This window comes from Oncorhynchus nerka, linkage group LG18 (genome assembly GCF_034236695.1).
Source record: "Oncorhynchus nerka isolate Pitt River linkage group LG18, Oner_Uvic_2.0, whole genome shotgun sequence".
Taxonomy (NCBI): domain Eukaryota; kingdom Metazoa; phylum Chordata; class Actinopteri; order Salmoniformes; family Salmonidae; genus Oncorhynchus; species Oncorhynchus nerka.
The window spans coordinates 59,822,298-59,966,476 of record NC_088413.1 but is presented as its reverse complement, the minus strand read 5'-3'; the positions used below and the strand labels follow the sequence as shown (position 1 = coordinate 59,966,476).

Sequence of the window (144,179 nt, the reverse complement as noted above, 5' to 3'; positions counted from 1 at the left end):
ATCTATGCATAGTCACTTTACCTCTACCTACATGTACAAATCACCTCGACTAACCTGTAGCCCTGCACATTGACTCGGTACTGGTACCCCCTGTACAGCATATAGACTCGTTATTGTTTTTTTATTGTGTTACTTTTTTAATCATTTTTTACTTTAGTTTATTTGATAAATATTGTCTTAACAGTTTCCTGAACTGCATTATCAGCACATGTGACAAATAAAGTTGGATTTGATTTGACAATACAAACATTTAAGTAAACACTAACTGATATGCAATAATTTGCTTAACAAGTTACGTAATGGACTCATACTGTGTGCAATAATAGTGTTTTGCATGATTTTTTGAACTACTACCTCATCTCTGTACCCCACACATACAATTATTTGTAAGGTCCCTCAGTCAGGCAGTGAATTTCAAACACAGATTCAACCACAAAGATCAGGGAGATTTTCCAATGCCTCGCAAAGAAGGGCACCTATTGGTAGATGGGTAAAAACAGACATTGTTATAGACATTGTTATAACAGAAGTTATTAATTACACTTTGGATAGTGTATCAATACACCCAGTCACTACAAAGATACAGGTGTCCTTTCTAACTTAGATGCCGGAGAGGTCAATGGGCCAATGTTGACTTTAAAAGAGTTACTGAGTTGGATGGCTTTCACATAGTGAAAAGAAGGAATACAAGACATTAAAGTAATACTGCAAACAATTTGGCAAAGCAATTCACTTTTTGTCCTGAATACAAATCCAATACAACACATTATTGAGTACCACTCTCCATATTTTCAATCATAGTGGTGGCTGCATCATGTTATGGGGAGTGTTTCAGACACTGAATTCACCTTTCAGCAGAACAATAACCTAAAACACAAGGCCAAATCTAAACTGGAGTTGCTTACCAAGAAGACAGTGAATGTTCCTAAGTGGCCGAATTAGAGTTATTACTTACAGTGCCTTGCAAAAGTATTCATCCCCATTGGCGTTTTTCCTATTTTGCTGCATAACAACCTGTAATTTAAATAGATTTTTATTTGGATTTCATGTAATGGACATGCACAAAATAGTCCAAATTGGTGAAGTGAAATGAATTAAATAACTTTGAAAAAATGGTGCGTGCATATGTATTCACCATCTTTGCTATGACGCCCCTAAATAAGATCTGTTGCAACCAATTACCTTCAGAAGTCACATAATTAGTTAAATAAAGTTCACCTGTGTGCAATCTAAGTGTCACATGATGTCAGTATATATACACCTGTTCCAAAAGGCCCCAGAGTCTGCAACACCACTTAGCAAGGGGCACCACCAAGTAAGCAGCACCATGAAGACCAAGGAGCTCTCCAAACAGGTCAGGGACAAAGTTGTGGAGAAGTACAGATCAGGGTTGGGTTATAAAAAAATATCAGAAACTTTGAACATCCCACAGAGCACCATTCAATTCATTATTAAAAAATGGAAATAATATGGCGCTACAACAAACCTGCCAAGAGAGGGCCGCACACCAAAACTCATGGACCAGGCAAGGACGACATTGATCAGAGCGGCAACAAAGAGACCAAAGATAACACTGAAGGAGCTGAAAAGCTTCACAGCGGAGATTGGAGTATCTGTCCATAGGACCCCTTTAAGCCGCACACTCCACAGAGCTGGGCTTTATGGAAGACTGGCCAGAAAAGGCCATTGTTTAAAGAAAAAGATAAGCAAACATGTTTGGTGTTCGCCAAAAGGCATGTGGGAGACTCGTATGAAAGAAGGTATTCTGGTTAGATTAGACTAAAATGTTGCTTTTTGGCCATCAAGGAAAACACTAACACTATGCGCAAACCTAACAACTCTCATCACCCCGAGAATACCATCCCCATAGTGAAGCATGGTGGTGGCAGCATCATGCTGTGAGGATGTTTTTCATCGGCAGGGACTGGGAAACTGGTCAGAATTGAAGGAATGATGGATGGCGCTAAATACAGGGAAATTCATGAGGGAAACCTGTTTCAGTCTTCAAGAGATTTGAGACTGGGACAGAGATTCACCTTCCAGCAGGACAATGACCCTAAGCATACTGGTAAAGCAACACTTGAGTGGTTGAAGGGGAAACATTTACATGTCTTGAAATGGCCTAGTCAAAGCCCAGACCTCAATCCAATTGAGAATCTGTGGTATGATTTAAAGATTATTGTACACCAGTGGAACCCATCCAACTTGAAAGAGCTGGAGCAGTTTTGCCTTGAAGAATGGGTAAAAGTCCCAGTGGCTAGATGTGCCAAGCTTATAGAGACATACCCCAAGAGACGTGCAGCTGTAATTGCTGCAAAAGGTGGCTCTACAAAGTATTGACTTTGGGGGGTGAATGGTTATGCACCCTCAAGTTGACTTTTTTTGTCTTATTTCTTGTTTGTTTCACAATAAAAAATATTTTGCATCTTCAAAGTGGTAGGCATGTTGTGTAAATCAAATGATCCAAACATCCAAAAGATCTGTTTTAATTCCAGGTTGTAAGGCAACAAAATAGGAGAAATGCCAAGGGGGGTGAAAACTTTCATTAGCCACTGTAAATCTACTTGAAAATCTATGGCAAGACCTGAAAATGGTTGTCTAGCAATGATCAACAACCAATTTCACAGAGCTAAATCCTTTTGAAAATAATAATGGGCAAATGTTGCGCAATCCAGGTGTGGAAAACTCTTAGAGACTTACCCTGAAAGATTCACGTCTGTAATCGCTGCCAAAGGTGCTTCTTCAAAGTTTTGGCTCAGGGTGGTGAAAAATATGTCAATTATATATTTCTGTATTTCATTTTCAATACATTTGGAAACATTTCTAAAAACATGTTTTCACTTTTGTCATTATGGGGTATTGTGGGTAGATGGGTAAGAGAGAAAATATATTTACCTCGACACCATGGCCTTTATTTTTATTTTTATTTTTAGCCTTTACCTCCCTTATCTCACCTCATTTGCTCACATTGTATATAGACTTATTTTTCTACTGTATTATTGACTGTATGTTTGTTTTACTCCATGTGTAACTCTATGTTGTTGTATGTGCCGAACTGCTTTGCTTTATCTTGGCCAGGTCGCAATTGTAAATGAGAATTTGTTCTCAACTTGCCTACCTGGTTAAATAAAGGTGAAATAAAAAAGAAATACAAAATTAACAATGTCTATGTTGTTTTAATGAACAAAAAAAATTGCTTTTCTTTCAAAAAGGAAGGACATTTCTAAGTGACCTCAAACTTTTGAATGGTAGTGTATATTTAATACATTTTGAATTCAGGCTGTAACACAACAAAATGTGGAATAAGTTAAGGGGTATGAATACATTCTGAAGGCACTGTAAGTCTGCCATTTCCTAAACTGCGACCCACCCATATATTTTCTATTATTTTTAAGAAACCACAAGCAATCAAGGCTTAAAGCATAATCTGAACATGATTACAGAATGTCATAGAGACTTAGAAAAGTTATCATCAAAACAAACCACATTAATTAGTCGATAAACATCTGCTTTTTTCCAGCCTAACCTGAATTTCCATTGCCATTCCATAGTTGGCCCATGTCTTATAATTAAAACATCTCAGCTAAAACAACTTCTGATGTCTCTTATTCACAGAGGTTATGAATAAAGAAATATGTACTATATTAAGGTAATGGTCTTTGACATTGTAGGATCGTATATCTTCCTAATATTTGTGATTATTTACAACAACGTAAAAAAAATCTCTTCAAATTCATCAAAGCTTTCAACATGTTTTAACCTTTTAATGCAGTGGTCTATATCAGGGTTACGCAGAATGATTACTGGTAGTCTTAAACAAATCTGAAACAAAAGTTTACACCTCACACACATGATTATGGGCTTAAAAAAAACAAGACATCTGTACCATGTCATACTATATATACTGTTTTAAGTTTGCATCCCAATAATATACTTTATATACATCACAGAAGATTGAAATATAGATAAAACTTCGACATAGAAACACTGGATTTTCGCAACAAACAAAAACAACTTTATTAATTAGGAAATTAGAAAAAATATTAATAGCATTCCACCCATGAGGCCAAAGAGTGCGCTTTTGGTCACTGACTGCAGGGAAAGGCTACATATAATCACTTAACCACCTTTAATATTTCCATATTCATTGTGTATTTGATATTCCCCTATTAATTGCCTAGTTGAAGGCATATCAAACAATAAACCATTTCAAATATGGTTAACTTTATCCAGGGTGGGTTTATATAGAAACCACAAGATGGAAAATTGAGAAGCCAGACAGACCTGGCCTGAGCAGGGCTGATTTCCAGAAATAGGCTCACCGCCTCAGACGTGACGTGTTGTATAGAGAACCTTGCAATAGAGAAGACTTCCAATCTCCTTTAACGAGCTGCCGTGGCTGACTACAGGGAATTTGATGGAGGATCATGAAGAAATGACATAATGTTATATGGTAATGTCTGTCAGGTCACAGGCTAGGAGCTCACTTTTGTGAGATCAAACCAACTACTGTAGAGATTGGACAACTTGTGGGGTTGATAGTGGAGCATTTGTCGCACTCACTAAGAGTTTACTTTTGATACTTATGGCTGAATTTAGTTATTAACAACTCAGTGGCCTTGTGGTTAGAGTGTCCGTCCTGAGATTGGAAGTTTGATCCCCTGCCAAGTCATACCAAAGACTGTAAAAAATTGGACCCGATGTGTCTCTGCTTGGCACTCAAGGACATGGATTGGGGTAAGGCCCTGCGGTAGACTAAATCAAATAAAATGTTATTTGTCACATGCACCAAATACAACAGGTGTAGCCCTTACAGTAAAATTCTTACAGTGAAACGTGTCCTGTCCAGTGGGTGTACTTGTACATCAAGCTGCCTCACGCTATAGAAACAGGAGAAAGGCTCCTGCTCCTTTGAGCTTCCGGCTAGCTCATGCAAGGCTACTTACTTTTACTTAACATATGGCTGAGGAACTTGTCCAAAGTGTTTGAAATACAAACTGAGTGATCAGGCCAAGGACAAGTCACAGAAGTAGAATGCACAGGGCTTGTGGTTTGCCTCCCTCCTTGTCTTGCCTCTCCAGGGCTAGCTCAACACGAGGGCCCTGAGACTCTCTTTGTACTAAGTGATTTAGCAGAAGGAAGCTGGTTGTCTACAGTGCTGGTCGGACAGAGAGGTATGCCACTAAGGTTTTCGATCACATGTTTAAATCAAAGTCTCCACCACTGTCCAACCATCAAGGCCAGAATAAGTAGAACGTATTTGCTGCATCGCCATATGTGATTGCCATTCTGTGGCTTTTCTAGGGGGAAGATGTTCAGATGGGAAGATGTTCAGATGGGAAGATGTTCAGATGGACCATGGTAGAGAAGTTGAAGAGTTCAATGGCACCTATCATAACATCATCTAGAAAGCTCCATGTGTTCTTTTGAAGAGCATTGTTAAAGTTTGCATAACATAGCCTCCTGGGTGGCGCAGTGGTCTATGGCACTGCATCGCAGTTTTAGTTGTGCCACCAGAGACTCTGGGTTCGAGCCCAGGCTCTGTCGCAGCCGGCCGTGACCGGGAGGTCCATGGGGCGACGCACATTTGGCCTAGCATCGTCCAGGTTAGGGAGGGTTTGGCCGGCAGGGATATCCTTGTCTCATCGCGCACTAGCAACTCCTGCGGTGGTTCCGGGTGCAGTGCACGCTGACCAGGTCGCTAGGTGTACGGTGTTTCCTCCGACATATTGGTGCGGCTGGCTTCCGGGTTGGATGTGCAGTGTGGCTTGGTTGGGTTGTGTTTTTGGGGGATGCATGGCTCTCGACCTTCATCTCTCCTGAGCCCGTACGGGAGTTGTAGTGATGAGACAAGACAGTAACTACCAACAATTCGATACCATGAAATTGGGGAGAAAAAGGGGGTTAAAAAAAAAAGTTTCCATAACAACACTCAGATCCAAAGTGTCCACTGTCCAGCCCCAGTTGCTTTCCCATGCAGCAATGTGTTTGGTGCTTCCTAAGGAGGACACATGCTCTTCAGTCCTGTCCACACAGTTAGGTTAAGGTATGTGGACCTGACTCACTGAAGCAAGGAGACTCCTGGCTGATAGCAGAAAATGGGTGAAGTACAGTACACCTGTGTTGTATATACAGTATGTTTATTTCTAGTCACTTCTATGTTGTGGTTCTGATGATGAAAAACATGACATTCCTGCCAATAGAGAAAGAAGGGGTGTGTAAATCAAGATGAATTCGTTGACAAAAAGTTTGTGAGCAGGCCATGGAAACGAAATGACATGCCTTCATTGTGTTAAGAATGTCATGGAAATCATGTCATGAAAATCAAAGCAACGGAAACTGTGAGAAAACTATACAGCGCCTGAGCATTAAGCAAACGTCAGATTACTTTCCAGAGGTGTTACCACCAGTGATGTTGTGTAGATGTGTTGGTCGAAGCAGCTGGATCAAGGTAGAGAGGCATGGGCACCGTCTGGTTTTCCATGTGGACAACATTCCAGGCCACATCTGCTTTTGATATCTCAAGCTGTTTAGACCTTTACCACCACCCAATCAGTTTAGAGATACAGTAAATATGAATGGATTAGCCTTCAACATTGCTATACATAGACACGCAAAACTGTCTGTGCAAGCAGAGACATTTCTCAAACCCAAACATGGAGTCAAGTGTCAAAATTGTTTCAGTATTATCCAAACCTGTTCAGTCAGCCAAATGTACAGCACTTAATACAGTACAAAATACAATTACATACTATTCAGCACTCTCAGAATATTTGTCCTGAATCAATCAGAATGTTGACATGATGTTGCCAGCATTGTGTATACTGCTCTGGCTTCTATAACCTATAATACTCAGTGATTGAACGAGCCACGATGAATTCCATCTTAACTGCCATCGTGCTGATGAACACAACCATTTTAGAGAAACCTAGATAAACTCAATTCTACAACATGGTTTCTCTAATCGCTGAAGTGACTAATCTGTTGCATCTGTTCCGTAGTCCACTGTTCTGAGTCTTCTAGTTCCTGACAGAATAACAACCACCTCACTTGCTACTGAAAATATGTTTGTAGAGAGCCAGAGAAAAAAAACATTAATTTAATTGCCATTGTTTATGGCTTGCATGGGAGCGTGACCCTCTTTACAATCAGACCCACATCAAGATTTGATAATTACTTGCAAAGGAGGCCCGTCCGTGTGTTTGTAGATGTTGGAGACATTTCACCCCACCGCAGTCAGAGAGGAGGGCTCATGAAAAAACAGATGCCATGGAGGTCTCGAGTAGAGAATCGTGTGCGTTTAAATCAACACAGAGAAAAGCAATAACCATGTTTTCACTTTCGCTAGTCGTGCTCATATGACAGGCATCACTTTTAGACAATGTGTTATTCTGCTTGTGTCTGGGCTGTGCCAAACGTGCTGTGGAGCGATGGGGCCTTTCTGCAGTGGGGAGATTGACCCCAGCGTGATACCCCCTCCCCACTGATTCCCACATGCAATCGGCATTAAACATTTCCAGCTACTGCCTGGATTCTGTCCCAGGTCAAACTTAATGGAGGTAAGGGAACAAATGGGTCGAATATTGATGTGAAATCACTTCTCAAGGTAAACACGTGGAGGGATCAGATGACTTCATCCCCTCATCACTGCTATCTCCATTTGAGCTCACTCGTTTCACCACATTTCCTTGCTTTTTGGCTCTGTAACTTTGTAACATGCATTTTTACCTTTATCTTCTCAAAGTCTGCGGCTGAACTATTTCCTCCCGCCAACCCCAAATATTCCTTGGCAGTCAGCTTAAGTGTTCATTTGGAGATAGGATCTGAACCTGTCTGCCTGCTCTCATCTGGACTATGGAACCGTGTCAAGCTGTCCAGGAGGATGGTAGGCTTGCCTGTCCAACCTCTGTCCTGAGGGGACATTTTCAAGGGTCTACATACAATCATTTCATTAGGTTCCCAATCCATGTTGGTACGGGGAACTGATTATTTAGTATCCATATTACCATATGACACGGATATTTGTGATCAACTCGGTGACTTGTATTTTTGTCTGAATAAGATGTCATAGAGTGACGTCATGTCCAGTGGCGTGTATTCATGGATTCCAAGGGCAGCCAGTTTTCCCCCAAAAATTGTCTCTCTATGTTTCATAATTTTCCTTCAATTCGCAAGAGGCTGAATGTATCTCACTGAAGAAAGCATCCGAGCGAGTGAAACAGCGCCCGTCTGTCTCTGTATATGTAGCCCATCTATCTGATGCTGTCTGGTCATAAGGAGAATGATATTGTTGCCGCCCGTGGTATTGAATAAAAGGGAAGCCAGTGAGCATATGGCCTCCCTTGATCAAAAATATATAATATTATAGCCAATCAGCATTGAGCTAAACTGAGAGAGCTGTGAATGGTCCTGGCGCAACACCAAAAAAGTATCAAGGGAAGCCAGTTTGGATTCACATCACATCACATCACATCACATCACATCAAAAAACAAACATCATTGACAGAAAAAATGAATCAAATGGCTACCCAGACAATTTGCATTAACCCACCCCCCCACCCCCATATTACCTCGACTAACCTGTACCCCCACACATTGACTCGGTACCGGTAACCCCTGTATATAGCCTCGCTATTGTTATTTTAGAAAATATTTATATTCTTAAAACTGCATTATTGTTTAAGGGCTTGTAAGTAAGCATTTCACGTTAAGGTCTACCTGTTGTATTCAGTACAATTTTATTTTATTTGTGTTGTTGTCCTCCGGTGGCTAGCTATCAAGCTAAAATTGGCCTTTTCCTAAATTAGCCATAGATGGAGATAAGGGTTTGGACTTGTGGTTTTACTTAATTATGGCCAATGGCCAATGGTTGTACCGGCGATTCTGATCCAACCATACGTTCTTACAGTGTCCCCCTGGCCTGAGAGGATGGAAGTCCAATATGTAGCTAGATGTAGTAGGCAAATGTTAACTACCTGGCTCATCGTTGCCCATGAAAGGAAGTTAGGATAGCGAGCAAGCATTTAAGCCAGGTAGCCTAGGACAACAAAAACTAAGTGTGTAGGCTACTGTATGACAGAGTCATAGACCGTTTCGGCAACATGAAAGAGAGGAGGATGGCATTGGCGTTTCTCTACAGATAGGGTGAGTCAACATGTTTTTTCTACCTGCAAGCACACACACTTTATTAGACTAAGCATAGGTGATTCGATGATATTTAAATGTTAAAGTTGAAATGGTGCTGGAAATGTGTCGGAAACGGCTGTTGTCTTTGGAACTCTCCATGGTTCTAAATCAATAGTTGTTTAGTAGTCCAAAAATGTTGGAAATATTAACTTGCTTGACCATGCGGTAATGTAACTGTTTGTTACACGCAATATGCTTTGTGGACTTCACTGGACAAAGTTTGCTCTCCAGTTTTGTGATGAAACAAAGGTGTGGTTGAATTTATTCTGCCAATATGTCTTCTTATTGTCTTGGCTTTAGGCCTATATGTCATGGTGGCAAGGCATATGAACTAACAGGTTATAGAGCAAACAACACAATTATCACAACACATAGGATGTAATATGGCTTCTTTTTCTCTGATTTTACCCACGCACCGCTACTGGTCGTGTCATTTTAATCGTCTGTGAACAAACGTGAAGTGAAACGTGATTAAGTGAAACGTGATTAAGTGAAACGTGCTCTGCTGATCATGTATAAAACATTTCAACCTCACCACGGTATCCTGAGTGCTGATTTACAGTATCAGTCTCACTCCGCAGGTCAACAGCATATCCAACTGGCTTAAGTCAACAGTCCCTTGATCTGCTTCCAACACTGCTATTAAGCTTAAACTGTTTTACAGCTGGGCAGGAAAACACAGTTTATTCTCTCAGTAGATACTGTATATTTTTCCTCTTGGAGAAGTATCAGCATTTTTTCAATTTAAGTATCAGAATTTTTCAACTTATCCTCCGGTCAAGTTCTTTTGTGTGTTTCAATGTTCCCTTCCAGCCGAATGGGTCAAAGCCCCTAGAACCCGTCAGGCCAACAGCGTGATGCAGCTGGATGACCAGTATGCAGATGGTTAGTAGTACAGCCATGGAATTCCCCTTGTCTCACTCAATTGTCTTACTTTACAACATACATAATGCAGGCACATGTAAAACTACTTAGAGCTTGATAATAAAACAACTCTATGGATAAAGCAGCACCGGTTAGGTCGGCATTGCACTAAGAACCAGACAATACGCTGTAAACCTGGCAGAATCCATTCCCAGCATAACAAATCAATTGTTAAAATGCCACCAAGTAAAACAACTGCACTGCCAACACTGGAACACTTTCACATTTAGCTGTCTCATCTCTATTTTTGTATTTAAGCCTCAGTTTTGGGTCTCCATCTTTCTTAGTGTTCATGAAGAAGTACATTTACATTTACATTTAAGTCATTTAGCAGACGCTCTTATCCAGAGTGACTTACAAATTGGTGCATTCACCTTATGACCTCCAGTGGAACAGTAGTGCATCTAAATCTTTTCAGGGGGAGGGGGGGTGAGAGGGATTACTTTATCCTATCCTAGGTATTCCTTAAAGAGGTGGGGTTTCAGGTGTCTCCGGAAGGTGGTGATTGACTCCGCTGTCCTGGCGTCGTGAGGGAGTTTGTTCCACCATTGGGGGGCCAGAGCAGCGAACAGTTTTGACTGGGCTGAGCGGGAACTGTACTTCCTCAGTGGTAGGGAGGCGAGCAGGCCAGAGGTGGATGAACGCAGTGCCCTTGTTTGGGTGTAGGGCCTGATCAGAGCCTGGAGGTACTGAGGTGCCGTTCCCCTCACAGCTCCGTAGGCAAGCACCATGGTCTTGTAGCGGATGCGAGCTTCAACTGGAAGCCAGTGGAGGGAGCGGAGGAGCGGGGTGACGTGAGAGAACTTGGGAAGGTTCTCTCAAGTACAAAATGGATCTAACAATTATAGAGACAGCACAATAATTTAATTGTGGAAGATGGGAAGATTATATTCCCTGCCATGCCTTTATGCTGGGAAAATGTTCTCATCCTATCAAATCAAGACTGTTTGGCTCCTGAAGTCCATTTTCAATATCTAACCTTTCAACAGTGAGACCGTTCTGTCTGCTTAGATTTAAAATGGCTTACTGGAATGATTTGTCTCTTGATCCTCGCTGGTCTGAGACTCACCACTGTGTTCAGGTACTGCTTCACTGCATCTGTAGTCCAGCCAGGTATGTCACAGCCAGTGGTGGAAAAAGTACCCAACTGTCATACTTGAGGAAATGTAAAGATACCTTAATGGAAAATGACTCAAGTCACCCAGTAAAAACTACTTGGGTAAAAGTCTAAATGTATTTGGTTTAAAATATAATTAACTATCAAAAGTAAAAGTATAAATCATTTCAAATGCTTTATATTAAGCAAACCAGATTCTACCATTTTCATGTTTTTTATTTATTTACGGAAAGCCAGGGGCACACTCCAACACTCAGACATCATTTACAAACAAAGCATGCCGGTTTAGTGAGTCCGCCACATCAGAGGCAGTAAGGATGACCAGGAATGTTCGGTTGATGAGTGAATTTTACTATTTTCCATTCAAAATGTATGGAAAATACATTCAAAATGTAATGAGTACTTTTGGGTGTCAAGGAAAATGTATGGAGTAAAAAGTACAATATTTTCTTTAGGAATGTAGTGAAGTAAAAGTAGTCAAAAATATAAATAGTAAAATAAAGTACAGATACCCCAAAAAACTACTTAAGTAGTACTTTAAAGTATTTTTTACTTATTAAGTACTCTACACCACTGGTCGCAGCCATGGATACCTGATCCAAACCACTCGTATGCAATGAAGCAGGAAGTAGAGAAATATTAAATATATATTTTTCCTGTGGGCAGGGCAATTAATTTCTCTCGGTGTTTAAAAAAATTCAGCAGACTTCTTCGCCATGGTGTATTGCTTGACTATAGCCAGATGAAATGATGGAGTTTAGTTCAGTTTACTCTTTGAACCATGACCAAAATGTACACTAAATCACACATATTCAAACATCACATCATTTCAATGAATTTCCCCAAATTGCAATCCAGCGCAGTGACATGCAGAAACATACATATTTAGAGCAGTTAAATTGGCACCATTGGGACTCTCTTATCCAGCAGAGATAATTCAATGCTGTTGCATAACCTCAATGTCATGAATATTATGATAAAACAACATTGAGAGAAACACAGGTAGGTAGTTATTTCATTTGGGTCCATAGCAGGCAGTATCAGGTTTCCCTTCTGCATATGTCAGATAAAAGACTCCTGGTAATGAGAGTTAATGTGATCTTTGACCCGCAGCGCTCACATACCCCTGCAGCGTGAGAGGAATGGTGATGACTGGAGATCGAGGTGGGCACCATGCCACATGGGGTTCATGTCACCTCTGAGACAATACAGACTGGTAGCCTGATCAATATAGATATCTGGTTACATCTTAGGCTGAATATACTGTAGTTAAATCTAGACGTCTCCATGTCTGGATGTGTTTCCAAAAGAATGAATCCATTCTCTGACAACAGTTCTTGTCAGACCCTCGCGTGCAGTGTCGATGTTAGAAAGAGAGGTGGAGGCAAGGGGGTATATATGATCCTGAGTGATTTCACAGGGCAGATGATTTTGTTACAGGTCACTGTTTATTCTCTTCAGTACTTATTTTGACTCTGTCCCAGTGATTGGCATTTCGACAAGAGCTGGTTGGGCTGTCTTAGCTGTCATCCCAAAGTCTGGAATGTCCAGCACGCAGGAAATTCCAGCTTTGGAACATTCAGCCCTTATAAGTATCTAAAAGCCCAAACCACAAAAAAAAATGTGGTTCAACAATGACAGTGGTCAGTGAGAGGATAGCTCAAAATATTAGAGTATGGCATAAGCAGGTATTGTGTGAGGGATCATTCTAACAGCTGAGCAGAAGTTGAAGCCATTCAAATAACAGAAGGGCATTCATGAGTCTGCTGTGGCTGGTCTGGATGCTACTTCACTACTGGCCATCTGTCTCCCCTGGATAGCTGAGATTCCTGTCTGTCCGACCTGGGATCAGGTCACTCTCAGTCTCTCTTAGGATCAAGTAACTGTCTTTCATCGCTTACTTCAAAGCTATTTTCTGGACAGCTACTGTAAACTGGTCAAATGAAGGATCTTGTCACGTTCTGACCTTTATTTCCTGTGTTTTGTATTTAGTTAGTATGGTCAGGGCGTGAGTTGGGTGGGCAGTCTATGTTTGTTTTTCTAGGTTTTGGGTATTTCTATGTTTTCGGCCTAGTATGGTTCTCAATCAGAGGCAGGTGTCATTAGTTGTCTCTGATTGAGAATCATACTTAGGTAGCCTGGGTTTCACTGTGTGTTTGTGGGTGATTGTTCCTGTCTCTGTGTTTGCACCAGATAGGACTGTTTTAGGTTTTCTCACATTTGTTGTTTTTGTTAGTTATCTCATGTGTAGTTTCTTTATAAATTAAAGAACATGAATAACCACCATGCTGCTTTTTGGTCCGCTTCTCTTTCACCAGAAAACCCTTACAGATCTTCTTCCCAGCATGGCCTTACTGTAAAAAATGCTCTTTGTGGATTGTCTTAGAGACTTGTATTTGGCAGGAGACTGTGGTTCTGATTTGGAAAACACTAGAGAATAGAAATAAGCTACTGGAGTACAATCAGTGTCACTGTTCAATTCAGAGGGATATTTTTGTGTATGTTTAATAATAATAATAATTCATTATACAGAATAATCTCAAAGCGCATAAAATTACACAACTTTTTTTTTACATTAAATTATTGACGGGCAATTGACACAAAGAACACGGCTGATGCTACCAGGTGTCATCAAATGAAACTGTATTTGTCACATGCTTCATAAACAGCAGGTGTAGATTAACGGTCAAATTCTTATGCCAAATCTTTTCAGCCTCCGGAGGGGGAAGATACTTTTTTGTGCCCTCTTCACAGCTGTGTCGGTGTGTGTGGACCTCGATAGATCCTTAGTTCTGTGGATACCGAGGAACTTGAAGCTCTCGACCCACTCCACAACAGCACCGTCGATGGGAATGGGAGCATGCTCGGCCCTCCGTGTCCTGTAGTCCATGATCAGCTCCTTTGTCTTGCTGACGTTGAGGGAGAGGTTGTAGTCCTGGCACCATACTGCCAGGTCTCTAACCTCCTCCCTATAGGCTGTCTCATCGTTGGTGGTGGTCAGGCATACCACCGTTGTGTTATCGGCAAACATAATGATGGTGTTGGAGTCGTGTGCAGCCTCACAGTCATGGGTGAACACGGAGTACAGGAGGGGACTAATCATCCACCCCTGAGGGGCCCCGTGTTGATGTTCAGCATGGTGGAAGTGTTGTTGCCTACCCTCACCACCTGGGGGCGGCCCGCCAGGAAGTCCAGGATCCAGTTGCAATGGGAGGTTTTCACTCCCAGGGTCCTTAGATTAGTGGTGAGTTTAGAGGGCCCTTTGGTGTTGAACGCTAAGCAGTAGTCAATGAACAACATTCTCACATAGACGTTCCTCTTGTCCAGGTGGGAAAGAGCATTGTGGAGTGCAATAGAAACTGTTCCATCATTCCAACCAGGTGTTTTAACCGACGTATGCATAATTAGATTTTGACCTTATGCCGATAAAGATAAGCAGACTATTGCATAATCTGCCTGCTGTCATAATCCGTTTAATATTGAATTATTAGTGTGCATATAAACTCAATGTCTCCGACAGACAAGAGCCATGGTGTTTACTCATTCTGGTGTGAGCAGTATGAACGTTATGAATTGAAAGTCCCTAATCACACAGTATGATCATCATTTATCAGGGTCTGATGTGCTGGGGTACAGCTTTTTGCTTCACAATCCTGCCATCACAGTTTCGTTCTAAACAGAGGCTGCTTTGTTAATGTGCTGCAGACAGTCCTACTGTATACCTCCCACCCCCAAACAAAAACATGCAACATGCACGTGTGTACACACACATTTGTTGAAGTGTACAGTAGCAGGAACATAGTGCTGCCAACAACGGTAGCGGCGTTGCCTCGAAATATGATAACCCCTCCTCTCCTCCCTAGGGATTTCTCATAAAACCTTCAGCCAGAGAGAGAGGAGAATTAGAAAGGTCTCCTTTGTAGTTAGCAGAGCCTGGCTTTTTTGAATTATTGCACTTTCTACACCAAAGGTATATGGGTAATGAAATGGCCATCTAAAACAACTGCTTTTTATACTTTAAATGAATGCAAAGTTTTGGTTAAAGGTTTGGTTAAATTCCTTTGAATGTAATATCAGAAGGCTGAGGAGCCATGGCTTACACTTGATTACACTTGTTGATACTGGCGTAAAATAGCTGCCTGGAACCAAGGCTATTACACAACACACAAGTTAATACGCAATCATGTACGAACCCTGATGAGCCAAACAAATGGACATGAATTAGTTCTTTTTTTTTTTTTTTTTTTACATTTTTGGGGATTTGTGTGTATTTCTTGGTATTACTACACTGTTGGAGCTAGAAACATAAGCATTGGAGCTAGAAACATAAGCATTTAGCTGCACCTGCGATAACATCTGGAAAATATGTGTCTGTGACCAATACAATTTGATTTGATTTGGATTTGGTTTGATAGTGTCATTTAATGCGATGATTGGATGAAAGGGAAGAGGCAAACCAGTGACATGGTAATCCAGTAAATTGACAATAGGGGAAAAGAGAAGACAAACAGCAACAATAGTGGTATGGAAACACAAAGTGAAGAAGGGCCATTGGAAAGAGGGAAATGGAAAATAACATCACTAGTTTGTGGATTAGACGGTCTGACAATGTAAACTGAGCTCTACTTCAAAATATTTAGCTGACATCTTAAGTGTTGGAAAAACCCAAAACAGAGTCCCAAGCTCTCCATCCTGCTTTGGTTGTTCTCGTCAACCCAGAGATAAAAAAGGCTGTTTATTTGAGATGTCAGAAGGATTACCAAAGGCTTTGTCTGTAGTCTTAATCAGCCTGGTTTGCATTGTTACTTTAATGATATAAACAAGGGTCTCAACTTAATGGTCCCGCTGTGGTTACTTTTCTGTGGTTGCTAAATGACAATGTCACAGCTCATTACTTTCTTTTCATAGTGACACACACTCACTCCTATAGAGATGAGTTTATTCATTACATGTATTATTAATAGATTTATTATTAGAGGCATATTTTAGATTAGTTTGCCTTGATTATAAATGTATGATGTTTTTATTTCATTTTGTATTTTATTATCATGATTTCTATTTTTGCCTTTGTTGAGCTTTGAGACAAGGCCATATCTGTCACAGGCGTCTTAAGAAGTGGACCAAAGTTCAGCGTGGTGAGCGTACATATTCCTTTTATTTATAGAAAATGTAGCCAAGAAAACAAGGAAACGACCATGAAGCTTATTTTCGGCTATAATGCCTCTAACAAAGTCAACTACCCACACTGAAAGGAGGGAAAAAGGGCTACCTAAGTATTATTCCCATTCAGAGACAACGATAGACAGCTGTCCCTGATTGAGAACCATACCCGGCCACAACATAGAAATAAAGAAACATAGAAAACAAAACATAGAATGCCCACCCCACATCACACCCTGACCTAACCAAATAGAGAAATAAAACGGCTCTCTAAGGTCAGGGCGTGACAATATCTCATATTTAATTTCACTTGCAGAACAGGCACCGAAACAGAGATGAAAGAGGTCAATTGAATGGTAAGTCACGGCGCAAAAAGGTTTGGGAACCAACAAGTGAGCCCAAGCGTGTCATCACAAAATTATCCAGGTGAATGGATTAAGATTCACCAAATAAGAGAGAATATGTTGTCTGTAATAGAATGTTAATATAGGTAACACTTTATTTGACACCCAGCGACATAACGTGTTGTGACACGGTCATAACCATGTCATATGTCATAATAGCTGACATAACCTGTCATAACCTGTTATAATATGGCCATAACACTGTCATGACACATATATTTAAACCTGTTGTGACATATGTTGCGTTATTTAATGACACCCACATAAGAGTGTCAAAACCTACCACACAAGGCAAAACAGTTCATAGCCTAGCCTACCATAGCCTACGCGTCAACAGTACGTTTATGATACACAGTACCGGTCAAACGTTTGGACTCACCTACTCATTCAAGGCTTTTTCTTTATTTTTACTATTTTCTACATTGTAGAATAATAGTGAAGACATCAAAACTATGAAATAACACATATGGGATCATGTAGTAACCAAAAAAGTGTTAAACAAATCAATCAAATCAATCATTTACCTTGATGACAGCTTTACACACTATTGGCATTCTTTCAACCAGCTTCATGGGGAATGCTTTTTCAACAGTCTTGAAGAAGTTCCCACATATGCTGAGCACTTGTTGGCTGCTTTTCCTGCACTCGGAGGCCCATCTCATCTCAAACCATCTCAATTGGGTTAAGGTTGGGTGATTGTGGAGGCCAGGTCATCTGATGCAGCACTCCATCACTCTCCTTCTTGGTCAAATAGCCCTTACACAGCCTGGAGGTGTGTTGGGTCATTTTCCTGTTGAAAAGCAAATGACAGTCCCACTAAGCGCAAACCAGATGGGATACCGTATTGCTGCAGAATGCTGTTGTAGCTATGCTGGTTAAGTGTGCCTTGAATTCAAAATAAATCACAGACAGTGTCACCAGCAAAGAACCCCCCACACCATCACACATCCTCCTCTATGCTTCACGGTGGGAACCACACATGCGGAGATCATCCGTTCACCTACTCTGCGACACGGTGGTTGGAACAAAACATCTACAATTTCGACCAGACCAAAGGACAGATTTCCACTGGTCTAATGTCCATTGCTAGTTTTTCTTTGCCCAAGCAAGTCTCTTCTTCTTTTTGGTGTCATTTAGTAGTAGTTTCTTTGCAGCAATTTGACCATGAAGGCCTGATTCACGCAGTCTCCTCTGAACAGTTGATGTTGAGATGTGTCTGTTACTTGAACTCTTGAAGTCTTTATTTGGGCTGCAATTTCTGAGCTTGGTAACTCTAATGACCTAATCTTTCTCTCAGCACACATCAAAGCTGCAGGCTAAAGTTAAATCTTGACTTGATTTCCTCTATCGTAATCGTTCTTCTTTCACCTCAGCTGCCAAACTAACCCTGATTCAGATGACCATCCTAACCCTGCTAGATATTTGGAGACGCAATTTATAGAACGACAGGTAAGGGTGCTCTCAAGCGGCTAGATGTTCTTTACCATTCGGCCATCAGATTGGCCACCAATGCTCCTTATAGGACACATCACTGCACTCTATACTCTTCTGTAAACTGGTCATTTCAATATACCCATCGCAAGACCCACTGGTTGATGCTTATTTATTAAACCCTCTTAGGCCTCGTCTTTTCAGTTTGCTGCAGCTAGCGACTGGAACGAGCTGCAACAAACACTCAAATTGGACAGTTTTATCTCAATCTCTTCATTCAAAGACTCAATGATGGACACTCTCAATGACAGTTGTGGCTGCTTTGCGTTATTTATTGTTGTCTCTACCTTCTTGCCCTTTGTTCTGTTGTCTGTGCCCAACAATGTTTGTACCCTGTTTTGTGATGCTACCATGTTGTGCTGCTGGCATGTTGTGTTGCTACCATGTTGTTGTCATGTTGTGTTGTTACCATGCTGTGTTGTCATGTGTTGCTACCATGCTATGTTGTCATCTTAGGTCTCTCTTTATGTAGTGTTGTCTTTCTTGTCGGGATGTGTGTTTTGTCCTATATTTTTTTTTTTTTTTTTGTATTTTTAATTTCCATCCTCGCAGGAGGCCTTTTGCCTTTTGGTAGGCCGTCATAGTAAATAAGAATTTGTTCTTAACTGACTTGCCTAGTTAAATAAAGGTTAAATAAAAAATATAAATCCTCTGCAGCAGAGGTAACTCTGGGTCTTCCTTCCCTGTAGCAGTCCTCATGAGAGCCAGAGGTGGATGGTTTTTGCGACTGCACACACATTTTCCGTATTGACTAACCTTCATGTCTTACAGTAAGGATGGACTGCCATTTCTCTATGCTTATTTCAGCTGTTCTTGCCATAATATGGACTTGGTATTTTACCAAATAGGGCCATCTTCTGTATACCACCCCTACCTTGTCACAACACAACTGATTGGCTCAAATACAAAAATTAACTTTTAACAAGACCCAATTGAAATGCATTCCAGGTTACTACCTCATGAAGCTGGTTGAGAGAATGCACCTACCCCAGTTGTCAGTTGCTGATGACTGGGTTGAATGCAGGAGCAGATTTCAGGAGCAGATGACTGATATAAGGTCATGTACGTGATATGCCTATCTGCCTTATATGATTATGATGGTCATAATGCTTCTTGCCAGTGCCATAAAGTGTATTTACTTAGTCTAAGTGAGTGACACAGGATGGTCATAATGCTTCATGACAGTGTCATAAAGTGTATTTTCTACAAGTTATTTAAAATATGGTGAAAAAATACTACTGTAAAGAATTCATTACAACAAAAACAAAGAATTTAAGAGAACTTTCAAACGAAAGGAAATTTCTCCGCAGGGAAAAAAAGATTTAGAAAAATGTGTGTTCTGGCACTCTTATGTAGGTGTCATAAGCAGCTATAAAATAACGCAATAATGTCACAACAGGTGTAAATATATTTGGTCATGACAGTGTTATGACACATTACGTCAGCTGCTATAACATATTATGACATGGTTATGACAGCATCATAACGTGTGTACAGTACAGTGTTAATATAACCTTAATATACTGTACCTAGAAAAAGCATTTTGACCAAATCGCTGTTGTCCCAGGTGATTAAGAAATGAAGTTCAACAGCTGACAAATAACATGGGTCTCAACCCATTGTAATTACTTCACTACACCTGCATTTGATTTGTATTTCTCATTCTCCAGATTACAGGCCATTTCTTGATAGGAAACAAGACTGGATAACACAGTTCTCATAATCTATTTACTCCTCCGTTTGAAATCTGTAATGGTTCTGCCCGCTAATGTTAGGCTGATGGTAAAATTGGGGAATTTACCACAAACACCAGTAGAATCAACAGTGTTCGAAAAATGAGGACCACATTTCTGTTTTATGGACACCAATTTCAGTCTGTTAGCAATCTTGTTTGGATAAACGGGACATCCTCTGTCTATTCATCTTGTCTACTTGACATCCAAGGGTAGTAGATTGTAAGCAGACCACCACTTCCATCATTGGAGGCCACTGCGTAGGTTTGTATGTCAAATCTTTGAGTCTGGCTATACAGAGGATACCATACTCTTGAAGAAAAACTTTTGAGACTCATCATGTACAGTAATCGATAACTTGAGTTGAAACATCATCAGTGAACTGTGAAATGACATATTTAAGATAAACCTGAACATCTGGAAATGAGCTTGGAAGTTTCTATAGACATACCATGCCATCATTTCTAATGAGAGGTCGCTGAGCTAATGAGAGCCCTGTCTGGGAGGTGAAAATGAATGTCATTTGAGCTAATATTTTGTTGCAAGTGCTGTTAGAACACACACAAAATGATTTAGGAACACATCGCATACTGAAACCAACTTAACATGGACAAAATAACTCATCCATCATTTATATGTCCTTATACACATGCATTTCACAGACTGGAGCTCATCTGTCGGGGATAGACCAGATTCCTTTGAGATTAGTAAAACATAAAAGTGTTCCGCAATGAACAGAATATAAACTATTTCTTAGATGTTTTTATACTTTTCATACCACTTTCATTGAAACAATGTGTGTTATTGTCGTTAATGTTAACAGTCCCCATACACGTCTCAGTGGTCTGTTCTTATGTCTAATTTCCTGCAGGTCCCCTTAACCCTGTTCACAGGGCTTTGGTAGAACCTGGATAATAGATATCCCAGCTAGGGGTTCCGGTAGATGCTGTTGTTCATTGCTGTGGTTCAGCAGGTTACACACCCCTGTGTTACGCCTCCCAATGGGAACACCACCGGAACGTGTCAGTCATGAGACTCACCCATCAGCAGCAACCTAGAAGACCAAAAACAACCTGTGTCTGTTTCTCCACTTTCATTGACGCAGTACATCTCAGAGGGCACATGCCCGCTGCATGGGACCTCCAGCGTAGATGCAGTACATTCTGTGAGTGTCCATGAAGCAGTAGCTAACCCTGTGGGACAATGAAATGAATGGGTAGGTAATTATGTGACTGGGTCTCTCAGTGGAACTGTTGCGCTGTGTCATGTCATATTGAACAGCTCATCCATCAGCAAAGCTGGCGTTCACCACCTCCCCTTTCAGCAGATGTCACAATGGCCTTCCAGGGCCAAGACTTACAGGCCCAGTACAGGTCCAGCTATCTGTAAACAAACCATGGGCACCAGTCACTGTACAACACTGTCAGTTACATTGCCTTTCTGATCACAGGGTTGGTTAAAGCCCCACACTGGAGCCTGTGATGTTGAACCTGAGTAGGAAAATGTCATGTTCGTCCATATGATGATCTGATGATCGCATGAACTAGGTCATGTAACTAAAAGAAACTGGATGAATGTCGCTAACAGAAATGTTCTTTAGGTAGTTCTTTCTTTAGCATACGGTTGAAAGACTTTTGTTGAAGGAACAAGAGGTGTGTATTGTAGCACTATGAGGAAGTTGGCCTAATAAGAGCAAGTTAAGTTGTAGAAACACTACGGTCATTATACCCAACACAAAAACACGAGTCAGATGCAACTGATCTAAAAACCCGAGCAGATGTTTGTGTTTCTCCGCATTGTGACATTTGACTTTGCTTTTGGATGAAAGAAAAGAGACGAGGATCAAATGAATGCATTACCACCCCATGGTCCTGATTAATGTCAAGAAACTTCAAAGCAGATTTGAAGTAAATAAATAAACAAGACCCAAATATCTAATGAGTGGTACATGTTGTGTCTGAGTTTGAGTAACATGTCCATATTGTACACAGCTGCCGCAGCTACCAACTGGAAAATATTGCATGAATCTGTCTGGTGACTGTGGCTGTGTGCCAGAGAAGTCACAGACATCGTTTAAACTTATCATTTTTCTCTTGGCTCGTTATCCAGCAACACAGTGGAGCTTTGCCTCCCATTTGAATGTTTAGCAATATATATATTTTTATTGGATATATTGCTACTCTACTTTTGTAAACATGTACAACTTTAGTACAAACTCACGTGTCTCTGTAAGTACCCTCAAACAGCAGTATGACGATACAGGAAATCTCCCTGAGCAACATATGATGTACTATTGCTAAGGAACTTGACTACCCAAAACCTACGTTTACACCATACTTGCAAAGTCTAGGGTCTCTAGGCTTGCCTAGTTGTCCGGTAAACTGACTATGTGTGCGCATTGATGTGAAAGTCTGAATGTGAGGTCGGTGTTGGATGTGGGTGTACCTGGAGACAGCGGGTTCGCTTACCGGGGATTCAGGTAGGCAGCTCCTGCATGACTCCGCAAGCGGGTCGTTCAGTCGTTCAGTTGTTCAGTTGATGTTCAGTTGTTGACAAACAATAAATAATAATACGAAAAACTCAAAAAAGATACAAACACAAAAGCCCCGCAGATCGGGAGATCACAATGATCAGCTCGGTAATCCCACCAAGCTGTGCACACCACCAAATTCTTATGCAGACCGAAGCTTCCTTACCTGGCCCCCCAGCTGCCACTGGCCCCTAGGGGTAGGATCTGTATCATGATAATGTGCTGAATAACTGTGGCCTACCGTTTTTACCTACCTACTACATAACACTATGCAAACACTGTGTGTGATAGGGCACTGCAGTAGTACTATGGAGAGACCCCCCCCGTTCTCTCCCCCTCGTCTAGGTTAGGGTTAGACCTCCCAGACTGCCTCCCACCACCGCTCTCCTTCCATAACATCTGGAGAAAGACACAGTGAGCCAAAACACTGGGGTGCTCAGCTGGTCCCATGAGATCCAGCTGCTACATACTTCAGCTTTACCGTAAATGCGGTGACATGGAAACATGAGTTATACAGTTTCAGATGGAGGGAGCTTCTCTCTGTAGGGACAGACAGGGGCAGGCCTCCGACAAGAACAAGAAAAGGATTGCCGGTAATCAGGGTGACAAAGTCAACAAATATTTCACACGGTTTTTGGAGAATGGAGCATTCCTTTGACTCCTGCTTGTTCCAGTAAATCTAATGGGTAGGCTTATGTCTTCGAATGCAGGTTTGAGTTTCATCTGTTATCCTTGGGATCCTCGTTGAGATGCTTTTTACAACATGCAAATGTTTGATGAAAATAGTGGCTGTAAAATATATAAGACATATAACATGTTCAGAACACATGATTTGTGTCTTGTTTCTAGCCCTAGCTTATGAGTCTTCTGACTTTAGTCACTGCTACATACACTGAGTGTACAAAACATTAAGAACACCTTCTTGATATTGAGTTGCACCCCTTTCACCCTCAGAACAGCCTCAATTCGTCAGGGCATGGACTCTACAAGGTGTCTAAAGTGTTCCACAGGGATGCTGGCCCATGTTGACTTCAATGCTTCCCACAGTTGTCAAGTTGGCTGGATGTGCTTTGGGTGGCGTACCAATCTTGATACACAGGGGAAACTGTTGAGCATGAAAAACCCATCAGTGTTGCAGTTCTTGACACAAACCCTTATTTTACCAGGTAAGTTGACTAATTTCCTGGGGAAATTCCGACCTGGGGAATAGTTACAGGGGAGAGGAATGAGCCAACTGGACGTTGGGGATGATTAGGTGGCCATGATGGTTAGATTGGCAATTTAGCTAGGACACCAGGGTTAACACCCCTACTTACAATATGTGCAATGGGATCTTTAGTGACCACAGAGCATCAGGACAACCATTTTAACTTTCCATCGAAAGACAGCAACATACACAGGGCAATGTCCACAATCACTAAACTGGGTATACAGTATATATTTTACCAAGGAAAGAGTACCTCCTACTTGCCCTCCAACACTACTTCCAGAAGCATATGCCATACAACTCTCCTTCCGTGGCCTCCAACTGCTCAAAAATGCAAGTAAAACTAAATGCATGCTCTTCAACCGATCACTGCCCACACCTGCCTGCCCACCCAGCATCACTACTCTGGACGGTTCTGACTTAGAATATGTGGACAACTATAAATACCTAGGTGTCTGGTTAGACTGTAAACTCTTCTGCTAGACTCACATTAAACATCTCCAATCCAAAATGAAATCTAGAATCAGCTTCATGTTTCGCAACAGAGCATCCTTCACTCATTCTGCCAAACATAGTCAGTTTTACAAGGGTATCCTCCTATTTACAAAATAGCCTCCAACACTCTACTCCTCAAATTGGATGCAGTCTATCACAGTGCCATGCATTTTGCCACCAAAGCCCCATATACTACCCACCATTGTAACCTGTATGCTCTCGTTGGCTGGCCCTCGCTTCATATTCGTCGCCAAACCCACTGGCTCCAGGTCATCTATAAGTCTTTGCTAGGTAAAGCCCCGCCTTATCTGAGCTCACTGGTCACCATAGCAGCACCCAACTGTAGCACACGCTCCAGCAGGTATATTTCACTGGTCACCCTCTTTCGGCCGCCTTTCCTTCCAGTTCTCTGCTGCCAATGACTGGAACGAACTTCAAAAATCACTGAAGCTGGAGACTCATATCTCCCTCACTAGCTTTAAGCACCAGCTGTCAGAGCAACCCATAGATCACTGCACCTGTACGTAGCCCACCTGTAATTAGCCCATCCAACTACCTCATCCCCATACTGTTATTTATTTATTTATTTTGTTCCTTTGCACCCCAGCATCTCTACTTGTACACTCATCTTCTGCACATCTATCACTCCAGTTTTGAATTGCTATATTGTAATTATTTCGCCACTATGGCGTATTTATTGCCTTACCTCCGTTATCCTACCTCATTTGCACACACTGTATATATACTTTTTTTATTGTATTATTGACTGTATGTTTGTTTATTCCCATGTGTAACTCTGTGTTGTTGTTTGTGTTGCACTGCTTTACTTTATCTTGGCCAGGTTGCAGTTGTAAATGAGAACTTGTTCTCAACTATCCTACCTGGTTAAATAAAGGTGAAATTAAAAATGTAAAAATTAAAATCTGGTCTCCCATCCAGGGGCAAACCAGGACCAACACAGAGGCAAGCCAGCAGTGGTATGCTGCTGGCACCTACTACCATAACCTGTTCAAAGGCACTTACATATTTTGTCTTCACCCTCTGAATGGCACACATACACAATCCATGTCTCAATTGTCTCAAGGATTAAAAATCCTAATGGAAGAGGATGTAACAATTGACAACACTAAGGGATCACAGCTTTCACCTGGATTCATCTGGTCAATCTATGTCATGGAAAGAGCAGGTGTTCATGTTTTGTACACTCAGTGTATGTACAAACACCTAATACCTAGACAGACTATTTACGCAGACCAAATATTTATTTAATAACACAAACGCAAAAAAAGTGAATATTAGTTGTGATTCTTTTTGAATGGTGACTAACAACACATACTGTAATCTAACAGCCAATGTGGGAGAGACAAGGGAGTATTTACAGATATTAAAAACTTCTAGTGACTCCCCATCCCGCATGCGGGAGCGTAATCATGGACTGACACTAATTAGCATAACGCAACGGACATAAATATTCCTAGAAAATATTCCTATTCATGAAAATCACAAGTGAAATATATTGAGACACAGCTTAGCCTTTTGTTAATCACCCTGTCATCTCAGATTTTCAAAATATGCTTTACAGCCAAAGCTAGACAAGCATTTGTGTAAGTTTATCGATAGCCAAGCATAGCTATACCATAGCATTTTGTCCAGCTAGCAGCAGGTAACTTGGTCCCGGGAATCAGAAAAGCAATCAAATTAAATTGTTTACCTTTGATGAGCTTCGGATGTTTTCACTCACGAGACTCCCAGTTAGATAGCCAATGTTCCTTTTTTCCAAAAATATTATTTTTGTAGGCGAAATAGCTCTGTTTGTTCTTCACGTTTGGCTGAGAAATCGCCCGGAAATTGCAGTCACGAAAACGCAGACAAATATTCCAAATTAGCTCCATAATATCGACAGAAACATGGCAAACGTTGTTTATAATCAATCCTCAAGGTGTTTTTCAAATATCTATTCGATAATATATCCACCGGGACAATTGGTTTTGCTGTAGGACCGATTGGAATAATGGCTACCTCTGTATTTTACGCGAGAATCACTCTAGGAGCCATCAGGTGACCAGTAGCCGCTTACGGGTATTCTTCAACATAAATGCGTAAAACTACGTCACAATGCTGTAGACACCTTGGGGAATACGGAGAAAAAGTAATCTGGTTGATAGCCCATTCACTGCTCAATAGGGACGCATTGGAACGCAGAGCTTTCAAAAGATGAGTCACTTCCGGATTGGATTTTTCTCAGGCTTTCGCCTGCAATATCAGTTCACAGACAATATTTTTACAGTTTTGGAAACTTTTCTATCCTAAACGGTCAATTATATGCATATTCTAGCATCTTGTCCTGACAAAATATCCCGTTTACTACGGGAACATAGTGTCAAAGCAGGTTTTTAGAAATTTTATCAAATGTATTAAAAATTAAAGCTGAAATATCACATTGCATAAGTATTTAGACCATTTACTCAGTACTTTGTTGAAGCTCCTTAGGTAGAGATTACAGCCTTGAATCATGTTGGTTATGACGCTACAAGCATGTCACGACCTCAGACTAGGGCAAAGGTTCACCTTCCAACAGGACAACAACCCTAAGAACACAGCCAACACAATGCAGGTGTGGTTTCGGGACAAGTCTCTGAATGTCCTTGAGTGGTTCGGAAAGAACCTGGACTTGAGCCTGTTTGAACATTTCTGGAGAGACCTAAAAATAGCTGTGCAGCAACGTTCCCCATCCAACCTGACTGAGCTTGAGAGGATCTGCTTAGAAGAATGGGAGAAACTCTCCAAATACAAGTGTGCCAAGCTTGTAGCATCATACCCAAGAAGACTCGAGGCTGTAATCGCTACCAAAGGTGCTTCAACAAAGTACTGAGTAAATATTCTGAATCTGGGTTTCCCAATCCAAGATGGCGTAACAGTGCAGACGTGATTTGTTGTCCTCTCATTTACTTTTTGTATTTTTCGTCTTTTTTTGTATATATTCCAAATTATTTTTCAATATCTTTTTCCATTTTTAAATTAAATATACCTTCCGGTAACCCGCCTCACTCAATGCTATTTTTTATAGACCCTATAGCCAAACTATCATCAGAAGGTAGCCAGCTAATTAGCTAAGTTACTAGCCATTTAGTCACTGTTAGCCACTGCTAGTGTTTTTTTTAGCCTGGATAATACCTGCCAGCCTCTGACTGTTTTTCTCTACTACAACGCCAGATTCCTGCCGACCATTGATCATCACAGCTAGCTATCTTCAACTGAGTGACCCAGCCCCGAAGCTAGCCCTGAGCCAGGCGCATCTCCCTGCTATCAAACAAAATTCCCACAACTACAATACCTCTTTCGCCATCTGGCCCGGTTCCTTCATCGACACGGCGCCCCGCCGTACCACCACGACTGGTCCGCAGACATAATTCCATCAGCTGTGCCTTCAACCGAACTTTGCCATAATCCATCAGCTGTGCCTTCAACCGAACTTTGCTGACGACGGAGCAGACATTTCTATTTACCCCGGACTGCTAACTTCAAACGCCGTGTCTCCCGCATGCTAGCGAAGTAACGACTACCTAGCTGCTTCACTGTTTCATCTATTGCTGTACACTGGACCCTATGATCACTTGGCTACATAGCTGATGCCTGCTGGACTGTTGATTTACCAGGGTACTCCACTTTGTTTACCTTTGTTTATCTGTCGGGCCTAGCCCTGAACTCAGGCCCTGTGTGTAGTTAACCGACCCTCTCTGCCCCTTCATCGCCATCAACTACTTTGCAGCTGATTAGCTGTTGTTTTCTTACCCATTGTTGACTTAGCAAGCTCTCCCAAATAACACCTGTGATTTCTTTATGCCTTGCTTTATGTCTCTCTCAAATGTCAATATGCCTTGTATACTGTTGTTTAGGAGAGTTATCATTGTTTTAGTTTACATGTCCAGAGATGCAACCTCTCTTATCATCACTCAGTGCCTGGGCTTATTTCCACTGTACCCACACTACACCATACCCCTGTCTGCACATTATGCCCTGAATCTATTCTACTATGCCCAGAAATCTGCTCCTTATATTCTCTGTCCCCAACGCACTAGACGACCAGTTTTGATAGCCTTTAGCCCTCATCCTACTCCTCCTCTGTTCCTCGGGTGATGTGGAGGCTAACACAGGCCCTGCGTGTCCCCAGGCACTCTCATTTGTTGACTTCTGTAATCGAAAAAGCCTTGGTTTCATGCATGTTAACATCAGAAGCCTCCTCCCTAAGTTTGTTTTACTGACTGCTTTACCACACTCCGCCAACCCCGATGTCCTTGCCATGTCTGAATCCTGGCTTAGGAAGGCCACCAAAAATTCTGACATTTCCATACCCAACTACAACATTTTCCATCATTTTCCATCAAGATAGAACTGCCAAAGGGGGAGGAGTTGCAATCTACTGCAGAGGAAGCTTGCAAAATTCTGTCATACTTTCCAGGTCTATGCCCAAACAGTTTGAGCTTCTAATTTTAAAAAATGATCTCTCCAGAAATACAGTAAGTCTCTCACTGTTGCCGCCTGTTATAGACCCCCCTCAGCTCCCAGCTGTGCCCTGGACACCATATGTGAATTGATTTCCCCCCATCTATCTTCAGAGTTCGTTCTGTTAGGTGACCTAAACTGGGATATGCTCAACACCGCAGCAGTCCTACAATCTAAGCTAGATGCCCTCAATCTCACACAAATTATCAAGGAATCCAACAGGTACAACCCTAAATCTTTAAACATGGGCACCCTCATAGATATTATCCTGACCAACTTGCCCTCCAAATACACCTCTGCTGTTTTCAATCAGGATCTCAGCGATCACTGCCTCATTGCCTGCATCCGCTATGGGTCCGCGATCAAACGGCCACCCATCACCACTGTCAAACACTCCCTAAAACACTCTGCGAGCAGGCCTTTCTAATAGACCTGGCCCAGGTATCCTGGAAGGATATTGACCTCAGTCAGTCGAGGATGCCTGGTCGTTCTTTAAAAGTAATTTCCTCACCATCTTAAATAAGTATGTCCCTTTCAAAGACTGTAGAACTAAGAACAGATATAGCCCTTGGTTCACTCCAGACCTGATTGCCCTTGATCAGCACAAAAACATCCTGTGGCGGGCTGCAAAAGCATCGAATAGTCCCCGCGATATGCAATTTCCATGCTTTCCTCCTGGCTACGCCAACCCCGGCCAACAGCTCCACACCCCCCGCAGCTACTTGCCCGAGCCTCCGCAGCTTCTCCTTCACCCAAATCCAGATCGCAGATGTTCTGAAAGAGCTGAAAAACCTGGACCCGTACAAATCAGCTGGGCTAGACAATCTGGACCCTCTCTTTCTAAAATGATCCGCCGCCAACCCCTATTACCAGTCTGTTCAACCTCTCTTTCATTTCGTCTGAGATCCCTAAAGATTGGAAAGCTGCCGCGGTCATTCCCCTCTTCAAAGGGGGTGACACTCTAGACCCAAACTGTTACAGACCTATATCCACCCTGCCCTGCCTTTATAAAGTCTTTGAAAGCCAAGTTAATAAACAGATCACTGACCATTTCGAATCCCACCATACCTTCTCCTCTGTGCAATCCGGTTTCCGAGCTGGTCACGGGTGCACCTCAGCCACGCTCAAGGTACTAAACGATATCATAACTGCCATCGATAAAAGACAGTACTGTGCAGCCGTCTTCATCAACCTGGCCAAGGCTTTCGACTCTGTCAATCACCCAATTCCTATTGGGACACTCAATAGCATTGGTATCTCAAATGACTTCCTCGCCTGGTTCACCAACTACTTCGCAGATAGAGTTCAATGTGTAAAATCGGAGGGTCTGTTGTCCGGATCTCTGGCAGTCTCTATGGGGGTACCACAGGGTTCAATTCTGCGACCGACTCTTTTCTCTGTATATATCAACGATGTCGCGCTTGCTGCGGGTGATTCCCTGATCCACCTCTACGCAGACGACACCATTCTGTATACATCTGGCCCTTATTTGGATACTGTGTTAACTAACCTCCAAATGAGCTTCAATGCCATGCAACACTCCTTCCGTGGCCTCCAACTGCTCTTAAACGCTAGCAAAACCGTTCGCTGCCCTCACCCACCCGCCCGACTAGCATCACTACTCTGGACGGTTGTGACTTAGAATATGTGGAAAACTACAAATACCTAGGTGTCTGGCTAGACTGTAAACTCTCCTTCCAGACTAATATCAAACATCTCCAATACAAAATCAAATCTAGAATCGGCTTTCTATTTCCCAACAAAGCCTCCTTCCCTCACGCCGCCAAACTTACCCTAGTAAAACTTACTATCCTACCGATCCTCGACTTCGGTGATGTCATCTATAAAATAGCTTCCAACACTCTACTAAGCAAATTGGATGCAGTCTATCACAGTGCAGTTTTGTTAACAAAGCGCCTTATACCACCCACCACTGCGACCTGTATTCTCTAGTCGGCTGGCCTTCGCTACATATTCGTCGCCTGACCCACTGTCTCCAGGTCATCTACAAGTCTATGCTAGGTAAAGCTCCGCCTTATCTCAGCTCACTGGTCACGATAACAACACCTACCCGTAGCACGCGCTCCAGCAGGTATATCTCACTGGTCATCCCCAAAACCAACACTTCCTTTGGCCTCCTTTCCTTCCAGTTCTCTGCTGCCAGTGACTGGAACAAATTGCAAGAATCGCTGAAGCTGGAGTCTTACATTTCCCTCACTAACTTTAAACATCAGCTATCTGAGCAGCTAACCTATCACTGCAGCTGTACATAGTCCATCTGTAAATAGCCCACCAATCTGCCTTCCTCATCCCCATATTGTTTTTATTTACTTTGCTGCTCTTTTGCACACCAGTATCACTACTTACACACCATCATCTGCTCATCATCATCTGCTCATCTATCACTCCAGTGTTAATCTGCTAAATTGTAATTACTTTGCTACTATGGCCTATTTATTGCCATACCTCTTCATGCCATTTGCAGACACTGTATATAGACTTTCTTTTTTTCTATTGTGTTATTGACTGTACGCTTGTTTATTCCATGTTCCGTGTTGTTGTTTCTGTCGCCCTGCTTTGCTTTATCTTGGCCAGGTCGCAGTTGTAAATGAGAACTTGTTCTCAACTAGCTTACCTGGTTAAATAAAGGTGAAATAAATAAGTAAATATTTTTAAAAATACTTGCGTAAATGTGATATTTCATTGTTTTTAAATGCAAACATTTCTAGACCTGTTTTTGCTTCATCATTGTCATGTCCTGACTATAGAGAGCTTTTATTCTCTATGTTGGTTAGGTTGGGGTGTGATGTAAGGGTGGGTTATCTAGGTGAATTATTCTTTCTATGTTGGCCTAGTATGGTTCCCAATCAAAGGCAGCTGTTTATAGTTGTCTCTGATTGGGGATTATATTTAGGTAGCCATTTTCCCATTTGTGCTTTGTGGGATCTTGTCTATGTATAGTTGCCTGTGAGCATTATTTTAGCTTCACGTTTCGTTTGTTCGTTTTGTTGTTTTGTTCTTTAAAGTTTTCGATTCCAAAGTAAAGGATGGAAACATACCACGCTGCATCTTGGTCCACTCCTTATAATGATCGTGGCAGTCATTATGGGGTATTGTGTGTAGATTCATGAGTAAAAACAATTTAATAGATTTTAGAATAAGGCTGTAACGTAACAAAATGTGGAAAAAGTCAAGGGGTCTGAATACTTTCCGAATGCATGTACGTACAAAAATAGAGTTAAACATCTCACACAATGTATACCGTTAACCTATTACAATTGGAGAAGGCTAACCCTAATGGAGTTCTGCTGGGTGTGCAGGGTTCTGTTTCAGCCCAGCAATAACACACCTGGTTCAACTTATCAAATCTAAGTCTTTGACGTCTGCTCACCCAGTAGATCAGGGATCAGCGGAGCAAGGCTGGCCACTGCTGGCATAGAGTTTTTTTCTTGCTTTCGTAATAATAGCCTACTTGTTACTTCTCAATGATCTATTGTTGTTTAAACTAAGATGTCTAATATTTACTTACGAGTTAGCTTATTTGTACATTTTGAAGTGATGATGTGTTTATTCTTCGAAGTGAAGTGTTTACATTTTTTGTAAATGTTAAACTATTATTCAAAGTGAACTAGTGTCAATGTTGATTTATCACATAACACAATCCTGCAATAAAGAGGTGTTCTGCCTGTAATGTGTCTGTTTCTGTGTTGCATTCTCAAATGAACATGTCCTGTTTGTCTAGTTCTCCAATCTGTTTTATTTGATTGTCACTCTCTCTGTGTATCAGCTATGTGAATCCATTTTGCAGCTTATCATATGGCATGCATCGCCAATGCATCCATAGGCCAACAGTATGATGGCATTACTGGCCAAATGTGCATATGTCATCTGAAGCAGAGAATAGCTAAACTCACACATTGTATACATGTTGAGCTATACGTTCTCATTTTAAAATGATAAACATTGTCTACTAATATACATTGTCTATTAGGCAAACTATGTACCCGATTCTGTACATGCCTTTTAAGTGCTGACATATAAAATTGTTTAGTGCAAGTCCAACCCTTGTAATGTAGGTACAGTATGAAAGTAAGGAAATGACAATTAGGCTACAGGAAATGAACATTACAGGTAACATTTTATGAGGTGTATTGTTTTATGTAATTCATTTTAGCAATGTTGCTTGCAAAATGATTGAAGTTGTTCCCATAGATAGAGCAATCATGTACTGCCTATGTATCACTGACCCTGGATAAGCTAGCGACTGGGCTAACGCATCTATCCTTTTATGTCAATAATAAGCCGTTTTTAACATTTTTTTTATAATCGTGAGATATATTTTATATCTAACTAGCCAGTAGCTAGCTAGTTAGTTATACCTAAGTACAAGAAAAAAAGGTGCTATCTAAAAGGGTTCTTCGGCTGTCCCAACAGGAGATCCCCTTTTTGGTTCTACGTAAAACCGTTTCCACAGAGGGTTCTACCTGGAACCCAGAAGGGTTGTACCTGGAACTAAAAAGGGTTATCGTATGGGGACAGCCGAATAACCTTTTGGATCGCTTTTTTCTAAGGGTGTAGCCTTACAAGGTTAGTTGACTTTTCTCAAAACTAACCTAATGGTGGCTAGCTACTTCTTGTCCCTCATGCTAGCCTTTATAGACAAATATCACTTCAGAAACGTAAAAATAATACAATATTGATATGGCCAGCATTGTAGACCATTTCTCCCTTCTTGCTGCAGCTTTAGCTCATCTCAAAATAACATAGAAATGCTGTGAAAACCAAAAAAAATATTAAAATATTTTGTCACCAGTGCTTTTTTTTTTTTTACATTGGTCCTAACCCACTGTTGCTCCTACAGCACTAATCTGGTGAGCACCTTTGGAGCTCCGCCTAAGCAAAGCATTTGATTGGTTTGATGTGTTGCAAGGCATCCCTGATTTACACCGGGCTCCGAACCCTCTTTAGCTGACTTCTGCCATAGAACTTCCCAAAGCTTCCCGTTTTAGGAAGCTTGGTTCGCGACGAGGCTAAGACCCATCCAGTGGACATCTGCTTCTACTTGGCGTTTCCCTGTAACAAATGACTGGAAATGATGCACAGTCAGTCTGGGAGAGTTCCATGCCGACCTCTCTGAGCTTTGGCATTAATCACTGTGTAGAGGCTGCATGTTCTCCAGTCTGATGACAGGTCTCACTGAACTGTTAACTGGTGCATATTGGATGACTATGTTTCACACTAGTAATGGGCTTATTCTAGAACTTATGGTAGAATCCATCTATGTCAAGGTATGCCTGACCAGGACATTATTGTAGGTGAATTAACAACATGTTGATAGATAACAACACCTGTCATTGGTCCTCTCAAGTCTGGAGAAAACGTGAAGCTAAAAATACATTTTGACAGCATCATTGTGGAAATTAAACAAGAATAGGAAATACATACATGATCCAACATCAGAAGGCAATCTATCTGGTTCTGAGGAAATCCAGCCAAGCAAATGCATTCACCACTTCTTTGCTATGCAGGGTTTCAATGACAGCAACTGCGGCTGTGGTGCTAACATCTGGTCAAATAAAAGTTATAATTCAGTTGTATAATTTCTTAAGAAAACAATGCATTATTTCATGCTTGGTATTGTGTTATTCTTAATGTGAGTGCTTGAGGACAGGTATTTCTTCATTGATCATAAGTTTAAGGTACATTTACTGTGAGGAGACCAAAAGGAAAATATTCAAAGCTGAGCCTGTCTTCACTTTCCTCTTGGGTAACCATGTCAATAAGAGATGGACCCAAGTGTGTGCCCCAGACTGAAACAAAACACAAGCCCTATTTGGACGGGTGGTTACTTGCTGTTGAAGACACCCAGTCAACTCAATCATGAATCAAGGATAATCAAACATTTTCCAACATGTCAAGCCTTATCCAAACAGGCCATAGTATCATAGTACCTCATGGAATTCCATGACGTATTTCCCAGAAAAAGTTAAAAGAATGTATGATTATCAACAACCATTTCCATGCAAGACTGTAACTGGTACCCCAACTGCCAATCAAAACTATAGTACCAACTTTGCTTGTTTTCACAAGGCAATGTAATGGCAGACTATTTTTACTGTGCTTCCATTTTCACTGATATTTCCATCCCTACAGATCCAGTATGTTTATTGAAGGATGGTTCAGCTTCACTTAAATTTCCGCATTTCCTTCACCACCCCCTGCAGCTTTAACTGAGGAGAAGAAAAATAGAGAGCTAAGGCAAAAGCTCTAATAGATTTTCAAGATGGTAGAGCCATGAACAGTAGTCAGCACTTCCATTTAAGTACTCTCCAAGCTGTTTGAGAGGGCCTCACAGACCAACTGGTAAAGGACTCTATTGGAGTCAAAGGGGTCAGGACCATGTCTGTGTTTGGGTACACTCTTAGGCAAAGTTCACAGGCACCAACAATGGCTTCCATGAGTCCTCACTAGGGCATCAATGGCTTCCATGATTTCTCACTAGTACTTTGTTACAGCCATAGAACTAGAAACAGGGCAGAGAGAGAGATAGCTATAGTACACTCTTAGAAAAAAGGCTTCCAAAAGGGTTATTCGACTGTTCCCATAGGAACATATAGTGGATAACCTCTGTGGAAAGGGTTCTACATAGAACTCAAAAGGGTTCTTCAAAAGGTTATCCTATAGAGACAGCCAAAGAAACATTTTAGGTTCTAAATAGCACCTTTTTTTCCAAGCGTGTAGATGGGAAGAAAGTGAGTGGAAATAACTGTTTTCTGCATTAACAACAATCCCTACCAAGGATGCCTTTATATTTCCTATCATGAGTATGTTCCATTTATTCCCATTTGGGGTTTGCTGGTATGGTATTTGGCAAAGTAACTCGTTTTGACGGTCCAACTGTCTTTAATGATAAGCCTACAAAGCTTGGCAAACCTCTATTGATTGCCTGGAAGAATAACGATTGCCGCAGTAAATAAAGAGGCCTGTCTGCTTCATAATTATCTCATTTACTATGACCCTGACAACATCTGTATATTGGTTTCCCAGAGGAGAGGAATGGTTGTACATGGCACTCTCCCCAGAGCCAAAACGGCCACTATTCTAGATGTGCCAGCTCCTTTGGAGAGATGATTCATTTTACTTCCTTAGAGGAAGAATCTAAATGGAGAGTGAATTTTAAAATTGAAGGCAAGCCTTTGTGTGCAGAACATGAATGCAAAACACTGCTGGTGCAAAACAAGTTAGGATAAATATGCACCATAAAATGTTGCTTGAAAGTTGTTTTTAAAAGGCCATATCTCAAAATCTGGCTAAACTTTGGAATACACATTATTACTATAATCATGTCGAAGAGGTGGAAATACAAACGCCAAAGTAATTGTTTGGAAGTTTAACATAACCTCAGAACAGGGGAACCAGATCTCAAATGCTTGCTGGCCAGCATCATAAAACAATTCTAATCAGTGACTTCTCTATACAAACAATATTATCTGACATGTGACACACAGAACAAGGGGGTAGTTTTCTACTATAGTCTTTTAAAAGTTGGTCAATTATGTTCCACAAATCATGGTAATAAAGCATGTACATCAGATCTAACTTCCCAGAACACCAAGGCTCTGCAAGGAGGGGTAACTCCTAAAGCCCCACGGTGGGGAATCCCCTCTGATCCTCTGACCTATATCACAAAGAAAGTATGTTTCCTGTACCATTATATTGTTCTGCTGTTGATTAGTGCATGAGTAAGTATTGAAACCTGGCAGAAAAGGGAAATTCCTGAGCCCATCAATGTCCAATTCACCTTTGTTTTTCACAGTTGTCTCTAATCAGGGGTAGCATACCCTACTAAACTATCTGTGACTTCTATATGTGTATGGATGATGCATGGCAACAGAGAATACCTTGGCTACGTGATATTTTCTTTTAATATATTTTTTTAATGATTAGGGACGGCAAGTAGCCTAGTGGTTAGAGCGTTGGACTTGTAACCGAAAGGTTGCAAGATCAAATCCCCAAGCTGACAAGGTAAAGATCTGTCGTTCTGCCCCTGAACAAGGCAGTTAACCCACTGTTCCTAGGCCGTCATTGAAAATAAGAATATCTTCTTAACTGACTTGCCTAGTAAAATAAAGGGACAACTCAAAATCTACTGGGGGGAGGGGGCTGGTCCAACTCAAGGCATCCCCCTCCCCAACGTTCCAAATATTCTCACATGACCCTCTCCTTAAATTGCACACCCTCCCCCTTCATTGAAATCACTCAAAATAATGTTTATAACCACAAATGTGGATTTTTTTAATATGTTTTTATTGAACCTTTATTTATCTAGGCAAGTCAGTTAAGAACAAATTCTTATTTCCAATGACGGCCTACCCAATATTGACTTTGCCACTCCAGCATGCTTTTCTGTCCCAGTCAATGTCATGTAGGGCTACAGGCCAGAAGGTTGGGTTTGCAGACCACAATGGACAGTTCACTCTCCCAGCCTGTTTCGTTTCATTATGATCAGAGGCGGGTGCAGACAATGATCAGCTAGGCGGAAAACAGACTTTCAACATTTTGATAACATATTTATAATTACATAAAATATATACAACAAAATTTCCACCAACAGGTTTTTTTTTGCCAATGCAGCACACAACCAATAAACAAAGCATACCGACTTCAGTTCAGCTAAACCTAGGGTATGGCAAAGTACGATATTTTTAGGAGTGTAGGAGTGTGTATTTATAAAAAATAAATAATAAATAAATATCAATTCACCACGCTGTCTGTGTGCGTGGAGCATTTCAGAAAGTCAGTGATGTTTACTCTGAGGAACTTGAAGCTTTTCACCTTCTCCACTGCGGTCCAGTCGACGTGGATAGGGACGTGCACCCTCTGCTGTCTCCTGAAGTCCACGATCAGCTCCTTCTTTTTGTTGACGTTGAAGGAGAGGTTATTTTCCTGGCACCACTCCACCAGGGCCCTCAGCTCCTCCCTGTAGGCTGTCTCGTCATTGTTGGTAGTCAGGCCTACTACTGTTGTGTCATCTGTAAACTTGATGATTGAGTTGAAGGTATGCATGGCCACGCAGTCATGGGTGAACAGGGAGTACAGGATTGTGCTGAGCACGCACCATTGTACAGTAGGGCCCCTGTGTTGAGGATCAGCGTAGTGGGTTGCCCGCCAGGAAGTCCATGACCAAGTTGTACAGGGCGGGGTTCAGACCAAGGGCCCCGAGCTTGATAAGCTTGGATGGTACTATGGTGTTGAAGGCTGAGCTATAGTCAATGAACACCCTTGATATTTATTGGAAAGGAGCATCTAGTTCATCCCCGTGCACTTTCACCACCCTGTGAAGTTCATCCTAACTTATATCATCTGTAGCCTAATAAACTATATGGTTTCCCGAGTGGTAGTGGGAGGACCACACACCATTTCATAGCGTGGCTCCAAGTTTACTTCGATATGATGGGTATTATATCAATATTTGTGCATAAAGGCATTTCCACCTCTATTTCTCGCGTAATTCATTTTACATACAAAAAATCCCACCATGTCTAACAAACAAATGATCTGTCAACATTTATACAATTGTACCTAAACTTTCCTTTTCGATCACAGCTCTCCTGATTTTTGTTTATAGAGAATTAAAACTGTGGATGGGAACATGGTTAATGTCAAGACATTTTGAGGATGCTAATTCTATTTTGGAGAGCATGCCTACAGGAGACTTTTGAAGTAGCCTAATTAGAAAAAAACATTGTGACTGGTTGTGTTTATGCCACATACAAAAGTTAATACATTTAAAAGTTTAATAATAAATATTTAAGCTATATATTGAGGAGTGAGGTTCTAGTTGTGCGAGGAATAGACACTCGAATTGGAGAGGAGGTAGAGCAAGCATTAAGCTTTCCTGAATAACTGGGCCTGCCAGGAGCATATGTGGCCACATTACTATAACACCACTTGGGAGAATGATGATATGTAACAGACAGAGCATCTCAGTATCAGAAGTCAAAAATACAGCCAGACTGGCCTGCTACTGTGCCTTTTTAGACCTTAGAAACTGTCAAGAGTACACCCACAACTGATCCAAATGGAATGAAACATTTAAACAGTAGTGGAAAAAGTGCCCAATTGTCATACTTGAGTGAATTTAAAATGACTAAAGTAAAAGTAAAAGTCACCTAGTAAAATACTACTTGAGAAAAAGTCTATAAGTATTTGGTTTTAATTATACTTATGTATGTATCAAAAGTAAATGTAGTTGCTAAAATATACTTAAGTATCAAAAGTTAAATTCAAAATATGAATAATTATCTTTATTTTTTATCCAGGGGCCCACTCCAACACTCCAAGACATCATTTACAAATGAAGCATGTGTGTTTAGTGAGTCCACCAGATCAGGCAGTAGGGATGACCAGAGATGTTCTCTTGATACATGTAAGTGCCAAAATTGGACCATTTTCCTGTCCTGCTAAGCAATCAAAATGTAACAAGTATGTTTGGATGTCAGGGAAAATGTATAGAGTAAAAAATACATTATTTTATTTTGGAATGTAGTAAAGTAAAATCAGTGGTGTTAAATACTTAAGTAAAAATACTTGAAAGTAGTTTTTTGGGGTATTTGTACTTTACTATTTTTGACAACTTTACAACATTCCTAACGAAAAGTATGTACTTTTTACTCCATACATTTTCCCTGACACCCAAAAGTACTTAGAGTAGAATTTTGTGCTTACTTGAAGACAATAATGCAATTATTCATTGCATTGTGGTGTTGTAGGATAGTCTATGTAGGATAATTGTATTGTCCCTAAACAAGATCAATAGAGAGCTGCATGTCTCATGTCTTCACTGTTCTTTCATGCGCAATGATGCACTTGTCCTCTCCACTGCCTATCAGCTATTCCTATTTATTCTTGTGGATTCATATGGAACATTTATGCAGCTTTGAATGTGTTTATGTGTGGTATGATTGCTAGTTAGCCTATTGCGGCTATGGACAAACAATCCACCAACCACTATTGTCACTATGAATGGTGGATAGAGGGCAGGATAGACAGTGAGACTAGTAGACTACATTGACCTGCGGTATAGTAAAAGTTAGCGGAGGAAAAGTGTAGTGCATAAGGGAAGTACCAAAATAACTTCTTATAGGGGAGGTGCATGCAAGCAGATGTGGAAATGTGGCTAGGATGGAATAAATTATATAGTAAAACCTGCAAAAGGGTGAATGTAAACCAGGGAAAAACACACTACCCTCCCCTGTGCATGATTTTTTTTAAACACAAACCTCCCCAAAGCAAAAAACCTCTCCCTCCCCCAAGTAAATTTAGATACTGCATATCACTTAATATTTCCACCACATTACATTTAGTTTACACTTTTGCTACTATGATGTGCCAGAGCACAGAGTGATATGATAAAGTGGTTTGCAACAAGAGCCGATGATCCAAGAATCAAAGGCCGATGATTTTACGGCCAGTTGTGATGCAGCCTGGAATCAAACCAGGGTCTGTACTGACGCCTCTAGTACTGAGATGCAGTGCCTTAGACCGCTGCGCCACTCAGGAGCCCATTCATTACTAATCAATGAACATCCAATTCTCGTCCTTACATTATAATGTTTTATTTATCCAAAGCCTAGTTCATTAGGTTTGTGTTGGGTGAAACAAGTGCAAAGACTCTTTGTTGTATAGTATCATTGATGTCTTATCTAACCCACTAGCCCAATGCCTAAAGCAGATAAAAGGTCACCCTGTGAGCTGTTTGCACACTGCATTTCCCTCAGAGCACTCTGGCCCTGTAAAGGGCACAATAAAAAACACTGGAAGTGTTTAAACTCATACTGTAGGAGCATTGAGAGCCAGAACTCCCTGAGCACTCATGTCTATGTCCGTTAAGTGGCTTTTACAGAATTAGAACCTCTACATCAGAAGATTGCTATGATGTCATGGGAATGATGTATGCTGATGCGCTGTGGAGAGCTGTGGCCGACTGGCTGTTAATGGGTGCCCAGTGTCTGGGGGGTGGCACAAGAGAGGTTTGGCTTCAATTTGTCACCATTATTCAAAGCAGTTTAGATGCATGGTCTAAACAGAATCCAGTGCCTGAGCAGTTGAAATTGCACACCCATACTTTCAGAATCGACTTGTAAGGGGAGAAAGCCAACAAAAGCAGAGTAGCCACAGCAAATATAACAGGAAGTGTAGGTGGAAAGATAACATGCCATTGTTGACCTTCGATCTGTTCCGCAAACCCCAGTGCACAAATCAGTATTGTCTGCTCCTTGTTGTGGGATAGTGCAAGCAGGTGCACAGAACCCATTAGGGTCGCAAAAAGACAATACAAACTCAAACTTGAATTGATGTTTGACAAATCAGACTCAAGACGCACGTGGCAAGGACTACAGGCTATCACGGACTAAAGGCAAATCCAGCTGTGCGCTGCCCACCGAAGCCTCCCTCCCAGTCAAGCTTAACACATTCTATGCTCACTCCGAGCCAGACAATACTGAGCCATCCAGGAAGGCCCTCACTGCTTCGGATGACTAGGCGCTTCCGCTCTCCAAGGCTGACTTGAGGAACACTCTCGAAAGAGTGAATACTCACTAAGCCACTGGCCCAGATGGCATCCCTGGCCGCGTCCTCAGAGTGTGCGTTGAACAGCTGGGGGGCCTCTTCCTCTGACATCTTAAACATGTCCCAGGCTAAAGTATCCCTGATACCTGTGACCATATCGTGCCTTCCTGTATTATACTTGTATTATACTTATACTAACGCACTGTATTTATTCTATTCTACTGAGCCATTTACTTTATGTAAAAAGGGACCTGCAAGTAAGCATTTCATTGGACGGTGTATACCATGTGTGTCCTGTACATGCGACTAATAAAACTGTAATATTGTGGGCGAGGCAGGCTGGTGTTCTGTACAGTGAAAAGACTGCCCTTGTGTGCGAGCGTGAGCATGTTTGCCCAATGTGTTCACCACTCTACTAATGCACTCTTATGATCCACTCGATTAACACCTATGAACATTCAGATTACATTCATGCCAAGGATGACAGTTTGCCAATATTTAGAGGTGCTGTGTGCCCTTTCAATTAGAGAGGTGTTTACCGAAAAATAGAAGAAGATCATTCCTACAGCTGCTTAGTTTTAGAACTGAAAAACGTTTGTACAATGTCAACTGGAAACTCCAGCAATGGAACAGGAAACATTCCCCCCAAAACATGATGTATGATTATAGTGAAAAGAATCTTGGTGACTGCTTCGTGCAAGTAATGTTCACATATTTGTCTGCTTTGTGTTTTTTGGGACATTCATTTTCCATTTGAGGTCAACTTAATTCCATAATTCCGTAGTAACAAGGATCATGGTACGTTCTTGAGTTTTTGCTATTGTCCAAAAATGTACTTTTCATTAAGACTGAAAGAACATCACTGAACAATATAATTAGTCATACATATGAGTTCCCTTTCCAATAAATCTTCTTCTGAACCTCATCAGTGTCAGTACGGGAAGCCTCAGAATCATTCCGTTCCATTGGTGCCTTTCAGTCAACAGTAGCTTTTCAACCACTGGCGACAGTCTGAAGTGCAGTTTGAATGTCCATGGCACTCAGACAATGTCATCATTATCCACGGTGTGTAGTCGCCAGGAGGACCACTAATGTGATGATACTCCTTGTTGCTCTGCATAACGTAATGCTTCACGATGCATTTACAAAAGACGGGGTTACATTCTAAATGCTTTTTTACATTCTTGGATTCAGTGGCCTCTCTGGCTAGGAGTTTAGTGGCATGTGGTCTGTCAGCTCATTATTCATCCATACAGTTAACTTAGTACAGTGCATGGACCAGGCAAAGCACAGTGGCAAATACCTTTACCTTGGAAGGCAGCTGGTCGTCCATTATCACCAGCTCTGAACCAATTAGCTAGAATGTTTTGTGCTTGCATGTTTGGCACGCAAGAAGCACTGTGGATGACTTGGTGTCCGTCTTTAAACAATGAGTGAAGACAAGACCTTTGAAAGAAGTGCATCCAACCTAATCACACTATGACCTCACTTCCACGAATCGAGCAGTCACTGCCACCAATTCATCATCTTCTTTCAATCGTGGCTCCAAGAGGACTCCAATGTTAGCTAACTCACTGCACTGGAAATACTTTAGCTAAGTTACCTTAAAATATGTTGCCTTAGAGATCAAATCAAATCAAATGTTTTTGGTCACAACGTCAACCTACCGGGTGAGCTAAACACCTTTTTCTCAAGATTCGAGCACAATGACCCTGAGCTGCCGAAGAGAGCCCCCCATGACAACTTGGGCTACATATTTACAGTCTCCACTGATGAAGTATGCAAGTCATTCAAACATGTTAACCCTTGCAAGGCTGCCGGCGCAGATGGCATCCCTAGCCGAGCCCTCAGAACATGTGCAGACCAGTTGGCTGTTATGTTCTCTGACATTTTCAATCTCTCCTTAGCTCAGGCCACTATACCCACCTGCTTCAAGATGTCCACTATCATCCCCGTGCCCGAGAAAGGGAAAGTATCAGAACTGAATGACTACCGACCAGTAGCACTCACTTCCATCATCATGAAGTGCTTCGAGAGGCTAGTCAAAGACCATATCACCTCCTCCTTTCCCGACACACTCGACCCTCTCCAATTTGCCTACCACCCGGACAGATCCACGGACGACTCAATCGCTATTGCACTGCACACTGTCTTTACCCACCTGGACAAAAGGAATACACATGTGAGGATGCTGTTCATCGACTACAGCTCGACCTTCAATAACATAGTGGCCTTTAAGCTCATTACAAAACTCTAGGCCCTGGGTCTGAACTCCTCCCTATGCAACTGGGTCTTGGACTTCCTGACGGGCCGCCCCAAGTGGTGAAGGTAGGCAACATGAACTCCTCAACACTGATTTTCAACACAGTGGGCCCACAAGGGTGCGTCCTCAGTCTCCTCATGTTTTCCCTGTATACCCACGACTACTTGGACTCACACAGTTCCAACTCCATCATCAAGTTTGCTGACGACAGTTGTAGGCATGATTACCAACAACAACGAGACAGCATACAGGGAGAAAGTAGGCACTCTGACAGCGTGGTGCAAGGTAAGCAACCTCTCCCTCAACGTTAGCAACACTCCAGGTGGAACCAGGCTGGACATGCCCTCATCCTCATTAATGGGGCCGCCGTGGAGACAGTCAATAACTCCACGGCATCCACATTTCAGAAAGCTGAAATTGTCTAACCACACGGCCAGCAGTTCCACGGCCAGCAGTTCAAATTCATTTCAGGACTTTGGCATGTTCCAGAGAACAAACAGCAGAACAAGAAAAGCCTTTGGCCAAGTATGGCAACAAATTATTTTATGTTCTCTGGCTTGGTTCTCATGTTCCCTGGCTTGGTTCTCATGTTTAGATGGTTTGGTTCTCAAACTTCCATGGAAGAATCTGGCTGTTTGATGGAAAAGGGGCTAGAGACTGTTTAATAAGGGGAATATATTTTTTGCATATAACCTTCATGTCATCTCCCCAACTAGAGCCCTGCCATGTGTTCCCCTGCAAGTATTCACTGTGCTCAAGGAACTGGCCAGCAATGATTCAACTTCTATCATCTGGCGATGGTCACCTGACATTCAAGGCTGCTTGATCCTCCTGAACATGATCCACTTGTGCTCTCACAAATATAAGGCCCTGGCACTGGTGTCTTATATTTGTATTTTTGGAGATGATTTATTGAAGCAGTCACTCTTGAGCACTCATGTGACAAATGTGCCTCAAGCTGAAACGTTGGCCAAAACACAGTTGCAAATACACCCCCTCCTTCACGCCACACCTCTTTCCGTAAGGACTTCTCATGGTTGCTGCAGTAAAATGCATGGCTGCAGGGCATGGAGTGGGAAATCGTGCAGGCTGGTGGAGGTGAGTGCTAATGTGCGTTGACTGACTCACCATGAGTGGTTGTAGATTCCAGGCCTTAGGGCACATGGATGAGGTTCCTCGTCTGAAAGTATGCTAACGCTAGCCTGCTGGATCACGCACAGTCTAATAAAACCCATAAACTGCCATTGATCGGTCACATGGATAGGAGCCCTGGAGCTGCAGGACCAGGAAACTCTCATCACTCATCTGCATGGGGTCAGCATATGGATGGTTAAGAGTGAAACACAAATCCATGTGATCCACTAACATGCACTGTCATGTTTAGAATCTCTGATACATCTGATAGACATTGACTTTCAAACTGATGTATGATAATGATAGATAATAGTGAACCATTCCTCCCACAACTCATCAAAATGATTTTGCTCACACAATTGTATTTCTAAAAGTTAAAGAAAGTTAAAACCATACAGCAATTGTCTTCAGAACCATGTCAGTCAGAAAACGTTATGGACATGTATCTACTGTGTCCACAGCAGACCCCAGTCATGGCATCTTACTGAAACGATCATACTCTATTTACCTCTACTCCAGAGATGCACATCTTCATTTTGGCCTCTGCATTTCCTTCAGGCAATTCATGAAGCAAAATTGTCCAGCTCCTCTGACCCAGATGTGTCAAGGTACAAATCAATCAGCCTGCAGTCTGGTCAGTACCTAGAGACACTGTCATCGTTGCTAGCTAAGCCAGCAAAGTATTCAACGGATATAGTTGTAGGCAGAGCATAGATCTACTATGTTTAAGTACACAACGTATGTTTATTGCTATATCTAACAGAGTTACTTACTGGTAAGACATTACCGGTCCTGGATGGGAAGGTATTCACAGCAATAGACAGGATTAATGAATGATGTCATTGGTCATTGCTTCCTTTGTTTAGATACTTGGGAATAAGACATATGGTCAAGGGTGAGACACTGCGTAGAAATTCTTAAGAAAGACTAAACACACAAACTCTCTACCTCCTACCCTGAAAATCATATGTCTCTACTTTGTGTGTGTGTGTGTGTGTGTGTGTGTGTGTGTGTGTGTGTGTGTGTGTGTGTGTGTGTGTGTGTGCGTGCGTGTGTGTGCGTGCGTGTGAGAGAGAGAGAGAGAGAGAGAGAGAGAGAGAGAGAGAGAGAGAAAGAGAGAGAGAGATTAAACACTGCTATCTATGGTCTGTTTCCGCTGCAGTCTGAACTTGGCTTGCTGGGTGGTTGGATGAGTATTCATCAGGACCTGGCATGTTCCTACACCAGCCCCTCCTCACACACATACACATAACGCCAACCCCGCCTCCTATTCTGTGAGGTCACAAACATACCCCATCTGACACGCTTGGTCACACCTGCGTATGTTCTCTGTGTGCTCCCAACTTGTCTCCGAAATATGAGACTCTATTCCAATCCATCCACCCCACCCCCAAGGACATTTTCCATTAGAGCATACATTTATTTGACCCTTGAGCACTATTGCATTATAATTTCCTGATTCCCCAAACTACTGAAACACTGATGTGAATAGCCTACTACATCTGTCATAAGTATTCCCAGTCATAAGTCTTTCACATTCCAATGGTATGTATATGCTGCTGGCGCTGGTTCAGGTGTCCAGATGTTGCCTGCAGACAATCACACTCAGGGTTCTGTCTATCTCATGTATTTATAGGACCCCCTCTATTTTAGGGAGTAAGTCATGATGCATCGGCGGTAAGGTGCTGTGAGTCTTCTGCTGTTTGTCCAGAGTGTTTCCATCACTGTCATTGTCTCTTCCTCATTTCTGCTCCTATCCACATCTGGAGGGAAGTTACTTTTCCAATAATTAGCTAACATTGATTTAGGGTAAAATGCTTCATCTGAAAAAGTGAAATGTGGAACAATTCTCAATCAGGAAGGGGGGAATCTGTCATTACATAATAGGGGGCAACCAAAAGGAGGTTTAAGAGGGTTTAAGAATGACTCATAGGCTATGCATGGCTCTACCTTTCACATGATTGGTGATGTCATGTTAGGCAAAGAACCCAAGGAAGTGATGGAAATGATCAGATACATATGATGACGATTATTTCCCTTTTTATGTTTCATTTATAATACAAAATGAATACATGATCAATAAACATGAACGGTTTCAGTATCAGCTGAAGTGTAATAACGGAATAAAATCTTAAATACCCCAATAAAATCCTAAATATAGTCTACTAGTCTGGCCCAAAATCCCTAGAGGCAATAACGTTTTCTGAAGTTATACTTTCTTCACTTTTCTCATCTTCATGTGAGGATGGAAAGTCTGACCAACTCAAATCTAAACTCACACATCGCCTCCCAGTGGATGAACTGTGAATGAAAGAGGAATAGATCAGCAATAGGCCTATGCATCCTCTCAAAAAGCCAAAATATTCACATTAATTTATATATACATTTTCCATTAGCTTATATCATATTAAAGTATTATTTTTCCATTTATATATGACTATCTCAAAAACATTTTGGCTAACAATCCACATGTTTTTATTTTAAGGGGATCTACATGGTAAATTCTGTAAATCATGACAATTTGTTGTACATTTTATTAAAAAGAGACAAAGAAAATAAAGAGGGAAGCATATTTGACAAAGAATGTACTTTTTACAGGAAACGACTGGTTGGCCCCTGTCCTCTATAAAATATTTATATGGAAATTCGGCTCTGGAATGCATTTTTTTCCTATGTGTAGCCTTCGCCTTGGATATTACTCTCAGCGTCATGAGGTAAGAAGATAAGGTCGTCCCTTTTTCTTTCTGCGATCTGATTGGAGGAGATGTCGTCTCAGGAATGTCATGAAACTATTGAAATAGCACTTATGCCCGCAGTGTTAGTAGAATAGTTTGAGCATCAGAATAAAGAAAGAACAAACTTGAAAAAGAGTTTTCAGCGAACATAAGATTACTAAAACTATTCAACGAAGGGAATAAACTTGGAGAATTTAAGAAGAAATAACGGAACAACGAAACTGTGAAAATCCAGGGCTTTCCTCAACTGATCCATCTGTGATTTATTTATTTTATTCAGGTTGGTAAATTCTAATAATAATATTTAATTTAAATAACATGTAGCTTTTTAAAAGATACTTATTACGTTTTCATAATGGGCCTGTAATCTTGAGAAGTGTGTAAATGACTACCTATTTAACTGTTTTTCTACTTTCTAGTTGAAACAGATTTCTGAGGTTTCAAGATGAAGTTGATAGGAGTATTTCTCCTTTTGGTGCTTTGGACTTGTGAGGGCAGCCGGGTAGCAGGTGAGTTTTTGGAAACTTGGGTAAACATTATAACATTTTTGACAATATGCTTTTTAAAATCAACAATGGAATTATTCTATTAAAAGTTCCTGCAATGTTTTGTCTGTGAACGTGAAGTTTCCAAGAGAGACTCACTACAGTTTCTCCCTTCACAGAGAGTGGAGATGATAACGGTGTATACGACCTATTCGAGCTTGTGAAAGTGAACAAGAGGCACCAAGGAGTTACCTTGGTGAAAGGCGCAGATCCCTACAGCCCAGCCTATAAGGTCTTGAACGCAGACCTGATCCCCCCGGTTCCCGAGATCTCCTTCAGGGACCTCATTGATTCAATACAAGCTGAAAGAGGATTCCTTCTCCTCGTCAACTTCAAGCAGTTCAAGAAAACCAGGGGTAGTATTTTGACTGTGGAGAAGAATGACGGATCAGGACCGATATTCGAAATCATTTCTAATGGCAAGGCGCAAACTCTGGATGTGGTATACTCCACCGGGAACAAGCAACAGGTAGTGTCCATAGAAGATGCAGATCTAGCGACAGGACATTGGAAGAATATCACGCTGTTCATTCAGGAAGATCGTGCCCAGCTGTTCGTAGGATGTGAAGAGATCAATATATCCGAAATAGACGTGCCCATCCAAAAGGTCCTGACGCATGAGGTTGCTGACATTGCCCGTCTGAGAATTGGAAAAGGAGCTGTGAAAGACAGATTTATGGTAAATATGACTTGATTCATGTGTTCATAAATACATTGCAAATAATGTTGTAATTATGTTTAAAAATAAATGTTACACTTCTGAAGTTTATAGCCTAGTCTGAGTAGCCCCAACCTCGTGGATCGCTCACTGCGCAACGTTTGGCGTCCAGAGATGTGATATTATTTGACATAAACAGTTAGATATTATGATCACTAAGGAAATGTATTGAAAAGTTGTAGACGTGTGAATATGGAATAGCTCTAACTGGAATGTGTATTTGTGCAGGGAGTGCTTCAGAACGTGCGCTTCGTTTTTGGAACCACTTTGGAGGCAATCATGCGCAATAAGGGATGCCAAAGCTGTAAGTGTGATTTACAAAATTAATGTTATAAAAAAAATATTTTTGCATTTAAATGTTGTAATTACTGTATAAGTTGATGTTATTCATTGCTTTTTAGTTGTAAAAATCTAAATGCCTTTCATTACCAAATATAATTACTAGTACCGGAATTCTATATGGCCATTGATAAAGTCTCTTCAGGTGGATGCTATTATGATGTTCATGGAAATTCCTGTCTGTCCTCCTCCAGCTGAAACATTGGCTGATGTCATGACCCTGGACAACCCAGTCAATGGGTCTAGCCCAGCAATAAGGACTGATTACACTGGCCACAAAAGCAAAGGTGAGACCATACTTCACTCTGCAGGGACAAGACCATTTGCTCCTACTGGTCTGTGCTCATGTGAAGGAGGGAGGTGACTAACTGATTGCTTTTCTCCTCTTTAGAAATTCAGCAGGTCTGTGGCTTTTCCTGTGAGGATATCACCAGCATGTTCAAGGAGCTCAAGGGACTCGGTGTGGTTGTTAAGCAGCTGTCAAACGAGCTCAACAGAGTGGTAAGCACAGAAAGCAGCTGGGTCTGTGCACTGTCATCCTTCCTCCCTCCCTCTCAAGCCTATCTGTTCCCAGTTAAAACCTCTCCACTGCACAGCCACTTGCCCTTGGAATGGCAGGCCCTGACAGATCATAATGGCTGCCATGTGAACACACAAATATGTTTGGCTGCCATTGAATTTGTATTTGCTTTAGTTAAATCAAGCTATGTCTTAATCACAATGTTGATTGGTAATTAATTATACTGGAACCGTGGCCATGTAAAAGTTTCCATCCTATTGTCTAAACACATGTCCCTCTCTCTCCCTCCCCTCTTCTGTGTTCAGAATAAGGAGAGCACTCTGCTCATGAATCAGATGAGAATCCACAGTGGGGTCTGTCTTCATAACGGCATCGTGCACAAGGACAAAGATGAGTGGACCGTGGACGGCTGCACAGAGTGTACCTGCCAGGTAGGTGTCATCACACTAGGTGTCATCACACTTGGTGGAATGCAGTTATTCAGTAACCCAGCCAGTAGTAAACTGTGTGAAAACCAGGCAGTAGCTCCTCAACCCCTTCTGTAGTGAGGTGTTAATGGGCTCTTGTGTTTAGGCTCTTGTGACTAGGCAGTGTCTGTCTGCTAGCCATCACCTCACCTCTAATGAGATGTTTGAGAGAATAGCAATAACGCAGTAGGGGGATTCTGCCCTGTCAAACTCCTCTCTCTCTCACATTCTCTCTCACTAAGGGTGTTATTGTAGTTATCTAGTTGGCCAAGTATCAAGAATGTGTATTTAATTAGTACATCTGCAGAGACCCTCTGCCTTTCCCACTGTCACCGTCCTTCCCTCCAGACCCCTAGCACAGTGCTTGTCCTGAACCCTAGAGCAGGTGCACAGATCTAGGACGGTAGCACAGCGGGGATCCCTCTGCCCCAGCCAAACATCATCCCAATGTTCCCAAACATAGCAATTAGTCCTGGCAAAGCAGCAACCACTTTTGCACAATGCAAAGTTAATGGTCCAGATTATTTTCCCGTCTGTCCTTGTTGTGGCCGGACAGCCTGCTCTGGAGACAAACTATTTACTAATTTCAGCAATCCTCTCTATAGAACTCTGCCACTGTGTGTCGCAAAATCTCTTGTCCCCTGATGCCTTGTGCCAACGCCACCGTGCCCGATGGAGAGTGCTGCCCACGTTGTGGAACCCGTAAGTACTCTTCTACTGTTGAAAACAAGCCTGTAACAGTATTGTAGTACTTTTTTTGTGAGGTGGACATGAACTTTTTTTGACAACCTGCCTATCAGGTGTATTTTAATTTGGAGAAGTCTTCCTTTATCATTTGTCAGTCATTCACATTCCCTGAGTACCCCTTGGAATGCCAGGTCTCAAATCTCCAGGGCTAAATTGATTCAAATAGACTGTTCTTTGAAAATCCTTTGCCCCCCTGGCTGAGCTCTGCAGTGTTAATCGCTCTCCCATTGTCTCTCCCCCCCAGCGAGTGACTATGCTGAGGATGGCTGGTCCCCCTGGTCTGAATGGACTCATTGTTCTGTGTCTTGTGGACGGGGAATCCAGCAGCGAGGTCGATCATGCGATCGCATCAACAGCAACTGCGAGGGCACCTCTGTGCAGACCCGCGACTGCTACCCTCAGGAATGTGACAAGCGCTGTGAGTAAACCTACCATTTCTACTCAACAGTATCTCTCAGTACCATACATCTCATGTGTACTGTAGTAGCACATTAACTAATAATTATGTGTCTGTCCTTTACAGTCAAGCAGGATGGTGGCTGGAGCCACTGGTCTCCCTGGTCCTCCTGCTCTGTGACCTGTGGTGAAGGAGTCATCACCCGCATTCGCCTTTGCAACTCCCCAACTCCCCAGATGGGAGGCAGAGACTGCCAAGGACAGGGCAGAGAGACAGAGGTCTGCCAGAAATCACCATGTCCAAGTAAGTAGAAGAGCAGCATCTAAACACATGTGCCTATCTATCTGTCTGGAGATACAGCTGTAACTCATCTCTCTCTCTCACTGTACTTTAGTTGATGGAGTCTGGGGACCCTGGTCTTTATGGGACACCTGCTCTGTCACCTGTGGAGGTGGATTCCAGACTCGCCAGCGTCTTTGTAACAACCCCACCCCCAAATACGGAGGAAAGGAATGTCAGGGCGACGGCAAAACATCCCAACTGTGTGGAAAAGAGGACTGCCCTATTGGTACGAATTGTAAAAATAGATTATGACATTTGTTATTTTTACCTAAAAGTGTACAAGTCCATTTTTGTTCAGTATTTTAAAATCAATATGCTTCTTTATATAGATGGCTGTCTGTCCAACCCCTGCTTTGCTGGCGCTAAGTGTACCAGCTTTGATGATGGTTCCTGGAAGTGTGGCGCATGCCCAGTGGGCTACACCGGAGACGGCATCAACTGCAAGGACATCGATGAGTGCAAGGAGGTCCATGACGCATGCTTCACACTCAATGGAGTCCACCGCTGTGAGAACACTGAGCCTGGTTACAACTGCCTTGCCTGCCCCCCTCGCTACTCAGGACAACAGCCCTTCGGGAGAGGAGTGGAGCAGGCCACAGCCAAGAAACAGGTGAGACAAACTCTGGCTACTGCAACAAAATACACAAATGTGAGGATTTCTATTTATTCTAATGCTAGGAGGTCAGCAGCACATCTTAACCCTTTAGTATGCATCTCTCCCTTCCCCCTAGGTGTGCACACCCCGTAACCCCTGCCAAGACGGCAGCCATGATTGCAACAAGAATGCCAACTGTATCTACCTGGGTCAGTTCAGCGACACTATGTTCCGCTGTGAGTGCAAACCAGGTTACGCTGGCAACGGCCACATCTGTGGAGATGACACTGACCTGGATGGATGGCCCAACAAAGACCTCCTGTGTGTGGAGAATGCCACCTACCACTGCAAGAAGGTAGGAAGGATCACTCCCCCAGCACTGCACAAAGTCTATCCCTAGCTTCTCCACTGTGTTATTGTGGTTATGACTCTCTAACAAACCCTTTTTTTTTCAGGACAACTGTCCAAACCTTCCCAACTCTGGACAGGAGGATCACGACAAAGATGGGCTTGGTGACGCTTGCGATCACGATGATGACAACGATGGGATCCCTGATGATAGGGTGAGAGATCAAAACAGGACTTGGTTATCCACAAAGAAACCAAACAAAGCAATCAGTAGTCCTTTTTCTTATGGGTTAGATAAATTGGAGGAGTCAGGGGGAAAGCTAGTAGCATATGAACAATGTAGTAATGGTGTACATTTTTTCAAATTATTAGGACAACTGCCCAATGGTCTACAACCCCGCTCAGTATGATGTGGACAGAGATGACGTTGGTGATCGATGTGATAACTGTGTGCATGAGAGCAACCCCGACCAAGTCGACACAGACAACAACGGAGAGGGGGATGCCTGTGCTATTGACATTGACGGTGATGGTAAGAGATCATCACTCCTCCAACATCAGACAATGAAATCTCTCAGTCCTTAAAAGTTGTCATAGACTGATATAAATGTGTGTTCACTTCGCAGGCATTCTAAATGAGAGGGACAACTGCCCATACGTCTACAATGTGGACCAGAGAGACACTGACGGGGATGGAGTGGGAGACCACTGCGACAATTGCCCTCTTGAAAACAACCCAGACCAGGTAACTGCAGCTTTCATCTTCTACTACATAAGAACCCAATCTTATCAAGTATATTGGAGGGAAGTAGAACTATCATAGAGCCCCGCCTCTTAGGACAGTAGCCATAGATTGCACCTGTGCTCAGCTTTAATGAAAGACAGGAATGTGAAAATGTGAAAGCTGGGAGAAGAATGAGTGCAATTCTCCCTCTCTCCTTATTCATTCCCCCCTTCTGAATAGATATGAATGTGTATGTGTGTGTGTGTAGTCTTGCCAAGGTGCAAGGAAACAGGATTATTGTTTGAAGGGAAATTACTAGCATACCCGAAGACAAGGGGGCACAAGGACGAGGGATAGAATAGCACCTCTCATATTGAAGGAGATTACTTCAGTTGAGAGTGGTGAAATACATTCATTATGTCTGAGTGCATTGAATTAGAGCCACGTTTATCTCATACAAGTGTGAAATAATGTGTTTTTGTGAAGACTAAATTAATTGTGTTGTTCTACAGATTGACTCTGACTCAGACCGTGTGGGAGACAAGTGCGACAACAACCAGGACATTGATGAGGACGGTCATCAGAACAACTTGGACAACTGTCCCTATATCCCCAATGCCAACCAGGCCGACCACGACAAAGACGGCAAGGGTGACGCCTGTGACCACGATGATGACAACGACGGTATCCCTGACGACAAGGACAACTGTAGGCTGGCCTTTAACCCTGACCAGCTGGACTCTGATGGTGAGTCACTCTCTTCGGTAGCTCTATCAAACATTGGCGCCATTCAACTGACCTATTGAATGATTCATCTAGAAAGAGAAAGTACTCTCTACAGACATGCAGTCACAGTGATTACTATAGGGTTGGTTAGCTTGTTGTCTCCATGAAGAAATGTCTAAGTGCATTTCTCTGCCTCCTCCTCTCAGGTGATGGTCGTGGAGATGTTTGCAAAGATGACTTTGACCAAGACAACATTCTTGATATCTACGATGTGTGCCCTGAAAACTTTGCCATCAGTGAGACGGACTTCCGCAGGTTCCAGATGGTACCACTAGACCCCAAGGGAACCTCCCAGATCGACCCCAACTGGGTGGTCCGTCACCAGGGCAAAGAACTGGTGCAGACCGTCAACTGTGACCCTGGCATCGCTGTTGGTACGTACTTGTAACATATATATATAACACCTTAGGAACTAAAGAGAACAACTACAAAACTACCATTCATAGATTATGGGTCCATTGAGAAAAGTCCTAACCAACTTCTTTGTTGTCTATAGGGTTCGATGAGTTCAACGCAGTGGACTTCAGTGGAACATTCTTTATCAACACAGACAGGGACGATGACTATGCTGGATTTGTGTTTGGGTACCAGTCCAGCTCCAGGTTCTACGTGGTAATGTGGAAGCAGATCACACAGACCTACTGGTCCCACACGCCGACCAGAGCTCAGGGCTACTCCGGAGTGTCCATCAAAGTGGTCAACTCCACCACAGGACCTGGGGAGCATCTGAGGAACGCCCTCTGGCACACCGGTGACACTGCTGGACAGGTACGGTCAGCTTCAGTCCACATTACAAGCCCAAAGCACATAAGAGCAGTGAGAGAGAAAACCACTGGGTAGGAAACATTTCTCATGTCTTTTTGTTATTCCTCCTCTTAGGTGCGTACTCTGTGGCACGACCCCAAGAACATCGGCTGGAAAGACTACACTGCCTACAGATGGCACCTGATCCACAGGCCCAAGTCTGGACTCATCAGGTGAGCTCAGATTAGCTTTAGCTCTGAACTCTTTAGCTCCTCTGCCTTTACTGAAGCCACATAAACTCCTGCTTTCATGTGCTGATGATCTCATGTCATCTTCCTTCCTTTCAGAGTTGTGATGTATGAAGGCAAGAGAATCATGGCCGATTCCGGAAATATCTACGACAAGACCTATGCTGGTGGAAGACTAGGCATGTATGTCTTCTCTCAGGAGATGACATACTTCTCAGACCTCAAATATGAATGCAAAGGTAAGATGCTTTCAGGAATGTTTTGTCAAGCAAAAAAAATGACTTGCCCTTTTAGTCAAAATATGTACAGGGTTTTAACTGATTCTTTCCTTCTCTTTTTCCTGCAGATTCTTAATCGGACTAGAGAGAGGCTCGTAGAAGAATGTATTTACCTGCTCAAATATAAATGTAACATATGACCTGGGACCATATCTTTATTACTCTTTACTTTGCGACAAGCACATTGGTGGAATGGAGAGCAAGTGTGTGGGATTGAGGCAGAATGGACATAGGCTAACTGCCTGTCCTATGATGACTAGACCCCTGCACTAACAGCAGGTTGAGCATAACTTTGCTCAGTGAAGAAATCAGATAGATTTCTCTGCACTTCTGAATTAGTTGCTATCACACTCTGGATGGAGGTCTAAAGGGAAGAGTATTTTCATTATTTCCGAGCATTACTTCAGCTCTGCAGTGGACTCAAAAGGACTTGACTTGTTTCCAATTGAAGAAAGCAGTAGGATATTTACTACAGATGGGCCAGAGATGCCACTTAAAGGAACTATTGAGGGACCGTGGACGGTATGGATTGGCTGTTACTATCAATGAGAGTGAATGTTTGTCTGCGTGTATGCTACCCATGAAGAGCTTTGTGATAAAGACACTTAAGCCAATTGTAGTCAAGGCATTAGCCATTTCAAATTCGGTAACTAAATGGCTTCTAGTAGACCCTTGCAGTTCAGCTCAGTATGAAGTATGTCTTCAGGGTTTGACCAGGCTTGCTAAGTGGTTTCTCAGGAAAGAACTCTAGATGATATATGGAATGAGCACAGAAGCAGGACTAGCACCCAAAGCCAATATAGACTACTAGCGAACAACACAACTGCTATTTCGCCAGGATTCCAGGATGTCTTTTTTTTCCATCTTAGCTCAGACATTAGTGGAGAGGGACAGAAACACATGGGCCAGTCTAACCTGCCTTGAGAGGACTATTGTTACCAAGGTTGTACATAAGTTATTATTTATTGTATTTGCTACCAGTTGAGAGGATTGACACATGATCCTAGAGTTAGGATATCTCTCATCTTTATTCATCTCTGTCTTATTGTCATTAAAACCCGTTCTAAATAACTGGAATCTTGAAACAGGGTATAAATCCCTCTAAAAAAGTCCTCTCATAGCAGGGTGCAGTATTAACTCTCACGCCAACCTTCCAAAATAGACAAATTAGGTGTCATTTAAATCCCATTGTTCTTCTGCACAGTATGTCTGACTTGTGTGCTTGAGAATGTGTGTATATTTCTGATGGGGAAAACAAAGGAAAACCTTTATGTACAAATATTACCTCATTATTTTTTTGATTGAAACCAACAAAACATGAGAGTACCCTTTTAGCACCAGAGTATACATAGGTTGGCTTCTTTTTTTTGTGTGTCACTGTAGTACAATCATTTTTTTATGATGTATATAAAATGTTTTTTTTTGTAGCAGAAAATTCCCCTAAAGTTTTAAAAACGTTTTCTGAAATATGTTGTGCTTTATGTATGTCCTGTGCATTTGTAATGGATAAATTATTGTTATGTTTGTCTGTTCTATGTTAAGAGGTTATTTAACGTGTAGATATATGCTATTTAAATAATTTATCAAGAAACGTGATCCGTGTTCCTGATTGGATGAACTTGTTTGCACACTGACATGAGGATGTCTTTGGATATTGTTTTGTTCAGTATTTTTGACTTTACTATAAGTGATGCTTGTCTATAAACATTTTTACCATAGTTTTACATTTTGTAATGTCAACCGAACAATAAATACATCAGGAAAAATATATCATCATTGTTTTTGTCCTTTCCTTGCTTATGGATGTATTCTCAGCTTTGATATGCACAGTACTATGAAGCAGTGAACAGAAATAGGACATGTTCTGTAAACTCTGATGGAATCTATCACTTTAGTCTGGGGAGTCCTCGAAGAAAGGCAGTATCCTTGAGAAGTGAACAGCATGGAAATTTAGGATGAACTAAAGTCCACATTCAATAGGACTTTCACACTACAATATCCCCTTGAAAACACGATCCCACACCTAAAGAGACAAGGAATTTAGAAACAAAGCCTTCACAATGTATTAGTTTATGGATGAAAACTCAAGTTGCGTCAATGTCTACCACCTTATACTATTACAAATGTAGAGCTATTACACAATATAACCCACAGCAATGTGTCTAGTTTTCTTGGAATTTCCCAGTGAATAAAACCTAAAATAGCTTACAGAGTCACACCTATCTGAGGCATTCCACAGACCTACAGCCTTTGCTCTTTGGCTTTTGTAGAGGTGCTAAGAGACAGTGAGCTTGTACACTGAGTTTGCAAAACATTAGGCACACCTTCCCTTTTGCCCCCAGAACAGCGTCAATTCGTCAGGGCATGGACTCTACAAAAAGTGCTGCAAGCATTCCACAGGGATGCTGGCCCACTCCAAAGGCAGGATGTCCTTTGATTGGTGGACCATTCTTGATACACACGGGAAACTGTTGAGCATGAAAAATCCAGCAGCGTTGCAGGTCTTGACACAAACCTGTGTGCCTGGCACCTACAACCGTACCCTGTTCAAATGCACTTACATCTTTTGTCTTGCCCATTCACTTTCTGAATGGCACACACACACAATTATTATTTCGTTTTTACCTGTCTCTTCCCCTTCTTCTACACTGATTGAAGTGGATTTAACAGGTGATATCAATAAGGGATCATAGCTTTCACCTGGTCAGTCTGTGTGATCCTAATGTGTTGTACACTCATTGTATATTGTGTACAAATATAATTAAAGAGGGTTGATTCAGGCATTTTACATGGCACATCTCTGACAGTCAAAGGCAACTGCAAATACATGCCAAATCCAAGTCCAGACAGCCCCTGCTTGCTACTGCTCTCTTTACCTCAGAGTTTACCTCAGTGTTATGGAATGAAAGTTAGCAGATCATACCTAGAGGATGGCATTGGCTACTCAAATCACTCTGATTAAACCATACTATTCTGTCAATACCTGCAATAATGATTTGATAGATTGCGACATCGGTTTCCCTTCAGAGACATCTACTGACTAAGTGAATTGGTGTTAAACTGCTTTTGTGAAATAATAATCATTAGATGGGTGCTTACATTTGTCCAATTTCACACATGTACAATGTGTATTATATTTGTGTGAATTGAACATTTGCGATTTGAATATCCCACTCCCACTGAGACACCCCCCGAGAGTGGGGTCACGGCCAGGGATCAGCCATTATTGGCGGCGACCCTGGAGTAATTAGCGTTAGATGCCTTGCTCAAGGTCACAGACCTTGACCTTTTTTGCTCGAGGGCACAAACCAGCATCCTTTCGGTTACTGGCCCAAAGCTCTAAACCCCACTACCTGCCGTTCAAATAATAAGGCAGTTTCGTTCCTACTGCAGGCTTCACCGATACCAGGGCGTAGCTTTGGGTTGACTTTGGAAGTTCACCTGGTGAATATGTTTTCTGTTGACTGGAATGTGAGATAATTCCTGAAGCTTAGCATTAAGTCTGGGGTCAAGGTGTCTAAGGCAGAGAGTGAACAGTGCAGGCCTCTGGGTGTCCAGGGGAGAGGAAAAAGAGGACCTTTGCTCGAGTGCCAGACAGTTGCAGGATACTCCTGTCGCTGTGTGAACCTGAACATATACCTGTAAGAAACATGTCAACAGCTAATTCACCCCCAAAACTTACTTTCAAAGCCGACAGCCAGGTATTTTCTAAGGAGAATGACAGATAAATCTGTAATTAGAGTAGAACTGGGGAGACACAAGTTGGTGGATGGAACAATGGCCTTCTTCCCTTGAGTAACTCAACTGAGCTCTGCTTAGGACTCACCTATAGAAGCAGGAATGTACGGAATGGCCTCCCTATTAGGAGTGGAAGTTGTAATGGGTTCCCATTGTCCCCTTCAGCAGCAACAAAGTCTGTTCACTCATTAGTACAGAAGGAATCCAACAGGGTTTGCCCAACATTGCCCCACACTCCCACTGCTCACAGCTAAATGCTTATGCATTTATTACATTCTGCAGTCAAAGAAACAAGTTGTTAAGTTTAATGTGACCATGAACGATCTGTTCTCTTCCAAATTATCATTGGTTAATTACAATGGGCTCTCCGACTGTTCTGACTCCTCATTTGGAGGTACCGGAAAGTGAAAATTAAATACTCAAGTGGAATATACAGACCTAGGGGAGCGCTCATTGTACAAAGGCACAATTGAGCGATAGACACAAGTAAAAATCCGTTACAGGTTTCATTCATTTAGATTTTTCAATCTGTATCACGCTATTTAAGAAAGCTTGTACAAAGACATTTTATAAATCCTAGACAAACATCAAAGACTTGTATAATATGGTTGTTTCACTAGATTATTATGATTATACACTACACAGTTTTACAAAACACAGTGATTCATACAGTCATTGTGTGTTTGTTGGTGTGGAAATCCATATTGCTGCACTTCTCGTGACATGACTGCAGGCCTGGTTGAATCATGTAGTAACCAAAAAAGTGTTAAACAAATCAAAATATATTTTAGATTCTTCAAAGTAGCCACCCTTTGCCTTGATAACAGCTTTGCACACCCTTGGCATTCTCTCAACCAGCTTCATTAGGTGGTCACCCGGAATGCATTTCAATTAACAGGTGTTCCTTGTTAGAAGTAAACCTGAGGAATTTCTTTCCTTCTTAATGCGGTTGAGCAAATCAGTTGTGTTGTGACAAGGTAGAGGTGGTATACAGAAGATGGCATTTTACCAAATAGGGCTAAGCCCATATTATGGCAAGAACAGCTCAAGTAAGCAAAGATAAATTACTGTTTCAGAGCTACCTGTGCTGCAGAGGATAAGTTCATTAGAGTTACCAGCCTCAGCCCAAATAAATGCTTCACAGAGTTCAAGTAACAGACACATCAACATCAACTGTTCAGAGGAGACTGCATGAATCAGGCCTTCATGGTAAAAAATGGTGCAAAGAAACCACTACTAAAGGCCACCAATAAGAAGAGACTTGCTTGTGCCAAGAAACTCGAGCAATGGACATTAGACCGGTGGAAATCTGTCCTTTGGTCTGGTGAGTCCTAATTTGAGATTTTTGGTTCCAACCAGTGTGTTTTTGTGAGACACCGAGTAGGTGAATGGACGATCTCTGCATGTGTGGTTCCCACTGTGAAGAATGGAGGAGAAGGTGCGATGGTGTGTAGGTGTCTTGCTGGTGACACTGTCTATGATTTATTTAGAATTCAAATAACCAGCATGGTTACCACAGCATTCTGCACCGATACGCCATCCTATCTGGTTTGTACTTAGTGGGACTATCATTTGTTTTTCAACAGGACAATGACCCAACACACCTCCAGGCTGTATAAGGGCTATTTGACCAAGAAGGACAGTGATGGAGTGCTGCATCAGATAACCTGGCCTCCACAATCACCCGACCCCAACCCAACTGAGATGGTTTGGGATGAGATGGACTGCCAAGTGAAGGAAAAGGAGCCAAAAAGTTCTCAGCATATGTGGGAACTCCTTCAAGACTGTTGGAAAAGCATTCCAGGTGAAGTGGGTTGAAAGAATGCCAACAGTGTGCAAAGCTGTCATCAAGGCAAAGGGTGGCTACTTTGAAGTATCTCAAATATAACATATATTTTTTGGTTACTACATGATTCCATATGTGTTATTTCATGGTTTTGATATCTTCACTACTATTCTACAATATAGAAAATAGTAAAAATAAAGAAAAACCCTTGAATGAGTAGGTGTGTCCAAACTTTTGACCGGTACTGTAAATTGACCGGTACTGTCACACCAAACAAATGTGTAAATACTCTATGATGAACACATAGTGGTCGCTTTGTCCGGCTAGCTAAAGCTGGTGGTGTATGCATCTCCAAGCAGCTGTGACAGAGACGGGTGGTGCTGTCCGGCAGGATCTCTCTATCAGAGGTGTCCCCGGACAATGTGTCTCCTGTCCTCAGACCCAGACTGTGTCCCCAGCTCTGAGATATCTCGCACTCCTCCATCAAAGTTCTCAGCTGCTCCTTCAGTAGTATTGGTGTGTCACACTGTAAAGCGAGGGTGAGAGACAGAGACAGTGACAAAGACAGAGCAACAAACTACTGTAAAGGAAACAAGAAACACTGAGGATGTCTACCAACACTTCCCAGCAGTATTCCTACTGCACCTATTTTTCAGGAGGGCTCATGACATGGTTCTGATAAGCTCTGATGAAAATGCTCTACCAGTGAAGCAGTGGTATTTCAAGATGATAAATGAACCTGCCATAGATTTCCCCTGTGCTTGGTTGGACTGCATCCCACAAAATGGTTGGACAATTCAGCTAAAAACATTTCCAGTTGGCTAAAACTCTTCCAGTTGGACGGGAGGTTGTTTTTCTACAGATAAGTCAGACTTCTCAGAGCCTTTTGGGAACACAGGGAGTTCAAGGAAATCCAATCCTCAGAAATGGGACTGGGTTATATGGACGACAGAATTCAAAACGTCAATATTTGTTACTGTGAATGATATTGCAGACCAAATGATTTGGCAACTTCTGTAGTATAGATGTGGTAAAGAGGTCAATGGAGCGCAGACCGTGGTGGATAGAAGAAGGACACCAGTTTGGCACACATTCAACAAATCTGATTTAACAAAGTTGATAATTGTCAAATTTGTTATGATCAATGTATTGTAACAGGACCACAATGTGGTTACTAAAGTCCGATTAGGATATATTTGACTGTTTTCGCTGCATAACATTTAGAAGTTGTTCCTTTCCAGGTTAAGAAGTGAATGCTAAACGCTAACTCACGTTCATATAAACTGTTAGAAGAGCTAGCATACAAACATCGGTAGTGGTAGTACTGGGGTTGACATCCATAAAAGAATTATACTCTGATTTTTACCTTTGTATGTGAAATACACATACAAACAATAGCCTAAATGTTATAAATCTATATCAATCTAAATCAATAGCCTAAATCTTGTTTCAGGAAACTAGGCGTATGTCGCGCGCCACTACTTCACAGGAGAGGCATTTGAACTTACTTAAAAAAACTAAAAACACATTCTGGAACATGTGAACTGTCATGTGCAACAAACTTGTATGCCATCTGTAAATACGAATAAAATTGTTAAATTACAAGCCTAGTTTAGCCAAGGAAAAAGGCAGCAACCTTCCCGCTATCCATGATTGGCTGAGATAATGGATGAGCTGGACATGCCGAGAGATGAGTTCAGATTTGTCTGCCATATAGCACACTTCTGTCTATAACATGAGCTGGTAAGTGTGTGTATGTAATTATTTCTAACAAAGCTTTTTTGAAAGATATCACATAGCAGAATTGCAAACGTGTTTCTCTCCACTTTCTGGAGGGCTGAGTTTTGAAATCAAAATTACATTTACATTTACATTTAAGTCATTTAGCAGACGCTCTTATCCAGAGCGACTTACAAATTGGTGCTTTCACCTTAGCTAAGGAGATGGAGAAATTTCTGGAATTTGATTGCAAATATGCAGAGGGAGTAGAAAAGAGAACATGCAGTTGTATTAAAAACCTGCCTCTGGATTACATCTTCAAACTAAGGGCAACCAAGGCATCCATGACAGAGGGAAAAGCATCCATCCATGTAAAATAATCTAGCTAGCAACATTTTCAGATATTATACATTTCAAATTTTGTCAGAAAGTTGTTTTCATTTTAAGTTAATGTGTACGGTTAACTTGCTAGCTTAATGTTAGCTGGCTGGCTCGCCAGCTAACGTTACATGTATGATCTGTGTAGTAATATTATTGATATCTCAGAGTCATTTGCATTGCTAGCTACAGTATAGCCGAATGTTAGCTAGCTAGCTAACCTTGAACCTCGTTGGTTAGCTACCTGCAGATTCATGTAGGGTAGTAACATTATGAGTTGGGATTATGGTTAATTGTTTAGCTAGCTAGCTACATGAATAAACAAAAGACTCCACTATGCAAGTAACCATTTCACTTCACCTTCTGTATCCTGTACTGTAAATGTTGATTTTATTTGATATAGTATGTGTTTACCAGAGACGGTAATGTGAAGAACAACAAGACCTGTACCCAATTCTAATTAGGATATAGATAGATAGATGGATAGATAGATGAATAGATAGATCTATATATATATATATATATATACACAGATAGACAGATCTCTCTCTGTATATATATATATATATAAATATATATATAAGCGGTAACAGAGAGAACAGTCTATGACTAGGGTGGCTGGAGTCTTTGACAATTGATAGCGCCTTCCTCTGACACCGCCTGGTATAGAGGTCTTGGATGGCAGGAAGCTTTGCCCCAGTGATGTACTGGGCCGTTCGCACTACCCTCTGTAGTGCCTTGCAATCGGAGGCCAAGCAGTTGCCATACCAGGCAGTGATGCAACCCGTTAGGATGCTCTTGATGATGCACCTGTAGAACCTTTTGAGGATCAAAAGGGGACAAATCTTTTCAGTCTCCTGAGGGGGAATAAGCTTTGTCGTGCCCTCTTCATGACTGTCTTGGTGTGCTTGGACCATGTTAGTTTGTTGGTGATGTGGACACCAAGGAACTTGAAGCTTTCAACCTGCTCCACTGCAGCCCCGTCGATGAGAATATTCTCACATAGGTGTTCCTTTTGACCAGGTGGGAAAGGGCAGTGTGGAGTGCAATAGAGATTGCATCAATTTTGGATCTGTTGGGGCGGTATGCAAATTGGAGTGGGTCTAGGGTCTCTGGGATAATGGTGTTGATGTGAGTCTTTGACCCGCCTTTCAAAGCACTTCATGGCTATAGACGTGAGTGCTACGGGTCGGTAGTCGTTTAGGCAGGTTACCTTAGTGCTCTTGGGCACAGGCACTATGGTCGTTTGCTTCAAACATTTTGGGATTACAGACTCAGACAGGGAGAGGTTGAACATGTCAGTGAACACGCTTGCCAGTTGGTCAGCGCATGCACGCAGTACACGTCCTGGTAATCCGCCTGGCCCTGTGGCATTGTGAATGTTGACCTGTTTATAGGTCTTACTCACATTGACTGCGGAGAGCGTGATCACACAGGCTTCTGGAAAAGCTGGTGCTCTCATGAATGTTTCAGTGTTATTTGCCTCGAAGCGAGCATAGAAGTAGTTTAGCTTGTCTGGTAGGCTCGTGTCACAGGGCAGCTCTTGGCTGTTCTTCCCTTTGTAGTCTGTAATGGTTTGCAAGCTCTACCACATCCGACCAGCATTAGAACCAGTGTAGTACAATTTGATCTTAGTCCTGTATTGATGCTTCCCTGTTTGATGGTTCGTCGGAGGGCATAGAGGGATTTCTATTAAGCTTCCGGTTTAGAGTCGCGCTCCTTGAAAGCGGCAGCTCTAGCCTTTAGTTCAGTGCGGATGTTGCCTGCAATCCATGGCTTCTGGCTGGGGTATGTACGGTCACTGTGGGGATGACATCATCGATGCACTTATTGATGAAGCCAGTGACTGATGTGGTGTACTCCTCAAAGCCATCGGAGAAATCCAGGAACATATTTCAGTCTGTGCTAGCAAAACAGTCCTATAGCTTAGCATCTGCTTCATCTGACCACTTTTTTATTGATCTAGCTTAAATTTTTGCTTGCTTTTTCTCTTGAATCATCATCTACTAGAAACTCATGAACTATATATATACACAGGTGAAGTCGGAAGTTTACATACACCTTAGCCAAATACATTTAAACTCAGTTTTTCACAATTCCTGACATTTAATCCTAATAAAAAACCCTGTCTTAGGTCAGTTAGGATCACCACTTTATTTTAAGAATGTGAAATGTCAGAATAATAATAGAGATAATAATTTTTTTCAGCTTTTATTACTTTCATCACATTCCCAGTGGGTCAGAAGTTTACATACACTCAATTAGTATTTGATAGCATTGTCTTTAAATTGTTTAACTTGTGTCAAATGTTTCGGGTAGCCTTCCACAAGCTTCCAACAACAAGTTGGGTGAATTTTGGACCATTCCTCCTGACAGAGCTCGTATAACTGAGTCAGGTTTGTAGGCCTCCTTGCTCGCACATGCTTTTTCAGTGCTGCTCACACATTTTCTATAGGATTGAGGTCAGGGCTCTGTGATTGCCACTCCAATACCTTGACTTTGTTGTCCTTAAGCCATTTTGCCACAACTTTGAAAGTATGCTTGGGGTCATTGTCCATTTGGAAGACCCATTTGTGACAAAGCTTTAACTTCCTGAATGATGTCTTGAGATGTTGTTTCAATATATCCCCCCCCCATGATGCTGTGCCCCCCTTACTGAGCGGCCTTTCAGGTTGTGTTGATATAGGACTCGTTTAACTGTAGATATAGATACTTTTGTACCCGTTTCCTCCAGCATCTTCACAGGGTCCTTTGCTGTTGTTCTGGGATTGATTTGCACTTTTCGCAACAAAGTGCGTTCATCTCTAAGAGACAGAAAGCGTCTCCTTCCTGAGCTGTATGACGGCTGCGTGTTCCCATGGTGTTTATACTTGCGTACTACTGTTTGTACAGATGAACGTTGTGCCTTCAGGCATTTGGAAATTGCTCCCGAGGATGAACCAGACTTGTGGAGGTCTACAATATTTTTTCTGAGGTCTTGGCTGATATCTTTTGATTTCCCATGATGTCAAGCGAAGAGGCACTGAGTTTGAAGGTAGGCCTTGAAATACATCCACAGGTACATCTCTAATTGACTCAAATTATGTAAATGATCCTATCAGAGCTTCTAAATCCATGACATCATTTTCTGGAATTTTCCAAGCTGGTTAAAGGCTCAGTCAACTTAGTGTATGTAAACGTCTGACCCACTGGAATTGTGATACAGTGAATTATAAGTGAAATAATCTGTCTGTAAACAATTTTTGGAAAAATTACTCCTAACTGACTTGCCAAAACTATAGTTTGTTAACAAGAAATTTGTGGAGCGGTTGAAAAATGATTTTTAATGACTCCAACCTGACTGTATGTAAACTTCTGACTTCAACTGTATATATATACACAATATTAATTTATTTTAAGGTATTTAAGTATACATTTCCAAAGTTACAATAGATTGCCATACATTTTCTGTTAATTACCAAAATGACTGAAAATTCCAGTAACTTTGATAAATTACCAGTAGCTTTGCAACCCTAGCTGTGTTCATCAACCCCTACTCCCAGCAGGGTGGCTGAAGAAGAATCTGCATTCCTCTGTCTCGTTTAACTCCCAAAATCTAATCGCTCATCAATATCCCTTCTCTCACCAACCCCTCACTACATACCCAGTTGCTGCTAGATGTCTCTCCCCCGGCTTACCTGTCCATGTTCAAAGTCCTCTAAAATGTAATGAATCCCTTTATACCATTACAGGATGGGAAGTGTTACTCATTTATGAACCCTGCAATTACCCACACAGCATATTGTCTTTTCTCTGCTGACAGGGCCAGAGGTGTAGGCTCCACAGACACATTCCTTCCCTACCTCATGCATTCAGCACCCCATGCTTCTCTCATCTGTCATGGAGGGCCCTGCTCTGCTCCTTGCCTGTGGACTTGACCTTCACCCCTCCATGGCCAAGGGGCCTTAAATAAACCCCTGCCTTGAGGGAAGAGGATGCATGAGGCATGGCCCTTGGCTTAGGGCCTCTTGGTGGTGTACTGACTATATACTGATAACACTAACCACTGAGATCAAATTAGACACACTTAACCTTTCTCTCAACCTGTCTGCAATATAACGAATTGACTGGTGTGTTTTGGTCACACAATAAAAGATAAGGGACATGAGGGAACGATGGCGACTAGAAATACATACGCAGGACTGTAAATGGGCCATTACTGCAACTTCAAACTTCTGTCATTAAAACACAATGCCATCCGTCAATTACAGGCATGTCAGCGTTTGAGTGCTCATGGATGAAGCAATAAATCATCACCCCATGGTCCGCCTGTAGTAACGGGTATCTCTGGCTCTAGGCTAACCAAAACCATTCGTGTTGGACATGGGAAGCACACATGAGCTTGCCCTATGGAGAGAGAGAGTAGCTTTAATGGCTATGACAAAGTGCTCTGATCCCACAGAGCAGCTGACCCTAAATGCCCCCTTGCTGGAGAGGACTGGGGTGTTGCTGGGTGACTGATGTATATTCCCTTGTCTGTCTCTGCCCAGTCTGTCTCTGCCCAGTCTGCTTTTCACAGCGCCCACTCGTTAAGACCTGCACTGCAGCCGGGGCTTCTGGGATGCCGTCCAGTAGCCCAGATACCACATTCCAGCAAACAGAGAAAGAGCTGCATTGACAGGGAAGTAAAGAAAACCTATCAAAATGAAAATAAAAGTGACTTGTTTTCATGAGGTGGCATGTTTTAGGACTGTACTCTCCCACAGGGAATGAGGATGTCTGGCCTGATTCCATATGGGAAAAGGACAGTCTAGGAAACACGTCTTTATGAGAAACATATCCGCTTACGGCCAGCTCTGTGTCAGTCAGGAAGTGTGAGGCTATGGACCCGTTGTGGTCGGCTTCCTCACAGCGATACAACCTCCTCACACTGAAATATGGGGCAGAGGTGCCAGATTCATACAGTAGATCTCATTTCTGATTGAAGGTGCCTTTGGCACAATGAACAGATAAGTGTGAATTATAGCATTCTGCTCAAATTGTAAAAAACACTACGGAAAGCAAATGACACAGTTTTGAAAGATGATAATAGAGCATGTGCTATAAAAAGATAAACTATGAAAACCACAAATATTTCTGTATAAATGTGATTCTGATTCTTGAGAGAACCAGCTATTTTCCAGAGAAGGGATAACTTGGAGGTCTGAAGGAGGAGAAAGATAGTCTGGGGGTTGTTACAGCAACCAAATAAGGCTGGGCCAGACAGACAGACAGACATCTCTCCATGCTCCCTACGCTGCACCACATGCACACCAGACAGACCCATATAGCTCATTTCAGACAGTCAATATTCTAAACCTTTCAGAATTCATATAATAACAGCATCTCTGCTCACTAATGACAAGCCACTTGTTTAGTGAGTTTATGACAGAGACACTTTGACCTGACTCAGATCCGTTTTTAGAAGGTTTACATTTACACAAAAATTACCAGAAAACACTCTAGTCAAGTTATCATTACTCATTGTGTATTTATTATTACTTTTATTATTACGTTATTTATTTTCTATTATGTCTCTATTTTCTTTCTCTCTGCATTGTTTGGAGGGGCCTTAAGTAAGCATTTCACTGTTAGTCTACACCTGTTGTTTATGAAGCATTTGAGGAATACTATTTGATTCTATTTGGACCTGCAGTAGACTGTATTTTGGCCGTGAATGCAAGGGTGAGTAAGCCTTATTCACTTTCTGGCAGGAGAGTCTATGGAACTATGTTTGTTTTCTGTTAGATGGTAGCGTGATCCATTAAATCTTTCATTTGATGTCTCACCCAGTTGCAGGCAGTGGCCACCTGGCCAGAACCCAAAACAAACCCAATCCGAGTCAGACAAAATCAGAGAGATTCAGAGATAATCCTCCCCTTCCCCAGGGTGTATAGTACTGCGGTGTGCAGCAGCTTCCCGAGGAATTATCCAAGCCCTTTGGCCTGCCCCCGTCTGTCACATTCCGGTGCTCTCCTCTCCTCCCCAGACACAGATAGAGAGGCCTTTCTGGACAGCTTGACCGCTCTTGTGTGGCAAACTGTTATGAAACCACAGGGTTGGCAGAACAAAGAGCCCATACTACACCACCTGAATACTGGCATAAAAGGTTTCTGACAGCAGAGCCAGCCTACCTCCCACTTACGAGTAGACTGAGAGTCATGTGTCAGAGCCTCTAGCAGCACCCTTCCCTTCCCTCATATCTTCACATTCCACATATGACGGCCCACTAAGGATTTGATGTCAGGCAACGTCTTTTGGATGAATTTTTAAAAATATACTTTTCTTTGTCTTTTTTTCCTCGGTCCGAACCAAATCTGAAACAATCATAGATGTCCACAAATGTCCGGTCCTTCATTTAGCACAAAACAGTACCAGTCAAAAGTTCGGACACAACTACTCATTCAAAGATCCTGATCAAATCTGAACCAATCATAGACATCTATGTTTTGGAAGTTAGGACAGCACAGTAAAGAAAAGCAGAGTATAGTACAGTACAATAGAGCACAGAAGAGTACAGTAAAGAAAAGTAATGTATAGTGTACTGTTCTCCAATGTATTCTACTGAACTAAACTGTACTGAATTAAACTTTACTGTAAGGTACTGAACCGAATTAAACTATACTGTACTGTACATTACTGTAATTAAACTCTAATGTACTGTTCTCTACCTAATATAACTACTGTTCTGTACCATATTGTACTGTACTCTTGTGCTCTACTGTGCTGTACTGTACTCTTGTGCTCTACTGTAACTAAACTGTGCTGTACTGTACTAAACTGTGCTGTACTGTACTCTTGTGCTCTACTGTGTTCTACTGTACTAAACTGTGCTGTACTCTTGTGCAATACTGTACTAAACTGTGCTGTACTGTACTAAACTGTGCTGTACTGTACTAAACTGTGCTGTACTCTTGTGCTCTACTGTACTAAACTGTGCTGTACTGTACTAAACTGTGCTGTACTGTACTAAACTGTGCTGTACTGTACTAAACTGTGCTGTACTCTTGTGCTCTACTGTACTAAACGGTGCTGTACTGTACTAAACGGTGCTGTACTGTACTAAACTGTGCTGTACTGTACTAAACTGTGCTGTACTCTTGTGCTCTACTGTACTAAACTGTGCTGTACTGTACTAAACTGTGCTGTACTGTACTAAACTGTGCTGTACTCTTGTGCTCTACTGTACTAAACTGTGCTGTACTGTACTAAACTGTGCTGTACTGTACTGTGATTTTCAAAACTTGTGAAACATAGCCAAGACGTCTATGATTTGTTCAGATTTGGATCTGGTCCGGAACGACCAAATTTGTACTTGTTTTGTGGCAGAGCTTGCTTTGCAAGTTTTTGTTTTTACATTTACATTTTGGTCATTCAGCAGAATCTCTTATCCAGAGTGACTTACAGTCAGTGCTTTCAACTAAGGTAGATAAACAACAACATATCACAGTCATAGCAAGAAAAAATATGTACAACTGTCACGGGATTCTTCTATTGAAGGAGAGGCGGATCAAAATGCAGCGCGGTAGTTGTCCATGGTTTTTTAATGAGAAAACTGAACACATAACCAAAACAACAAAGTGAAAACCCAAAACCAGTCCCTTGTGTCACAAACACTAACACAGGAACAATCACCCACAAAACCCAACACCAAACAGGCTACCTAAATATGGTTCCCAATCAGAGACAATGACTAACACCTGCCTCTGATTGAGAACCATATCAGGCCAAACACAGAAAGAGACAAACTAGACACACAACATAGAATGCCCACTCAGATCACACCCTGACCAAACAAAACATAGAAACATACAAAGCAAACTATGGTCAGGGTGTGACAGTAACCATTACTCGTAATGTTATTGTAGTTGAAGTGGTCTGTTGGTTTATTCTGTTGGTTGGACTACTTTGAACATCATCACTGCCAGTTTTAAACCCTTTGAAGAAGCTAACATAAGTGAATGTGATAGATGGGAGTAATAATGCATATTTTGTTGTAGTCTTCAGTTGGTTCCTCTTTCCTATTAAGAGGCGTCTTTTTCAATGTTCATATAAAAGAAAATTCATATTCTAACCTTTCATTCAGCACCTGAAATGCATGTGATGTCAACGTCATTTTGCTTACTGGGTGGCTTTTTTTATCAGCACATTCTGAGCCTGTACTAGTCTGTCAACAACTACTGTGTGAAAAAATAATCTACTACAACAATAGTTACAGTGTGTGAAAGCATGACCTTTGAATTTGTATTTATAAAATGAGATAGACAATGGTTAATGAGATGATGAATGTATTAGTGATAAAATAAGGATTCCCCTTTTGGATCCATCCTGTCTTACTGTTAATTCTGGGATTGTGCTTCCTCATACTGTTGATATTGAGACAGAGCCAGATAAGGGTGTGGAAAAACTCTCAGAGGATGGTACTGTAATAACACCACTTACTGGAACACCACTGCTGCAAACTAAGCTAAAAGAGTAGAGTTATCACATCTTTACAAGAAGCCTTTTTATGTTTTTTGATACTTAGAAACACAGGGGGGGGTCATCACACAATGGAACACATAGATGGTCATAACAAATTAATCAGACAACAATGTCTAGTTCATGTACACTCCCCTCCATATACTCCAGCATTTTAGATTTGAGATCAAATCGTTCATATGAGGCGACAGTACAGAATGTCACCTTTCATTTGAGGGTGTGTTCATTCATCTTTATTCATTATGAAGGTAGAAGTGTTCAGAAACATCTTCTATTCTTACTTACAATAAAAGTGACTCCAATATGGTGCAAGACATTGTGCATGATTCAGTTCCGGACGGTTCGAGGCCAAACAGCTGTTAGGAACAGTAGTTACAGTGAAAACGTTACGTTCCCTTTCACTCAGTCAACTTTGGTACAACATACTATGGGGAAATATAATCACGCCCCAAGCCGTCCCCCACTGAATAAATTAAACGGCCCAGGGCAGACCACTCAGAACCGATGCGGCAGTCTGGGTATTGCTCACACAGCGCGTTGCTTAGTGACTTTTCCCTATGCTAGCAGTAAGCACAAAGTGTGTGGTGATGCCCAGCTTGCCACAGCACAAATATCTCCTATAGTCAACCCTTTAAACAATGCCCAATATGCCACCAGAACCCTGGTGGAGTGGGCATGTACACCGCTAGGTAACACCTTGCTGCTATATGCTAGAGAGAGAGCCTCCACAATCCAGTGGGAGAGGCTGCTTAGCGAACACCCTGCCGTGAGCTGGATTAGCAAAACAGACAAAAAGCTGGTCACATAACCGGATATCGCGGGTCCGTTCAATGTAAGTGTTTACATCTTGTACCAGACACAGGGCATGTAACCTCTGTTGCTCCTCAGAAGCAAAAGGAGGAGGCGAAAAGGGAAATAGCTCAGAAGCTAAGGACCTCTAGGACAGAACCATGACTTTTGTGGCAAAGACCGCATTTGGTCGCAAGGTCACCTTAGAGTTGCCCGGGGAGTACCGAGTACAGGAAGGGTGTACGGATAACGCATGGAGTTCCCCAACATGTTTAGCCGAGGCCAAAGCCATGAGCAGGGAGGTTTTGTAGGAGAGGATCACCAACTCCAGAGGCTCAAAAGAAGGCTGCACATAGCGCCTCCAAAACCAGCGCCAAGTCCCATGTGGGTGCAATAGGTTTAGAAAATAGATAGGCCCAAAGGAACCAAATCTCCGGCCTCTCGTACCAAACCTGTTCATGCGTTTGGGCAACAGGTCCCTGCGCAATGAGAGTTGCCATGGGTCTGCAAACCAAGGCTGCCTGGGCCAATGGGGACAAACAATAATTAATGATAAGCCCTCCCAGCGCACTCTCTCCAACGTGGGCTGAATCAGAACCACTGGCGGATATGCGTGAAGGACTGTCCGAGGCCACTGTTGTGCCAGAGCGTCCGTTCCCAACGGGGCACTCGGCCCCTCATCGAGAAAAATAGATGACATTGCACATTATATAAAGATCTACGAACCTCTCCCATATCTGGGCAACCACCCAGGGGTATAGCCTTCACTCCTGAGGAAGAGCCCCTCCCAGATAGCAGATCTGCACCAGAGGTTTTTATTTTACACCTTTATTTAACTAGGCAAGTCAGTTAATTAAGAACAAATTCTTATTACAATGACAGCCTAGGAACCGTGGGTTCACTGCCTCGTTCAGGGGCAGAAGGACAGATTTGAACTTGTCTGCTCGGGGATTCGATCTAGCAGCCTTTCGGTTAATACTCCAATGCTCTAACCACCAGGCTAGGCAATCGTGAACATGCACCGGCTGAAGTGACATGTAATTGATATGCCGGACATTCTGTGACATTCTGTAACCCTCTCGCACAGCACGCGCCACACTTGTGGGGATGTGTCTGTCATGACCACCTTGCGGGACAACACCTGGCCCATTGGCAAGTGCCCGAAGGCATGTCAGGGATACCTGAATTGACCAGTTTAGGTGGCGAGATGCATCGAAGTGCATTGCTAGTACCCAGCGCTGCCCCATCAATAATAGTCCAAGAGAAATTACCACTATCATAGAAGCCATTATCCCCAGTAGGCACAGGAACTGGTGTAAAACGCACTGTGCGCCCCAACCAAAATTGTGCCAGGCAGAGCTGGAACCCTGACACCCTCTCCAGGGATAGAAAAGCGCAATTTACTCATGAGTCTAAATCAAGATCCAGGAATGGAATGCGCTGCAATAGGATTAGACAGCTCTTTTTCTGGTTTACAATAAAACCAACATGGGACACCAGCCTGGATGTGTGTACTACTTCTTGTTCCCTTGACTCTGCTTCTATCAGCCAATCGTCCAGATAGGCCAATACCTTCACCCCCTGGCCACTTATTGGGTGTCAGAGCTGCCTCCACCACCTTTGAAAAGACTCTAGGTGAGAGGGACAAAAACTCATAGGCTACTGCCTCATAATGAAATCTCAGGAACTTTTCGGGACACACGGACACAGGGCAAACATTTCTACAATGGGGCGTTAACCCCTGTCCCTTTTTAGAACCAGGAAATACCGTCTGTACAAGCCGTCCTGGACTTCGGACAGAGGAACCACTCATATTGCCTGTTTCTGAAGCAAGAAGGATATTTCCGGCCATAATACTGGCACAGGGCCAGGAGAACAGTCGATTAGAGGTCTTCACATGTCCACCTGAACCCAAATAGCCGAGCCCCAACTCCAACTTTTCCCTCAGGTCTGGTCCTGTTTCATTGTCATCGGGTATCGGGTCTATGTAACTACAGCTGATAGACTCGAGTGGACCATGGCTCTGCATAGCCTATAGCCCTCAAACTCAACACTGGACCTTGAAGCCAGTTCCACTGCATTTTTTCATTGTTCCCCCCTGATTTGGAATTGATTTAGACCTGGGACACCAGGTGTGTGCAAATAATTATCAGGAAAAACAGAAAACCAGCAGGTTCTGGACCTCAAAGGGTAAGAGTTGAGTACCCCTGGCCAATAGCATATTTATATTACGCTAATCAGGTGACTTTATTGACTAGCCGACTAGACTTTCTAGACCCAGCCGAGGTACCGGCATCCGGGAAAGGAAAGTTGCCATTGGTAACGGCAAGCTTCTTCAAGAATGCTACAAGAATGCTACAAGTTTGCTTGAAGTATGTGGCAATGCACACACAGACTGGTTTGAGCAAGGGCCGCCTTACAGTGTTCCAAGCAGAGATAAACTACACATAAATTGTGAGTATCTTTCACAGAAATACTCGACCCCGAACCTGGCATAGCAAAATCAAATTCCATTTTCTTGGTCGCGTATGTAGTGGGTGTCATGTAAAAATCTTCCCATCGTGAAATAGTTCCCAAATTTCTCCCGGCGTGAAAATGTTCCCAGTTCAATAATTGCATGCGCATATTTTTATGTGGAGGGCCGAGCTCGTCTCTTTATGTAGATGGCCGAGCTCGTCTCTTTATGTGGAGGGCCGAGCTCGTCTCTTTATGTGGATGGCCGAGCTCGTCTCTTTATGTGGATGGCCGAGCTCGTCTCTTTATGTGGATGGCCGAGCTCGTCTCTTTATGTGGATGGCCGAGCTCGTCTCTTTATGTGGATGGCCGAGCTCGTCTCTTTATGTGGATGGCCGAGCTCGTCTCTTTTTGTGGAGGGCCGAGCTCGTCTCTTTTTGTGGAGGGCCGAGGTCGTCTCTTTATGTGGATGGCCGAGCTCGTCTCTTTATGTGGATGGCCGAGCTCGTCTCTATGTGGATGGCTGAGCACATCTCTTTATGTGGCGGCAGGTAGACTAGTGGTTAGAGCGGTGGACTTGTAACCGCAAGGTTGCAAGATCAACTCCCTGAGCTGACAAGGTAAAAATCTGTCGTTCTGCCCCTGAACAAGGCAGTTAATCCACTGTTCCTGTGTTCTGCCTTACAAACAGGACAACGGAATGGATCGCATGCAGCGACCCAAGGAAACGACTCCGAAAAAGAGGGAAACGAGGCGGTGTTCTGGTCAGACTCCGAAAAAGGGCACATCGCGCACCACTCCCCAGCATTCTTCTTGCCAATGTCCAGTCTCTTGACAACAAGGTTGACGAAATCCGAGCAAGGGTAGCATTCCAGAGGGACATCAGAGACTGCAACGTTCTCTGCTTCACGGAAACATGGCTTACTGGGAAGACGCTATCCGATGCGGTGCAGCCAACGGGTTTCTCCACGCATCGCGCCGACAGAAACAAACATCTTTCTGGTAAGAAGAGTGGCGGGGGCGTATGCCTCATGACTAACGAGACATGGTGTGATGAAGGAAACATACAGGAACTCAAATCCTTCTGTTCACCTGATTTAGAATTCCTCACAATCAAATGTAGACCGCATTATCTTCCAAGAGAATTCTCTTCGATTATAATCACAACCGTATATACCCCCCCCCAAGCAGACACGTCGATGGCTCTGAACAAACTTTATTTAACTCTTTGCAAACTGGAAACCATTTATCCGGAGGCTGCATTCATTGTAGCTGGGGATTTTAACAAAGCTAATCTGAAAACAAGACTCCCTAAATTTTATCAGCATATCAATTGCGCAACCAGGGGTGGTAAAACCTTGGATCATTGTTACTCTAACTTCCGCGACGCATATAAGGCCCTGCCCCGCCCCCCTTTCGGAAAAGCTGACCACGACTCCATTTTGCTGATCCCTGCCTACAGGCAGAAACTAAAACAAGAGGCTCCCACGCTGAGGTCTGTCCAACGCTGGTCAGACCAAGCTGACTCCACACTCCAAGACTGCTTCCATCACGTGGACTGGGACATGTTTCGTATTGCGTCAGATGGAAATATTGACGAATACGCTGATTCGGTGTGCGAGTTCATTAGAACGTGCGTCGAAGATGTCGTTCCCATAGCAACGATAAAAACATTCCCAAACCAGAAACCTTGGATTGATGGCAGCATTCGCGTGAAACTGAAAGCTCGAACCACTGCTTTTAATCAGGGCAAGGTGTCTGGTAACATGTCCGAATATAAACAATGCAGCTATTCCCTCCGCAAGGCTATTAAACAAGCTAAGCGTCAGTACAGAGACAAAGTGGAATCTCAATTCAATGGCTCAGACACAAGAGGCATGTGGCAGGGTCTACAGTCAATCACGGACTACAAGAAGAAACCCAGCCCAGTCACGGACCAGGATGTCTTGCTCCCAGGCAGACTAAATAACTTTTTTGCCCGCTTTGAGGACAATACAGTGCCACTGACACGGCCTGCAACGAAAACATGCGGTCTCTCCTTCACTGCAGCTGAGGTGAGTAAGACATTTAAACGTGTTAACCCTCACAAGGCTGCAGGCCCAGACGGCATCCCCAGCCGCGCCCTCAGAGCATGCGCAGACCAGCTGGCCGGTGTGTTTACGGACATATTCAATCAATCCCTATACCAGTCTGCTGTTCCCACATGCTTCAAGAGGGCCACCATTGTTCCTGTTCCCAAGAAAGCTAAGGTAACTGAGCTAAACGACTACCGCCCCGTAGCACTCACTTCCGTCATCATGAAGTGCTTTGAGAGACTAGTCAAGGACCATATCACCTCCACCCTACCTGACACCCTAGACCCACTCCAATTTGCTTACCGCCCAAATAGGTCCACAGACGATGCAATCTCAACCACACTGCACACTGCCCTAACCCACCTGGACAAGAGGAATACCTATGTGAGAATGCTGTTCATCGACTACAGCTCGGCTTTCAACACCATAGTACCCTCAAGCTCGTCATCAAGCTCGAGACCCTGGGTCTCGACCCCGCCCCTGTGCAACTGGGTACTGGACTTCCTGACGGGCCGCCCCCAGGTGGTGAGGGTAGGCAACAACATCTCCTCCCGCTGATCCTCAACACGGGGCCCCACAAGGGTGCGTTCTGAGCCCTCTCCTGTACTCCCTGTTCACCCACGACTGCGTGGCCACGCACGCCTCCAAATCAATCATCAAGTTTGCGGACGACACAACAGTGGTAGGCTTGATTACCAACAACGACGAGACGGCCTACAGGGAGGAGGTGAGGGCCCTCGGAGTGTGGTGTCAGGAAAATAACCTCACACTCAACGTCAACAAAACTAAGGAGATGATTGTGGACTTCAGGAAACAGCAGAGGGAACACCCCCTATCCACATCGATGGAACAGTAGTGGAGAGGGTAGCAAGTTTTAAGTTCCTCGGCATACACATCACAGACAAACTGAATTGGTCCACTCACACTGACAGCGTCGTGAAGAAGGCGCAGCAGCGCCTCTTCAACCTCAGGAGGCTGAAGAAATTCGGCTTGTCACCAAAAGCACTCACAAACTTCTACAGATGCACAATCGAGAGCATCCTGGCGGGCTGTATCACCGCCTGGTACGGCAACTGCTCCGCCCTCAACCGTAAGGCTCTCCAGAGGGTAGTGAGGTCTGCACAACGCATCACCGGGGGCAAACTACCTGCCCTCCAGGACACCTACACCACCCGATGTTACAGGAAGGCCATAAAAATCATCAAGGACATCAACCACCCGAACCACTGCCTGTTCACCCCGCTATCATCCAGAAGGCGAGGTCAGTACATGTGCATCAAAGCTGGGACCGAGAGACTGAAAAACAGCTTCTATCTCAAGGCCATCAGACTGTTAAACAGCCACCACTAACATTGAGTGGCTGCTGCCAACACACTGTCATTGACACTGACCCAACTCCAGCCACTTTAATAATGGGAACTGATGGGAAATGATGTAAATATATCACTAGCCACTTTAAACAATGCTACCTTATATAATGTTACTTACCCTACATTATTCATTTCATATGCATACGTATATACTGTACTCTACATCATCGACTGCATCCTTATGTAATACATGTATCACTAGCCACTTTAACTATGCCACTTTGTTTACTTTGTCTACATACTCATCTCATATGTATATACTGTACTCGATACCATCTACTGTATGCTGCTCTGTACCATCACTCATTCATATATCCTTATGTACATATTCCTTATCCCCTTACACTGTGTATAAGACAGTAGTTTTGGAATTGTTAGTTAGATTACTTGTTGGTTATCACTGCATTGTCGGAACTAGAAGCACAAGCATTTCGCTACACTCGCATTAACATCTGCTAACCATGTGTATGTGACAAATCAAATTTGATTTGATTTGATTTGATTTGATCATTGAAAATAAGAATTAGTTCTTTAACTTACTTGCTTAGTTAAATAAAGGTAAAAATAAATGTTGATGGCTGAGCTTGTGCTGATGTTTCTCTCACACCCTTCCTCAACCTCAAAAAACTATTCTGTGGGCACATGCACATTTGCTTCACACATCAGTATTGACACTGACCAATCAGAAGCTTGTTGAGGTGTGAGGTCAGCATATAAACACCCAGACTCATGTGTCAAAGTGCTGAGTGTTGATGTGAGGAAAGTTTTATTGCAATGATTGTGGCGCTATGGGAGGGTGTGAGAGAAACATCTGTATGAGCTCAGCCATCCACATAAAGAGACACGCCTGCAATTATTGAACTGTGAGCAATTTTACAACATAACGTCACAATCTAAACACAACCAGAACGATTGGGAACTGTTTCACGCTAGGAAGATTTGTACATGACAGTGGGCAGTAAAATGTATCATGTATGATATAGTATACTATATTTGCCTATTCAGATTTGTATTTGACTCCATAAAGATGATTTAGTAACATGCAACATGCACTATAGTTGAGTTACAGTAATTGAGTTACAGTAATAGGCAATCAAGATATATCTGAGAATGGAATTCTAAATACAAGTGTACAGTTGAAGTTGGAAGTTTACATACACTTAGGTTGGAATCATTAAAACTTGTTTTTCAACCACTCCACAAATTTCTTGTTAATAACAAACTATAGTTTTGACAAGTCGCTTAGGACATCTACTTTGTGCATGACACAAGTAATTTTTCCAACAATTGTTTACAAACAGATTATTTCACTTATAATTCACTGTCTCACAATTCCTCACAATTCACTGTCTCACAGTGGGTCAGAGGTTTACATACACTAAGTTGACTGTGCCTTTAAACAGCTTGGAAAATTCCAGAAAATGATGTCATAGCTTTGGAAGCTTCTGATAGGCTAATTGACATCATTTGAGTCAATTGGAGGTGTACCTGTGGATGTATTTCAAGGCCTACCTTCAAACTCAGTGCCTCTTTGTTTGACGTCATGGGAGAATCAAAAGAAATCAGCCAAGACTTCAGAAAAAAAATTGTAGACCTCCACAAGTCTGATTCATCCTTTGGAGCAATTTTCAAATGCCTGAAGGTACCAAGTTCATCTGTACAAACAATAGTACGCAAGTATAAACACCATGGGACCACACAGACGGCATACCGCTCAGGAAGGAGACGCGTTCTTTCTCCTAGAGATGAATGTACTTTGGTGCGAAAAGTGCAAATCAATCCCAGAACAACAGCAAAGGACCTTGTGAAGATGCTGGAGGAAACAGGTACAAAAGTATCTATATCCACATTAAAAGAGGTCATATATCGACACAACCTGAAAGGCCGCTCAGCAAGGAAGAAGCCACTGCTCCAAAACCGCCATAAAAAAGCCAGACTGTTTGGCCATAATGACCATTGTTATGTTTGGAGGAAAAAGGGGGAGGCTTTCAAGCCAAAGAACACCATCTCAACCGTGAAGCATGGGGGTGGCAGCATCATGTTGTGGGGGTGCTTTGCTGTATGAAGGACTGGTGCCCTTCACAAAATTGATGGCATTATGAAGAGGGAAATTATGTAGATATATTGAAGCAACATCTCAAGACATCAGTCAGGATGTTAAAGGTTGGTCGCAAATGGGTCTTCCAAATGGACAATGACCCCAAGCATACTTACAAAGTTGTGGCAAAATGGCTTAAGGACAACAAATTCAAGGTATTGGAGTGACCATCAAAAAGCCCTGACATCAATCCTATAGAAAATGTGTGGGCAGAACTGAAAAAGTGTGTGCGAGCAAGGAGGCCTACAAATCCTGGCTCAGTTACACCAACTCTGTCAGGAGGAATGGGCCAAAATTCACCCAACTTATTGTGGGAAGCTTGTGGAAGGATACTCGAAACGTTTGACCCAAGTTAAACATTTTAAAGGCAATGCTACCAAATACTAATTGAATGTATGTAAACTTCTGACCAACTGAGAATGTGATGAAAGAAATAAAAGCTGAAATAAATAATTCTCTCTACTATTATTCTGACATTTAACATTCTTAAAATGAAGTGGTGATCCTAACTGACCTAAGACAGGGTATTTTTACTAGGATTAAATGTCAGGAATTGTGGAAAAACTGAGTTTAAATGTATTTGGCTAAGGTGTATGTAAACTTCCGACTTCACCTGTGTATATACAGTCGTATGAAAAAGTTTGGGCACCCCTCTGAGGCTGCATAATAATTGACTCTGTCATCACAGAAAATGATCACAGTGGCATGCCATTCATTTTCTAATAAAAGCTGGTATTGTCCAGACAAAGATTTTTAGTGTAGCAATATTAAGTTGTATGAAATTAAATCAGATGTGAAAAATAGGCTATGCAAAAATGTGGGCACCCTTGTCATTCTGTTGATTTGAATACCTGTAACTACTTAGCACTGATTAATTGGAACACACAATTGGTTTGGTGAGCTCATTAAGCCTTGAACTTCATAGACAAGTGCATCCAATCATGAGAAAAGGTATTTAATAAGGTGGCCAATTGCACGTTGTTGTTCTCTTTGACTCTCCTCTGAAGAGTGGCAACATGGGGGCCTCAAAACAACTCTCAAAGGACCTGAAAACAAAGATTGTTCAACATTATGGTTTAGAGGAAGGCTACAAAAATCTATCGCTGAGATTTAAGCTGTCAGTGTCCACTGTGAGGAACACAGTGAGGAAATTGAAGACCACAGGCACAGTTCTTGTTAAGGCCAGAAGTGGCAGGCCAAGTAAAATATCGGAGAGGCAAAGGCGAAGGATGGTGAGAACGGTCAAAAACAGCCCACAGACCACCTCCAAAGACCTACAACATCATCTTGCTGCAGATGGTGTCACTGTGCATCGTTCAACAATTCAGCGCACTTTGCACAAGGAGAAGCTGTATGGGAGAGTGATGCGGAAGAAGCCTTTTCTGCACACACGCCACAAACCGAGTCGCTTGAGGTATGCAAACGCACATTTGGACAAACCAGCTTCATTTTGGAATAAGGTGCTGTGGACTGATGAAACAAAGATTGAGTTATTTGGTCATAACAAGGGACGTTGTGCATGGCGGAAAAAGAACACAGCGTTCCAAGAAAAACACTTGCTACCCACAGTAAAATATGGTGGGGGTTCCATCATGCTGTGGGGCTGTGTGGCCAGTGCCGGTACTGGGAATCTTGTTAAAGTTGAGGGTCGCATGGATTCCACTCAATATCAGCAGATTCTTGGGAATAATTAATAAGTTAAGCCGGGGCTGGATATTTCAACTAGAATACGACCCAAAACACTGCTCAAAATCTACCCGGGCATTTATGCAGAGGAACAAGTACAATGTTCTGGAATGGCCATCCCAGTCCCCAGACCTGAATATCATTGAGAATCTGTGGGATGATTTGAAGGGGGCTGTCCATGCTCGGCAACCATCAAACCTAACTAACTGGAGATGTTTTGTAAGGAGGAATGGTCCAAAATACCTTCATCCAGAACCTCATTAGAGGCTATGGGAAGCGTCTAGAGGCTGTTATTTTAGCAAAAGGAGGCTCTATTAAATATTGATGTGATTTTTCTATTGGGGTGCCCAAATTTATGAACCTGTCTAATTTTGTTTTGATGCATATTGCACATTTTCTGTTAATCCAATAAACCTCAATTCACTACTGAAATATTACTGTGTCCATCAGTTATTTGATAGATCAAAATGAAATTGCTGATCCAAACACCCAATTATTTATAAATGGAAATCATGGAAATTGTCAGGGGTGCCCAAACTTTTTCATACGACTGTATATAGTTCATGAGTTTCAACTGTATTTAATCACTTTGCAAAATGAATGGATTCACATACAAGGCATACATCTTAATTTGCAAAGCATTACAAGGCATTATTCTAAGCATGATCAGAGAAAGAAAGAGAGAGACAAAGAAATCATGGCTTGTGCCATGGCCCATAGCGCTTGGGTGAGGGTGAGAAAGAGTGTAGGTATCTCACCACAGCAAGTCAGGAACAAGAGAAAGAACAATTCATCTAAGACCCCATTATAAGCATCAGAGTTGTTTGAGTTGTATTGAGTGAGTTTGTATTGAGTTGTTGACCAATAGTATTACTGTAAACTTAACCTCCAATCAGATCAGACCTACATGATGTAACCTCTGCTTCTCAGAGATGAGACAATGGGGGTTGATGAGATCAACACAGAGAATGCTGAATTTCTAAGAAAACAGAGAACATTCTTGCATACAGTTGATTTGTAGATTCACTTCGAGGTCATGGCTGCCCTAAACGTACATATATTTTGCAGATGTTATCGCATGTGCAGCTAAATGCTTATGTTTCTAGCTCCAACAGTGCAGTAATACCTAACAATACAAAACAATCTACAAAATTCCCCAAGATTTTAGTAAAGGAATAAAGAAATATCAGAACGAGCAATCTGAGTCAGGAATATTATTATATGTATATAATGGTGAAAAATAACACACCAAAAATATATATATATATAATACAAAGTTGGCTAAGAGCTAAACAAAATGTAAAAAATAAAAAGGGGCAACCATGTCACGCCATCTTGTTGAGTCCATCGTCTTCTCAATCACTTTCTTAGCTATCTTACTCATTGCACTAACAAATTGACAAATAATAATAATAATTGTTTGTCATTTGGAAACTTGTGAGAACAAGTACAAACTTCAGCACACAACGTCCAGGGGGTGAGCAAACTCTAACACTATGGGACAGTTTAGTTGGCACAATACAAGACAGTCTGGGTTTCCAATTGTTGGTTTTAGTAGCGTGATTCCTTCCTGTTCACACCGAGGTGCAGAGCGGAATAATTGAAGGAATGAATCCGAGCCTCATGCTTATCACCTGTGGAAGGCGGGGCTTCCAGCGAGGCATGGATTTCATTGGCCTTGTCAGGCGTGAATGTACTGTAGATCCTTCAACCGAAGTCGCGACCAAAACAAACCCCAAACAAGTTTTTAGAGTCACAAGCTTGATGAAGTCATTGCGTGCTCGGAATATGGGACCAACTTCTAAACTTTTGACTACTTTAATACACTATAAGTGAATACTTATGAATTATTCAAATTAGAGGACTAGATAAATAAAGTGCTTTCATTTCTAAATGAGGAAAAAATATGTGTGGAAATATCATCAAATAAAGGCTTACAGATGTTTCATATCAGGCGACCAGACAATCTGAAACCTAAAAAATTGGAGTATAGAACCAAATTAAACATTTTAGCTTCACTGTCCAAATACATAAGAAGGGGAGTGTATATCAACATGACACAGAGGCGTTCCAGAAAGATGGGGAACAAGAGGGGGGAGAAACATCACTGACAAGTATGGATTTTGGATGAGAGAGGAGTGGAGGGTCAAGAGATTTGGAAAAGGGAAGCTTCATTAAAGCTAGCCTAAGATCTGATTCCAGAAAAATTCAGGGAAGAAAAATATTAAACTGAGTGTACAAAACATTAAGAAAACCTTCAATTTATCAGGGCATGGACTCTACAAGCTGCTGAAAGCGTTCCACAGGAATTCTGGCCCATGCTGACTCCAATGCTTCCCATAGTTGTGTCAAGTTGGCTGGATGTCCTTTGGGTGGTGGACCATTCTTGACACACACGGAAAATTGTTGAGCGTGAAAAACCCAGCAGCATTGCAGTTCTTGACAAACTGGTGGGCCTGGCACCTACTACTATACCCCATTCAAAGGCACTTAAATCTTTAGTCTTGCTCATTCACTCTTTGAATGGCACACATACACAATCCCTGTCTCAATTGTCTCAAGGCTTAAAAATCTATCTTTAACCTGTCTCCTCCCCTTCATCTACACTGATTGAAGTGGATATGACAAGTGACATCAATAAGGGATCATAGCTTTCACCTGGATTCACCTGGTCAGTCTATGACATGGAAGAGAAGATGTTCATAATGTTTTGTACACTGAGTGTAGAACTGCAGTGGGGAAAAACGGGTGAATGTGTGTTTCCATGATCCATACAGATCATACGAATCACCAGAACTCACTTTAGCCTAAACCACATTGAAATCAATCAAATATGACAGGCCACAGGAGGTCTCTGGTCATTAATCTGTGACTTACATCAACAGTTCAGTTCACCAAACCTTTTAAAATGTTCCTCCTCTCCAAAAAAGTGGTGAATTCCAGAGACTCAGACTAAACAACATCTGAGAGAGCATACATATCTTTCTCTACAAAGCCTTTGGAGAGAAATCACTATTGACATTTGGATCTGTTGATGAGAAAGGGAGATATTTTCCAGTTTATTGCAGCTAGACAGAATTAGGTGTTATATTTATTCCAGTATTAAGAGAATCCCTAGGCCCCCAGATAAAGCTTGTGTCACCTCCCTTACAGGCTTGTTCCTGGCATATTAATCCGCAGGGCAATAACTATGCAGAATGGACGGCAAAATTATAGTCCATAGGACAGACACACTTGGCTGGTACCAAAAGGGCTGTAACCAGGCTGCAGGAACATCATGCAGTCAGAAGGAACAACAATCATAAACAGTCATGAGTTTGGACCAAGCAAACTCACCAAGTCAATGATGTGAACCTAGAGTCTCCCTATATACTTGCTTCTATTTCCGACCAATACTATCAAACCCCAGAACCCTACTCTTACAACACCTAAATCAGTGGGTTGTGATTAGAGTATAGGGCTACATCTAAAGAGGTAGAACACTTAAATGTAGTCTGGCAACAGAATCATGACGTTTTGTTGGTGGTGGTTTTCATAATGAGGGTATCCTCCAGACGATTTGGCCTTAATTAGCTAACAACAAATATTATTTGTTTCTCACTAATGAGGCTAAAAACAGATTTTGCATCTCATAATATAGCCAATTCCCCTTGAAGTTAGAGTGTGGTTAACGTAACTGTTGTGTGTAATAGTGGCTACTGATACTTGAATTAAACATACATAAGTTGAGTTGTGGTTCACCATGGCAAAGTCTACAACCAGTTGGTAAATTGTCAGGCCTACATGGGATCCAGGCATATTACATAGACTCTGAAAGCGACATCTATTGTGTAAAAATCCATACTACCAGATGGGGATGAGGCAGGTACGCCAGAAAGCCATTGTGTGGGGCACCTTTGAACAACGATATGGGAAAAGCACTGAATCCACGGCTGATGCTCTCTTTTGCTACACACTAAATTAAAATCACAAATGTCAGTGGATGGAGAAGACAAATCCATCACCCTTTGTCCCAGGTAAATTCCTTTGTTAATGGGGGTTTTCCCTGAGAAACCAGAGCTTTTGCAATGTGCAGCAGTTGTATGGTTGAAACTCTACACAGAGTCCCAGAAAGAAACCATGCTCAACTGTAAGGAACATTGGGAAATAGAATTTGAGGGAACAATGGGAGTGAGCCATTAAACACTAAAAATAATCCTTGGGCACAGACAATCAATGGAATTAACGAGTTCACAAATGAAGAGTAAAATGTTTTCAGCATTCTAAAATAAAGGCGTTAAAGACAGAATGTGTTGCAGCCGGCCGCGACCGGGAGACCCATGAAGTGACGTCCAGCTTAGGGGAGGGTTTGGCCGGCTGGGATGTCCTTGTCCCATCATGCTCTAGCAACTCCTGTGGCGGGTCGGGCGCATGCATGCTGACACGGTCGCCAGTTGTACAGTGTTTCCTCCGACACATTGGTTCAGCTGGCTTCCGGGTTAAGAAGCATCTTTTATAAATTTAACAAGGCAAGTCAGTTAAGAACAAATTCTTATTTACAATGACGGCCAAACCCTCCCCTAACCTGGACGACGCTGGGCCAATTGTGCGCCTCCCTATAGGACTACCGGTTGTGATACAGCCCGGGATCGAACCAGGGTCTGTAGTTAGGCCTCCAGCATTGCGATGCAGTGCCTTAGACCGCAGCGCCACTCGGGAGCATTGTGGCTTGGTAGGATCGTGTTTCGGAGGACGCATGGCTCTTGACCTTGTCACGTTCTGACCTTAGTTCTTTTGTTATGTCTTTGCTTTAGAATGGTCAGGGCGTGAGTTGGGTGGGTTGTCTATGTTCTTTTTTCTATGTTTTGGGATTTCTGTGTATGGCCTGGTATGGTTCTCAATCAGAGGCAGCTGTCAATCGTTGTCCCTGTTTGAGAACCATACTTAGGTAGCCTGGTTGTCCCTGATTGAGAACCATACTTAGGTAGCCTGGTTGTCCCTGATTGAGAACCATACTTAGGTAGCCTGGTTTCACTTTTGAGTTCTGGGTGATTGTTTCCTGTTGGATGATTGTTTCACATTTCAGGACTGTTTCGGTTTCGTTTGTATCAGTCACTTTGTTATTTTGTATTCTTTAGTGTTCAGTTTTAATAAACTAAAATGGACACTTACCACTCTGCACATTGATCCAACATCTCTTACTCCTCATCAGAGGAGGAAGAAGAAAATCGTTACAGACCTTCACCACTCCCGAGTCCATACTGGAGTTGCAGAAATGGGACAAGACTGTAACTAACAATTGGATATCACAAAATTGTGCAGAAAAAATATATATACAGTTGTAGTCTGAAGTTTACATACACCTTAGCCAATTACATTTAAACTCAGTTTTTCCACAATTCCTGACATTTAATCCTAGTAAAAATGCCCTGTCTTTGGTCAGATAGAATCACCACTTTATTTTAAGAATGTGAAATGTCAGAATAATAATAGAGAGAATTTATTTCAGCTTTTATTTATTTCATCACATTCTCAGTGGGTCAGAAGTTTACATACACTCAATTAGTATTTGGTAGAATTGCCTTTAAATTGTTTAACTTCGGTCAAATCCTTCCACAAGCTTCCCACAATAAGTTGGGTGAATTTTGGCCCATTCCTCCTGACTGAGTCAGGTTTTGTAGGCTTCCTTGCTCGCACACACTTTTTCAGTTCTGTCCACACATTTTTTATAGGATTGAGGTCAGGGCTCTGTGATGGCCACTCCAATACCTTGACTTTGTTGTCCTTAAGCTATTTTGCCACAACTTTGGAAGTATGCTTGGGGTCATTGTCCATTTGGAAAACCCATTTGCGACCAAGCTTTAACTTCCTGACTGATGTCTTGAGATGTTGTTTCAATATATCAACATATTTTTCCTGCCTCATGATGCCATCTGTTTTGTAAAGTGCACCAGTCCCTCCTGCAGCAAAGCACCCCCACAACATGATGCTGCCTCCCCCGTGCTTCCTGGTTGGGATGGTGTTCTTTGGCTTGCAAGCCTCCCCCTGTTTCCTCCAAACATAATGCTGGTCATTATGGCCAAACAGTTCTATTTTTGTTTCATCAGACCAGAGAACATTTCTCCAAAAAGTATGATCTTTCTCCCCATGTGCAGTTGCAAACCGTAGTCTGACTTTTTTATGGCGGTTTTGGAGCAGTGGCTTCTTCCTTGCTGAGTGGCCTTTCAGGTTATGTCAATATAGTACTTGTTTTACTGTGGAAATAGATCATTTTGTACCTGTTTCCTCCAGCATCTTCACAAGGTCCTTTGCTGTTGTCCTGGGATTGATTTGCACTTTTCGCACCAAAGTACATTCATCTCTAGGAGACAGAACGAGTCTCCTTCCTGAGCGGTATGACGGCTGCGTGTTCCCATGGTGTTTATACTTGCGTACTATTGTTTGTACAGATGGACGTGGTACCTTCAGGCTTTTGGAAATTGCTCCCAAGGATGAATCAGACTTGTGGAGGTCTTGTGGACATCATTTTCTGGAATTTTCCAAGCTAGTTAAAGGCACAGTCAACTTAGTGTATGTAAACCTATGACCCACTGGAATTGTGATACAGTGAATTATAAGCGAAATAACAATTGTTGGAAAAATTACTTGTGTCATGCACAAAGTAGATGTCCTAACCGACTTGCCAAAACTATAGTTTGTTATTAACAAGAAATTTGTGGAGTGGTTGAAAAAGGAGTTTTAATGACTCCAACCTAAGTGTATTTAAACTTCCGACATCAACTGTATATATAGCATTCAGATATAAAGCCATTGTTAAGTTTGTCTTTGGACTTAATTCTAGGCACAGTGCCACAAAAAAAAAACTTGCTTATTATGAAATGCTTAACCTGATCTAAGGTTAATTGCCCTGTGACATTTTTGCCAGCAGTGAGGAGGCCCTTTTCATTTTCTGTACAGACTGTGTGTGTAGCAGTGTGATGTTGTTCTCCTAGATTATGCACCAAAATGCACACAAGGACCTTTTCAAATAGGCCAGGTCAAGAGGGGATGTTAATAATTTGATTAAAAAAAGTAAAAAAAACATTTTTTAATTACAGCTGCATAGCTAATGTTTTTTTGTACACTTTTTCTTATCTATATTATAAATACACTGGATTGTAAAAGTTTTGTATATTTTGGTTTGGTCCATCGTGGGTTATCTGTATTTCCGTACCCTCCTATTGTTCTCTTTTGCCTGACCTTCAGCTAGCGAGGTGCCTGAGAGCTGTGACTGCGCCAAGGGCTAACATATTGTGCGTTCTCTCTTCGTGCGCAGGCCAAATAAAAATCCAACAAGCAGACATCCAGTTGTGGCAGTGTCCTCATTAAATTACACAACGCAGAACGAACCACGCTACATATGCATTGTGTCATTGGAGTCTACATCCACTTTGAATGTTTGTATCAATGACTGTATATGCGTGTGTGTGTGGCTGCTTTGAACTCACAGTCATCTCTGGGCTCTGGCCCAGCAACTCCAGCTGCAGCTGGATCACTTGGAGGCGCCTCTCCTGCCCTCTCTTCTCCCTTTTATCCTGCAAGACCTTCTCTCCTGGCAGCATGCGCTGTCCCAGCCAGCCTCCAGACCCTGATAGACACAACAGACAGTACACGTTCTCATGGGGAACACACCACTCACTCATCACACATGTGGAAGGAGACATTTGCTTGACCATAAAAGCAGAAGGGACTCCCATGAGGCAGAGTCTGTCACACAGGAAACAGCCATCAAGACATCCACTTCTTAAACGAATAACTACATTGTGTAAAAATGCTTTCATCCTCCTAAAGTCAAATTAGTCTTGTCTGTTGAATTTCACTATAATGGTGCACTGTAATCAATACAATACAATGAAACCCAAATGGTAGATTTCTGTGCTACTTTTTATAGTTATGGCAAAAAAATGGAGACGCATAGGAGAGTTGAAACCAAACCGTTGTCAAAAGAGATGAGAATTCTGAATAACCACACTTCTCATGGGATCCAACATAAATCTCGTATTTATGGCATGCACTTGTAAGCTGGGGACACATACAGTGCAGTATGCTGCATCCAAAGCAAATGTGGAAAATGGGTCAGGAGGAAATGGGTGAAACATGCCTGGAAGAGTATCCAGGGCTGATAAATGAGAAGGCCTTGAGAGCTTGTCATCTTGACCATGGGATCTGTTTCATGGGTAGACCATAGGTCTGGGTTACAGAGGAGAGAAACTCTGAACAGGAATCATGATGAGGTTAAGACTCCATGGAAACACAGATGTCTACCCCCGATATCTATAGGTCACATATGTCGTTCATATAGGTTTACACTATAGACACTTACTGTAAATGGTCATTAAGGTGAGTCACATCAATGGGTTCACACTGTCACGTGGTGGAAAATATTTCAGAAAAGACACTTGTACTTAGGTTCCAAATGGCATCATGGAGTTTTCTTTCTTGCTTGTTTTGAGTGACCAATAGATGACCTGTGATAAGGTCACCAACTAACCCCAAAAAAGATGAGTTCACATTTAAGCAGTGGTGGAAGAGTACCCAATTGTCATACTTGAGTAAAAGTAAAGATACCTTAATAGAAAATGACACAAGTGAATGTTAAAGTCGCTCAGTAAAATACTACTTGAGTAAAAGTCTAAAAGTATTTGGTTTGAAATATACTTTAGTATCAAAAGTAAATCTAATTGCTAAAATATACTTAAGTATCAAAAGTAAAAGTATGAATAATTTCAAATTCTTTATATTAGGTAACCAGCGTGATATTCTTGTTTTTTTTAAATGTACGGATAGCCAGGGGCACACTCCAACACTCCGACATAATTTACAAATGAGGCATGTGTATTGAGTCTGCCAGATCATAGGCAGTAGGGATGACCAGAGTTGTTCTCTTGATAAGTGCGTGAATTGGACAATTTTCTGTCCTGCTAAAGCATAAAAAATGTAAAGAGTACTTTTGTATGTCAGTAAAAAGTACATTATTTTCTTTAGGAAAGTAGTGAAGTAAAATTATGAGTTTTCAAAAATATAAATAATAAAGTACAGATACCCAAAAAAAGGCTACTTAAGTAGTACTTTAAAGTACTTTAGACAACTGCATTTAAGACATAGGCCTAGATAAGTGAAATAATTGTTGGTTCTAAGAGCCACAGAGTTGATTAAGTGTGTCTAACCAGTGCTATGTGGTTAAAGTATCCACCTCTAGTCAGGTTGAATGACATGTAAGACTATGCATAATCTAATAATGTCAAATTGAGGGCTATTTCATATAAAATAGACATGTTAAGTGAGAGTCACTTATTGGCAAATAGTAGGTTAAGTCTGTTCCAAGAACATGGAATAAATCATTAAATGAACATGTTATGATTAACATACAGTATTTATGATTCTATATGACTTGAGGTCAAGATGAGGAAGGCTCAGTAAGGAAGCATCACATACATTCATTGAATGCAAGTCTGTTATAAAGGCATTTACTTCCATAAGTAGTAAGTAGTACATAAGTAGTAAAGGTACTGTAACACAATAAGTGTCAATTACAACTCTTATTGATATCTACATTTGTCAACAAATCATCAAGCACTATGAGATTATTCTATTCATTTTCCATTTAGAATTAACCAACAAAAAGCCCTGTCTTAAAACATGGCATGGGGAGTGTCTGTGTGGCTTCACCTATAAATGCCCTGTAGTTTCCCTGAGCCTGAGGGAAATGATGACAACCTCCATGTGACGTCTCTTTTTTAGTGGTTGTTATTAGAGTGCCTTCAGACTCACTCACATGGACCACCAGATCCTGGACCACTGTGGGATCAGGTTGCTCTCGTGCACTTGAGTGAGAAACATGCCGACCAAACAAGGCAAAATATACACTTAAGTCTAGTTTTACTACCTTACTCACACCGCTAACTACATGTTTCTAAAAAAGCAAAAATCATTGGAAAAAGACAGCCCATTTAATTTGGAAAGCTTATTCTGAGCTACTTTCAAGAAATCACAACGATCGCCAGCAGGCTAGATGAGAGACACATTTAGGTTTGAAATACCATTTACTTATTTTTTATATAATTGAGTATGTCTTATTTTGTATAAATTGTATCACTTATAATAGCTACAGAGGCTACAATGATATCATGTGCTATTTCTATTGAATGTACTGTAATTTAGGTTAGAGCTATCAACACAATGCTATGGTCCAGATCTTAAAGAAAAATGCATACTTTACCCACCCATAATTATAGCAGAGGGAGATGGAGACTCCACATTGCACATGCTCATTAGTATCCCATCATAGTACCTATTTGAGGACCCTATGCACTAGAGGGCTAATTCTAACAAGCCATCTGACTGTAATAAAAGACTACATCTATGTTATTAGTACATCTATAGAAAACACCACAGCTATGTGACAGTCTATAAACATTTTACATTGGGACAAGTCGTTGTTCTGACAATTAGTCACATTTGGTGACTAATGTCCAAAATTTTGTCAGATAATACCATGAATTGTTGAACTCAGGACAATGAGAAGCTGATACACTTTGACATGGCATTGATATACAGTATTTTTCAGAACCCCACAACAACTGAATCTTGTGTTAATTAATTTATTAGAGGACAAATAAATTGTGTTCATTGACCTTAATAGACTGCAGCTATTGTTTTTACATTATAGTCTTCCTCTTTATTCATATCTGACTGTAATCATTTTGGAATGTGAGATAGCTGTAACCTAATAATAATGGGTCCGAATCCATCACTTCCAACACAGCACTGGAGGCCCTGTTTAAGGTTATATGAACATCAGCCAAATGCTGGTAATTGGCTTTCCACTGTGCAGCCACTTGACATGCTGTTGAAGATCTACAATCATCACACAACCTATCTGGGTCAGATATAGGGGCCAATATAAGCTTGCCTTTATTTTCTTTAATCAAAAAAATACACTAGTGTTCAAAAATTGGGGGTCACCAAGAAATGTTCTTGTTTTCCATGAAAACATACATGAAATTAGTTGCAAAATGAATAGGAAATATAGTCAAGGCGTTGACAAGGTTATAAATAATGATTTTTAATTGAAATAATAATTGTGTCCTTCAAACTTTGCTTCATCAAATAATTCTCAATTTGCAGCAATTGCTGCCTTGCATACCTTTGGCATTCTAGTTGTCAATTTGTTGAGGTAATCTGAAGAGATTTCACCCCATGCTTCCTGAAGCACCTCCCACAAGTTGGATTGGGTTGATGGGCACTTCTTACATACGGTTAAGCATCTCCCACAACCGCTCAATAGGGTCGAGATCCGGCGACTGTGCTGGCCACTCCATTATAGACAGAATACCAGCTGACTGCTTCTTCCCTAAATAGTTATTGCATAGTTTGGAGCTGTGCTTTGGGTCATTGTCCTGTTGTAGGAGGAAATTAAGCACCATCCACAGGGTATGGCATGGAGTTGCAAACTGGAGTGATAGCCTTCCTTCTACAAGATCCCTTTTACACTGTACAAATCTCCCATTTTACCACCACCAAAGCACCCCAGACCATCACATTGCCTTCAACATGCTTGACAGATGGCATCAAGCACTCCTCCAGCATATTTTACTTTTTTTATGCGTCTCACGAATGCTCTTCTTTGTGATCTGAACACCTCAAACTTAGATTCGTCTGTCCATAACACATTTTTCCAATCTTCCTCTGTCCAGTGTCCGTGTTCTTTTGCACATATTAATCTTTTATTTTTATTGGCCATTCTGAGATATGGCTTTTTCTTTGCAACTCTGCCCAGAAGGCCAGCATCCTGGAGTAGCCTCTTCACTGTTGACGTTGAGACTGGTGTTTTGTGGGTACTATTTAATGAAGCTGCCAGTTGAGGACTTGTGAGGCGTTTCTTTCTCAAACTAGGCACTCTAATGAACTTGTCCTCTTGCTCAGTTGTGCACCGGGGCCTCCCACTCCTCTATCTATTCTGGTTAGAGCCAGTTTGGGCTGTTCTGTGAAGGGAGTACGACACAGCGTTGTACGAGATCTTCAGTTTCTTGGCAATTCCTTGCATGAAATAGCCTTGATTTCTCAGAACAAAAATAGACTGATGAGTTTCAGAAGAAAGTTATTTGTTTCCGTCCATTTTGAGCCTGTTATCGAACCCACAAATGCTGATGCTCCAGATACTCAACTAGCCTAAGGCCAGTTTTATTGCTTCTTTAATCAGGACAACAGTTTACAGCTGTGCTAACATCATTGCAAAAGGGTTTTCTAATGATCAATTAGCATTTTAAAATGATAAACTTGGATTAGCTAACACAACGTGCCATTGGAACACAGGAGTGATGGTTGCTGATAATGGGCCTCTGTACGCCCATGTAGATATTCCATTAAAAAATCAGACGCTTCCAGCTACAATAGTAATTTACAACATTAGCAATGTCTACACTGTATTTGTCATCAATTTTATGTTATTTTAATGGAGAATATTTTGGGGGCTTTTCTTTAAAAAACAAGGACATGTATGTCTAAGTGGCCCCAAACTTTTGAATGGTAGTGTATGTCAAACACAATATAGTATCAAAAAGAGGACCTTAATATAACAATAGTGGAATGAGCTTCCCCCTAACGTCAGGGCAGCTGAGTCCCTTCTTATCTTCTGAAAACATCTGAAATCCTACCTCCTAATGGAGTATCGAGCTAAATTACTAAAATGTAATGTAAAAATAAACTCAGCAACAAAAAAAATGTCCCCTTATCAGGACCCTGTCTTTCAAAGATAATTCGTAAAAATCCAAATAACTTTACAGATCATCATAGCAAAGGGTTTAAACACTGTTTCCCATGCTTGTTCAATGAACCATAAACAATTAATGAACATGCACCTGTGGAATGGTCGTTATGACACTAACAGCTTACAGACGGTAGGCAATTAAGGTCACAGTTATGAAAACTTAGGACACTAAAGAGGCCTTTCTACTGACTCTGAAAAAACACCAAAAAGAAAGATGCCCAGGGTCCCTGCTCATCTGCGTGAATGTCCCTTAGGCATGCTGCAAGGAGGCATGAGGACTGCAGATGTGGCCAGGGCAAAAAATTGCAATGTCCGTACTGTGAGATGCGTAAGACAGTGCTACAGGGAGACAGGATGGACAGCTGATTGTCCTCGCAGTGGCAGACCACGTGTAACAACATCTGCACAGTATCGGTACATCCGAACATCACACCAGGCGGGAAAGGTACAGGATGGCAACAACAACTGCCTGAGTTACGCCAGGAACACACAAAACCTCCATCAGTGCTCAGACTGTACACAATAGGCTGAGAGAGGCTGGAATGTTGTACGGCAGGTCCTCACCAGACATCACCGGCAACAACGTCGCCTATGGGAACAAACCCACCGTCGCTGGACCAGACAAGACTGGCAAAAAGTGCTCTTCACTGACAAGTCGCGGTTTTGTCTCACCAGGGTTGATAGTCAGATTCGCGTTTATCGTCGAAGGAATGAGCGTTACGCCGAGGCCTGTACTCTGGAGCGGGATCGATTTGGAGGTGGAGGGTCCGTCAAGGTCTGGGGCGGTGTGTCACAGCATCATCGGACTGAGCTTGTTGTCATTGCAGGCAATCTCAACGCTGTGCATTACAGGGACGACATTCTCCTCCCTCATGTGGTACCCTTCCTGCAGGCTCATCCTGACATGACCCTCCAGCATGACAATGTCACCAGCCATACTGCTCGTTCTGTGCGGGATTTCCTGCAAGACAGGAATGTCAGTGTTCTGCCATGGCCAGCGAAGAGCCCGCATCTCAATCCCATTGAGCACGTCTGGGACCTGTTGGATTGGAGGGTGAGGGCTAGGGCCATTCCCCCCCAGAAATGTCCGGGAACTTCCATGTGCCTTGGTGGAAGATCGGGGTAACATCTCATAGCAAGAACTGGCAAATCTGGTGCAGTCCATGAGGAGAAGATACACTGCAGTACTTAATGCAGCTGGTGGCCACACCAGATACTGACTGTTTCTTTTGATTTTGAACCTTCCCCCCCCCCCCTTTGTTCAGGGACACATTATTCCATTTCTGTTAGTCACATGTCTGTGGAACCTGTTCAGTTTATGTCTCAGTTGTTGAATTTTGTTATGTTCATACAAATATTTACATATATTGAGTTTGCTGAAAATAAACTCAGTTGACAGTGAGAGGACGTTTCTTTTTTGCTGAGTTTATATCTTGTGACATAAACTCAGACCTAGATTTTGTTTGCAAATATTTTATCCATTCAATGGCATATCAGGAAAGACAATGATAAGACATTGGCATTTGGCTAATTTAGATATGCCTAACCTAACCAAGAGATTCCATTTTGTTTATGAAATCAAATACATGTATATGATTCATGAAAATTATAATTCAGATTTGAATGATCAGTTTAAGTATTTTCAGTTCCAACACAACTTACTTTAAGGGGATGATGACAGATTCTTTCCAAAAGCATTTTATTCTGTCACTTTTGGTTATTCAGGATTGTAGCAATAGGCCTAGATGTCTGTTGACCAGGCACCTAAACCAGTGACACGTGCCGTCATGCACATCTTTTATTTGTCAGGGGTGAAGAACAGACACAGAGACTGATACTGAGCACTGAGTAGTGTCTGCTCCAATGTGGGTCCCACCTGTCCTGCTGCTCACCATATCAACAGCTGGATCCTATTGATACAGACACCACTGCAAATATAGCCCACCTGTCACGTTCTGACCTTAGTTTTTTTTATGTCTTTGTGTTAGGTTGGTCAGGGCGTGAGTTGGGGTGGGTTGTCTATGTTCTTTTTTCTATGTTATATTTTCTACGTGTTTGGCATAGTATGGTTCTCAATCAGAGGCAGGTGTCGTTCGTTGTCTCTGATTGAGAATCATACTTAGGTAGCCTTTTCCCACCTGTGTTTTATGGGTGATTATTTTCTGTTTAGTGTTTCTTCATCACCTTACAGGACTGTTTCGGTTTTTGTTTATTCACGCTGTTTCATTAAAATAATGGACACCTACCATGCTGTGCATTGGTCCTCCTCTTCTTCCACCAACGACAGCCGTTATACCACCAACTGCAACAACAAGAAAACTAATTAAGTCACATTTGCACTTACCATCAAGCAGCATGGTGTGTATGCTCATAGTAGACAGATATTTATCCTTACACAGTCAGTACATGGCAGCAGCTTGCAAGCATATTGATGTTAGATTTATTCTTGACTACGGGAGTCTAGATTCAGGTGACAGGAGCCAAAGGAAGTGCATAATTCCCTTGTCAACAGACTGAAGAGGAGGCAAACAAGGCATTCCGGTCACTGATTTTGCACAAAAAAAATACACCTTAAAAACACAATGGCATAAGACTAATGCTCTTGCAGGGGCTTAAACTCTCACCCAAGCGCTTAACATGCTTAACTCTGTCTAGCTTGGAAAAGGTTATTCATTGTTTTGCATATCTACTAAATTAAATAAACCATGTGGATTTTGCATTCTTGAAGGTGAACTTCCGACAGGGCTCTTCGCTGACCAGTGGAAGCTGAACATACCAATGAAAACAGGAGCTAGCCTTGCCTGACTCACTCAGAGTGGGTGTTTTGAGAACAGCATGCTCCCCTCTCAGGCTGGGCTACAGCAGAGCTTCGTATTTGGGGTGTGCCACGTGGACTCTGGCTATCTGCCAAGGCCTTTCTCAATGCCTCGCCACAAGCGCTGCACTGCGAGAGCTCTGGGGTCCGCCATGCCGTGCGGAAGCACCGGCTGAGAGCCTCTCAGTCAGACTGACGCTTTGCCCAGCCACCCATGACCCGTAATCCTTCTCCCCACCTCGCAGACAGAGGTGTGAAATGCAGCTGTGGCCCTGTCAGAGCACCACCTGTAGAGTGAACCCTGGATTCTCCTGACCCCTCCTGTCTCAGCCTCCAGTATTTATGCTGCAGTAGTTTGTGTCAGGGGGCTAGGGTCAGTTTGTTATATCTGGAGTACTTCTCCTGTCTTATCCGGTGTCCTGTGTGAATTTAAGTATGCTCTCTCTAATTCTCTCCTTTCTTTCTTTCTTTCTCTCTCTCGGAGGACCTGAGCCCTAGGACCATGCCTCAGGACTACCTGCCATAATGACTCCTTGCTGTCCCCAGTCCACCTGGCCGTGCTGCTGCTCCAGTTTCAACTGTTCTGTCTGTGGCTATGGAATCCTGACCTGTTCACCGGACGTGCTACCTGTCCCAGACCTATTATTTGACCATGCTGGTCATTTATGAACATTTTAACATCTTGGCCATGTTCTGTTATAATCTCCACCTGGCACAGCCAGAAGAGGACTGGCCACCCCTCATAGCCTGGTTCCTCTCTAGGTTTCTTCCTAGGTTTTGGCCTTTCTAGGGAGTTTTTCCTAGCCAAGACTTGCATTGCTTGCTGGGTTTCTGTACAGCACTTTGAGATATCAGTTGATGTACGAAGGTCTATATAAATAAACTTCATTTGATTTGGACATGGAGGTCAACCCAATAGCAAAAAAACTTGAACCCCACACTAATCAACCTACAAAGACATACACTACAGCCCACACTGATCTCCCTCTCCCTCTACTTACCAGAGACCTGACTAACAGAAAAAAAAGATATACACTTAAAAAAGACCTCATGACAGGAGAACAATTATATATTAACATATTTAACTTGTGTCAAAGTTGAACCTTTTCCTTCCATGTCTTTAACAACAGCGTGCTGGATCATCAGCAGATGCCACACTGATTGCTGGACATTCCTGAGGTATTTGAAGATGTACTCATGGGTCATCTGGACTTCATAGTTCTTTCTTGGGATCTGAGGGTGGTCTGGAGCAATCATTGATGTGCAGATCAAAACCGCATGGTTTATCTATTACCCAAAAAGAACACTGAATGCAATATTAGTCCAAAATCATGTCTTGCATGTCTTATGTCTCACATAACAGGCATAAAATACAATTGGACTATATGTTAAGCTTGGAGGAATGCATGGGTACAATTTTCTAAACATTTCTCGGCATAGCAGGAACTACACTAACATCAGGGGTAATATAATGCCTCTGATCATGCTATTCTCTCACCAACTAAAACACATCACAACCCAGCACTTCTGCTAAAGGTTAGAGAGACTCTGGAGAACACTAACCAATGACATCCCCCCCTTTTACACCCCTCAACAATATGAAGTAGCTATAACTTTAGCCAAAAATGACTCATTAATAAGTTGAGTAACATGCTCTATTCTTTAATACTTCTCCAAAGCATCTGGAGCTAGACCTACTGACCCAAGAATTTTTTTCCCCCAAAACACTAAGTGACACAAATGTGGTTGAGCGCAATATTTGACCTACATTTTCAGCTGTTAACAATCTCTTATACAAAACATTTATTGATTGGACACATATCGCTGAACAGGGAGCAGTGTCTGTGGTAGTAGTGACTACAGAGGGATGTGATCATTTCTTGTCCTACTGGTGAACGAACAGCTAAAGTGCTATCAGAAAGTTTTCATACCCCTTGACTTATTCCACACTTTGATGTGTTACATCCGGAATTCAAAATGGATTAAATAGATTTTTTTGACCCATCTACATGCAATACCCAATTTTGATTCTGATTTTCACATTATGGAAGATGTGTGTGTAGGCCAGTGAGACAACATCTCAATTTAATCAATTTTAAATTCAGGCTGTAACACAAAAAAAGTGTGTAAAAAGTAAAAAGGTGGAAAAACCTTTTTGAAGGCACTATATTATATAGTATATAATATTATTACAACTGTGTCAGGCAATGAAAGGTGAATGGATTCCCATAAAAATTAAAAGGGAATATATTCCCATAAAAAACTGCCTAAAGCAAGCAATCAGAACGCATAGTGTAAATGGCTTGCTGTGCATTTGTTTCTTAAATCCATTTGTCATTGTGTCGCTAGTCTAGGCCTATATCAAACTCTTAACATTGGAATGGATTAAAAAAATAATAATAATGTTAATCAAAGAAGTAAACACCAGTGCTCCTGTGGACAGCACCAATGGGAAAATTGCTTATAAAGAGCCTATAAACCTGATCCATTGGAATTACAGGCTAGGGAAGGGAAGGGTGTGAAGTCATCTCTTTACTCAGGCAAGAAACATTTCAAAAAGGGGCAATCAGCAGTTGCTACATCCATTTTGGACGTATAAATGAATTATATGTGCCCATTGATTCTTGAAGAATATGACTTATAAATGCCTCATGAGCTTAGTTGAACTGTTGTACCCCATCAGAACCCCAAGGGTAAGCTTGTTTGACTCCAATGTTTGTAAACAAAGTAAATGTAAACATTCACTGTAAAGCCTCAAATCATGGTTAAAACTATAATTTGTATATCATGGACTCAGTCCAGGTTGCATCCATAGTTGTTTATGAATTTTAGAATGGTTACATTTCTCCAACCCCATCTCTCAGCTTTTTACTGAATCTGTGGCAGGGATCGTTTGAACTTCTAATTGACCCTTTAAAAGTGCCACCAGATGACATCTAACTGCTCCAAAGGCTCTGTTTTTTCCACCCTGTTTTATACTTTATCCTCAATTTAAGGTTAATATTGAGTCCCTGACAGACCATAGAAGTTGACCGCCTTGTCAACTCTGGCCTTGGTCGTGCTAATCTAAATGGCTTGGTGCTGAACTGCGTCAGATCAAGTTAAAAATGTGCGATTTACTACGAGTTAGACTTTAAAGCTAAAGCAGTTGCCCAGAAACAGAACATGCCTTTTGTATTGTTGCTGGGTTTTTTTATATATAAGAGTGAGATTTTCTTCTAATTTTAGGCAAATAATGATCTGCTTTATCATCCTATTGGCAAATGATTAGAGGAACTGATATTGTTCTGTTATAAATTACACTGGCTCTTTTTTGTCATGTCAATTACTCTAGTCCTATTGACGCCAAGGCACACACTGGGTCTTGGGAAAGAAAATCAAACAATAGTGCTGAAAATGTGGAACCATATGCCTTATAATACAACGATTTAGGTCATTTTAGGATAGAGCAGTAATTTGGGATTGTTTGAGAGATTGCTTGAGAGATGAGACTAGCTCCAAAGTCTCTATGTGATTTGTAACTCCTGGAGCGATGGGATGGGAAGATATACATGTTGCCACATCTGCTAAGAGTATCAAATAAGCCCAGTTTGCACAGTACAGTAGACACTGCTCATGTGGTGGTCAGCAGGGCGTTTCTGTGTTGGTCACTGACTCACCAGTTAGTGCAGTGAAACCATGGGTTTCATCAGAGCCCAGTGACCTCATAGCCTCACACATCAGAAATAGCCAGCCAGCAGACAACAATAACAACGCTGGAGTTACTAGGCAAATGTAAACAAGGCCTTGATATTCTTGCGTGAAGGATCAGATGTGATCACAACCGTCACTGAGAATTCTGGTCCCTAGTCAAATCCCATTGCATCTGCTGCCATGTTGACCGCTATATTTTCTCCCAGCCACCTCCTGCAGAAATAGCATGTGTAATAAGGATCTGTAAAAGCTGCACCACCCAACAGCTGACCCTCATAACAGTCCCCACCTCTAGATTTAACATGCATTACGACAGAAATACACTGTAAGGGGTTGGTACATGTACAGTAATGATAGACACCAACAGTTTATATTAACCAGGATCTCTCAGTCTTAGAAAACTAGACAACCATGTTGTCGTGACGCGACTTTAATTAATCTGATGACTGTTATTTATTCAATCCACTATGTTTAATTTTTTCCCGATTAAATGAATCATGTAACAATGAACTCATTTGGAATTTGGCACACCACAGCAGAAGTTGTTTAACGAGTTACCATCTCCCGAATTAAACTACAAAGATGAGTTATATATTGATAACATTCACTTATTAATCATTACCTCATATCAGTTCTCATTCTGAATAGTCGTGACCTTCTTTTGTTCCGCAAGAACCCCAGCCTTGTCTGATTATTCAGTTCTACACCAATTGATTTAATGATCTATTTACTAACTAACTAACAACACAGAATACACATACACGCTGACATGAGACAAAAGTCCCTATTGGACTGAAAAGATATGACGGCTTATTACACAGAGATGGGAAAAGGGGGTGTGGAAAATAGAGAGAAAGGGTAATATATCATAGATTTGTTAACTATGCTCACAGTAACCATATACCTTGCATACGAGCCACCACCTGTTTGGGTAAGAAATGAAATGTATTTATGTTTTTGTTGGTTGTCTCTGTTGAAACCAATCAATACTTTTATGGGGAATGGCTCGATAGGTGTAAGGCTCCTGTTGTCCGCCAGAGGTCACAATGTCCTTGTTAGTGGTCCGGTCTCCAATGGTGATGAGTGTAGTAGGATAGTTAGATTCGCTTTTCTCGATATCTGATGTAAGACAGCTAATCAGCTGTACCAGTGATTGTCTGAGGTGGGCTTCTCGCCTCTTTTACTCCTCGGGCGGAGAGTCAAAGTTCTAGATCACTTTACACACACAGCTGCAGACTGTCAAATGTTCTGTTCTAGTGAGATTCTCTTCTTCACCTCCTGTTGAGTTTCAGAGTTACCAACCATTTCAAAGTGTAGCCACAGCTGCACGCTTTCTGGTCTGGGAGTTTGAACCATTTGTAACATTTAGCTCACTCTTCACGTCTGCTGGTCTGATATGTTAATTCTTAGCGAGTCTTTTTAAGCACACTGGTCGAAAAGGGCGGTTCCATCAGACTGACACGCAAAGGACATGAAAACTATGATCTCGTTAGAAAACTAAAATCACATTCCTATCTTAACAAAATTAGTTGAATTGTTCTTCATATTTCCTACACAACTTAAAGAATGTAACACTGTGTCAGGTTGAAAGCTCTTCAAGGTACAGTATTTCTGTTATACAGTTTTTAATGACATCACAAAATGAAAAACAATATGACATGATTATTCTTTAGATCCCCACTGACCATTCCTGTATATTCTTAGAAATATTGTTCCAATATTCACTTTATGGACGTTAGAATTTTTGGAAGGGCAACAGTCTCTCTAGACAAAGGCATTCCTTTGGTTGATACTGAAGAGCAGGAGAGGGTTCTCTGCTGCATAAGATTTACGACTGGTGTGAGGTGTCATAAAACCATCCCAGCCCCCCCCTCCTATCCTCTGGGAGAGAGGGTGGTCTGGCTGTCAGGCATTTGACAAGCTGATCTGAGGCCTTTGATCCTCGACCAGGAGAGTCATGACAATGTCCACAACTTTTTGGTACCCAAACCTAGTCGTAACAAGGTGAGGTTAACGATATAGCACAGAGCACAGTTAGGTTCACTTCCCAAAACAAAGAGCAAATAATTGAAGGAGAAAGATTTGAGAGCCTTTCTTACGTACTATAAATACTCCACCTGAGACAGGATACAATTGATTATTGAAATCAGCAAATACCAGACTTATTCTGGTTTATGAGCCATTTAACAACATGGATATTTCAGGAATCCATGCAGCTTTCATTTAAAGCAGTACAATATCCACCAAGCCCTTGCATACCAGTGTTTTACATTAGACTGGAGGTATAAAAAGAGAACTTCAAAGTCAAATGTCTGCCTCAACTAACTCAACCTGGGCTAGGGCCACCACTAAATCAAAGGCTGCATGTCTGAATACCAACCAGGAAGTAGACAAGACCAGCTATTTCAGTCTAGTAGAAAGTCTCATGAACAAAAATGTATTTTTTTTGCCTTGGTCTGAGACACCCGACTCCAAAATAGTAAAAAAATATCAAATATCGGTATGTTTAGATTAAGGAGACACTATTACACACCATTTGCATATTGTATACTGTAACATTATGCCCTGATGCTTCCAATTAAAGTGATATGGTTGTGTCATTTGTGGAGCAGCCTTGCTGTCATTAGGATCTGGGCATGATGGGGGGTTAACTCTCTGTTGCTGCAGCAGCCAGGACACGAGAGTGAACCCTACCAGCCAACCAACATCCTGCTAAGACAAATGACCAGGAATTCTGGGGTTGCTGAAGTTGGATGCTTTTATTTCCTCTGGAAATTCAACCCTTAGGTTTGGCTGCACATGAGATGGAAGAAGAATTTAACCAATCTCAAGTCCCAGATTTAAGCAATGATCCCCTGTGACTGATCAGCTTTCATTGGGAAGGAAATTAAAAAGTTACCTCTTCCATGTCAAATGTAACAGGTCATCGATCTGAAATGAGATTGTTCCAACAATTATTTGAAGGTTAACATGTGTTATTCAAAGACACATTATGCTTTATGCTCAAGACATACAGTACCAGTCAAAAGTTTGGACACACCTACTCATTCAAGAGTTTCTTTATTTTTACTATTTTCTAAACTGTAGAATAATAGTGAAGACATCAAAACTATGAAATAACACATATGGAATCATGTATTAACCAAAACAGTGTTAAGCAAATCAAAATATATTTTATATTTTATATTATTCAAAGTAGCCACCCTTTGCCTTGATGACAGCTTTGCACACTCTTGGCATGTAACTTTCCAAAATAAAAACTTTTTCCAGTAACTTGGCGGTATGTATACAGCAGGAGAGCAGTGCATCCAAACTGTTTCAATTAGGAGTCAGACTGGTGCAAGCTACTGCCGAGACGAAAGGCAACCACAAAACAAAATAATATTTATTTTACGACCACTCTTGGATTTACCGCCACTGAGGCAGAATGAAAAATTGGTGTAGATAGTGATGTATTGACACTGTAGTCCTGCTTTAATATGTATGCCATAACTGTGAAACAAGATTAAAAGGTGCAATGCAGCCGTTTTAATCTCAATATCAAATCATTTCCGGGTAACAATTAGGAAAATGTATTTAGATTGTTTTCAATTAAAATGGTCAAAAATAAACAAAAATATCTTCTTAGCAAAGAGCAATTTCTCAAGCAAGAATTTTGCCATGACTGTCTGGGAGTGGAAAAATGAAAAATAGTTGTTATTGGCAGAGAGGTTTGGAACTCTAACTAATTTACCGCCTGGTGATATCAACAGGCAGGCCAAAACTCCATCCCACCAAAACAGGCTGACACATCAGGCGGCCTTTTAAAAACAGCTCTTAAACTAAAAGGGCATTATCATCATTTTCACAGTATTATTCCAGCTTCAGTGTGGAAATATATATAAAACACAGGGAAATTATGTTTTTAACTGCACTGGGCCTTTAAGCAAGGGAAAGAAAAAATACATTTCTTTCTGACAGAAGTGCAGCACGACTTGGCATATTGTTGACCTTTTTGACAATACCTTCAATCCCTGCCCCTAAGACATGGCAATCAAACTACTAAAACCTCAATTACGGGCACACACACTTGCAACATAGCACCGCATATAAACTCAGCAAAAAAAGAAGCGTCCTCTCACTGTCAACTGCGTTTATTTTCAGCAAACTTAACGTGTAAATATTTGTATAAACATAACAAGACTCAACAACTGAGACATAAACGGAACAAGTTCCACAGACGTGACTAACAGAAATTGAATAAGGTGTCCCTGAACAAAGCGGGGTCAAAATCAAAAGAAACAGTCTGGTATGGCCACCAGCTGCATTAAGTACTGCAGTGCATCTTCTCCTCATGGACTGCAACAGATTTGCCAGTTCTTGCTATGAGATGTTACCCCACTCTTCCACCAAGGCACCTGCAAGTCCCCGGACATTTCTGGGGGGAATGACCCTAGCTCTCACCCTCTGATCCAACAGGTCCCAGACGTGCTCAATGGGATTGAGTTCCGGGCTCTTCACTGGCCATGGCAGTACACTAACATTCCTGTCTTGCTGGAAATCCGCCATACTGCTCATTCTGTGCATGGTGGCATTGTCATGCTGGAGGGTCATATCAGGATGAGCCTGCAGGAAGGGTACCACATGAGGGGGAGAATGTCTTCCCTGTAACGCACAGCGTTGAGATTGCCTGCAATAACAACAAGCTCAGACTGATGATGCTGTGACACACCGCCCCAGACCATGACGGACCCTCCACCTCCAAATCGATCCTGCTCCAGAGTACAGGCCTCGGTGTAATGCTAATTCCTTCGACGATTAACGCGAACCCGCCATCACCTCTGGTGAGACAAAACCGCGACTTGTCAATAAAGAGCACTTTTTTCCAGTCCTGTCTGGTCCAGCGATGGTGGGTTTGTGCCCATAGGCAACGTTGTTCCCGGGGATGTCTGGTGAGGACCTGACTTAAAACAGGCCTACAAGCCCTCAGTCCAGCCTCTCTCAGCCTATTGCGGACAGTCTAGCACTGATGGAGGGAATGTGCGTTCCTGGTGTAACTCGGGCAGTTGTTGTTGCCATGCTGTACCGGTCCCGCAGGTGTGATGTTCAGATGTACCGATCCTGTGCAGGTGTTGTTACACATGGTCTGCCACTGCGAGGACGATCAGCTGTCCGTCCTGTCTTGCCCTGGCCACATCGGCAGTCCTCATGCCTCCTTGCAGCATGCCTAAGGCACATTCACACAGATGAGCAGGGACCCTGGGCATCTTTCTGTTGGTGTTTTTCAGAGTCAGTAGAAAGGCCTCTTTAGTGTCCTAAGTTTTCATAACTGTGACCTTAGTTGCCTACCGTCTGTAAGCTGTTAGTGTCATAACGACCGTTCCACAGGTGAATGTGCATTAATTGTTTATGGTTCATTCAACAAGCATGGGAAACAGTGTTTAAACCCTTTACAATGAAGATCTGTGAAGTTATTTCAATTTTGACGAATTATCTTTGAAAGACAGGGTCCTGAAAAAGGAACGTTTCTTTTTTTGCTGAGTTTACTATTTTTACCTCTCAACACCAAACTTTGAATGTTCTCCAGTGCCACATTCTGTGACTAATATTCTTTGAATGGTTGAGAAAATATAGGCCTTTGGTGGGAGCATGGAAGGGGAAAAAAAGGCCAAATCGAACAGGCAAAGATTCTACTCCACACAATAAATACTCAGGATGTAATGAAACATGAACTTGCCACTGGGATTCCATGGCCATTCTTTTTTCAAGCTGTGATGAGGGACATAATTAAATGATACCCTAAATGCTCGAAATTCATCCCAAAACGTTTTATGACTTCAAAAACAAGCAGGACAGGAAAATAGTCAAATGCACGCACTTATCAACCGAATATCTCTGGTCATCCCTACTGCCTCTGATCTGGTGGACTCACTAAAACACACATGCTTCATATGTAAATGATGTCTGAGTGTTGGAGGTGCCCCTAGCTTTCCATAAATACATTTTAAAAGAGTAAGGAATTAGAAATGATTTAAGTACATTTCAAACCAAATACTTTTAGACTTTTACTCAAGTATAATTTTACTGGGTGACTTTTACTTTTGTAATTTTCTATTAAGGCATCTTTACTTTTACTCAAGCATGACAGTTAGGTACTTTTTCCACCACTGGCTACATGGCCTCTACAGATGACACAACTGATGAGCATGCCATCTGTCCTGGTGAATTTAGCGATAAGGTTCTGAGGTAATTCTGAGTGATCTCATGTCTCGGAGCAGTCACTAAAGTGAGGACAAAAGTTCATCTGGTTCCAATTCAATGGACTTAAAAATGGTCTTTACCGAAGGGGTATCAATACTGATTTTGACCATTACTGTCTTGTGGTCTTGATTTCTCTTCTGTAAAAATCCAGTAAATGAGCAGAGCCACAGGAGTCAGATATGCCTTGCCAAGTCTTAGCTAGGCTCCTCAACAAGCTCTCAGTCTAATCTACCTTAGATGGAGTATGTAACCTGAAGAAAAGTGGTAGCGGGGTAACATCCAGAAAGGAACAGTAAAGAACAGGGAATGAAGACTTGCAACATCAGTTTTCCTAGTGTAGAAGCTGAATAAATTAGACTTATTCTCTCTTTGAAATTCAAATCTAAGATAAATGAGACAGTCAATGTTGAAATGGTGAACAAACAGTTGGGAGTTGACTTCCAAGAATCACATATGGTTTTAATGAGCAGAAAAGTGATCATGCAACCCCAGAACATTAAGTTCAAACAACACACAAGGAGATACTGGAATCCTCATGTGAATCAATGGACACAATGTTCCTGTTCCATTGTGGTAGTTTTATTACGTGAAATCGTTGCCATTGTCCTTTGCCTCAAACACAGATTGAAAATATTAAAACAATATACTTTGTTGTACTGCATTAGCGATGGTTAAGAGTCAGTCGGATTTGTGCATGCAACATCTGAAAAGTGAAAAAATATTTATTGGGCAATTCTCGAGCTCAGTCGAGCAGCAACTTAAACTAGCCCACAAATTGCTGATGTTCAGACAAATATGTTTATTTTTAGGACAATTTAAATGCAATTATGTTGCATTTAAATTGGTGGGTGTTGTGTAAAATGACTCAATTTAAGAACTCTAAAGTTAGGGTGCAAACTACCAACATAAATCCAACTCTTCCACAATAAGGAAAGTGGGTCTCCCTGGGGCTCAACAAACAGAGCTTTTATAAAAGTCTGTAGTTGATGCCCCACTGTGTTAACCTTGTTATAAAAGTCTGTAGTTGATGCCCCACTGTGTTAACCTTGTTATAAAAGTCTGTAGTTGATGCCCCACTGTGTTAACCTTGTTATAAAAGTCTGTAGTTGATGCCCCACTGTGTTAACCTTGTTATAAAAGTCTGTAGTTGATGCCCCACTGTGTTAACCTTGTTATAAAAGTCTGTAGTTGATGCCCCACTGTGTTAACCTTGTTATAAAAGTCTTACAACCTCGTAAGGATCGGCCCTTTAAAAAAACATTTGTTGCCTAAAATGACATACTCAAATCTAACTGCCTGTAGCTCAGGCCCTGAAGCAAATATATGCATATTATTGGTACCATTGGAAAGGAAACACTTTGAAGTTTGTGGAAATGTGAAAGGAATGTATGAGAATATAACACATTAGATCTGGTAAAAGATAATACAAAGAAAAACACTTTTTTTGTACCATCGTCTTTAAAATGCAAGAGAAAGGCCATAATGTATTATTCCAGCCCTGTTGCAATTTAGATTTTGGACACTAGATGGCAGCAGTGTATGGGCAAAGTTTTAGGCTGATCCAATTAACCATTGCATTTTTTTTTCAAAATTTGGTATCAAGACTGCCAAAATGTGCCTAATTTGTTTATTAAAACCTGTTAAGGATCATGCGCATTTTCGCAGCTTTTTGTTAAAAATCGCGCAACATTTCAGCGCCCTGCTACTCATGCCAGGAATATAGTATATGCATATGATTAGTATGTGTGGATAGAAAACACTCAGACGTTTCTAAAACTGGTTGAATCACGGCTGTGACTATAACAGAACGTGCGTTTCATCGAAAAGTGCAGGAAAATCTGATCACTGAAAATGGGAAAATATATCCATGCGCCACTTCAACCCATTGTTAAACGTGACCCACATTAAATGGGGCCGAGTTTGCAATACCTACAGCTTCCACACGATGTCAACAGTCTTGTCATTTGCCTACGATTGTTTTCTTGGTCAAACTGACGCAAGGCAGCGCCTTTCTTCCGGTCTCCGACCGGATATTTTGGTTGAGATTTACCCGGACATTATTTCCAGACATACAACTATAGAATATACATCGCCTCGTGATCAATTTGATCGCTTATTAACGTTTACTAATACCTAAAGTTGCATTACAAAAGTATTTCGAAGTGTTTTGTAAAAGTTTATCGTCAACTTTTTTAATTTAAAAAAATTACGTTGCGTTATCAAACTCAGTTTTTTCCTTGATCACACAGTCTTCATAGATCTATATCTAGGCTATATATGGACCGATTTAATCGAAAAAAAGACCCAATAGTGATGTTTATGGGACATCTAAGAGTGCCAAGAAAGAAGCTCGTCAAAGGTAATGAATGTTTTATATTTTATTTCTGCGTTTTGGGTAGCGCCGGCTACCGCAAAATCTGTCATGTTACATTTACATTTAAGTCATTTAGCAGACGCTCTTATCCAGAGCGACTTACAAATTGGTGCTTTCACCTTATGACATGTTAGGTGACGTTGCAGTATTTTGAGGGTGCATGCTATCAGATAATAGCTTCTCATGCCTTTGTCGAAAAGCATTTTACAAATCTGACTTGGTGGATAGATTCACAACGAGTGTAGCTTTAATTCACTACCTTGAATGTGTCTTTTAATGAAAGTTTGAGTTTTATCAAAAACTATAGGTGGCGCTCTGAATTTCCGCTGTTGGTGTTCCTGCATGGGAACTATATTCTGCGCATCCTTAAGACTTTTCATGTTCAAAACTGTGCACAGTCCTAAAACAATAGCATAGTATTCTTTCACTGTCATAGCATAGTATTCATAGCTACTGTAAATAAGACATTGGAGTTGGATTAACAAGAATTTAATATTTCCCCTTTATTTAACCAGGCAGGCCAGTTGAGAACAAGTTCATTTACAACTGCGACCTGGCCAGAGTTACACATGGGATAAACAAACGTACAGTCAATGACAAAATATAAAAATCTATATACAGTTAGTGCAAATGTAGTAGGATTAGGGAGGTAAGGCAATAAATAGGCCATAGTTGCAAAATAATTAACATTTTGCAAATAAACACTGGAGTGATAGATGTGCAGAAGATGATGTGCAAGTAGAGATACTGGGGTACAAAGGACCAAAATAAACAAAGCAATATGGGGATGATGTAGTTGGGTAGGCAATATCAGATACAGTTGAAGTCGGAAGTTTACATACACTTAGTTTGGAGTCAATAAAACTCATTTTTCAACCACTCCACAAATGTCTTGTTAACAACTATAGTTTTGTCACGCCTTGGTCTTAGTATTTTGTGTTTTCTTTATTTATTTGGTCAGGCCAGGGTGTGACATGGGTTATTGTGGTGCGTTTTTGTCTTAGGGGTTTTGTGGGGTGTCTACGTAGTCTATGGCTGCCTGAGGCGGTTCTCAATCAGAGTCAGGTGATTATCGTTGTCTCTGATTGGGAACCATATTTAGGCAGCCATATTCTGTGAGTGTTTCGTGGGTGATTGTTCCTGTCTTTGTGTTTGCACCAGATAGGGCTGTTTCGGTTTTCATTATTTCATTTAGTTATTTTTGTAGTTTCTGTTGTATAGGTTTTCCTTCATTAAAATATATCATGAATCATCATCACGCTGCATTTTGGTCCGATCCTTGTTCTACCTCTTCGTCAGAGGAGGAGATAGAAGAGAGCCGTTACAGAATCACCCACCACACCCGGACCGAGTGGCGTGGTAACAGGCAACAGCGACAGCAGAAGCAGCGAAAGGAGGAACGGACATGGGAGGATGAATTGTTCGGAGAAGGACCCTGGGATCAGCCTGGAGAATATCGCCGCCCCAAAGAAGAACTGGAGGCGGCGAGAGCTGAGAGGTGCTGGTATGAGGAAAAGCAACAGCGGCAGCAGGATCAACAATATCGGGACTACACTACTTGGGAGGATATAGACAGGTGGGCGGTCGACCCAGAGAGAGTGCCGGAGCCCCCCTGGGATTCGCTGGAGCAGTGCGAAGCAGGTTATAGGAGAATGGAGTTGGAGAGACAAGCACGGCGGCGCAGAAGAAAGCCCGAGAGTCAGCCCCAAAAATGTATTGGGGGGGGGGGGCTCAGGGAGAGTGTGGCAGAGTCAGGAGTCAGACCTGAGCCAACTCTCCCTGTTTATCGTGAGGAGCCAAGGAGGAGACCAGAACCAGAGCCGGTGTTAGAGGTGAGCGAAGCAGAGACTGTGAAGGAGTTAATGGGGAAAGTGGAGGAGAGAGTAATGAGGGAGTTGCTAGTTTGGTGCTTTAGGTACGATATTCGTCCGACGGAGCGTGTCAGCGCTCCATACTCGTCCTGAGGTGCGTGTTAGTCGGCTGGTGAAAATTGTGCCAGCCTCACGCACTAGGCCTCCTATGTACCTACCTAGCCTTGCACGTCCTGTGCCAGCCCTGCTCTCAGGTTCTTCAGTACCCCTGCACGGTCCGGTCTATCCAGAGCCACCTCCACACACCAGTCCTCCGGTGGCAGCTCCCCGCACCAGGCTTCCTGTGCGTGTTCTCGGTCCAGTTCCACCAGTGCCAGCACCACGCATCAGGCCTACAGTGCGCCTCGCCTCTCCAGCGCTGTCGGAGTCTCCCGCCTGTCTAGCGCTATCAGAGCCTTCCTCCTCTCCAGCGCTGCCGGAGTCTCCCGCCTGTTCAGCGCAGTCAGAGCCTTCCTCCTCTCCTGCGCTGCCGGAGCCTCCCGCCTGTTCAGCGCTGTCGGATCCTTTCTCCTCTACAGCGCTGCCGGAGCCTCCCGCCTGTTCAGCGCAGCCAGAGCCTTTCCCCTCTACAGCGCTGCCGGAGCCTCTCGCCTGTTCAGCGCAGCCAGAGCTGTCAGCCTGCATGGAGCAGCCTGAGCTGCCAGTCTGCATGGAGCAGCCAGAGCTGTCAGCCTGCATGGAGCAGCCAGAGCTGCCAGTCTGCATAGAGCTGCCAGTCTGCATGGAGCAGCCAGAGCTGCCAGTCTGCATAGAGCTGCCAGTCTGCATGGAGCTGCCAGTCTGCATGGAGCAGCCAGAGCTGTCAGTCTGCATAGAGCAGCCAGAGCTGCCAGTCTGCATGGAGCAGCCAGAGCTGCCAGTCTGCATGGAGCAGCCAGAGCAGCCAGAGCAGCTAGATCTGCCAGTCAGCCAGAATCTTCCAGATCTGCCAGTCAACCAGACTCTTCCAGATCTGCCAGTCAACCAGACTCTTCCAGATCTGCCAGTCAATCAGACTCTTCCAGATCTGCCAGTCAACCAGACTCTTCCAGATCTGCCAGTCAACCAGACTCTTCCAGATTCGCCAGCCAGCCAGGATCTGCCAGAGCCAACTACCTGCCTGAGCTTCCTCTCAGTGCTGAGCTTCCTCTCAGTGCTGGGCTTTCCCTCAGTGCTGAGCTTCCTCTCAGTGCTGGGCTTCCCCTCAGTGCTGGGCTTCCCCTCAGTGCTGAGCTGCCCCTCAGTCCTGAGCTTCCCCTCAGTCCCGAGCTACCCCTCAGTCCCGAGCTACCCCTCAGTCCCGAGCTACCCCTCAGTCCCGAGCTGCCTCAGTCCCGAGCTGGCCCTCAGTCCCGAGCTGCCCCTCAGTCCCGAGCTGCCCCTCAGTCACGAGCTGCCCCTCAGTCACGAGCTGCCCCTCAGTCCAGTGGGGTTCTGGGTGAGGACTATTAGGCCATGGTCGGCGGCGAGGGTGGATTATCCCAGGACGCGAGGGGGAGGAACTATGACATTTATGGAGTGGGGTCCACGTCCCGAGCCGGAGCCGCCACCATGGACAGACGCCCACCCGGACCCTCCCTATGGTTTTGAGGTGCGTCCGGGAGTCCGCACCTTAGGGGGGGGGTTCTGTCACGCCTTGGTCTTAGTGTTTTGTGTTTTCTTTATTTATTTGGTCAGGCCAGGGTGTGACATGGGTTATTGTGGTGTGTTTTTGTCTTAGGGGTTTTGTGGGGTTTCTACGTAGTCTATGGCTGCCTGAGGCGGTTCTCAATCAGAGTCAGGTGATTATCGTTGTCTCTGATTGGGAACCATATTTAGGCAGCCATATTCTGTGAGTGTTTCGTGGGTGATTGTTCCTGTCTTTGTGTTTGCACCAGATAGGGCTGTTTCGGTTTTCATTATTTCATTTCGTTATTTTTGTAGTTTCTGTTGTATAGGTATTCCTTCATTAAAATATATCATGAATCATCATCACGCTGCATTTTGGTCCGATCCTTGTTCTACCTCTTCGTCTGAGGAGGAGATAGAAGAGAGCCGTTACAAGTTTTGGCAAGTCGGTTAGGACATCTACTTTGTGCATGACACAAGTAATTTTTACAAACAATGTATCACAATTCCAGTGGGTCAGAAGTTTACATACACTAAGTTGACTGTGCCTTTAAACAGCTTGGAAAATTCCAGAAAATGATGTCATAGCTTTAGAAGCTTCTGATAATTGACATCATTTGAGTCAATTGGAGGTGTACCTGTGGATGTATTTCAAGGCCTACCTTCAAACTCAGTGCCTCTTTGCTTGACATCATGGGAGAATCAAAAGAAATCAGCCAAGACTTCACAAAAAAAGTAGACCTCCACAAGTCTGGTTCATCCTTGGGAGCAATTTCCAAACGCCTGAAGGTACCATGTTCATCTGTACAAACAATAGTACGCAATTATAAACACCATGGACCACGCAGCCGTCAAACCGCTCAGGAAGGAGGCACGTTCTGTCTCCCAGAGATGAACGTACTTCGGTGCGAAATGTGCAAATCAATACCAGAACAGCAGCAGAGGACCTTGTGAAGATGCTGGAGGAAACAGGTACAAAATGATCTATAGCCACATTAAAACGCGTCCTATATCAACATAACCTGAAAGGCCGCTCAGAAAGGAAGAAGCCACTGCTCCAAAACCTACATAAAAAGCCAGACTATGGTTTGCAACTGCAAATGGGGACAAAGATCGTGCTTTTAGGATAAATGTTCCCTGGTCTGATGAAACAAAAATAGAACTGTTTGGTCATAATGACCATCTTTGTGTTTGGAGGAAAAAGGGGGCTTGCAAGCCAAAGAACACCATCCCAACAGTGAAGCACGGGGGGGGGGCAGCATCATGTTGTGGGGGTGCTTTCCTGTAGGAGGGACTGGTGCACTTCATAAAATAGATGGCGTCATGAGAAAGGAAAATTAAGTGGCTATATTGAAGCAATGTCTCAAGACATCAGTCAGGAAGTTAAAGCTTGGTCGCAAAAGGTTCTTCCAAATGGACAATTACCCCAAGCATACTAAGGTATTGGAGTGGCCATCACAAAGCCCTGACCTCAATCCGATAGAACAATTGTGGGCAGAACTTAAAAAGCGTGTGTCGAGCAAAGAGGCCTACTAATTGAGTGCATGTAAACTTCTGACTCACTGGGAATGTGATGAAAGAAATAAAAGCTGAAATAAATCATTCTCTCTGCTATTATTCTGACATTTCACATACTTAAAATAAAGTGGTGATCCTAAATGACCTAAGACAGGGAATTTGTACTAGGATTAGATGTCAGGAATTGTGAAAAACTGAGTTTAAATGTATTTGGCTAAGGTGTATGTCAACTTCCGACTTCAACTGTATGTCTATGTTCTGAGAAATGTTATTGTTCCTTACACCCACATGCTAATCGCATTAGCCTACGTTAGCTCAACAGTCCCGCAGGGGACCCACCGATCCTGAAGAAGTTTTTAATGACCTTGACTCTCTGCAGGCATAGATGGTGTTTTGACTTGTTAAATGGCACCCAGACCTATTAGGCAGTAGACAGTTGGGCTGTACAGTACCTAGGTCTGGGGAAGGCTGTGGTCAGGGTCGGGGCTTTGGACACACAGACAGGAAATCTTCAACAGGAAGGAGCAGTTGCAGCCTGGAGTCAATGTGAATTAGCTAGTCTTGTTTTTCTGGTTCAGGGAAGAAAATTACATATATAGGCTGAAGTATAAGACAAGCAGTCCCTATCTCCAAGTAGCAAGGGTACAACAATTCCCCCAAATAACAACAAAAGAAAAGGGTTGAGCCCCAAAAAAAGTCAATAAATATAAATACTGGCAGACCCTATATCTTCAAAACGTGACTTAAGAATCTACCCTCAGGTTATAATTTAAAAATAAAATTTGACTAGTTGACCTCCCATCCAAACTACTGTCACAAATTACAAGCTATTTACGAAAGGTACTCTAAATCCAACTCTTTCTTGCAACTGGAATCTGCTCCATGAGTCTTGCCAAGAAATCTCCAAAATGCCAAATATTTAGCAATTGCCTCTGCCTCACAATGCGTGACTGTCCTGTAAACTCATAGATCTCAGTAGTGCCTCCACAGAGGGAGCCAAATCCTTTTACACTATGATCTCTGTGCATGAACATGAGTGAGCAGGAGAAAATTTAAATCAGCAAACAGTTGAGCCATAAAGCTTCCAACTACAGCACAAACCAAGAACTTGAAAATGACCCATCTGAATAATATTATAGCGTATTAGTTATATGCCCAGGTACCATTTTTTGGTGTGTGATTATTTAGTGATAAATGTATTAATACAGTAGACTGATCTAATATGAATGCAGTAGAATGATAGAATGTGAATGTAAAAAGAGGACAGTCTAATTTATAGAAGCACAAACAGACAAATCAGTCAGGTACTGGATGTACAGGAGCACAACAGAATTGATTTAGAATTTATCTAGGATGAGACACGACGAAACAGAGCTACCCAGTGTCCTGAAGTGCACACACACACAACAAAAATATAAAACACAACATATAGTGTTGGTTCCATGTTTCATGAGCTGGAAAAAAAATCCCATAAATGTTCCATACGCACAAGAAGCATATTTCTCTCAAATTCCGTGCACAAACTTCTTTACATCCCTGTTAGTGAGAATTTCTCCTTTGCCAATATAATCCATCCACCTGACGGGTGTGGCATATTAAGAAGCTGATTAAACAGCATGATCATTACACAGGTGCACCTTGTGATGGGGACAATAAAAGGCCACTTTAAAATGTGCAGTTTTGTCACACAACATAATGCCACAGATGTCTGTGGAGCTTGCAATTGGCATGCGGACTGCAGGAATGTCCACAAGAGCTGTTGCCAGAGAACTGATTGTTCATTTCTCTACCATACGCTGCCTCCAAAGTTTTAGAGAATTTGGCAGTACGTCCAACCGGCCTCACAACCGTAGACCACATATATGGTGTTGTGTGGGGAAGTAGTTTGCCGATGTCAACATTGCGAATAAAATGCCACATGGTGATTGTGGGGTTATGGTATGGGCAGGTATAAGTTACGAAGCGTGAACACAATTGCATTTTATGGAAGGGAATTTGAATGCTGAGAATGCATACCGTGACGAGATCCTAGGCCCATTGTCGTGCCATTAATCTGCCGCCCTCACCTCATGTTTTAGCATGATAATGAACGGCCCCATGTCGCAAGGATCTGTACACAATTCCTGGAAGCTGAAAATGTCCCAGTTCGTCCATGGCCTGCATACTCACCAAACATGTCATCCATTGAGCATGTTTGGGATGCTCTGGATCGTTGTGTATGACAGTGTGTTACAGTTCCCTCCAATATCCAGCAACTTCGCACAACCATTGAACATTGGGACAATATTCCACAGGCCACAATAAACCGCCTGATCAACTTTATGTGAAGGAGATGTGCCACGCTGAGAGACAAAAGTTGGTCACACCTAGGTTTGCACATTTTGGGGAATATTCAGGAGATGGAAACTTTCCGTGGGAATTAACGGAAATATATGAAAAATAATATTAATACCATTTAAATGTAGATACTTTTTGCATTGGATAGATTTACCATATCATATGGAGACAGAAACATAAACCTTTTACCTTCTCATAAGTAGATATAATTGCAAACGATTAAATCCTTCCAATAGATTTTTTTTTAAACAATTTAGTTACGAATTGAAATGTAATTAAATGAGTTGACTCTTTACATGGGATGACTTCACTGAACAAAAGGGAATATTGAATGATCCCCAATGATCCATCGCATCTCCCAAAAACATTGAACATACATCTGTAAAATTATAGTCTAGAAACTAAAGATTTGCTTGTCTTCCTCTCAGGCTTCCATGTCTTCTCCCTGGACCTCCTCAATGTCCACCTCTTCAACATCAGACTCTGAGACCTCATCTTCACTGTCACTTTCCAACCTTGTTGAGGATGGCTCGTTGTCAGGCTCAAAGAGCCTCAAATTTGCCCAGATGGCCACCAATTTTTCAACCCTTGTATTGGTCAGCCTGTTTGCGTGTGTTCAGCCTGTTGTGTGTTCCCAAACAAGGATCAGTTGCGCTCTGAGGCAGCTGATGTTGGTGGGATTTGGAGGATGATGGAGGCAACAGGGGAAAGAGCCTCAGATCCGCAAAGTCCCTTCCACCAGGTGGCTGATGAGATATGTTGGCACGACTGCCATATTCCATCTCCATCCCAAAGCCCTTGCTTGGAAGTATACTTCGCCAGACTGCCAAGAACCTTGCCCTCATCCAGGCCAAGGTGGCGAGACACGGTAGTGATGACACCATAGGCCTTGTTGATCTCTGCACCAGACAGGATGCTCTTGCTAGCATACTTGGGGTCCAACATGTACGCTGCAGTGTTTATGGGCTTCAGGCAGAAGTCTTCACGCTTTTTGATGTATTTCAGAACGGCAGTTTCCTCTGTTTGGAGCAGCAGTGAAGTGGGCAGGGCAGTACGGATTTCTTCTCTTACATCTGCAAGCAGAGTCTGAACATCAGACAGGATGGTATTGTCTCCCTCAATCCGTGCAATGGCTACTGCTATAGGTTTCAAGAGTTTCAGGCTGCTTACCACTCTCTCCCAAAATACATCATCCAGGAGGATCCTCTTGATGGCGCTGTCCATATCGGCAGACTGTGATATGGTCATTTCTTGGAGAGACTCCTTCCCCTCCAGGAGACTGTCAAACATGTTGACAACAACGTGTTGCTGGGAAGCTTCAATGTGGTGCTCTTATTCTTCTCACTTTACTTGGTGAGGTAGATTGCTTCTATAACTTGATGACCATTCACATACTTAACCATTTCTTTGGCATTTTCTTGTAGAGTGTATCCATTGTTTTCAGTGCCATGATGTTCTTGAGGAGCAGATTCAATTCATGAGCAGTACAGTCAATGGGTGTGATGTGTCGCTAGGATTCCTCCACTTTAGACCAAGCAGCCTTCTTGTTCGCAGCATTGTCTGTCACCAGTGCAAATACCTTTTGTGGTCCAAGGTCATTGAAGCCTGCCTTCAGCTCATCTGCAATGTAGAGACCGGTGTGTCTGTTGTCCCTTGTATCTGTGCCCTTGTAGAATACTGGTCGAGGGGTGGAGTTGATATAGTTAATTATTCTTTGCCCACGATCATTCGACCACCCATCAAAGATGATTGCAAAACAGTCTGCTTTCTCTATGATTTGCTTGACCTTCACTTGAACTCTGTTGAACTTTGCATCCAGCAAATTAGTAGATAAATCATGTCTGGTTGGAAGGGTGTATGCTGGGCGAAGAACATTCAGAAATCTCTTCCAATACACATTGCCTGTGAGCATCAGAGATGAGCCAGATGCATACACAGCTCGAGCAAGACATTCATCAGCAAATAGAAAGGAGTTCTATTTTAGCACTTGGCATCGCAGATGCTCGTTGGCGAGCGTGAGCAATGTGGGTGCAATGATTGAATAACGTGAATTTCTACATTTATTTTGTGGCGCTTGCGCATGCGACTGTCCGGTCTGGTCAGCATGTAACTCAGTAAAATCGGTGAAATTGTTGCATGTTGCGTTTATATTTGTGTTTAGGATAGTATCATAAAGAGATTGAGGTTTCCAAAACACTTATCTTTGAAAAAATATATACAGTATATAATTAATATCACTTTTTCTAAGAATAACCGCAGTTCTTTTGTGCTCCACATGAGAGCATGCAGCAGCAGACCGCCTACAGTAACAAACCAATGAAACTGCAGGTGTTCATCGAAATACACATTTTTTCATAATCTAATATTACCCGTGACTTTCATAAACACAACCATAAACACAAACACGCAATTGAAGTGTTAAACAGTTTCTCTGTGTACTCAAGAGCAATGGCTATAGCAACAATCATAACAGCTATGTGAGTAACACAGTGCTTGAAAGATGTTGGTCATTATATTTCAAAACTATTCCCACCCTGATAACAAGTGTTTACTGGCTACTAATACCCTAAACATAATTAGTGAAATGTTTGTGTGTAGAACAAGTGCTGTGAGAGAGAGACAAACGGTGTTCTCTAGACGATCTCTGTTTGCCACATTCAGACAGTTGACAACATGAGTCATCCTCCAGCACATGCTCCCCATCAGGGCTGTATGTTGGCCTACCTCACAGCATGCCTTCACAGCATTGTCCCCTTCCTCTTCCTCCATGTCTCTGAGGAGAATCAGCTGGCGCCGACAGATGGTCGACTCGCTTCGGGTCCTTAGAAAATGATACACTTATTTGTTTTTATTATGTACTATTTCCTACATTGTTAGTCCAGAAAATCTCAAGTGTTATTACATACAGCCGGGAAGAACTATTGGATATAAAAGCGATGTCAACTTACCATCATTATGACCAGGAATACGTCTGTGGATCGAAGTGGATCCTTTGTTCAGACCTCGACCCTGGACATGCAATCTTATCCCAGTGGCTGACCCAAAACAACGCGGTCGCCACAGGAGAGGCAGACGGAGCGGCCTACTGGTCAGACGACGAGCACACCATCCACCACTTCCAAGGATATTACTCACCAATGTCCAATCTCTAGATAACAAGGTAGACGAAATTAGGGCATGAGTTGCCTTCCAGAGATACATCAGAGATTGTAACATTCTCTGTTTCACGGAAACATGGCTCACTTGGGATATGTTGTCAGAGTTGGTACAGCCACCCGGTTTCTTCACGCATCGGGCCGACAGAAACAAACATCTCTATGGTGAGAAGAAGGGTGGGGGTGTATGCCTTATGATTAACGACTCATGGTCTAACAGCAACATACAGGAACTCCTTTTGTTTACCTGACCTAGAATTCCTTACAATCAAATGCCGACCACATTATCGTCCAAGAGAATTCTCTTCGATTATAGTCACAGCCGTGTATATCCGCCCCCCAAGCAGATACCTCGTCGGCCCTGATAGAAATTCACTGGACTCTGTAAACTGGAAACTATACATCCTGAGGCTGCATTTATTGTAGCTGGGGATTTTAACAAAGCTAACCTAAGATCAATACTCCCTAAATTATATTAGCATATCGAATCTGCGACACGAGCTGGCAGAATTCTGGATCATTGCTACTTGAACTTCCGCGATGCATACAAAGCCCTCCCTCGCCTCAGACAACAACATTGATGTATACGCTGACTCCGTGACCGAGTTTATTAGCAAGTGCATCAGAGATGCCGTATGACTATTACAACTTTCCCTAACCAGAAACCGTGGATTAATGGCAGCATTCGGGCAAAACTGAAAGCGCGAACAACCACTTTTAATCATGGCAAGGCGACTGGAAACATGACCGAAGGCATTCAAACAAGCAAAGCGTCAGTATAGAGACAAAGTAGTTGCAATTCAACGGCTCAAACACGAGACGTATGTGACAGGGTCTACAGTCAATCACGGATTACAAAAAGAAAACCATCCCCGTTGCGGACATCGACGTCTTGCTCCCAGACAAATTAAATAACTTCTTTGCTCGCTTTGAGAATAATACAGTGCCACTGACACGGCTCGCTACCAAAGCCTGTGGGCTCTCCTTCTCCATGGCCAACGTGAGTAAAACATTTAAACATGTTAACCCTCGCAAGGCTGCCGGCCCAGACGCCATCCCTATCCGCGTCCTCGGAGCATGCGCAGACCAGCTGGCTGGTGTGTTTACGGACATATTCAACCAATCCCTATCACAGTCTGTTGTCCCCACATGCTTCAAGATGGCCACCATTGTCCCTGTTCCCAAGAAAGCTAAGGTATCTGAACTAAATGACTATCGCCCCATTGCACTCACTTCTGTCATCATGAAGTGCTTTGAGAGACTAGTCAAGGATCATATCACCTCCACCCTACCCGATACCCAAGACCCACTCCAATTTGCTTACCACCCCAATAGGTCCACTGACTATGCAATCACCATCACACTGCCCTATCCCATCTGGACAGGAGGAATACCTATGTAATACCTATGTATAGTTCATTGACTACAGCTCAGCATTTAACACAATAGTACCCTCCAAACTTGTCATTAAGCTCGAGACCCTGGGACTCGATCCGCCCTGTGCAACTATGTCCTGGACTTTGATGGGCCGCCCCCAGGTGGTGAAGGTAGGAAACAACTTCTCCACCCTGCTGAGCCTCAACACAAGAGTGTGTTCTCAGCCCTCTCCTGTTCTCCCTGTTCACCCATGACTGCGTGGCCATGCGCGCTTCCAACTCAATCATCAATTCTGCAGACAACACTACAGTGGTAGGCCTGATTACCAAAAACGACGAGACGGCCTACAGGGAGGAGGTGAGGGCCCTCGGAGTGTGGTGTCAGGAAAATAACCTCTCACTCAACATCAACAAAACAAAGAAGATGATCGTGGACTACAGGAAACAGCAGCGGGATCACACTGTATTCTATACCATCTACTGCATCTTGCCTATGACACACGCCATCGCTCATCCATATATTTATATTTCTATGCATCCCATTACATGTGTGTGTATAAGGTAGTTGTTGTGAATTTGTCAAGATTACTTGTTAGATATTACTGCATAGTTGGAACTAGAAGCACAAGCATTTCGCTACACTCGCATTAACATCTGCTAACCATGTGTATGTGACCAATAAAATTTGATTTGATTTGAGGAGGTCATCCAGGCGATCCTGCTCCTCCTGTGTCATCTGCACCGGGCCTCCTGCACCCCTCACCAACTGTCATGTATCACATAGTAGTGAAAACAATCCTTCATCAGATCGTAGTTATTTTCAATCAGGCCCCTATGTCTGAGTCAAAGAAATATTTATTTTTCCCAGTGGGGTAAAAAAAACACACGTAACATGGGACTTGTCCAAATCTATGTGACAGTCTGACACTGCACTTGGACCAACATGAACATTGACATATCTCAATGTTTTTCTTCACAAAGTCTTGTTTCTTTTTGTCCCTGGGAATTGGACTGGCTGCCTTGTGACTCATCTGCCCTCTCTTCGTGACCCACTTCAGCCAAGTCTGCTGCTGTGTGGGAGTTGAGTTCATGCATTGTTTGGATTCCAGCAGGTAAACATGGCATACAGAAGCCTAAACTCAGAGTTTAAGAACCATTAGCGAGCTCTGTCTAGTATCATCCTGAGATGTTTAGGAGAGACATTGTCAACAATCTAAGCAATAATTCAGAATTTGCATATATCAATTAAACCTGATGCATGTTTTTTTCTAGACCACTGAAATACATGCAATTTGAAAAAGAGCCCACTGGACAATGTTCATGACTCTATAACTATGACTTTAAGTGACATGTCATCCACCAAACAGCAAATTCAAAAGAATATGGGAAAGTTGTTCATGGACAGTTTAATGAGAAACCGGTTGCCTATGTGGTGTTTTCAGAAATCAAAGAACCAAGAAAAAAACGAATACAGTGAAAGTACAAAGCAGTTACATTGTTTCCTAGGGTTATATTGCCATCTAGTGTAGAATAATACAACTGCATTGTAAGACTAACATTACAGGAGTAGTTAGTATAAATTGGCCTACATAGGAAAGGGAGATACCTAGTCAGTTGTACAACTGAATGCCTTCAACTGAAATGTCTTCCGCATTTAACCCTCTGAATCAGAGAGGTGCGGGGGGCTGCCTTAATCGACATCCACGTCTTTGGGTTATGAGCAAATGAATTATGCAAATTGTTACCATCTATAATTGTGTTCCAGCATATTTAAACAAATTCACTTTCCTCCACTTGTGTTGTGTCTCATACTTTTTTGTCAGGCACTTGAGTCACAAACACAGGAACAAAGTCCACTTCTTCACTGGATCCATGAACTAGGGTGAATGAAAATGTATTATTAAAACATATGAATAACAAATTACCATATTCAAATTCTGAGCTGGAACCTACATAAGGTTATCAATTTGCTGTGCCATATCCCATGCAAAAGAAAGCTGATGATTTAGAACACCATTTTCCAAGTTCTTTAGTTTATCATGGAATCGTAATTTGGCATGTGAGTACTATGACTCACATTGTCCTCAAAGCTCCAGTCAATGTGCATTGTAGACAGTATCCACACTGATCAGCATTCTGAAATGATACTATTTGACTTACTACTGGAAGGAGCCAGGACCAAACATATCCTTGTATTTTCTGCTTCATGTGCACATTCTGAATATATGTTGGGTTTTAGCTGCTGCACAAAAATTGGTAGAAAATATCCTTCAGCATATACACATTCTCACATCAGAATCGCCTTCATTTTCCAAGTACATTTACACACTTTGAATTTTACTTGGTGATATGGTGCTGCATTAACTTCTGTGTACTCTGCGTATCCTTGTGCTTACCAATAGTTCCTTCCATAGTTGATGGAACTCATTCCCATCTCCAATCAAGTGAACTGGAAATTCATACTGTCACAGGCCGGCTCATAGCCTGTGGCAAAAACGAGGGGACACGAACAAAAGGTATAGGCCAATCAAAAAGGTTCTTTATTATAAACCAAAAACTATTAACTTTAAACAAAGAAAAGGGAATGAGGTGTGAAAGTATCATAATGTAGGATGTATGTAAAGTGCAGGGATGCGTGAATCTGTGTGTGTGAATATGACTGAGTGAAAACTACGTAAAACTACAAATGTCATGGTCGTCCTCTTCATCTGAAGAGGAGAGGCGAGAAGGATCGGAGGACCAAAATGCAGCGTGATATGTGTTCATGTTGAATGTTTAATTAAAGAAAGAACTGAACACTGAAACACTATACAAAAACAGTAAACAAAATAACAACCGTGAAGCTAATGCGAGCTGCGCTGAAACAAGCCATCAACATAGACAATCACCCACAAACAAACAGTGCAACCCAGGCTACCTAAGTATGATTCTCAATCAGAGACAACTAATGACACCTGCCTCTGATTGAGAACCATACTAGGCCGAAACATAGAAATACCCAAATCATAGAAAAACAAACATAGACTGCCCACCCAACTCACGCCCTGACCATACTAAATAAATACAAAACAAAGAAAATAAAGGTCAGAACGTGACAGTATCCCCCCCCCAAAGGTGCGGACTCCGGCCGCAAAACCTTAACCTATAGGGGAGGGTCTGGGTGGGCGTCTGTCCACGGTGGCGGCTCAGGCGCGGGACGCGGACCCCACTTCACCATAGTCTTAGTCCGCCTTATTGTCCGCCTCCGTGGCTTTCGAACCATGGCCACCCTTCTCAATGACCCCACTGGACAGAGGGGCGGAAGCTCGGGACAGAGGGGCGGAAGCTCGGGACAGAGGGGCAGGGGCTCTGGCGCCTCTGGGCTGAGGGGCTCTGGCCGCAGCGCCGGAGAGTTGGGGGGCTCCGGCAGCAGCGCCGGACAGGCGGGAGGCTCCGGCAGCAGCGCCGGACAGGCGGGAGGCTCCGGCAGCAGCGCCGGACAGGTGGGAGACTCCGGCAGCAGCGCCGGACAGGCGGGAGGCTCCGGCAGCAGCGCCGGACAGGCGGGAGACTCCGGCAGCAGCGCCGGACAGGCGGGAGACTCCGGCAGCAGCGCCGGACAGGCGGGAGACTCCGGCAGCAGCGCCGGACAGGCGGGAGACTCCGGCACCAGCGCCGGAGAGGCGGGAGACTCCGGCAGCAGCGCCGGACAGACAGGACCACCTGCAGGGAGGAGACAGAGAGACAGCCTGGTGCGTGGGGCTGCCACAGGAACCACCAGGCTGGGGAGACCTTCAGGAGGCTTGGTGTTAGGAGGAGGCACCTGAAGGACCGGGCTGTGGGGGAGCACTGGAGCTCTGGTGCGCAACCTTGGCACCACTTCCCCACCACTTCCCCAGGCTGGACAACTACTCTAGCCCGGACCCTCCAGAGTGCAGGCACAGGTTGAACCGGGCTGTGGGTAAGCACGGGAGATCTGGTGCTTACTACACGCACCTCTCCCTCTCCCTCCCACATTTGCCCGGCACGAGCGGAGCGCAGGCAGAGGACGCACTGCACCCTCCCAGCGCCCCGGAGACACAGTACGCAGAGCCGGCGCAGGATACCCTGGACCAAAACTGCGCACCGGCGACCAGACACGCTGAGCAGGCACCATACGCCCTGGCTCGATGCCCACACTCGCATGGCACTTTCGGGGGCTGCCCTATAGCGCACCGGGCTATGGGCACGTACTGGCGACACCGTGCGCTTAACCGCATAACACGGTGCCTGACCAGTAATGCGCTGCTTATAATAAGCACGAGGAGTGAGCTCAGGTCTGCTACCTGGCTTAGTACCACACCTCGTCTGCCCCCCCCCCAAAGAAAATTTGGGGCTGCCTCTCGTATCTGTCGCACTGCCGTGCTGCCTCCTCATATCGCCGCCGCTCAGCTTTCGCAGCCTCCAGCTCTGCTTTGGGGCGGCGATATTCCCCAGCCTCTGCCCAGGGTCCCTCTCCGTTCAGCATCTCCTCCCATGTCCAGGAGTCCTGTGATGCTGGCCGCTGTTGTTGCTGCTGCTGCTGCTGTCGTCGCTGTCTTTTACCACGCCGCTTGGTCCTTGGTTGGTGGGTGTTCCTGTCTTTGTGTTTGCACCAGATAGGACTGTTTTGGGTTTTCACGTTTCTTGTTTTTGTTAGTTTGTTTATGTGAAGTGATTTATTAAAACATGAATCAAAATAACCACGCTGCGCTTTGGTCCGCCTCTCCGTCAATGGAAGAAATCCCTTACAACAAAGGAACAAACAAAACAGGATCATACCTGGAGGAGCAGAGAGAGAGACAAGAGTGATTAGTGAAGCAGTTTAAATACCCTGAGCCCATGTGGCTCCAATCACTAACGACCCTCTGCCTGCAGGAGGAACCACCCCTGCAATGCAGAGGAGGGGCCGTGACACCCCCCTCATTAAAATGAGGGTCCCACCCTCAACCCAAATTTCGGCCCAACATATTCAAAACAATCCAAAGTTCCCCCAAATGAAAACAAAAGGATACCAGTCCCGGCTCCTAGCAGTAGCCCCGTGTCCCCCAGCTGACTGTCCACCCCTCAAACTCGGCAGCCCTGGTACCTGGGGAGCAATTTAAGAGGAAAGAGGCGCAGACAGCCCGTAGGGGTCAGCAGAGAGAAGATACAAACTAGGTTAAAGGAGCACGGGACAGAGCATCAGCAATTATATTATCCTTACCACTAATGTGTCTAATATCAAGGTTGAATGGTTGCAAGAACAAAGTCCAACGCATCAGGCGCTGGTTGGGATCTTTAGAGATGAACAAACACAATTTGTTTTTTCACTATTCTTTACCATTTATTCCAATTTCAAAGTGATATAGAGTGCATTCGGAAAGTATTCAGACCCCTTAACTTTTTCCACATTGTTACGTTACAGCCATATTCTAAAATAGATTAAATTGTTTTTTCCCCTCATCAATCTACACAAAATACCACATATACAATTTAAAATTACAACTGACATATCACATTTACATAGGTATTAAGACCCTTTACTCAGTACTTTGTTGAAGCACCTTTGGCAGCGATTACAGCCTTGAGTCTTATTGGGTATGACACTACAAGCTTGGCACACATGTATTTGTGGAGTTTCTCCCCTTCTCTGCAGATCTTATCAAGATTTGTCAGGTTGGATGGGGAGCGTCGCTGCACCATGCTGCCACCACCAAGCTTCACCGTAGGGATGGTGCCAGGTTTCCTCCAGACGTGATGCTTGGAATTCAGGTCAAAGAGTTCAATCTTGGTTTCTCATGGTCTGAGAGTCCTTTAGGTGCCTTTTGGCAAACTCCAGACGGACTGTCATGTGCATTTTATTGAGTAGTGGCTTCTGTCTGGCCACCCTATCATAAAGGCCTGATTGGTAGAGTACTGCAGAGATGGTGGTCCAATCTCCACAAAGGAACTCTGGAGCTCTGTCAGAGTGACCGTCGGGTTCTTGGTCACCTCCCTGACCAAGACTCTTCTCCCCAAATTGCTCAGTTTGGCTGGGCGGCCATTTCTAGGAAAAGCCTCGGTAGTTCCAAACTTTTTCCATTTAAGAATGAGGTAGGCCACTTTGTTCTCAGGGATTTTCAATGCTGTAGAAGTTTTTTGGTACACTTCCCCAGATCTGTGCCTCGACACCATCCTGTCTCAGAGGTCTACGGACAGTTCCTTCCACCTCATGTCTTGGTTTTTGCTGTGGGACCTTATATAGACAGGTGTGTGCCTTTCCAAATTATGTTCAATCAATTGAATTTACCACAAGTTGTAGAAACATCTCAAGGATGATCACTAGAAACAGGATGCACCTGAGCTCAAGCTTGATAAGGTTTTTTTCGCCAGGGTCACATACAGCTGACATGTTGTTCATTGAAGTCCACAACCGAAGGGAAAAGGTGATAGAAAGAGAGCGCGAGAAGGAATACAACGTTACTGCAATGAAAGTTAACTTTGTTTACAAGTGATCAGGGGTGTATTCATTCTGACGATTCTGTTGAAACGTGTTTCTTAAAAACGGAAGCAAACGGAACAAAACATACCTGAATTTGTCCAATAGAAACTCTCGTTTGCAACTGTTGGACTAATAATTACACCCTATATGAGCTAGATGCAGGTAAGTGTGCAAGGCGGTATTCAATGTGTCACTGTCTGTCAGCTCATATTTTTCTCTCGACCTGTGTGCACCTATGTTGTAAATGTTCATTCATAGGCTAGGTTGTAGCAACCTCATGATGTAGGGAATGTATCATGTAATAGCCTAAACCTGTAGTCCCTGTTACATTGACCTGGGTGAATGGAATACTAATGGCAGTCATCCAATATGCTGTAATAGAAATAAGGCCATGCTCATTAAAAATCATCCTCTCTCATCTTAAACGGCACTGACCGCCACTGGTAGCTGTAAGGAATTGCTATTTCGTATGCAGGTGACTAACTTACTGCTAATTACATGGCTACAACTCACAGTAAAGCCTGTGGGGTCCCCTACAGGATAGCTCCCACATTACACATAATCTCCTTTGTAACCGAACACTGCCCGAAGAAGATCCTACGATGATGGACAGACAACTGAGCCAATGGCGGAAGACTACAGACTACAACCAGCTGAACCAATCCGGAGATCCGATCTTCCTAGGGTCAACCTACTTTCTGTGACGTATATAAGAGCTGTGCTGACTGTTTACGCTCTCTGCCTGCCGTTCCACACGAACTAACGGAAGAGCCGTAATTACGTTGTAATACATATTTTCACTCTGAATAAACTGTTTACTTGTCATAAAATTTACCACTTAGTCTGAATCGATCCTTCACCGGCTCACCCATCTACATATCCAATTGCTAACATAGCTAGAGGCTATCTAGAGTTTAACTGGCCGTGGTAGCTACTACAGTAGCCGCTAGTAGTTCATTCATCAGTCGAGAAGAGATGAGACATTGACTAACGTATAACATGTCAGTTACACTACTAACTCAACACTGGAAAAAAAACATGTCAAGCAGCACTTAACTTGCCATCTAGCCCAGTCAACTAAAGAGTAGTCAGTTTCTGCTCTGCTTGTTTTTCCAACTCGAAGAAAAAGCGCAACACGGACAGCAGCCTCTGTTCATCTCTCCCGTGCTGGTACTACACGCCAGACTTTCAGAAGCTTTGCCTTCACAAAGCCTGTCCGCACCCTCTGTGGTGTCAGTGCGGTCCTAAATCCAGCTGGCTGAAATGGAAAACAGCCTACCCTCTCTGAGGCATCCGCATGGTCCTAAAGCATACAGTTGCCGCGTTTCGTATCACAATGCAATTATTCAACTGGGGGGGAATAAACATGCAATATTCTCCACCATGCAACTTGTGCATGTAGATACAATAGCTACCTGCTTATTGTTGGGGACATCATCGCTCAGGACCACCAGGGACGTTGGGCTGGGGTGACAAACTCCCGACTTCAGGCAGTGACACAGCTGACACATGGCTACCGCCAGGCCGAGAACTCTCGCCGGATGCCGGGCGGGAGATTTAATCTAAACTCCCTCTCATAATATCCATCGATGCCTTGCCCTTGACGCTCTGGTAACGTAACCCAAGATTAGAATACCGTAAAACAATTTTGCAAGACATTTGAGGTAATTAAATAACATTTCATATTGTATTGTAACGACCCTGGGTTTATAACCGCGGAAATCGACTCTGCCGCACGAGCATGCTTTTGCGGCGCCGGACCTCGGGCTCGAAGGTCGAGGGTTCGAGACCTGTTCCCTGCTGTTTCATTACATTGGTGTCAGAGGTGATCGGACCTCGCATCCATGACAGTACGTGTGCTTGGCCGGTGAGCGCGTTCCTGTAAAACGTAGTCGCAAGCTAGCGCGAGGACGCGCTCTTTGAAAGGAGGGAGTAGTGTAACGATCCTTTGTTTATAAGCGCGGAAATCGACCCTCACGCACGAGCAAGCTTTTGCGGCATAGTCGATAGCGCGCCGGACCTCGGGCTAGAACGTCGAGGGTTCGAGACCTGCTCCCTGCCTGTTTCATTACAGTATTGTACATGAAATTATACATATTAAGTCTACCTCATTGCAGCGATGAGGTAGCCGTGATAATGCTTTTTATTTTGGACTGGTATCTAAGGACGCACAAGACCCGGATGTGGTAACTATACAAAAGTTGTATCTTTATTGGTTAATTTTCTTTTCACAATAACATACTTCGATGGAAGAGACCAAATCGAGGCAGCTCAGCAGGTACAATTAATTCATTATTTATATGGCTCAGCCTAGCAGCAAAGCCGTTGCGAAGCTAGTCTAGCGGGGGGCGATTTGCAGTCTCCCCTGACCGCGCATAGTTGATGCTTTTAGTGAGGGGCAATTGCCGTTTTACAGAAACTGATTAGGCAAATGTATCGACCACAGTGAGCGAGTACAGTAGAACAGGGTGGAGGAGGACCTGACTGTCCGTGTTGTTGTGGGGTAAACGAAGAGATTAGCTGGCTAGGTATAGCTGACGTTGCTAACTACAAGCAAAGGTAACGATAATGGTTTATTGTTGTTAACATAGCTACTGTAGTTAGCGTTACGTGATTCACAGTTAGCTAGCGTTGTTATGCTGACGAGGTCTAGTGTGAGAAAGAACGTTATCGACAGTAGCAATCTAATGTTAACCAGCTGGTGTTCTCTATGTAACATTAATCAGCCGCTGCTAGCCAGGTATTGTGGTGTGTAGGTAGTAGGTAACGTCTATGTACTATATATATATATATATCACACACAAAAGTATGTGGCCACCCCAACAAATTAGTGGATTCAGTTATTTCATTTTATACACCCGTTGCTGACAGGTGTATAAAATCGAGCACACAGCAATGCAATTTCCACAGACTAATATTGGCAGTAGAAGGGCCTTACTGAAGAACTGTGACTTTCAACGTGGCACCGTCATAGTATGCTACTTTTCCAACAAGTCAGTTAATAAAATTTCTGCCCTGCCCGTTCAACTGTAAGTGCAGTTATTGTGAAGTGGAAACGTCTAGGAGTAACAACGGCCCAGTCGTGAAGTGGTAGGGCACACAAGCTCGCAGAACGGGACCAACGATTGCTGAAGAGCATAGCGCATAAAACTCATATGTCCTTGGTTGCAACACTTCTACCGAGTTACTTCCAGAGGCTGTTTGGAACATCAGTCTGCACAAGAACTGTCTTCTGGAGCTTCATGAAATGGATTTCCATTGCCAAGCAACTGCACAATAGCCTAAAATCACAATGCCAAGCGTCGGCTGGTGTGGTGTAAAGCTCGCCGCCATTGGACTCTGTGGAAACGTGTTCTCTGGCGTGATGAATCACGCTTCACCATCTGGCAGTCCGATGGAGGAATCTGGGTTTGGCTGATGCCAAAAGAACGCTACCTGCCCGACTTCATAGTGCCAAATGTGAAGTTTGGTGGAGGAGGAATGGTCTGGGGCTGTTTTTCATGGTTCGGGCTAGGCCCCTTAGTTCCAGTGACAGGACATCTCTTATACAATGACATTCTAGACAATGCTGTGCTTCCAATTTTGTGGCAACAGTTTGAGGATGGCCCTTTCCTGTTTCAGCATGACAATGCCCAGTGCACTAAGTGAGTTCCATACAGAAATTGTTGTCAAGATTGTGTGGAAGAACTTAACTGACCTGCACAGAGCCCTGAACTCAACCCCACCTAACGCCTTTGGGATTAATTGGAACGCCAACTGCGAGCCAGGCCTAATCGCCCGACATCAATAATGCTCTGGTGGCTGAATGGAAGGAAGTCCCCGCAACACTTTTACAACATCTAGTGGAAAGCCTTTCCAGAAGAGTGGAGGCTGTTATAGCAGCAAAGGGGGGACCAACTCCACATACTTGTGGCCACATACTTTTGGTAATGTAGCTAATAGTTTTCCTCTCTGCTATCTGGTTTGTATAAAGGTGCAATAAGCAGAAATTGCATGAATTCTAATAGTTCTCCTAAATGTGACAAAACAAACCACTGAGTGTAGAGAATTATTGTACCGTCTTTTCAATAACCAAAAATATTGTATTTTCAGCTGTTTGAAGCTGATGTAAGTAAAATATGCAAATATTAAACATAAGAAAGTGGAAGCATAGAAATGTGTTCCCGAGTAGCGCAGCGGTCTAAGGCACTGCATTTCAGTGCCTGAGGCGTCACTATAGACACCCTGGTTTGATTCCAGGCTGTATCACAACCGGCTGTGATTGGGAGTCCCATAGGGCGAGGAACAACTGCCGTTGGCCGGTGTAGGCCGTCATTGTAAATAAGAATTTGTTCTTAACTGACTTACCTAGTTAAATAAAGTTTTTTTTAAAGTACTTTTATTTGGCCACAGAGCAGGTCTACTGCTTCTTAAACTTGTTTCAATGAGTATGACAGATCTATAACTCAGTTTTCTTTGAATTTGGTTGGTTTGCCCAAAAAGTTACTTGACTTTTGTTTTTAACTTGGTTTGGGAGGACATACCCAGACCGTAGTTACATTACCTAGTTAATTAGCTAGCTAGGTAGTTATTAAATAGGATGCTAGTATGAGTGTCTTTGGCCGTAACTTACCTACAGTCTGATCTTTTTTTTGTTTAGCCTTTATTTAACTTGGTAAGTCAGTTAAGAACAAATTATTATTTGGCCTACCCCGTCCAAACCCTCCCCTAACCTGAACGATGCTGAGCCAATTGTGCGCCGCCCAATGGGACTCCTGATCACAGCCGGTTGTGATACAGCCAAGGATCGAACCAGGGTCTGTTGTGCGCCACTTACTTCTCATTGGAACCAAATAAAGGGTCAGTGCTATTTGGGATACTTGGAAAATCCCTTCCCTAAACTACAACCGTAACCATTAAAATGTCAACTTCAATGGGGATAGGGACGTCCCAAGGGTCCGTGATTGCATGGTCCCCAAACAAAGCATCTGATCTTTCTTGATCTTGGGATATATGCATTAGACTCAGTCAAATGTGACTTTGCAGTTGCTAGTAAATAATAATTAGAACTTGGACAGGGTTGATTATTTGGGGGGTGGGCGACAACTCGGTTCATTTGTCACTCAATTAATTCTGGTCTTCTATCCCTAGGTTGAGCTGAATCCCTCTGCAGTGGAAGTAAAATATGTGCAATGGAATGGTAGAGTCAATGTCAAAAGCCCTTGAGCTGCTCACCTCAGCTGACAAGCGGGCACTTTCACTGTTGCTCTTTCTGACTGTGCTATCCACGGGACAAGGGTCAGGTAAGAGATCTCTCGTCAGCAAAATCCCCCCCACACATCTCCGTTCCATACATTACTGTTATGCTACTACAATTCCGCTTCTCTCTTTCAGTCTAATAATGCAGGATGTACATTAACCTACTGTATGTGGTAAATTATAACATCGGAATTGGGTTTATTTGAACAAACAACTGGCCAACACATGAGCTACACTCAATATTAAGGTGTCAAGTCCCCACATCCTCTCCCTCTCATAGCTGATGAGTAAAAGATGCTGGACGGAGTGCGTGAAGCTGTTGCTAGAAGTCCCACTCACCTCCCACTGCCTTTGTGACTCATTGATATTATATAAACCTCATAAAAACCACTTATAGCGAGGCCCTTAACAACAGTGTTTTAAAACCAAAATATAGCAGGGGGAAAAAACAACAGTATGCGCTAGCATCAATCATGACCTTTTGTCCCTCGTCAGGATGTGTGAGGCCATTCATGGTGCAGAACAGCTGGGTCAACCTGACAGAGACCAACAGGGGTTCCTTCCCTGTGGGCACGGTGCTCCAGTACAGCTGTGACCCAGGCTATCTGGCTGACGGGCCCAGCATCATCACATGCAACCCCCTGGGCCTCTGGACCTCAGACCCACCCCTCTGCAAACGGAGTGACGGTGAGTGGCTCTCTACAATGTGGCCACCAGTATGACTCATTGTGAACAGGATGATTTATTTCCATTTGAACAACAAAGTTGATACCAAAATGTGGATAATGTAGGATTATAACTTTACAACATGATTGTGTTGTTTCTGACCAGCAGTGTGCCGGCCTCTGTTTGAGCCTGAGAATGGAGGGTACACCTGCCACCCGTCTCCCTGCCATCGGCTAGGCCAGGGCACTGTGATAGAGTACTTCTGTGATGAAGGCTTCATCCTGAAGGGAGACTACAAGTACAAATATCTTACCTGTCAGGATGGGGAGTGGGACGGCCCCATGCAAATGAGCTGTGTCAACCAAGGATGTGCGAGGCCGTTCATGGTCCAACATGGGTCAGTCAACCTGACAGAGACCAACGGGGCTTCCTTTCTTGTCGGCACGGTGCTCCAGTACAGCTGTGACCCAGGCTTCCTGGAGGATGGGCCCAACATCCTGACCTGCACCCCCCTGGGCCACTGGTCCTCAGACCCACCCCGCTGCATACACAGTGATAGTACTAATAGCTTTACTAAATACTCTGAATTCATTCCACACACACTAGCATATTTAGAAGTGAACTTTTGTGAACTCACGGATGATGGTTCTCTTGTTTCTTGTCAACAGTGTGTCTGCCTCCATTTGAGCCAGAGAATGGGGGTTACACCTGCCACCCGTCCCCCTGCCATAGACTGAACCATCGCACTGTGATCGAGTACTTCTGTGATGAAGGCTACATCCTGAAGGGAGACTACAAATACCTGACCTGTCAGGACGGGGAGTGGGACGGTCCCATGCAGATTAGCTGTCTCCTGGACCAAGGTTGGTCTTACTCTTCAGAGTTCAGTGTTAGGTAGCTTGAACTATTTGCTTTTTGTTGTATCAATCTGCAAGATGAGATTTACTAACATTATTGCTTTTTTCAAGCCTCAAGAGCGACTGCAAACCTGCACACATTTTGCGTACCATGCACGCAATTTGAGGTCAAAGTATGCTGGTACAATAAACTATTATAAAATAGGCATGTTGCGGTAGTAGGCATTGACGAGCAAGGAAACCTATGTTGCGGTAGTTCAGTGAGTGTCGCTGCTTGGATGGAAACAGACATGGCAGAGAGCTGTTCCGCTAATATGTCCTTCAAAAAAGGTTATGTTAGACTGTTAAACATTAGTAGGCCTATGTTAATGAATCACTTCTTGATCTGTCCTCTTGATACAGTTGTATGTCGACAGTAGGCTGCAAATGATGTGATAATAGTCTGTTCACCAATGACAAGGCATGTTGACTGAATGGTAGCCTAGTAGTCAAACTTGATGGATTAGGTCAGGGATGGAAATATGATGGGGGGGGGACATTGAAACAAGTCTAAGAAGCGGTAGATCTTCTCTGTGGGCAATTCTTTATTTATTGTTTACCTTTATTTAACTAGGCAAGTCAGTTAACAACAAATTATTTACAATGACAACCTACACCGGCCAAACGCCGACGCCGCTGAGCCAATTGTGTGCCGTCCTATGGGACTCCCAATCACGGCCGGTTGTGATACAGCCTGGATTTGAACCAGGGTGCCTGTAGTGACGCCTCTAGAACTGCGATGCAGTGCCTTGGACTGCTTTGCTGCTCAGGAGGCCTAGTTCAGTTGTTTCATATTCCAAATAACCTACAGTAAACTAGACTACTACATTGCATCCAGTAGTTGGAATTGTTCAGATTTTTCTCCCCTCCAAAAATTAAGTCAGTTTAAATTTTCACTCAAATGTAACCTAGAAACATTTCATTGAGACCACATCAATTTAATTTAGGATCAAACACAAGACTTCTGTGTTGGCTATGTTGTTTGATATAAAATCCTAGGGAGAGCCCTGATGTATGCATTTAAGCATATCTCTTCTAGTTATCTATCGAAGAGCAGCCAAGTACCATACCAGTCTAAAGCCTCACATTCCTACTTAGGCAGTCTTCTGTCAACATCATTATTAGGCAAAAAAAAAGTGAATTGCTTATGATGTGAGCAGTGTGGGTGTCGCACGTGCTCTGTTGTGGGGGCCGGCGGTGGCACCACCGTGCTGAATTGGTACTCCTACAAATTCTTCAAGGTTGGCAGGTCTGTGACATTGTTTGCACTTGGGCTGATTGCCTGATTCCCCTCTTCCAGACAGAGACCCTGCCCTGCCGTTGGGCATCCCCACCCTGTCCATCGTGGCCTCCACTGCCAGCTCTGTAGCCCTCGTCCTGCTGCTGGTGGTCCTGTTTGTCCTGCTGCAGCCAAAACTCAAGTCCTTCAACCACAGCCGGTGGGTGGCCTGAAACTACAGACATGCTTATTCAGCATCAGCTATGGTAGACTTATCCTAGCTATTTGTGTACTCCAGGGGTGTGCATGTCTCATAAAACTAGCTCATAAGTCTCTAACGTAATGAGTAATTAACAGTTTCACTCCTCTCTGGTCCCCCTCACAGCCGTGAGCAGGGGGTGTCAGGCCAGCCCGTGTCCATCATGGTGGAGGGGGTGCAGGTGGCCCTGCCCTCCTATGAGGAGGCGGTGTGTGGCGGAGGGGGTCCGAGTCTCACCTCTGAGTCCCGGGTCCAAATAGTGCTGTCAGAGGGCCAGCAGGCTGCAGGGACGACCGAGCCGCTCATTGCACAGGCCAGGCCCTCCACCCTCTCCCAGCTCTCAGAGATGGCATTGGTTCACCCAGTACCACCATCCTTCACTTCTTCCCCTTCATACTCCTCCTGCTGGGGCCCGGAGCAGGCTGCTGCTGCAGCGCCTTCACCTTCACAGCGGAGGGACTCCACTAGCAGTGAGCAGCACAGTCTGCTCCTCCTCAACTCTGAGATGGACTACACTGACGGTAGGCCCCCTATCAACATGTCTCTCCAAACAGGCCTCTTCACACATGTATTGGTTGATAATGCCCATATATGCATACGGCGTATTGATGATGTCTCTTTGTTCCTGCAGATATGCCTTTGTTAAAGGAGGCCTGAATCATGCTGCAGCCACTTGGGCGTACATTAGAGACATCCAGGGTTGCTGTTGTGCGGCTGTGTTGAGTCGGAGGCATGTATGAAGCTCCCCACTGCAGCAGCTGCCAACACAAGACTACCCACCCACCTCCTCCAGGGGCACTAAGTGTGGCCGTGTCATGCTCAGCAGAATGTTGCTTCTCCCCCATCCAGAGGAGGGCTCAGAGGGGTTTAACATGTACATAATGCTTAGCCATTTTCTAAGTGTCTGACACTTGTTCTTTTAACCATTGGCTTAGCACAGGGACGTAACTGTAAAATAATGTTGGTCTTCTGGAAAGCTCGATATGACATTTGAAAATTCTCTTTACAGCATTACATGTATTTTTTTTCAGTGGTTAAACACATTTTATGAGCTAATCATTGCACCCATCACCAATTTGTACCATGTCGACCTGTTTTTACATGATCACTGCAGAACATGCACAGCAGCATGTTAGGAATGATGCATGAAGACCACTGCAACTTAGATTGAACTGGTCATTCTCACACATACACAGATTTGACCATTTATGCTCGATAAGGTAAGTAAGAGTAACTTGTGATAATATTCTGAATGGGGTTCTTAATGGCACAACTAATTGATGTCACGTATCCATTCTGATCATAGTTTTGAGCGCAGTGTTTTTTTTTTCATGCACTTATTAGATGATTTTGCTGAAGACCAGTGTTCCCTAGGTTGAGGCACACCTCTCAGCTTATTGACATTGGGCTTAGTGTTTATATCCTCTTATTCATGTCAGTACACATTTTCCCAGGTGGCCTTAGAGCTCCACTTCTATGCACAAAAAGCATTTGTATTGAGTTTCCTTCCTAAAAAAAAAGGATTTTAAAATTGTCAATTTTCGCTCTTCACAGCTCCGTGATGTAACAAATTGGAGCATAGTTGGTGGTTCTTGGAGACCTGTTATACTTTATATTTATTTGTGGGTTGTTTAAAATGATGCATTAAGTTAAGATGGGTAAACTAAATTGAGGATTTAGTATATTCATGTCCAGAATGCTGTTGATCAGCCATGGTTGCTTGGATGCTTCCACAATTCTTGAGAAAGCATATTAAGACGTGTCTTTTAACATTGCCACCTTGGTGGACTCATAAGGATATAATATATGGAAGACTAAAGTTAATTGGGTTAACCATAGTTCAAAACAGATCATTATTGTTATGTACAGAAGCTTAGTGTCATGTCTTTTCAAATGGTTTCAGTTGCTTTGGGACTACACAATGCAATTGGTGTAAAGATAGTATTTTAATATTTGAAAAAAGGTTTGTTAATTTTACTCTGTAAATAACCTGTTATAATTTTGAATAAATATAATTTGAGCTGTGCAAGGTTTTGTCCTTGTCAACCAATTACATTCTTCAACAGTTCAACCTCTTTTTGTGGACATTCTGTCAGCACTAGGTGGCATTGTAATGCACTTTATTTATAAAGAACCCACTTCTTGAAAATACATTTTGACATAGAGGCTTTTTTGTAATTAAACATCACAATTTTTGTTTTCATAAAACTGCAACAAAGATGGAGACCCTGTACAACTTTATGCTGCTTTTATGTCCTCTACAGAAATGACCCCATTGTCATTGTGTATTTGGTTAAAACCTTAATCTACATTATACATTTTTTATATTTACTCTAAGTATAAAATACCTGGGCATAATTTATTGTCAAAATGCTAAATATTGGCAGTAGATGAAGTATTTCAATTCATTATCTTCTCTAGAAATAAAAGCTTGTCAATATAAATACAGTTACTCCTTCTTTCCTCCAGTTAGTATCTAGTGGCTTAGACACTGCATTCCAACTACAGTATACAGTTGCATTGGTAAAATTGTGCTGCACATCGCCAGCTAGTTATGTTGCCCTAAAAACCCATACATGTGATGTCATTGAAGTGACTAAGCGATGACCATATTAGACTACCATCTTCTGTTCTCAACACATCCTGATTGTCTGAGGTGTCCCCCTCCATTCCAATGCTGTGGTCTTGGTTCCTGTCCTGGGCCTGTTCAGTTTGGTCCGCTGTCCTCCTGTGGCCGCTCCATCTCTATGGGCCTCTCCCATATGGGACCTATAGAACCTTTACTTCCTCTATTTTACCGGCCACTGTCATGTATACAGGCTTTGCTATGGGAGAGAAAAATTGATTTCTTTAGAAGAAAGATTGCCTATATTTTCTCAAACAGTCTGGCGCACTGTAACAACAGCAGGGGTAAGGGGACAGTACATTCTCTGAGCCACGCTACCCTAGTGTTACCCAGGCAGCTGTGACACTTACCCTCAGCTGGTGGCTAGAAGCTTTGGTAACATCTGAAGAGGATGATGAAAAGCAGCGCCTCGCCTCCCTGGAATAGGATGTAGATTAGCGGGAACAGATACAGGGGGCCAATAACCTCCGGGGGAAAGGCCACTTTCAAGATGGTGGCACACAGCTGGATGTTTTGACAGCCTGTCTCCATAGAAATAGTCCTTCTGCATCTGAGAAAATATTTGTTACATGGTTTTCTCAACTGTATATTATTATTGATAGCTGTGAATGGATGCATACCCTTTGGCCCAGTCTATCCTTGAACCGATGAATACAGCAGTGCACTTACTGATGATTGACTTTGAAGATGGTGGACATGAGGTATCCCAGCAGGTAGCCTGTCAGGGGCATCAGTGCAGCCACGGCCATGAGTTGGGGTGAGAGAAGCACCCACACTGTTCCCCCAATGGAGATGCCTGACATGACACCAATGGCCACAGTGGCAATTAGTAAGATGCTTAGACCAACCTGTGGAGTAAAAGCTCTGTCAAATCAAACATGCTTTTACAGAGGATGTTAATTCATGTCCTTTCGTAAATAGAAAATGCTATATGAATGAACTTGGATTAGAAACACTATTTTATATACCTTAAGATGTGTCACTTTGTTGACCAAAAATACAGGATCTGGAGTCAAGCTCACCTTGATGATGATCTGAGAGTACTGTGGTACCCGGTGGTTGATGGCTATGCCAATGGCACAGGGCACTAGGGTCATGATGAGAGTTATGGTGATGAGAGTGTAAGGCACAGCGTTTTCCAAATTATTGAAGCCATGGCAATATAGGAAGAGCAGCAGAGGCATCATACCCAGGGCCAAAACAGTAGAACATGTGGTCATTACAATGCTGTAGGATATAAAGAGAAGGGGAGGTTGAAACTTTTGTAATTTCCATTCAATTTTCAATTTTAACTGAGTTTTGGTGATATCCTTGCCAAATCTTAACAATAGAACATGTGTTAACTTTAGTTTAGCATTCATGCCATGTGCAAAAGTAATCAAACCTTTGCATTTTTCTGTATTGTGAAACAATTGTATAAATGTTTTTGTCCAACATGTCCTGCCTAATAATTTTTCTAAATAAAAAAAACATTCAGATCAAAATGTCAACGAGTTCACCTTAGGTTCATGTCACCCTTCAGGGCCAGGGCGAAGATGTTGGAGAGGTTTCCCCCCGGACAGCAGCCACAGATTAGCACGGTCACAGCCTCGATGGCGCCCAGCTGGAAGATTTTGGCCAGGCTGAAGGCAGTGAGAGGCATGATACCAAACTGGGCCACCACTGCGATGGCCACCCCTTTGGGCTTCAGGATATGGGCCTTGATCTTGGAGATCTCCATGGTGCAGCCCAGGGACACCATGGTGATGAAGAGGCTGATGATGGTGATGCCACTGATGGCCATGCTCATAACCGGGGAGAAGGGGGACTGGAAGCCAGTGGTGACATTATGAGGCGTGATGTTGTAGGTGTTGCCGCCATTCCAAGCTGTCTCATAGCCATCTCGGTACTGTCCCTCTGTCTGGTTCATGGTACCATTCATCCCAAAGCTGTTTGTTTACTTTATATTTAATGAGACACCGAACATAAAAAAAAAATGAAGAAACATATCTATGTCAAATGGAGAGCAAATGGTTCTGTGTTGTCTCTTGGACTTGACCAACTGGAGAGTCACAACTCCTCCTATCCACTCTATTACACTTCAGCCTTGTGATCTAAACTTTGAATGGTGTCTACTCTAGACTTCCAACATGAGTATCACTATTTTTACAATAAGACAGTTTGGTACTAGCTACGTTACTCAATGACACCACACAATTAATATATTTGATGAGACTTGAACAATGCAATCTATACATGTATTTTGCTACCAGGCAACATTTCACCTCAGAAGATGAATCAAATCTATCCTGTAGTGTTGAATGACTCCGTAGCTATGCTGATGATGACACACCAGTCTAGAGAGTTAATACACTACTCTATAAATGTATACCATCGTCACTCAGTTCTGACCGTTCAGTGGTTAGTAAATACTTTCTTAATGCTATTTTTCTTAAAACTGCATTGTTGGCTAAGGGCTTGTAAGTAAGCATTTCACTGTAAGGTCTACTACACCTGTTGTATTCGGCGCATGTGACAAGTAAAATGTGATTTTATTTGAGTATTAGCCTTTGATGTTGCTCAGAGAGATATTCTCCTTGTGACTTTCAGCTGCTACAGAAGCTGAATCGATGAGGGACAAATGATTGTTCAAAGAATATCTCCCTTTCCTAGAATATGTGACTAAAGAGCAAACATATACATTTTAGCACAATTAATTGGATAAGTACGATTTGTTTGTCTACATGGTTTGCTATCCTAATGCGGTTCCCTAGGCACCCACTGAAGGGCTATTCATCAACCCATGCTATTCAGACAGCAACAAACAGGCACAGTGCCCCAAAGAATAGAGTGCAGTGGGGTGCCCAATCATACACGGATTCCAAGAGGCCTCAAGTAGGGCGAATTTAGTAATTTCTTACAAGTGTCTCAGAACACATCTTTAATGAAAATATCAGGACCCGAAAGGATATTTTTTACAAAACAGAGTGCAGAAATACACTAAGCATACCAAACATTAGAACCCCCCTTGCCATCAGAACAGCATCAATTCGTCGGGGCATGGACTGTACAAGGTTCAAAAGTGTTCCACAGGGATACTAGGCCATGTTGTCTACAATGCTTCCCACAGTTGTGTCAAGTTGGCTGGATATCCTTTGGGTGGTGGACCGTTCTTGATACACATGGGAAACTGTCGAGTGTGAAAAACCCAGCAGTGTTGCAGTTCTTGACATAAACCGGCACTTAAATCTGTTGTTTTATTAACCCTCTGAATGGCACACATGCATAATCCATGTCTCAATTGTCTCAAGGCTTAATTAGGTTTTATTATTGGTATTTTTTTCTTGCCCTTACTCATTAGTATTTATTTGCATGTAATGAGATAAACTAAATCTAGATCTGCTTTATGTGTAAATTAGATTACTTTCATGCAGGTCGTGTCTGTGTTTTAAACGTATGAGTCCTGAAGTGGCACTGTAGTTTAACTAGTTATTACATTGCTATTAAAGTCCAATTGATAAAAAATATAAATAAAGTAGATAACAATCCCAGATTATAATGCAAGTAGTAAAGAATTTTCATGACACCTCAAGGCACTGTGATTATTTTTTAAGTATTTTCTTACCTTCATTGTGTGCAGTCTTGTGATGTTCAAGTCTCTGGTCCGCTGAGTGCTTTCTCTCTCTTCTTTCTCTCTCTCTTACTCCCCGTCTCTCCCCTCTCTAGCACACACACTTTACCCATCCCTCCTCACATTCTTCTATCTAACCCCATAGCTCTCTATCTAGAACCCCCTGTCACATGGCATTATGGTCACATGTTAGGGGGGCTAACTCCTGCGCAACAGGCTACATCTTCAAATTCATAACAATCATCACATTTCTGTACTCTTTGCCCTCTTACATCCTGGACATATCCAACTGAATATGTTTGTATATGACAGGGGGAAGTTCATGAGACAAAGGAATGCATGTATTTCTTCCCAATTCAACTTTCTTAGCAGAATTGACATAATTGTCACCTAAAAACAGCTTGTTAGATATCCATGGTTAATGATGATGTCAACACTCTTATAAAATGTTTCAGGGCTCTAGAGCTAACATTCAGTACAGCTGAAGATAAGCTGATCACAATACTGTACTAATAAGTTCCAGTAAATGCTCATCCACACCTGCTAATATGAGATGCCAGCTCTGTCCCTTATTTGTCTGTATTTCTATTAGACTTGAGTACCGTGGGAAAGCCCTGTTTAGCATCAATGGGTCAGATTGTGTGGACAAAGTGTAATTGTTGCCAGAGCACTTCAGGAGGATTTTTTCTACTTGGCATTCATGCACATGGAACAAGTATCAATTAATATTACACAACCAGGCTGAAAGTTCAATGCCTTCGCCTGGCAAAGTTGCCAGTCCTTTCAGTGGAGCCCCTCCTCACTTTATGCCATCCTTGGCAACTTGGGACCTTCCAGTCACTACTCACACAACTGGGCCAGAGATGTCAAATAAGGCTGAGTTGTTGATTTTTTAAACAGTGTTTTACGGATTAGTTCAAATAAATGTACTTAGAGCATGTACTGACCAGCTTGCAAGTGTCTTCACTGACATTGTCAACCTCTCCCAGGGGCTATGGTGGTCTGCTTAGTTCCCTCCTGTACTCCCTGTTCACACACGACTGCATGGCCGCCACGACTCCAACGCCATCATTAATTTGCAGAAGATACAACGGTGGTAGGCCTGATCACAGACGACAAGGAGACAGCCTATAGGGGGGAGGTCAGAGACCTGGCAGTCTGGTGCCAGGACAACAAACTCTCCCTCAATATCAACAAGACAAAAGAGCTGATCGAGGACTACAGGAAACAAAGGGCTGAGCACGCCCCCATTCACATCGACACCTATAGTGGAGCGGCTCGAGAGCTTCAAGTTCCTCTGTTTCCACATCACTAAGGGTCTATCATTGTTCAAACACACTAACACAATAGTGAAAAGGGCACAACAACGCGTCTTTCCCCTCAGGTGGCTGAAAAGATTTGGCATGGCATGATCCTCAAAAAGTTCTACAGTTGCAGCATTGAACGCATCTTGACTGGCTGCATCACTGCTTGGTATGGCAGCTGCTTAGCATCCGACCGCAAGGCGCTACAGAGGGTAGAGCGAATGGCCCAATACATCACTGGGGCCGAGCTCCCTGCCATCCAGGACCTCTATACCAGGCGGTGTCAGAGGAAGGCCCTAAAAATAC

At 42.7% G+C, this 144,179-nt stretch overlaps 3 protein-coding genes and 1 pseudogene across 7 annotated transcripts; 2 read left to right on the top strand and 2 right to left on the bottom strand.

Moving 5' to 3' along the window:
- The first annotated feature begins 47,535 nt into the window (after positions 1–47,535).
- LOC115146249 (thrombospondin-1-like) lies at positions 47,536–57,020 on the top strand. Its single transcript, XM_029688224.2, has 22 exons — positions 47,536–47,732; positions 47,872–47,961; positions 48,117–48,676; positions 48,944–49,019; positions 49,249–49,341; positions 49,446–49,555; positions 49,880–50,005; positions 50,647–50,743; positions 51,033–51,206; positions 51,312–51,488; positions 51,580–51,753; positions 51,857–52,137; positions 52,259–52,477; positions 52,578–52,685; positions 52,843–53,002; positions 53,097–53,215; positions 53,707–53,941; positions 54,127–54,354; positions 54,477–54,748; positions 54,860–54,957; positions 55,072–55,211; positions 55,319–57,020. Exons 2-22 carry the CDS (start codon positions 47,898–47,900, stop codon positions 55,324–55,326), a joined length of 3,519 nt encoding a protein of 1,172 aa, XP_029544084.1. The 5' UTR covers positions 47,536–47,732; positions 47,872–47,897; the 3' UTR covers positions 55,327–57,020.
- Positions 57,021–59,864: 2,844 nt separating this feature from the next.
- Positions 59,865–129,566, bottom strand: LOC135561636 (uncharacterized; annotated as a pseudogene).
- A 449-nt stretch (positions 129,567–130,015) lies between these two features.
- On the top strand, positions 130,016–138,362 carry LOC115146246 (sushi domain-containing protein 6-like). 5 transcript variants are annotated; one of them, XM_029688219.2, is made up of 8 exons: positions 130,016–130,241; positions 133,186–133,337; positions 133,789–133,980; positions 134,125–134,517; positions 134,628–134,822; positions 136,156–136,294; positions 136,460–136,854; positions 136,965–138,362. In XM_029688219.2, the coding sequence occupies exons 2-8, from the start codon at positions 133,220–133,222 to the stop codon at positions 136,988–136,990; spliced, it is 1,458 nt and encodes a 485-aa protein (XP_029544079.2). In that variant the 5' UTR covers positions 130,016–130,241; positions 133,186–133,219; the 3' UTR covers positions 136,991–138,362. The 5 variants fall into 5 exon arrangements, with proteins under 5 accessions (XP_029544079.2, XP_029544078.2, XP_029544081.2 ...); XM_029688218.2 differs by lacking the exon at positions 130,016–130,241 and adding an exon at positions 130,250–130,333; XM_029688221.2 differs by lacking the exon at positions 130,016–130,241 and adding an exon at positions 130,345–130,614 and having other exon boundaries at positions 134,125–134,511.
- Positions 138,363–138,436: 74 nt separating this feature from the next.
- On the bottom strand, positions 138,437–142,703 carry LOC115146248 (hepatic sodium/bile acid cotransporter-like). The gene is made up of 6 exons (XM_029688222.2): positions 142,564–142,703; positions 140,459–140,898; positions 139,982–140,186; positions 139,629–139,807; positions 139,310–139,509; positions 138,437–139,158 (listed from the first exon to the last, which is right to left on the bottom strand). The coding sequence occupies exons 2-5, from the start codon at positions 140,878–140,880 to the stop codon at positions 139,323–139,325; spliced, it is 993 nt and encodes a 330-aa protein (XP_029544082.2). The 5' UTR covers positions 140,881–140,898; positions 142,564–142,703; the 3' UTR covers positions 138,437–139,158; positions 139,310–139,322.
- Positions 142,704–144,179: the final 1,476 nt, after the last annotated feature.

Coding starts and splice junctions, on each gene's coding strand:
- LOC115146249 (XM_029688224.2), top strand. CDS start 47,898: ATGAAGTTGATAGGAGTATTTCTCCTTTTGGTGCTTTGGACTTGTGAG. Junction 47,962..48,116: donor TGAGGGCAGCCGGGTAGCAG/GTGAGTTTTTGG, acceptor CTCCCTTCACAG/AGAGTGGAGATGATAACGGT. Junction 52,138..52,258: donor AGGCCACAGCCAAGAAACAG/GTGAGACAAACT, acceptor CCTTCCCCCTAG/GTGTGCACACCCCGTAACCC.
- LOC115146246 (XM_029688219.2), top strand. CDS start 133,220: ATGTGCAATGGAATGGTAGAGTCAATGTCAAAAGCCCTTGAGCTGCTC. Junction 133,981..134,124: donor CCTCTGCAAACGGAGTGACG/GTGAGTGGCTCT, acceptor GTTTCTGACCAG/CAGTGTGCCGGCCTCTGTTT. Junction 134,823..136,155: donor TAGCTGTCTCCTGGACCAAG/GTTGGTCTTACT, acceptor CCCCTCTTCCAG/ACAGAGACCCTGCCCTGCCG.
- LOC115146248 (XM_029688222.2), bottom strand. CDS start 140,880: ATGAATGGTACCATGAACCAGACAGAGGGACAGTACCGAGATGGCTAT. Junction 140,187..140,458: donor AAGGGTGACATGAACCTAAG/GTGAACTCGTTG, acceptor TATATCCTACAG/CATTGTAATGACCACATGTT. Junction 139,808..139,981: donor ACTCTCAGATCATCATCAAG/GTGAGCTTGACT, acceptor TTTACTCCACAG/GTTGGTCTAAGCATCTTACT.